The sequence below is a fragment of the Sebastes umbrosus genome, chromosome 12 (genome assembly GCF_015220745.1).
Source record: "Sebastes umbrosus isolate fSebUmb1 chromosome 12, fSebUmb1.pri, whole genome shotgun sequence".
In the NCBI taxonomy this organism is placed as follows: domain Eukaryota; kingdom Metazoa; phylum Chordata; class Actinopteri; order Perciformes; family Sebastidae; genus Sebastes; species Sebastes umbrosus.
This window is the reverse complement of record NC_051280.1, coordinates 22297308-22407566: the sequence shown is the minus strand read 5'-3', so window position 1 is coordinate 22407566 and position 110259 is coordinate 22297308. Positions and strand designations below refer to the sequence as shown.

General features: G+C 40.4%; 2 protein-coding genes across 5 annotated transcripts; both read left to right on the top strand.

The window, feature by feature from the left end:
* The first annotated feature begins 285 nt into the window (after positions 1 to 285).
* Positions 286 to 21597, top strand: slc25a36a (solute carrier family 25 member 36a). The gene is made up of 7 exons (XM_037788276.1): positions 286 to 727; positions 3522 to 3686; positions 5950 to 6027; positions 10229 to 10329; positions 16622 to 16688; positions 16833 to 17122; positions 18351 to 21597. Exons 1-7 carry the CDS (start codon positions 687 to 689, stop codon positions 18542 to 18544), a joined length of 936 nt encoding a protein of 311 aa, XP_037644204.1. The 5' UTR covers positions 286 to 686; the 3' UTR covers positions 18545 to 21597.
* A 4967-nt stretch (positions 21598 to 26564) lies between these two features.
* LOC119499094 (SPRY domain-containing SOCS box protein 4-like) lies at positions 26565 to 109601 on the top strand. 4 transcript variants are annotated; one of them, XM_037788280.1, is made up of 3 exons: positions 26565 to 26814; positions 68030 to 68991; positions 74776 to 75069. In XM_037788280.1, the coding sequence occupies exons 2-3, from the start codon at positions 68259 to 68261 to the stop codon at positions 74778 to 74780; spliced, it is 738 nt and encodes a 245-aa protein (XP_037644208.1). In that variant the 5' UTR covers positions 26565 to 26814; positions 68030 to 68258; the 3' UTR covers positions 74781 to 75069. The 4 variants fall into 4 exon arrangements, with proteins under 4 accessions (XP_037644208.1, XP_037644205.1, XP_037644207.1 ...); XM_037788277.1 differs by lacking the exon at positions 74776 to 75069 and adding an exon at positions 106869 to 109601 and having other exon boundaries at positions 26571 to 26814; XM_037788279.1 differs by lacking the exons at positions 26565 to 26814; positions 74776 to 75069 and adding exons at positions 44799 to 44943; positions 106869 to 109601.
* The last annotated feature ends 658 nt before the right edge of the window (positions 109602 to 110259 follow it).

Genomic DNA, 110259 nt, shown 5'->3' with positions numbered 1-110259 from the left:
CATATGTGCAGTCTATAAAGTTGTATATAGGATGTATAATATAATATGTAATATGTATATATGTGCAGTCTATAAAGTGTTGACCTCAATGAGACAAGCACAGCAAAAAAAACAAACCGGTTTTGTCCAAATACTTTCAAGCCAAACAAACTGTGTCACACCTAAAAAGATGGGTTGAGTAAGATTTTCTGATTCATTCAATGTTGGAGCATGTGAACAGTGCATGGCCAAGGCGGTGACGGCGTGACGTCATGAGGCCAGCTGGACCAATAGCAGCGTGTGTTTCCGCAGCCTATGATTGTACTGTAAATACTATGAGCTCTGCCTCCTTCACCTCTTGCTTCTGCAGCGATGAAACAGAGGAGACAATCCAGACAAACCTTGTGGATGTGCCATAAAACCGTTTGTTAGAGAGCTGAGATATTTATTCTGTAGTTAGTTAGCCTTGGTGAGCGAAGATACGAAGCTATATCTGCGTGTGAGAGGAGAAACCTGAGCCAAAGGGGGGTTTGTGTCGGCCCACTGCAGTGTGAATCACCGCAGACTCGCCCCACCGCTGGTTCATCATCATCATCGACGACATTTGCCCATCGACATCCTCTCGGAGGCAGATAACAACGGGGAAAGGTGTTTGACCCTCTGCCGCAGCTCCAAAGGTGCGCTGCTTGGCAACGGCTTGCTAAATAATGAGCCAAAGGGACACACTGGTTCATTTGTTCGCTGGAGGGTAAGTCAAGACTACGCATTTCTATTTAGATATTGGAGATTTAAATTAATAGTCTCAGGCAGCATTCAAACATGACTCATCGTCTACGTTATGTAATGTTAGCTAGCTAATTAGTTATGATGGTTATTAGCCGTTTTGTCAATGCAGCGCGTGCATGTGCTACAAACCCTGTCAGGTGTGTGCACGTCTGTGTCAAAAAACCGTTGGTTTAAACTCAACTTCCTGTCAACATTTCAAAATAAGACCGTTTGAACAGAAACCTATTAACACAAATGTGACACAATGAGTTTGAGTTTATGTGTGGCTTAGAATAGAATAGAATAGAATAGAAAGCGTTATTGTCATTGTATTAAATACAACGAGATTCACATTTCTGGTCAGTGCTTTAAATCAAATACTTGACAAGACTAAAGGAGGCAGATAAAACATATAACAGGTAAAACACACAGTTATAAAGCAAAAAAACCAGGTAAAGTAGATGTAAAACAGGTAAAGTAGATGTAGTAGGCTTCGGGTATACCACCGAGTATATTAAAAAAAAAAATTCTGGCGTTGTGTGCTTGTAAATACACTTATTCTATTAGTGACAATATTTTTACGCTTTTATTTCGAAGGCGAAATCAATCTATTTCCGGGCTCGCTGCTGCTCTCTCTGGATAACTTGATGTTAGTTCTGCAGCAGCCACAGCAGTGCTGCTCATTTTCTCCAGAGATTTAGCCTTTTAAGAACCTGAGAGAGTAATTAGATGAATGAAACCAAAGGCCAGTTACAGGTCTGTGTATGTAGAGTCAATTAAATTAGCTTCTGCATTATTTTGTTTCTTTATTTATGCATATTAACAACTGTTAAAATTACAACTCCTGTAGGCTAACTTAATTTTCAGGGTTCCTATACATTTCCATGTCAAGGACCCTCTCCCCCAGATACAGCAGAGCATTACCCTGCAAACATCCATCTGATAATATTTGTTCCTCAAAACTATCATCATCCTTTTTGGTATTGCGCAACTGTCCAAAATGTAGGTGTAGGTTTTAGGGTGTAAAAATTGAAGTGTTGTGCTGTTTCTGTGGATCTTTTGCAAACTACTAAATGAGGCCACAAAAGTAGGTTAAACTTTAGGTTAAACAGGTGACCCATACAAAAGTTGAGCAACGATTCCCATTCACAACTCTGTAGACAGGCCCAACAACTTGTTCATCAAAGAAAATGTCAACACAGAGATGTAGAATTTTGCAGTTTATTGACAGTATGTCTCCCACTTATTTGAATCCATTGTCTTCAGTTTCTCTTAGTCTGTTGCCTCTGCTTTCATCTCCGCACCAAACCATTGACATTCAAATATGGTAATCTCATCACACCACAAGTCCTCTGTTATCTCTCTTTTCAGGGATTTAAAATCGGAGAATGACACAAGACACATTGCTATCTTGAATAAGCAAATTCAGTTTTGCTTTCCCCAAAAAACCTGAGCTGGAGGCCTAAGCACAGTGCTTCCTCCCACTGCCACTGTGAGACACACACACACATGCAGCAGACAGCATGGCCCAGAAAGTAGGCCAAGGGTCACGGCTGCCTGTGAGCATGAATGTAGGTCGCTCTTTTGAAAAGTAAATATAGCTGGTGTAGCTCAAAAGAGCCAGCAGTTAGAGGAATTCACTGCTATCAGCCAAGATGTCCACATACACCACTGTAGGGCTACAGCTAGTATTCACTTAGCCCGGTCAGTAGAGCATTCATACGGTTTGTCACTACGGTAGTCAACAAGCACTTTCCAGCTTTGTGGTGGTTTGATTGTGAAGCTTTGTCTACAAAATCCTTTTGTTGAAAGCACCAAGCCTTTGATGAAAGCAGAGATGATCAGCGAACGTGCACGTATGGCATGCCGGGGACAGAATATTGTTTTGAGATGAGGCCTGGTAGCCTTGGGCTCATAAGAATAAAGTACTAATTTATACCATACAAATGAAATGTATAACGCAATGATATTTAATAAGGAGGAGGGAATTGATTGTGATTAAATTGCCTTTAGTTTGTTTACATGCTGATGGCTTCAGTCAGAGTAGAGGTCAATGTCTAAGCAACAAGATCACAAATGTCTTCGCTTCTATTTGTAAGCGGTAATGTTTTTAGTCACGGTGTGTATGTGTGCTTGAGTTCAGTGAGCCAGCTAAACAACAGTCTAATTTTACATGACAACTCAATCTGGCCTTGTCAAATGGAAAAAGTCAGCAATTTTTTTACAGTCATACTGAGCCATGGTTGAGCTGAACTGCATCATGAAACCAGTCATACACTCTTAGCTGACAACTTGCACGTTGCATTATCTTGCATATCACAACACCAGGTCATGGTGTGTGGATGTGTGCCTGCTCCTAGATAATTTTAGTTCCAAAGGGAATAACAGATTGTGTTACCAGTGATTAGGGAGATAAGTATTAGAGGATGGTTTAAACAAGAAAACTGGCAGAGTAAAAATAGATATGACTTGGTCCAAATATTATAATCATAATACATTGTATTGAGCGCTTTTTAAGATACTCAAAGAAGCTTTATATGATGACTTAAATTAGCAAAAATTAAAACACAATACAAGTGCTATATAGGATATGTGATGATTTTGTAGTTATTTACATATCATTATTTTGATCTGACCTTCTCTTGTTTGACCGATGTGAATGCTTAAGCACAGCGTTGTGTTTTTCTCACTGTTTTTCTCCTTTCTGTCCCTTTTTTCCACCATCCCCTTTGTCTCTTCACCCTTTCATCCTCAACCCTTTCCCTGCTCTCTTCTAGATGTGGTGGCACAGTGGGCGCAATTTTGACTTGTCCTCTGGAGGTTGTGAAGACCAGACTTCAGTCCTCGTCCATCACTCTCTACATCTCTGAAGTCCAGCTCAACACCGTCAATGGAACCAGTGTGGCCCGTGTCGCTCCACCAGGGCCTCTGCACTGTCTCAAGTAAGGACAATTACGCGAAATGTTTATTGTACTAACTGTACTCTTTTAGGGATAATTTAGAAAAAGGACCCACCAAGGTTAGTTTTGATTAGCTACAGGATACTTTTACCAACCGATTCTGAAGGAGGAAGGTCTGAAAGATATAAATGGAAGTCCTGGTAAGTTTTGTAATCAGTCAGTCAGAGCTGTGAAACACACACTCTGTGTTTGTCGTCATAGCAAACATCAATGTCAGTTGGCGGCCTATGACCAAAAGACGCAGATTTAGTCTATGGTACTCTTAAGTGAATCCACAGTGATAATGAAACAGGTTCTTTGTATGTCCTGTATCATTGTAAACTTCCCATGAGTTTACATTGACTCTTATTTTGCACTACATCCTTTCACACTACTTCCTAAGAACAAATGTGCTTTAAGAGGACAATTATTTGCCTCAACATGACACCTTGAATGCTCCAGGAGACGGACAGTTACATCACCGTAATGAAAGACAGAGTACATCATTTTAAGCCTCATTTTGACCTTAAAGCTGTGAGAGTGTTTTTCGGTACTTTTCCTAACCAACTACTAGGTAACCAATGCAAGAAATGCACAAAAGAATTTCCTTTTTTGGGCCACATGATATGTCATCCCTCTTCTCACTAGCCAGTGGAAAATTACCAGAAAGATAGGAAGTGAGAGTGTAGTAGGGCAACGCAATATTGGTTAGATATTTATTTAGAAGCTACTGAAAGCCAGTGTGGCTGGATACTTGTAATTAACGTTGGTCACGGAGGGATTAACGGTGTTAAAGTAAATGTTCAACGTAGCTACAGCGCTCTACTCTTGTTCTCTGGCAACCTATGACCATGACTGTCACTGAGTATGACACAGAGTGTTCAACACATTGCATAATGCACAAGCTGCGGTGTGTGTGGAAGTTTCCACAGTCAAATGCCTGTATGAATTATTTTGAAAACTAGGAATCTTGGACAAACTTTGTGTGTGTTGTCATTGAGAGAAACAGCCACAAGCATAAACTGTACACCTCCATTACATGATACAGAGTGTAGCAGAAGAGGGAAGAGTAGCATGGCAAGGAAAGGAAAAAGAAACACACGAGTCAAAGTGGGCCAACGGGTGCAGGCTTTGTTCCATTTTAGAGCAGAACATGTTTGCTAATGATTTAAGTTTTGTGACTGTGGAGAGCACTGTCACTCCGAGCTCTGTGGCATTTACTCTTGAGGAGATTCTGTATACTGTAAATCCTTTTTCTGTTGTCTGAAGTTGGCAAAACATCATAGCCAGGGTAGGAATGCACAGCCCACAAACCCTCAAGCTGAACAAAATACTGCTACATGGCTGCTCCACGAAAGATCGGGGCTATGTCTTGTTTTTTTAATTGTATGGGCCGGAAGTCTAGAGAATGTAATCAACCCCAAAGGACCAGTTTATTATCTAGCCCAAAGGTCTCTTATTTCTTCCCAGGATGGCTTTTCTTTGAATGCACTTTGCATCACAGATTATGTGAAAACGGGCGATGAATGAAGGTCAGCCATAAGCCGTGCTCATTCTGAATGAGGTTTCTGGGTTAGGTTGGAGAGCGACGAACAATCTTTGAACTCAGGTGACAACCAGACAATGAACATGTGAGCCGTCATGATAACACCACTATAAACACCACCAGAGCGAGGACACCTGCCATTTCATTTATTTTGGGTCTGTTGACAGTGACCCTGTGTATAATGTCAGGCTGTATTGAGTGTCAGGTCCTGGCAGATTGCCTAAAACTTTATAATTTGCTGGTCCAATTTTAGGACACTTAGGGACTTTTCCTTTATGTTTCCCATCGTGCCCTATAAAACATTAATATGAAGTATTAGCTCTGTATTTTTTCTGTGATCAGACAGCAAGGTTTTGTTTTTTTTACATACAATGGTGAGATCAGAAGATTGATACAATCTTGTGCCTGCACGATAAATATGAAGCTAGTGCCAGCCTTTATACAGAAACTGTTTCCAGTCATTGAGCTAAACTAAGCTAATCAGATACTGGCATTTGTTTCATATTTAGCATACAGACAATGAGTGGTATCAATCGTCTCATCTAACTCTCTTTAAAAATAAAAGCATTTAACTTGAGCAGAGGGTGCAAGTTACTCTCCAGTCACATGGTTATTCGCCCAGTGGTATACATTTATATAAAGCATTTTACATGGATGTCAAATATACTGTATGTTTTCTCTGTATTATGATGGAATTGAAATCTCAATCTCTCTTTGCAGGTTAATTCTAGAGAGAGAGGGACCCCGTTCACTCTTCAGAGGACTTGGACCCAATCTTGTGGGTGTGGCACCTTCCAGGTATGTACAGTATTATAACGACAATATTCTGGGTGTGGTGCATGTTGCTTCTCCTACCTAGTACCTAATGTCCTAAGCAATACCACAAAAATGTAGGGCTGGTCGGTTGATCAATTGGTTGGTTGATATGCTCTTTAGTCTGACCCAATTCTCATTGGTTGGACAATCTCTGGTGTTACTTTCATTAGGAGAAAAACGCTTCTTAACCTATCATTTTCAGGGGCGGGAGGGACGTGTGTGTGTGTGTGTGTGTGTGAGAAAGAGAGAGAAACTTAGTCCATGTCTTTAATGTAGGGTTTCTTGTTTAATTGCCATTCAACAATAACAAGAACACCGTTTGGAACAATTTGTCTGTTTATTTAGCCGAGATCTCCCCACTACTGTGGGCGTGGAAGAAAGAGAGCCTTCTGGACAGCTGTAGTAGCTCCCAGCATGCAGGAAGAGCTCAGAGTAGAGCCGTGGCACTCAGTTTCTGTCCCTGTCTCAGTTTTCAATCCTGATAAAGTAATTGTCAGGACTAACAATTATTCTACTATAATGCATAAAGTTGGCTGTTTGCGGGTCGGGTGGTTGATTATCGCATATTTTTGTGGGTTGGGCAGTGCGGACTTCTTGATAGGCTTTGAGTGTGAATATATCAGAATTGGCATATTTCAATTAGGGATGTGCTTTCCAAGCAAAAATACAATCCGATAATCACTGGGAACTAGTCCTCCACAGCAGCTGCTCCGTGGGGAGAGATAAACTAGTTGATTTTTTATAATTTAATGACTATTCAAAAAATCATGACCCATCCCTAATTTCAATATGTTTGGTGTAATAAATACCCTAATCGTTTTGTTTGAAATATAACTGTAGTTGATACAACAACTGACAGTTGACTATTTTCTGAAATCCTATGAATATGGGCAGTTGCACGCTGGTCAGCTTTGTGTCTGTTTTTATAATTTAAGTATAAAATAATTGCCTGTTTTAAAAATATTTAATATAATATTTAATATTTAGTTAATCTAGAGATAATATGCAGATATTCCCCCCCCCCTCTGACCAATCGATTGATTGAAAAGTAGGTAGTATTTCAGTCAATCAAGATTTTCTTTGGTTGACTACTGACCTATAAAAATGTAGAGAATGATGTATTTGCATATCTGATAACCAACATATCAGAGTAGGTCGCCACAATATTTGATGTTTATAGGAAACCTTCAGAATGAACCACTGTTATCAGCACTAGCTCTACCTGTTATCGGAGAATAAAAGCATTTCTGCGTCATTTACATCAAACCTGGACACACATTTTTGTTGAGGAATGTATTTGCTTCTGCTAGATATTCTATTCATTTTTTCAAGCTTTGCGCTTATTCAGAGCTTATGTTGGCAGCAATAACAGCAGGCCACAAATACAGTCATGCATGAAGTTAAACTCACAGAAATGCAATGTAAATCTGTGCTTCAAATCCTACAGGAAATGAGTAGGTTCCCGCTCTCTTAGCTTGGCTGGTTAGGGTTGCATAACAGTCTGAACTCAGTCAATCAAAGTCTGAATGAAACATCAACAACAGCAGGCGCTGGCCAGCCAGCTGTGACACTTTCGCCATGTGACTGTTGATGTTGTTGTGTATTATCACAATGGAGTTCCTGTATTGAGAGAGTTGTGTTTGTGTCTGTCCGTCCCCTCCCTGACCTGTCTAGTTCTCCCTAGCTACTGCTGCATCACATGGCCATTGTTGTCCTCTTCCCGTTGGTTCGTTGTAGTCTCTGTCTCTCTATTGGGGTCATCTTTTACTCTTATTATCTGTCTCTTCCTCTTTTGATATGTTTGTCATTCTTTACCTATATTAAATCAGAACTGTTCTGTCCTCTGGGTCCTGCACTGTATATGCTGTCTCGCTCGGTCTGGCTCAGACTCTCTGAGGGGTGAAAAATGCCCTTGGGTGGGTGTGTGTATGTGTGTCAGTCCCGTAGGCGAGTTGTCCAGCTGTGGAAATGGCAGCTTGTTTCCTGGTCATGACAGCTATGGCAAACTGTGCTATAGGAAGATATTGTTACATAAGTAGTGAGCCTGATGAACTCAATGGCAACATATGAGATTTCTGGCTGCCTTATGGGCAGTTTTATTAACCGTTTGAAGCGTAATATTCCCTATCAAAAATATTTATATGTAGTACCAAATTGAGATAAATCTTTCCAGGCTGTGTGAATCAGGGTTATTATAGTTAACTAAAACGAAAACGAAAATGAGCAGTGAAAAATAAAAACTAAACTGAAACGATATTGCCTGGGAAAAAAAGCTAATAAAATAAAATTTAACCTAAATTAATTTCAGTTTTAATTTTTTCAGCTGTAATATATCACTTAAACACAGTAAAGACACTATTTTTATGGCTCCACTGGCACATGAAAAGGAAAATGTTGCCTTTTTTTTCAATAATTTTCACAATTAACACTTTAAATCATGACTCATTATTCAGAGCATCCAAATTCCTCACTTCAGTCTTCAGCTGCAGGCAGAAAAATCGAATTGATTCTTTTAAGAAGATACTTAACATGATCAACATGCCGCCATCAATGTCTGCATGTTTTTTTATAGATACAGCAAAAAGATTCCAATTTTGAAGATATATGGCAACGTAAGATGTAATATTTCAGTCTGATTTAGGTAAAGCTTAAGATTGAAATGCAGTATAATTTAACGAAATAACAGATACATTGCAGATGCATTTGTAAACAAGGGGAGGTCTGCGTTGCTGGGCTACGGAGTTATTCTCTCCTGTTATAATTAGGAAACAGCACTCTGACGCTGCGAAGCTAAAAAAAAATCTTCTGATTCTAATGAGGGCGCAGTCCACTGGGCTCGCTGCTGGCGTTCATTAGCAACACACACACACACACACACACACACACACACACACACACACATAACAAGCAGCATCACTCATTACGTATGAGAGATGCACATACACATTCAGACCCACTCACATAATTCATCCCTCATCTGCAGAGCAGAGTTATGTTGTGCGTGCATGCTCTCGATTCAGAAAGAGGGCAGAGACGGAAGGTCATTTGGTTTAATTCCACTCAGCAGAAATGTTGACTAAATCCTGTCGTTTTATTTAGTGAGGAGCGGCTAGAATCATGGGAGATAAATCTGCTACTAAAGCGCGCTATGAGATTGAGATGCACACACTCAGGCAGAGATAAACTTCTTTCAGTGGCTTGCATTTTGACTACATATTAGCTTGGCCTAGCTCCATTGCATTCAGGCAATTTAAATAACGTTTCCATATTTAATGCAGTTAACTTAATAATACAATTTGTCTGTGTTTGTGTGTATTTGTGATTTTAATTTACTGAACTCATGGTTCCAGTCAGTTATCTTTTATAGTGCAATTGAATTCCTGAATGCTCATCATTATGTTTTTATTGCAAATTTATAATTTTGATCAGTGTTACATTGTTAGCAATACACAGTAATTAATTCAGTGTTACTGAAGAAGCTAATTGAGTGCTCCAGGGATGACATATTAGTGGAGGCCAACCCAAAAGTTAGCATCCCCCTGGGTTCCCTCGACAAAAAGCCAATGGGATTTTTCCAATGGGTTTTGGATTATAGCAGAAAATAAGTTCTGCGGCAAACAAACATTTATAATACTTACACGTTTTGTTCAGCAAGATAATCTTAACAAATGGACACTTTTATGATTTTTGAAGCGTGAATGCAATCGTCAGAAGTAAAAAGCTAACGTTTGGCTATAAAAAAACTACACCACAGTCGTATGAGCAAAAGCGGACAAGTCGGCGTGATGGTGTTTAGTAGTCTCGTTAAGCCACTTGTTTGCAACCACCTTTTTTAAGACACGTTAAGGCCTCAAAATTCACGGGTGGGATATTTACTGACGTATTTTATCGTAGAAAAAAACTTTAAAATCTGTTAAGCTTGTGTTAACCGCAGACCTTATTTCAGGCAATTAACTAAAAACCCATTGACTTTGAGACGAAGGAACCTGAAGTGCTAAAATGCTAACTCATTTCCAGGTTTTAGGACTCATTCCTGCAGCACTCTTTGAGGAAAAGCATTGTTTTTTTCCCACTATTTCCTCACTAGAGTACACAACAGTAGTTAATCCTTCTTGGTCAATTTAACCAGTGTTTTTAACATCTTACTAACCTCTGTCTTTTTCCTCATGATTATGTGCAACAGGGCGATCTACTTTGCGGCCTATTCAACAGCCAAGGAGAAGCTGAATGGCGTGCTGGAGCCAGACTCTACCCAAGTGCACATGGTGTCGGCTGGGCTGGCAGGTAAAGATGGCTCCTTCTCCCCCTCCCTTCTGTCTGTTTGTCACTGTCTGTCGCTGAGTGTTATCTCTGCCTGTTTGTCTGTCTGTCAGTCTGCCTGGGCAGTGTAAATCACTGATGGGTTTTATATATATATATATATATATATATATATATATATAAAAACATGTTAAATAATTATTCAGTTTGTCTTCATCAGACAGATTTTTATTTTACTTTATCTTTTCATCATTTTCACAATTTGAAGTATCCCAGAGTTTCACTTCACCCCCTCCTCTTTTCCCCCTCTCCATATACATGTGTGGGATGGTGGGATTTTCACAAATTTAAAAGCTTGTGAATACCTAAAGCATGCCAAAGCTAGCTAATGATAAATGTTATTAGTAGGCATAGCTGTTTCATGTGTAGAAATATGAAATATAAACAATAGGGGGTTTATCAGAAAGCACAATTTAAGACTCTCAGGATCAAACTGACTGATTGTGGTGGAAACGTCCTCACTTAGTTTACTTTGAAACCAAGCCATGAAAGATACATTTATACGTGTTATAAACACTGTACTTTCAAAGTAAAGAGTTAATTTCCCATCTGGCATTTGATAAAAATGGTTCAAAAAAGCACCTTGAAATAGGGCTGCACGATTATGGCTAAAATGATAATCATGATTATTTTGATCAATATTGAGATCACGATTACTTATCACAATTACTCATTGATTTTAGGGACAAAATATTTTTATTACACTTTCACATTTAATTTAACAGAGCACTGCTTTCACTTCCATGTTGTTCTACATTCCTGCTAATGTACAAATATTTGCATCAAAATAAGACTGATGCTAATTCACAGTGCATCTCTTAGAAGCAAAATATAAATCAAAGTGTACCAAAACTTTTTACCCAAAATATTACTCTTCTACTCTGGACTGCCACCACAACATTCAGGAAAGTTTTTCACAGGTTGCAGCTGCAGGGTGCATACATAGCAGCATAACAGCTCCCCAAAAGCGAAGCTAAAACATCTTGATCGCCCCCTGGTGGCTGGCTCTAGCTTAGGAAGCGCTTGATTTGATATGCAGCACAGTTTTCTGAGCAGAGCACGTATTTTAAAACGCCAACATCACAGTCGATATGTTCATTTAATTGTGTTTATCTGTGAAGTCAAAATCGTGATCAAGAATAATATCCGATTAATTGTGCAGCAGCCCTACCTTGTATCCATACCAGCCACATAGAACATCTACTACTTCCTCTCACCAGGTTTTACCTGAGCATTTCCTTTCTCTAAACCCAAACATCTACCCAGATAACACAGGATCTTGGATCATGGTGGCCTTGCCAGCCCACATACAGTTGAGGAGACAAATCCTTAATATACAGACAATAGACAATCAGGCTATAATTTGCCACTGCTGGCATTTTACATCTACTGCTGTATATATTTTTAGCTGTTTGACAAAGAAGTAAACCACATGATCCTCAAAGTTTAGGTTGTGCTTTCCTCCTCTCCTAGCCCCTTTGTCCCCCCCCATGTACTCCATTATTTTTTTAATTCCTCCTTGCCCCTTTTCCCTCTTTTTATTCTTTAATTTTTGAGGCCTCTCCAGAGGACTCTGTAAAATGGCTTAACATCCCAGTTGTTACTTAAACAGTGTGGTCTGGGCCCCCTTCTTTGCTCTGTGTGTATATAGAGGAGAGAGCACGGCCCCCAAAGGTCAACCGGGGCCCCTGGCACTCGTGCGGACACGTCAGGTAGCACCCCATTTCTTTACACTGGTATGATGAAAACCATGGTGATTTTTATGAATATTAGAAAGTTCATAATGGTTATTCATTTGTAATGATATTACCATTGCTTAAGGCAGTGTGTTTGCTGCTGGTTTGTAGTTTTAGGTTCTTTATTATAAGGATTTGTTATTGCTTAGTCTTGACACACAACTCCCCCTTCCCCTTAGCCTGTTGCCTTGTTCCATCAACATAGTAAAGGTAAAGTAATAACAACCACTTCTGTGGATTTTATGTTGTCAGCACAAAAGAAATGCTAACCTTGTCACTGCTACAGAAGGTTGTAATTGATGTGCTCCATTTTGTCTTTTATCATCATCCATCAACACCATTAGTGCCTCAGTCATTTCTTTTCAAGGAGAATCGGTATCAGTGCATCATCCAAAAGGCTGGCACTATTTCGACATGACTTCCTCTTTTTAGATTTATTTATTGAAGAGCATTTGCCTTCACAGTTTAACCCCAACAGTACTGGCACCAGTTTAAAAAACACAAATTATTACTTGAATGTGGACAAGATGCTGTGAAGGCACAGACATGTAATGGAGTTGGGCAAACTTTAACACAACATATAGAAGAGTCGGTGACTTTTTGGTCATTACGCTTGGAGAATAGTAGGGATGCGTACCGAAACCTGGTATTAAACGGGCCTCCGGGGGCTAAATTATTAATGACAGGAGTATTGATAAGCTCCGACATTACCGGTTCTTTTATTTGTACTTTTTAATGTTTTGGTGTAATTTATTATCACGCTGCAGCGTCTGCTCTGCTCTCTGTCATCTAGCTTGGCTAATACCGAATTGTTACAAACCAGCTAAAACAAAAACTGTCTTTATGTAGTCTAACTGCTAACTGTTTTTCATTCTTTATTAACTTCACATAGTATTTATTTTATTGACATGTTTACAGTGAAATATTATTGACTTTATATAGTGACTTTGCTGTTGTAAACATTGCTGTTGCTGCTCAAGAAACAACATTAGTTATATTTTAAATATAAATACATTCTAATCCTGTTCTGAATTTACATATATATAATTATTTATTTTTTTAAAAAACAAGTATTTAGTAATGAAAAAGAACCAATAAGAGTAGTAGTATTGATAAAATCAAAACGATACCCATCCCTAGAGAGTAAAGTATTTTCTTCTTCATGTTGCACACATCTTCATCACCATGGCAGTTGCATTAATTTATTCATAGTACCTTGAATTGAATATCTGTGTAGTTGTACTATACAGTACAAATGTCTGTTACTGCACAGATAGACTTACTGTCTCTGTCTTTCATGTGCACATATTCCATAGTCAGTCTTGGCAGCACTGGCAAATAGCAGAGCTAAAGAAAGCCTCAATGACTGAACAGCCAAATTTGACCCCGATGTCGGGATAATTGCTTCCAGTTTTATAAGGTAGCATTGTGGAGTCATGACCTTCCTGGTGTGAATTGCACTCGGAGAAAGGAGGCTAGTCCCACTTCTTCCCTTGGACTTATTTTTTTCTTCCAGCAGTTAATCTAAAGCATATTTGCCTTCGCTGAATGTAGGTCAAACTGCTGTGGAGAAACCGCACAGGGATTATGCGCCTATTGAAGGGTCATATGCAAACATGCAGCGGCGTGCCCCTCTTCACATTGGCTCAGCTCAAGGACTAGTTAGCCTGTATGTATCTTCATTGGTTATCTAAAGTAGGCAAGTGTGGTTCACTTCCATTACCAGAAATATTTCTGAAGTTATTAAGTACGTTCTATGTTGTGAAAAATCTACATCGAGACATTTTGATTTAATGGTTCAAAGGAAAAAAATGTGATAAATCTTTCATGTGCAGATATTTTTTACACATATCAGTTATTAATAGAAAAACATTAGTGATAAACATTGAAGGACAAACAACAAATTCAACTAAAACCATTCAAACCAAGAGTTGAATTGTCATAATAAAAACAGCTACATTGAATAGGCCTCTCCATTATAATGAGCGCAGTTATGAACGTTAAGCGGTTTATTTTACAATAAATATTGAGACTTACTGAATATTCACAAAATGTTGTCCTCTGACGTTGCCATTTCCAGTGTCCTTTAGTGTGACATTGAAGTGGATTCAATAAGTCCTTCAGGAGTTATTTGATGTGTTTTTCTAGAAGCAGGCTGGCTCTCTGGAGACACATTTTTCTCCACATTCAAGGACACCTTAATGTTATTTTTAAATTCATCCCAGTTTTTCCAGAATGAGGTTTGGCCCAGAGAGGCATTTGAATTTGCAGTCATTGTTCCACCTGATTGATCCACTTTACTATGATCAACCACTTCATCCTTTTGTCATCACATATTCATAAAACCATTCATTGTCCACCACCGCTTGGAGTCTGTTATACACACACCGACAAGGTTAGCATTTCCACCTGCCTCTCTTTATTTTTCTACCATATTTCAGTAAGCATTTTGATTTAATTAGTCCTCTAAAATGTAGATTATTAACTGATAATGGCACAATGATTATGAAGAATACATCTTCAATTTAATATTCTGCCTTTATGTTTGTACTTTGTGTTTTACCTCGCTCTGGTGAGATGGAGCTGGAGTTTTGGATTGGGTTGGCTTCTGTTCAGTCAACATTTTTCTTTAATCTAGTTGAGTAAAGGGAGGGATACATTGTAAAAGAAATGTAACTCTACGTATAAGAGTAAATTAAAGGGGATGGGGCTTAGAGTTTGGAGAAAGATGGGGAGTCCTTCACCTCCCATCTCTTCTCCAACTCCCTGTACAGTACCAGTGGGATAGGGTGGGTGGTTTGGTGGGGTTGGGGTGGATGTGACTGCTGCTTGTGTGTGACTGTGGTACAGAAAAGCCTGTGTCTATTTTAGGGCTTTACTGTAAAGCTTTCACCCCTGCGTGATTGGGTGGGAGACCCCCGCCATCTGTGCCCCCCATATCTGCAGGCTACTAGCTGCAGCGGGGAGGAGCTGGAGGAGCTTTGCCCCTCCCTCGTGAGTACACGCCATAGACGCTACTTCCTTCTACTTCCCTCTTTTTTCTTCTTCCTCTTTTTGTTTTCTTCTCTTCTTCTCTTCAACAGACCTGTGTCTTCCTCTCTTCTTCACGCCGTTGCCTTAACGTAGGGCTGTGTTGCATTGATACACTGCTAGATGAGTCTGAGGTCTCTTTCTAGACTTGCCCTCGTCTTAGCTGTTTTCTGCAAATGGCCACGTTTTATCGCTCTCTGTCATTTCATAATGACACAAAGTGCTCATTAGTTAGCTTCACACCCTACATATCAGACTTTATATTACTTTATATTGCATAGCGTTCCTATTTAAACCCCCCCCCCCCAAAAACAGTTAAAGTAACATCCCCTATTAATAGCTCAAACAAGCACATGCACACACTCGCATCTGCTTGATATATATTCATAGAAGTGCATTTTTAATGCATTTTCGGTGACCCCAGTTTCAACTAAGCTAACGTTAAGATTGGCTGTGAAGGCAGATGGACATATACAACAAGGTTGCCCACCCCCATTAGAAGCTAAAGTCTTCACTAAATTTCACGTCAGAGACTTTCCACTTTAGTCCTGCTGAATAATTGAAGAATCTCCTCCAGACACCATTTTATTCCTCTGTGCTGTTGTAGTTGTGCTAGTATCAGGCCAACAGCCTGTTTCTAGTGTCTAACCAGTCAACTACTGGTTGGTTAAATGTTACAGAATAAACCTAAAGATGTTCACTCGTCGACTAATAAAGGGGGCACATTCATATTGCTGAACCGACAATGAGAGAAAATTTAGAGCGATGTCAAAACTAAAAATCAAACCTTCTGTGTTGTGACTTAAAGATGTGGAATGGCAGATTTTTATTTGTAAAAAAAGGTTGATACTTTTGTGTGTATTTCAAAGCACATTGAAAGTAATGATATTAAAAAAACAGATCACCTCCGTATGCTCGCAAACGATTTTTATTAGAAACACAAGAGCTCTCATTAGCATTTCAAAGAAATGAATCAGACTGCAGTATAATAACAATCTGCCACACTCAAAGGCCTAAAATGACTTTGCTGCTTGGCCTCATTTCCCAGTGATTTCAGTTAGATATTATATTTCTTTAAGATGATAAATGAAAAAAAAAAAAGAAAGCACTCACAGCTGCTGCCTTCATGCACTGTTGTTAGTTAAGATACTTCAGGAAGAGAGCTGATGTTTACATACACCTGTGTAGCATTTCACATGAAGAGGATCAATATGTGAAAATGAAAAAAAAATGCATTTTTGTCTGTAACTGAATCTCAAAAAAAGATTGAATTAATACGGACATTGATTCAAATCATCTATACAATCATTTCTATGAGAGTATTGATATATCTCATAGAAAAGTGAACTGAAGCGAGTTGATCCTGTTTGGTGAAGTGCTTTTCTCATTGTCCTTGTGCAGTATAGAATATGTAATATAGCTGATTAGATTGTGTTCTTCCAAATGTCTTTGCATCTGTCTGAACCTCTGTCCTTCTCTGAAATCCCCAGGGTTCACCGCCATCACAGCCACCAATCCCATCTGGCTGATTAAGACCCGTCTGCAGCTGGAAACCAGGTGAGGAAGCTCAAACCTTTATGTCATCAGTCTAGAAGCTGCAGTGGGATGGGTTGTATGACTCATTGATTTTCCTATAATAATGATAATGATAATGAAATTAAATTGTTAGAGCTTAGATTAAAAGTCTCTGTGTGATTACAGAACCCGGGGCCAGCGGCGAATGAATGCATTTGAGTGCGTGCGGCGGGTGTACCAGATGGACGGCCTGCGAGGTTTCTACAGGGGCATGTCGGCCTCGTACGCCGGCATCTCTGAGACTGTCATCCATTTTGTCATCTACGAGAGCATCAAACGTAAACTGCTGGAGTCCAAGGCCCACGCCAGCATGGACGAAGAGGAAGAGTCTGTCAAGGATGCCTCAGACTTTGTGGGCATGATGCTCGCAGCGGCCACCTCCAAGACCTGTGCCACCTCCATCGCCTACCCTCATGGTAACCTTCTGTCTCACTCAGCTTCTTTTTTTATTTTATTTTTTTCAAAGGATAAAATATTCAATATTTTTGTTATTGTCAACAAATCCCATGAAAAAAGACCAAAACCAACAATGTGTTAGTCCATATCTCAATACTTTCTGACTTCACCAGTCTGTCTGTGGCACTCAGCCCCAAACCCACTGGTTCCTACTGAAGGCATAAACCTTTAAAGGTGCTCTATACGATATCCAGAGCATTAATATAACTTCTAATAACTATTTGCTATGTAAAGATATAGTGGTTGCAGAAGCTTAGCCCCTACCCTCCAGTTCCCTCTCAGGTTAACACAGTTAGCTCTGTCAGCATTGTTGCCGTTGTTTTCACTGTTAGCCGCTAGCCGCCAGCACAGCTGTCGCCATGTTGAGAGCCGTGTGGAGGCGATAGAAATGCTCCCAATCCTGCAATTAGCACCTTTAAAAAAAAGAAAAAAAAAAAAAAAAAAAGGGAAAAGCTATATCGGCTTTGATTACATGGGCAATACTTGTTAGTGGAATCAAACCATTGTTAAATTTGGTCTTGTCATGGGTTTTGTGGGGAAAAAAACCCAATTAGAATATCACAAGACTTATCCTTATACTTGACACTCTCATGTCTTTGTCTTAAAGGGATAGTACTTATGAGGTACTTATGCATAGTCAGTGTATTACCAACAGTAGTTGGCACGCCCCCAGCACCTTTTAAAGTTCATCAGTTAACACGTTATGTTTTGTTTGTTTTAATTTGTTCACAAACATAAGTGCAAAAACAATAATTTGTAGTTTTACGGGGAGAAAACATTGCGACATGTTACATTCTCAGTGAGGCCGTGACTCACTTTTTCTTATTGGAAAATAACATGGTCCACTTATGCTATAAATATCACTCTCATTCTCCACCTACGTACAGCCCTCAGCTGAATACAACAGTTCAGATGTTTTCTGTTAGGATTGTCCAAAGTCATTCTGGGAAAAAAACAATATCTCTTGCATCTTCTTGTCAGTAGGTCAGGATTAGGCAGATTGAGGGACAGTTTGTGTAACAAAAGATGGATCAATAAAATAGCTTATAACAGTAAGTTTTCTTGAGATTGTCAGATATGGAAATGTAGCTCTAGAGGAGACATCACAACACTTAAAGTCTGACCAGAACAACGAGTGGCCAGTGGTGTATTTAACACAATTTTTCTTCCTCTACTCTCAAATCGCAGAGGTGATCCGCACACGGCTACGAGAGGAAGGCAGCAAGTATCGCTCTTTCTTCCAAACGCTGCTGACGGTACCCAGGGAGGAGGGATACCGGGCGCTGTACCGCGGCCTAACCACCCACCTCGTCAGACAGATCCCCAACACCGCCATCATGATGTGCACCTACGAAGTGGTGATCTACCTGTTCGGCCGTTAGCCCACCAGCTGTGTCTCCTTCCTGTTTAAAGAGGGAGCAAATGACTGAGAAGGAAGCTGTTTGGCGAGGGAGCGCAAGGACAAAATGTCAAAATGAAGACCAAAGGAAAACCGAAAAATACTCTAATGGACCAGAAGAGGAAGAACGGACAAAAGATGAAGAAATAGGAGGGAGGAAAGCCCTTTGTTACCATATCAGCATCATCACCTCCAGTTCCCTTTATCAGATTGAACAGATAGAGGGCGCTACAGTTCACAGAAGAGCGAGAGAAAGGAGGCACTGACAGGAAAGACACAGAAAGAGTTTGGCACCTGTTAAACTAACGGTACCTCCTGAAGGAAAAGATTTTAAGCACAACTCAGTGGCCTTAACGGAAAGGGTTTTAGTTTTGTGTGAAGAGTGAAAAACGGCCTTTGTCACTGTCGGATAGAGATCATATTGTTAAAAGGGGGAATGCTTGGAGGCAACTGATTTTGACAGGAGAGATGAGAATTAAATGTAGATCAATTTCACTCTACTTGGCACTATTTGTCTGCACTGATGTTGCTTCAGTGCTGTGAGACTACTGTACCATCAGATGACAGGAATGTTAATTTAAAAGCAGAATGTCAGAAGGAAGTTGAAACTAAGACATCAGTCTGTTTTGAAGTCAACTGAACCGCACAGCTTTGCACTACAGAAAGTGTTGCTTCAAGCATTCCCCTCTGAACATCCCCCCCCCCACAATGGCCTGAAGTTCATAGAGATCTAAGTGTGCTAACCGACCACACAAGAAAATACAATGATGAGCTTGTGACGGCCTGTCAGTCATGCCCCAGAAACCAGCTTGTGTTTATATAGAGTAGGTTGAAAAGCTGACATTCAGTGTTTTATTCCTCTATAACTCGGTGCCTGGTGGTGACACGCTGCGGGCGAAGTTGACCTTCTGTGTTTCTCTTTTTTAAAACCAAAATAAGATTGGTATACAAGGGCCAACTTCTGCCTGCAACCCAGTCACCGCTCAGGACTTTAAAAATCTTGTGTGAAAACATGAGACCAACGTGTCCTTTTTTTTTTTTTGAGATGTGAAGTGTGATTGTCCAAAAAGTTACCGAGACTTATCTACTATTGGAGTGCCACTACTTGAATATAATGTGATGGTGTGGGGAAATGTTGGGAGTGGGAGAATGTTGAAGGACTTTCATTATCACATCATAACCTATGTGTGTGTGTGTGTGTGTGTGTGTGTGTGTGTGAGAGTGTGTGTGTGTGTGTGCGTCTAACATGTTGGTCACCTTCACCATGATGATCTAACCATGTTCAAGAATGTGTTTGTGCATCTGCGGTCATGTGTGCCTGCATGTCTAATTACTATCTACTCCAGATTTCCCTCCACTAACTATTAATCTTGCAAGACACTGTGGTTGGGAGTGTGGAAAAGCTCCATACTGGCAGCTTTCATTCCCACTCTCAATGCCTGTCCTTCCTTCCAGTGGCTTCCAACTGACCTGATAACATGCACTTTTGTGGCCTTTTCGGGCTTGTGCTTTGCATTTTATTGTGTGGACAGTTTGAACTTGTACATTGTAAAAGAAAAAAATAGTATTACTGTATATCAAAATGGTATTTTGCGCAACTGTTCTTATAGCAGATATATTGTACAGTTTAGAGTTCTCAGTAGTTGTGAAGGATGTCCAAATGTGTGTATATAATATAGATACTGTATATGCATATCATTTATTGTTTATGTTCTTAGGCCCATCATGCTGTAGTTTGCATTTGCAATTTCATTTTTGTGCAATTTAACCTTGTTTGACATTGACTGTTGACATGAATATTGATATTGCTTGACTGATTTTTTTCTTACAGTATAAACTGTGAGTTTATGTGTATGTTGCTGTAAGCCGTCATTTTTCTGTGCTAACACTAAGGCTAACAAATGCTGCAGGACAAATACTTTAACGTGAGCATTTGTGCCGCAGCGTCGGTTGGTTGGTTAGTCGTTTTACCGCGTTCATAAAAAGTGTTCCATTTTGCAAAGTTTGGATGTTTCATTGGTAATGTTTACATCGTTCATTACTCTCTGTCAGAGTTTAGGTTCTCTTAGCAAAATGTTTTGAATTTGAAGATGGAAGTATTTAAATGTGAGAGTTCAACAACTGGAATTATCTTTTTACAACACCGAACAGAGTTGGGATTATTGAAAACAAAGAAAATGCTATCTGTTACTGAAGAGGGTTGTTGGTAAAAACAGTCAATTTACTACTTTTTAAACGATCAGTTCAATATACAGTAGCATACATAAAGAATCTTTTGGGAAAATTTGGTACACAAGTTTGTTTCAAATTAAATCAAAGCACCTTATCAAATTTGACCTTAACAACTTTTATATTATTAATAATCAAAACATCCTTTTACATGACATTTAAAACTTCTGAGCATAGAAAAGCCCTCTCTTAGCAGCCGCTGTGGTCTCGGTGCACACTCATTCTCCACATGGAAATGATAAAGTCTTCACAGTTTCCATGTTGAAACAAAAGTATTGTGTTTATTTCACCAATTACAGTGAATCTGGTGCGTTCATGCGTGCTGCTCTTGAACGCTCTCATTTTCCCCCCTTGTTGCAACCTCATTTCAGAGGCAAACCGAAGCCTGTGTTGTAACGTGTAATAGTTATTGATTTCCAAGTCTCCATTGACATGTTGCTAGCCCATAGTTGCTGTCGGTGCTTGGAAAAAAAAACTTGCTGACTCATTTTAACGTCCATGTTTTCCTGTAAAACACTAATCGCTTTTATGTCTTTTGGCTCCATTGCAGCAATACATGAGGTCAAATTACCAAAATGTGAAGACAACTGGACAAACAGTGCAAACATTTCACTTTATTTTGTACCTCTCGTTTCAGCGTTTGTATGCAATTCCATATCTTTGTCCTGTATGCTTGGACAGGATGCTGCCTCATGCAGGGTTGAATGAAACCTGGAAGATTGGTTTTTGTCAGCTCAATCGTTGATGTATTTTTGTTTGTTTGTTTTTTAAACACAAAAGTAAATAAAAATCCACTTGCAACTAAAATTATATCCCCTTTTTTTTCTTTATCTGTTTATTTAGGTATGTTATTGTAGAGCTATCATTGTTTGAGTTAAAAAGAGGTCACTCTTCTTTGAATGTTAAGATAATTAATGATTGAAAAATTACAATATTTGACCGCATAGTAATAATAGGCTCATTTCAGTGGGAATATTAGAAAGTATTTATCATAACTATTTACTATAATAGTCTCATTTTGAATGAAGAAGCTCAAAAACTCTAATTTCCCATTCTTTCTATATTTGAGTTTGTGTCATCCCTAAGGACATTTTAGTGTTACAGATGCTCTTATACATAGTAAAATAAATACACACGTACACAAAAATATACTGTTCACACGTAATAAAGGGAGAAGCAAAGTATGATAGTGCACCTCTTGTGCTGTATGGGTACCAATTTCTATTTTATAAATCACAAGAATTGATAAAAGCTGTACAGAAATGTGCATCAGTGTTATTATTTTACAAATGTTTAAGATTAACTACAAATATTGAAATTGAAGTATGAAGAGTATAGATGGGGAAAGAAGTCTACTAACTGTTTGTATTTACCTTCTATCATCACCAGGAGGAGCCAGATAGCTCCTGAGAGAATTGACCAGATAACAAGTTCAATTTACTGAATTCACTGATTTCTGTTTTCACTCCATAAATTGCAATTAAAAATGTCAGAATTGAAAAATGTCAATGAAAATGTCAATCAATTAAACAAGATTACACACACACACACACACACGCACACGCACACGCACACACACACAAACATAAACACACACACACACACACACACACATGGTCATTTTCATGCTCAAACATTGGAGGCCAATAGAAGCATCGATTTCTATTTAGTTGTCTCTAATGCACGTGTAATACCTGCAGCAGAGTTAATCAATGAATGTGGGTAGATGGATATTGGAATAATCCATCATCATACATGACGTTGTTGGACTCAGTGACTTATATTAAAAAAGTGTCTATAAAACACGAGTTTGTATTGATCTCTTAGTGCAGCTGTTTGGGTCAGCACAAACAGCACACACACCTATTACAACTCGATGCAAATCAATCAGTCTTGCTCTGTTTTACGTAAACAAAACACCCTGAACTTCAGGTATTACAGCAGATCACTCCATTGATCTTGTGGTTATGTATCTAAATTGACTCCCACTTAACAACCATGCTGATTTGTTTGGTGATAAATAATCTGGGATGTGCACAAGAACAAGAGCAGAGGAATAAAGCATGGGGATGATGATGATGCCTTCAAGTCCTGTCGGAATCCTAGAGAGAGTAGTAACTGTGAAAATGGCTTTTTTTACTGAGAGTAAAGAATGGTGGTAAAACAAAGTAGAAGTACAGTTACTGAAATAAATCGATTATGGTAGTTAAAAAGAAAGTTTTGAAAGAAGTTAAAGTTTCAGTATAGGAAGTGAATAAAGTTGAAGTGTCCATTTAAGTGTAAGTGCTGAGTGAAGTGTATCTGTTTAAGTGAATATCACTGGCTATGTAAGCCATGGCACTGATGCTATTTGTATTGTTATTGTTTGTGTAGTTTACATTTTTTACATACTCACCTGAGTACTTGACTGCTGAAAACTGTATCTTTCATTCATATTATATATATAGTACCATCATTAGTATTATTATTATTATTATTGTTGTTGTATTAACCTATACTACACCTATATTATTATAATAATTATTATCATAATTATAATTATGATAATAATAATAATAATAATAATAATTATTATTATTATTATTATTATTATATCTTCTCATATAATTTCTTACATCTTTTTGTATTATCATTGTCATTATACAGCTATATCACTATTATACTATTGCATTACACTACTGTATCATACACTATAATATACACTACTATATTCAGTACTCTTGCACTATTTGCACTACAATTGGCACACTGCTGTACTTATGTTATCTTATTTTTATTTTATTTTACTTTATTCTATTCGATTTTATCTCATGTTAAGGTGTATTGGTGTTGGATGTGTTGTTTAAGCTACTGGATGCCTAAATTTCCTTGGGGATCAATAAAGTATCCATCTATCTATCTATCTGAAGTGTCAGTTACAGTGAAAGTGACACTCAAAAGAGTTGAAGATTTTGTTGCAGTTCAAGCACTGAAAGGAGTTGAAATTGTTGGCTAAGTGATAAATTGAGTTGTTTCATAACATTTTTATCACTTAAACGCAGATAAAATCTTCGTTAAAGAATTGAAGAAGTGTATGTTGACATATCAGTGCTGAAAATCAAGTATCAACGAATCACAAAGACAACAAAATTTAATGATGTAATAGCAGTTAACGCACCATTACAGGAAATAGGAAAACATATATGCAATAGATTACATTTCTTGAAAAACAAACACATAAAATTCATACATAAAACTATGGAATTATTATTGTTATTATTATCATTGTCATTAGTAGTAGTATAGTATGTTGAAAAATAAAAATGTCATAGTATAGTGTGTCAAAAAAAAGTCGTAGTATAATATGTTGAAAAAAGAAAAAAAAGTCATAGTATAGTATGTCGAAAAAAGTCATGGTGTCACGAAAAAAGTTTTTAAAAAAAAACCGTCATAGTATAGTATGTCGAAAAAGTCATGAAATAGTCATATCTCGAAAAAAAGTCATAGTAAAATATTTTGAAAAAAGTGATAAAACAATTCATAGTTTAATATTTGAAAAAGTAAAAAAAAAAAAAAAAGTCATCGTTTAGTATGTCGAAAAAAGTCATAAAATAGCCATATTATAATATGTGAAAAAAAAGTCATCGTGTGTCGAAAAAAGTAAAAATAATATTAAAAAAAGTCAAAGTACAGTATGTCAAAAAAAGTGATAAAAAAATGTATATTATAATATGTGAAAAAGTAAAAAAAAAAAAAAAATGTGTATTGTAATGTGAAAAAAAAAAAAAAAAAAAAAAGTCAAAATATAGTATGACGAAAAAAGTCATGGTGTGTCGAAAAAGTAAAAAAAAAAAAGAAAAAAGTCAAAGTATAGTATGTCGAAAAAAGTAAAAAAAAAAAAAAAAAAAGTCAAAGTACAGTATGTCGAAACTCATGGTGTGTCGAAAAAAGTAAAAAAAAAAAAGAAAAGTCAAAGTATAGTATGTTGAAAAAAGTGATTACAAAAATGTATATTATAATATGTGAAAAAAAGTCATGGTGTGTCGAAAAAAGTAAAAATAATATTAAAAAAAAGTTAAAGTACAGTATGTCGAAAAAAGTCCTGGTGTGTCGAAAAAAGTAAAAAAAAAAAAAAAAAAGTCAAAGTACAGTATGTCGAAACTCATGGTGTGTCGAAAAAAGTAAAAAAAAAAAAAAAAAGTCAAAGTATAGTATGTTGAAAAAAGTGATTACAAAAATGTATATTATAATATGTGAAAAAAAGTCATGGTGTGTCGAAAAAAGTAAAAATAATATTAAAAAAAAGTTAAAGTACAGTATGTCGAAAAAAGTCCTGGTGTGTCGAAAAAAGTAAAAAAAAAAAAAAAGTCAAAGTATAGTATGTCGAAAAAAGTGATAAAAAAATGTATATTATAATATGTGAAAAAGTAAAAAAAAAAAAAAAAAAAGAAAATGTATATTATAATATGTGAAAAAAAAAAAAAAAAGTCAAAATATAGTATGACGAAAAAGTCCTGGTGTGTTGAAAAAAGTAAAAAAAAGAAAAAAAAAAGTCAAAGTATAGTATTTCGAAAAAAGTCCTGGTGTGTCGAAAAAAGTAAAAAAAAAAAAAAAAAAGTCAAAGTATAGTATGTTGAAAAAAGTGATAAAAAAATTTATATTATAATATGTGAAAAAAAAAAAAAAAAAAGTCAAAATATATTATGACGAAAAAAGTCATGGTGTTGTCGAAAAAGTAAAAAAAAAAAAAAAAAAGTCAAAGTATAGTATGTCGAAAAAAGTCCTGGTATGTCGAAAAAAGTAAAAAAAAAAAAAAAAAAGTCAAAGTACAGTATGTCGAAAAAATTGATAAAAAAAATTATATTATAATATGTGAAAAAAAAAAAAAAAGTCAAAATATAGTATGACGAAAAAAGTCATGGTATGTCTATAAAAGTAAAAAAAAAAAAAAAAAGTCAAAGTATAGTATGTCGAAAAAAGTGATAAAAAAAATTATATTATAATATGTGAAAAAAAAAAAAAAAGTCAAAATATAGTATGACGAAAAAAGTCATGGTATGTCTAAAAAAGTAAAAAAAAAAAAAAAAAAAAGTCAAAGTATAGTATGTCGAAAAAAGTGATTACAAAAATGTATATTATATGTGAAAAAAAAAAAAAGTCAAAGTACAGTATGTCGAAAAAACTCATGGTGTGTCGAAAAAGTAAAAAAAAAAAAAAAAAAGTCAAAGTATAGTATGTCGAAAAAAGTCCTGGTGTGTCGAAAAAAGTAAAAAAAAAAAAAGAAAAGTCAAAGTATAGTATGTCGAAAAAAGTGATAAAAAAATGTATATTATAATATGTGAAAAAAAAAAAAAAAAGTGATTACAAAAATGTATATTATATGTGAAAAAAAAAAAAATTCAAAGTACAGTATGTCGAAAAAAGTCCTGGTGTGTCGAAAAAAGTAAAAAAAAAAAAAAAAAAAAGTCAAAGTACAGTATGTCGAAAAAAGTCATGGTGTGTCAAAAAAGTAAAAAAATCAAAAAAAATCAAAGTATAGTATGTCGAAAAAAGTGATAAAAAAAAATTATATTATAATATGTGAAAAAAAAAGTCATAGTATAGTATGTTGAAAAAAAGTAATCGTATGGCAGTAGTAGTAGTAGTAGTAGTAGTAGTAACAGCTGTAGTAGTAGGCTACTGGTATTATTTTTGCACAGCTCTATAAATTAGTACAACAGGAGCCTGAGTTTCCGGGGATCCCATGAACGCACCATGAGAGCCTGAGCAAATAGCGTCAGAGCAGAACGTTGTGTTGTGGTGGAAGCGACCAATCAGCGCTCGCCCTGCGGAGTAAACGGACACTCCGCATCGGTTCCCTCGTTGCCTGGATGATGTGTCGAGCTGCAGTTTACTGCAACAAAGAAACCGTCGCTACATCCTCGAAAACACAAGTAACATCGCCGGAATAAGGTTGTTGTCATCGGCGGAGAAGAGGAAGAGGCCTCGGTCCTTCTTACACTGTGGAGAAATCCTCTGAGAAAAGTGTCTTTTGGAGAAAAGTCGGTGAGTGTTTCTCTGTTTACACCTGGTGAGATGACCACAGGATCTGGAGCATTATGTGTAGTTGGATGTGGTTTCCTTTTTAAAAAAAGTCTGTTGATTTAATGTATAGATTTAAAATTCACGCCCAGAGATATTACTTCCCTTTCAGGTTACTTTTAGTTTGTCGCCTCGTGTTATATTATAGTAGTGTGTGCTGAAGTTCTCTCAGGTGAGCTGCATCAGAAATACTCAGTGAGACATGTTGACATGAATGTGCATTAATGTGCATGAATGTGCAATAATGCATGTGCTTGTATATGATGTACTGTGTGTGTGTTTACATGTTTACATTGTGCACATCTTGCAGCACACAGTAATGGGATGGAAAGGTTGAATCTCTGTATTGCCTGAATGTGATGTGTGTATGTGGATGTATTTATTATAAGTGAACAATGAGAGATGTGCATTCATTAGGAATCTGAAGAAAACATGGATTCAAAAAGTAGTATACCAGTGGTTTCCAACCAAATGAAGCAATCTCTACCTGTTGTCACACATTGCATTTGTCTATGTTGTGAGTATTAAAACCAAAAACTGAGGTTTCCTGCTTTTAATTTGAAAGGTTTTTAGTGCGCTAAACAGTTAAATACTCTAGTATTTCACAATAAAAGAGAAACATCTTGTAACCCCTCTGATTTCTCTTAGAGAATTGCACTGTCAAAAATTACAATTGTTTCTTAAAAGTCCCATTTTATAAAAAGTGAGATTTTCATGTTTTTTTTTAATTATAAAGCAGGCTTAAGTCCTGTATAAATACTGTGAAAGTTTTAAAACGCTCAATCCACAGGGAAATACACACAGCCCGTATTCAGAAACTCTGCATTTAGAACAAGCGGTCAGGATTTCTGGCCATTCGTGATGTCACAAATATACAATATTTAGACCCTTGACACAATTTTAAATGTAAACATTCTAAATGTGTCCCACTTTATTCCTGGTTACAGTGTGTATGTGAATGTCATCAGCTGACAGGAAGTACACATGGACCAAAGCTGTTGCCTAGCAACACAATTCTGTTGCAAAACGGAGCGTTTCAGACAGAGGGGTGAATACAGGCATATTCAGGCTGACAGTATGAGGAAAATAAAGTTTTTTTTTTAACATTACAGCATGTAAACATGTTCTAGTAGAAACACAAAATACAAGTATGAACCTGAAAAAGAGCACGATATGGGACCTTTAATGATTGACTTCTATTGATCAACATTGGCTGTTTCTATAAGCCTAAAGATGCTTAATATCCTAATAGAATTATTTTTTAGAGAGTTATAGGTGTGCGCGTATTAGGGCTGCCCCCTAATCGGACGTTTTTTGTGTTTATCGACTAAGAGTTCTTTTTTCGATTAGTTTTTTTTTTTATGTTGAATGACTTATTTCCAAGAAGCACATCTCTGGTAAACACAAGATTTAAGGTGGTGCTTTTGCATGATTTGTGCAGAGAAACTCAGATTTACAGATCTGTCGATTATATTAACTCATTGATTAATCAACAAAACCGTATGAGTGTTTGTCAACTAAGAATTTCTTTAGTTGCCGACAGCCGTACTGCGTATATACTATTTTAAAAGTAACAATGTCTTTTTTTGCAGTACTCTGTGAGTGATCATTTCTCTCTGTGGCTGCTACACCTTGACATTTACTCAGCTAAAGATGGGTTTAGGTGACAAGGACATGGATAAAATGGAGAGCAGATGGTAAGAGCAGGGAGAGGAGGAGAAGAAAGAGGAGTAGAGAGTGTAAAAGAGGAGAGAAGAGTAGAGGGAGAACAGTGGAAACGGGGGGTACTCTCTCCCCTCCTCACATGTACCAGGTGCAGCATCGCTTCATTTGCTTTAATAACAAGTAATAGGCAAAAAAAGTGTGTGTGTGTGTAGAGCGAGGTTGGGTGGAGTCTGCCGGTTGATGGATGACCTGTCGAGATACGGGAGGGGGGTGGTTGGTGGGGAGAGAGATGGAGGGATGGAGAGATGGAGGAGGAGGGGGGGATGGAGCATTGTAATGGTGACAGGGAGTCATTTATCTGTCTGCTGGATGTAACCAGCCGGTCACTATGGGAGGTCAGTCTGCTCACCAGCATCTCCCCTCGCTGCCTGTGTCTCTTTTTCCTTCCCTCTCATCTTCCTTTATCCATACTTTCCTCCTTTCCACCTCCTCTTCTTCTGCTTCCACGGCCCTTCCCCTGGTATTCTCTCCACATTTCTCTAACGCTATGTTGCATACGTCTTTCTCGCCCGTCTTTTTCCACAACGCTCTGCCTGTTCTTCTTTCCTGCCTCTTCAGCTCGTGAACTTACTGACACTTCAACTATCTTTGACGCTTCAACTTCAGTGGAAATTTCATCTGCTTTCAGTCTCTACACATCAATTATTTTTGACAATTTCAGCTGACAGCTCAAATATTCCAACTGACATTTTTAACTGCTGCCACTCCTCACGTACCGACTGACACTTCAACTATTCACTTCTTCTAAACTATCTCTGGCAGTTCAACTTTAGCTGAAATTTCAGTTGTTTTCAGCACAGTTAAGTTCAACTGACATTTCAGCTGCTTTCATTTTTAAAATTTATTTAAATTTATTGACTCAGCCAAACAAAACATGCGCTTTGTTCTCCAAAATACAAAATGACTCCATCACATACTAATGACCAGGTCAAAGCGCATGCCACAAAACAATCATAAATCCAAAAGCAATATTTTTGTGAGGAGAAATAAAATAAATAAATAAAATAGGGCTGTCAATCGATTAAAATATTTAATCATGATTAATCACAAGATTGTCCATAGTCAGAGGTCTTTGAAAATGGCCATGCTTTTGGCTATTACTCTTCAAATAACACTTATTTTTTAAAAACATTTTCCCAGGTCACACCTGCAGTTTTCTGCGTAAGCGAGCACACTTACAGTTTCCTCATAAAATTGAGCCTTTTCTAGTCTTGTACATTCTTGTCATTCTTCTCTCTCCTCCTGCTCAGCTCTCTCCCTCCTAATCTGTTTTCTCTCTGTCTTTATTTCCTGCTTTTTCCCTCCCTTTTTAAAAATCTGCCCTTGTCCCCTTTATCCCTCCAGAGGGACTAATAAGCAGCATTATGAGTCAGGGTGAGGAGAGAGGCAGATGGGATTCAGCTCATAGGCCAGATAAGGGTTTTTAACTCGGCTGTGTCTTATCACACCCTGTCACTGCTACTTAAACTGAACAGATACTGACTGGCATTATGTATAGAACCGCAAAAATCCTTAAACTGAGATAGTGGAAGTTCTGCCTGAAGCGTGTTGGAGTAATCCCTGTACAGAGGGGTGCCAGTGATGTCAGAGAGGACTGATTTAAATGCAGTGATGGGTGACTTTTTCGGGTAGTTCTCAAAGGCAACAACCGCCAAGGAGTTGACTCAGTGTCGTTGCGCATCAATTAATCAACATCTTGGTCACAGAGTAGAAATTTAGATTTAATTTTAGGTCAGTTTCCTGCCAGTTGACGGACATATATTGCTCATCTTCATTCTGCTAAGTGCCCAGTGTGTCACCGTGCTCATCCTTCAGTGTCACATGAGGCGGTTCGGTGACAAGACGGCCAACATTTTGTACTCAGTATGAGCTGTTCTCCATCAGCCATCATTATTTTTAATTACTTTATTTCCCCGCCTCCCCTACAGTGTTTTTTTCGTGTGCCACAGCAGAGTACCACAGGAAGCAGGCTCTTACAGGAAGCAGACTCAAAGATCTGAACCTGTGAAGCCTCAAATTAGTCTATAGCAAGGCACAGAATAGATCACAGAGTGGTGTGTTTCTAATGGCGAGAGTCTTGCTTTGGCAAGCATGAGCAAAGTGATAGATTGGTGCTTTGAAAAGATTTTGATTTATATATGTAATCTATCTCTAGGGTTGCAACTAGCAATCATCTTCATTAGTGATTCATCATCAGTAATTTAAAATGTCAGAATATAATGAAAATGGTGATCACAAGAGCTGAAAGTGACATGTTGAAATTGCTTTGTTTTGTCTCATCAACTGTCCAAAACCCAAAGATATTCAGGTTACTATCATTTAAGACAAAGAAAAGCAGCAAATCATCACATTTGTGAAGCTGGAACCAGTGAAAGTTTGGCATTTCAAGCCATGCTAGCGGCGTGGGGCGTTTTCATATACATGCTGCCTTCAAATGAAACTCGTGAACTCGTGTTTACAACATGTGAAGTCGTGTACACGACATGCTTGCCGTTCAAGCGGTTAAGTCGTGAAGAACACAGGTGCTATGCAACGGCAATATTAACGTTACTGTCGGTGTCTAGAAGCCACAAAGGCTAACAGTTTAGCAAGCTAGCAAGTGGGTAACATAATGCAGTAAATGGAAAAGCATAATGATGAAGGAAAAAGATGAGGCCGTTGGGAATATCAACATTTTCCTCAGACATATTATAAAATTACGAAGAATTACAATATATGACTAAAATTACAATATATTAACTTATTATGCACCGAAAATGAAACTTCCGTGGCCTCCGCTGTTTCTGACAACGTCAACAAACACGTCACAACTCGTGAACTCGGAGCTTTCAGCAACTTTCCACTTGCAAGGTCGTCAATACAACATGAGGTTCATATGGACTCTTCCTGTAAACACGACCCACAACTATAAACACCACCCCATTTGAAGGCACTATATGTAATAGAATGATATATATGTATATATCTTTCTGTCCGTCTGTCTGTGTATGTGTCTGGTTCACTATTGGTATAGTCATTTAAATATTTCCGTCCTAGGACAACCATGTAAATGTATGCATCTCTCCCTGGCAGCTGGGATTGGGAACGGATTTATATTCAGCAGCCTTTTGTTAAGACAGTGATAGACTGCTGAGCTTACAAAAAGTCACACAGACACACTCACACAGACACACACATAATACAAATACACAGACGTCGCTCAAGGAAAACAGCCCTCTCATGCACTGCTGCGCTCTGAAGTCAATGACATCAGCTGCTGCAGAGAGAAACAAACAGGAAGACGCGCGCTGCCCTTGACAGCTAGTTTGTGTCTAAATGCAAGTGGACGACTTGTGTGTGTGTGTGTGTGTGTGTGTGTGTGTACAGCTGTGTGTGTGTGTGTGTGGGCAGAGTGACTCACAGAGGCCGTTACAATGACAGGCTAACTCAACAAATAGTGCACTTAACAGTAATCTGTGCAGATTTCCTCCTGGTGCCTGACAGTCCAGTGAGTGGCAGAGATGTCATGTATTCCTGAAGATCAGTAACTTTACTGTTGCATATCCTCGCATGCTGCTTGTCATCTTGTTGTCATCCTGTGTGATGCGAGTCAGTTTGTCGAGGAGGAGATTGCAGCAGTGAGTCGTTAATCAAAGTCCCCCCTCGCAGGGAATAACGCCTGACACGCCAGCAGTGGAGTTGGAGCCCTTGAGGAGACAACAGGGGACATGAAATCATTAGTGTTGAGACAAACCGACCTTAGTTACAGCTAATGTCCGCTCCTCGTAAACACCTCATCTTTTTTTTTAGCTCATTTCACCTCATTGTGTCCTCGTCTTGTCACGTAACGTTTGGCTTCCCGTCGTTCCCAATCATCTCGTCTTGATATCGTGTCTGATCCGATCGGAAGTTTGGTTTCTGGAGAGTAAGGAGGGCTGCGTGGTGGAAGTAGAGGCGCGCTCATTTACATATAAATGACAGCACTGTCTGAGGTGTGGTGCTCTTGCTCATTTGTCATCTTGTAGTGATTCATTGTCCGCGTGTTTGTTTGGGTGTGTGTGTGTTTCTTCCTCCTCAATAGTGAAGTGTTTCTTTTCTGTGTGTGTGTGTGTCAGTGCAGCGTCATCATGTGTCAATGTGGACGCTCAGCTCTGAATCAGCTGCCTCGTGCGGCAGTCTGCCTGCGGTTTCATGGCTTCCAGGAGACATCTGATGGCTTTTCCAGTTGGATAAAATCAATTGACTCATCCTGGAATTTAAAGCAGGCATGTGATCGTTTTGGCTGGGGCAAAAAAATTGTGAGGAAATTGCAATGGATTGAAAACTAACAGGGTGTATCCTCTGCTCTGATACGCTCTGAGTGAATAAAAATGTCTGGTTGGATGTTGCATGATTCTTTTGTCTTACGAAAAGGAAAACACAACAGCATTTCCTGCCAGAGATTCTCTTTAAAAGCCTTGAAGTCTTCTCGCGTATCATCATCAGAGTGTTTTTTGTAACAGGAATCCTTGCTGGCTTCTCCGACTATTTACTTATAAACCCAAAAATAGACCAGGCAGCACTCTAAGGCCTGCTTACCACACATCATATTCGCACTAATATCATATGTGATATTAGATTTGTCCTCAGGCCTTAAAGGGAATGGGATGAACCCGGGACTGCAATGCTTGTGGGAATCCCAACACTTTTTTTATTCTAGCATCGCCTTACAGCTGGGATATAGCCATAATATTGATGGCATAGTAAATGTTAACATAAATTAAAAAATAAAATTGACAACAAATTTAAAAAAAAACCAATTATATTTAGGATGTCCTGATAATAACAAGTATGCATTATATGGTCATGTTTTAAATATGCGACAAAAAAACATTTCTACATTTTGTGAAATATGCTTATTTGCTTTGTTGCTGAGAGTGAGATGAGAAAATTGATACTGCTCTCATGTCTGTACTGTAAATATGAAGCCACAGCTAGCAGCCGGTTAGCTTAGCTTAGCATAAAAAATAGAAACGGGGGGAGATTGCTCGCCTGGCTCTGTTAAATAGGTAACAAAATCTGTGAAAATGATTGAGCTCTATAGGGATGGTTCAGACACATCCAGAGTAGCTGTTTCCCCGTTTTCCCAGTGTTTATGCTAAATTAAGGGCGTTTTCATATACATGGTGCCTTCAAATGAAACTCGTGAGCTTGTGTTTACAACATGCGAGGTCGTGTACACGACATGCTTGGCGTTCAAGTGGTTAAGTCGTGAAGAACACCGCTGCTAAGCAACGGCAATATTAACGTTACTGTGGGCGTCTAGAAGCTACAGAGTTAGTAGCATGTGACTGGATGATGAGTTGGGTTGCGTCCGAAATTCCATAATAACATGCTATTTAGTACGCTAAAACAGTATGTGTGACTTTTTTAGCATGTCCGAAACCTACGCAAATTGCGTACTATTTTTGGTGAAATATTACAGTATGCATCGTTGGACACTACGGCGGCATAAATATCCAACAATGCAATGCAGTAGTAATGACAACGTTTATAACGGATATTGACGGACAGCTCTGTAACATCAATAACCCTTCAATTTTAAGTGTAAGTATAAGATTTCACATTCCTAGGCGTAATGTATATTTAAAATTAATTCAGACTTCTCTTCAGATTCTCACAAACCGTTGTTTTGTTCACATGAGGTTGGCACGGGTTACCATGGTGACACGTCTCCAACCGGCAAGGAGGCGTATGTTGTAACGATAGTACAGCTATTGGGAATGTAATGCATAGTACACATACATAGTATGTGAGAAGCCTAGGTGTAGGTGTTGTAGCTTTCTGAGGAAAAGCTTTTACTTAACACACCTGCACGAGCCAAATTAGATCAATCACTTACAGGTCGACTCCTGATGTCAGCCTTCGTACATTTTAGTTTTTTTTCGCCAAGCTCTACTTGGCAGATACTCCACGCCAAATGGAGGGAGTCTGTATCTTGAAGTCATCACAAAAACAAGTACTACCACAACTGATTATTGATTTTGATTCCTTGGACTGTTCCATTTCTGTCCGCAGCTGTCGAGAAGAATTACTCTAGTGACACTACAGCTCCACACATCCATCCACCCCATTGCCATCATATACCATCATTTCAATTCACAGCGTAGAGTAATTTGTATATCATCTTTTAATATTCACGCTTAAAATGAGCTCTCCCTGTCAAATTAAGCAACTCTTTAGTGCAGCCATGATGACTCTAGAAATAGTCCCCCAACTTTGCTTGGATGGCAGAAATTCACGACAGTGTTGATATTATCTTCTAATATGGGACAGCCTGTGTTTAAAAAGTGTGAGGGCATTTCCTTCCCTGCCTCCCACTCTCTCCCTCTTTTCTGTCTTTGTCTCTCTCCGTCTATTTTCTGGCCATAATTACGGAGCCCATGAAAGCGTTTAGAGTCTCATGAATATTTAGGTCTTGGAGGGGAAGTGTCAGGGGAGACCCATGTGTGGTTGGTCTGCCCTAATTATGGAGATAGGCCTCCACACACACACACACACACACATACACACACACACTTAAAATGAGGGAGGAAAGCCAGAAAATGATCAAAAGCTGCCAATTTGGGAAAAGTTAATATAGGCTTAAACAGGGGTCTGAAAAAATGGCGCGCACACACACACAGCAGGGAGATAATAATAGCACAGCTGGTTGTGGCTTGCAGCTGGTTCTTTCTGCTCCCTATTGTTTAATAGTGAGCTAATGATGGACACGAGCCTGGGAGATTAGTCAAGGGGACTCTGTTTGTGTGTGTGTGTGTGTGTAGCACTCTGGGGGCTTTTCGGTTTTTGATGTCATGTCACGCTAAATCATGGTAGGGATGAACAGACGTATGACTCACTGACTCTGTGACGGGCACCTTTGAGACGAGGGGTGACAGGAGGAGGGAGTCATGCTTTTTGGCTGCAGAAAGCCGGAGAGGAAGGAAAGGGGTGCTTGAACAGAAACTATGCAGACACACAAAAACGTAATTAGAGATAAAAGAGGGATGGAAGCAGAAGGGGTGAGAAAGGAGGAAGATAGGAAGGGGAGGAATAAAAGGCGGATATGGTGGAAGGAAACATGGAAAGAGTGAGTTTGCAAGAGGGTGGGTGGACTGAGAGAAGAAAGAGGAAGTAAAGAGGTGTGTGTGTGTGAGAGAGGGAAAGGAGACAGGTGAGAAAGGAAAGAGGAAAAGAGGTTTGCATTCTTGAAGGAGGCTTGTATTGTAATGAGTCATTTCAGGCAGGGAGGCTGGCGAAGGATGGAGGTAACTGGTGAGAAGACAGGAGAGAGAGGTGTAAGGAAATGTGGGAGAAAGATGAGAGACCTCGACAGCATATGAGGGGAGGATAAGAGAGGAGGGAGTACAGTGGAGTGTGTCACTGCAGATGGTGATGTCTCTGTAAAGGTGAGAAGCGAGGGTGGTGAATTTAAACGTGTTTAGACCCAGAATAGAGACAAGCATGATAATATAAATGATTCATTGCTACGTTAGGTGCACGTACTGTGTTTTATAAATTCATACTGATCACATACTGTCGCTGAACTGAGATCAAGAGTTAGAAATGGTCCCTAAGACTGCATTCACACCAGATCCGGCAGTATGGCGAAAAAGCAAGTCCTCACATTCATTTTGAATGCGGTTGCAGCGGCTGCTGGGGTTGCCAAAAAAGTAACACCCCAGGGGTCACCTCAAACCCTTGTGCACTGTATGGAAACATCTGTATTTGGTATGTTTAAGCACTCATTTATACAGGCTGTTCCTTTAATTTGTCACCTATCTGTATATTTAACGTAGGCTGTCTGACACTTGTGACTTGTAAACACAACTTCTAAAGTTGCCCCCTCCTCCCGAGCTCAACCAAGAACAAAGTCAGAACGGCGCGTCACGTGTCTTGTTGGGTTTACACTTGTCTGGAAGGGGTATTAAACTACTATTACTCTAAACAGACAAGCTTATGTCTTAAGTCTACTCTGCTTGTGTTTGTAATCCATTCATATGAGACAGCTATCACCCTGGTTGTCACTATTGGCAGAGACTCCAATCTGCATCGTATATCCGTACACTTATAATCAGGGAATTTCACTGAACTATATTGAATAATTAGCAGATAAAAGTGAAGTTGCAGTTTCACCTCTTTGTCTGTCCATATGCACGCTCCCTGGTTAAATGACGTTTAAATGTTATAATTGAATTCATTTACGTTCCAGTTCACCAAAGCTGAGCAGTCTGCCGCATCCAATACTGGTTTGGAGGATGGACTTAGTTGGCTGATGCGCATTGACCTAAACATATACTGTAGATGTGGGTTTGAATGGGGTATGAGACACAATATTAAAGCCACTGTGTGTAAGGTGGGAACACAGCATTGGACTTTTCTGAAAGCTCAGATGAATCCAAGTTGGGCTTTCATAATACAAAACTACATGAAAAGCGAGAAAATGGGGATGCCACACATCAGCCAAAGACACTTGTTAAAGGTAATTAAGCCCAAATTTAATGGATATATAGTATTATATTGTCAATACACTATTTATAACCCTCACTCGACAAACTCTGTAATCACACATCTGTCTAGAGTTGTGACGTCAACGCTTGGAAGTCGTAAACGTAGGAATTTTTCCCATCCCTACACTCCATCCCATATGACGGTAACAAGACTTAAGCAAAGACCTGGTCAAGTTGCATCATGGGAAATTAAGGACTGCTGCTTCTGTCTTTTTAAAAATCTGCCTCTTGTGAATCGTCCAACTTTATGGAAGTGCAATATTATTTCACCGGAATACCCTTTTTTAATTAATTACATTAATTATCACAATATCCAGAAAGTGAATTCAGCTCATGTTCTGTGGGCAGTGTGAATAAAGTGTGAACATCCTTTTTGCTCGTCATGGCACCATCCAGACATTAAAGCTCATTTCCACAACGTGACGTGAAAGTCTTTGCTAAGCATCCCGTCACTGTTAAATGTCTGCGACAGACCAGGAAGTTGTGTCGTCCAGCCGTTTGAGCGCTGCGGTCTGGACAGGAGATCAGGCTCGTCTCGCTGCCACCATGTGTGAGCTTTCATCAGGCCACTTCACAGCCCTCTGAGCGGAAACCAGACCACCACCGACCACGTGCTGTGAAGGCACGCTGCTGCCGCACAGACAGTGACACACACACACTGGTATGATTATGAACACAGGCAGACACAAACACACGTGTCACGCTGCTTAATAACAGACCACAGTTTGATGAGGTGTGTCACCAGTCTGGGAGGAGTGGAGCCCACTCTGTATATGTGTGTGTGTGTGAGAGAGAGAGATTGATCAGCAGTTAGTATTCACTTAATCATGTAACAGCAATCACTGCTCATCAACCGGCTCCAGCCCGTCACTGCACTGGACCGCCTTATAACGTCCTTCAGCAGCTGTGTGTTTATGAATATTTATGTTCTTGTATATGTTTAGCTGCCAGCAGAGGGAAGAAATAATGTATTTATTTATACGTCTTTGTTTATTTATGCGTGCTTTATATTAGCTGAGAATTGAAATGAATAAACCATCCCAGCGTAGCCTGCAGTCTGTCAGAGCGCCTTCAAATTGTTTCAGGGCGTCCTCAGCATCTTCTGCGCGGTATGAGGTTTTGTTTTGTTATTTCAAATGCGATGGGAAGGCTTTTGCTAATATTCCCCCCCCCCCCCCCCCCCCATTTTTAAACCTGATTTGGTGGATTTATTTGTGAACCTAGAGAGGGAAAAGTAGTAGTTATAATGAAAATGTCAAATACTACTATGTCACACACAGAGCAATTTAAGCTGTCAGTGCAGTTGAAAGAAAATGGAAATTGGTGTGTTCTCACAGGCAATAAATATAGTGGGAAAACAAGCCCTGCAATGGCCTTTGAGTCCAGTCAGAACTTCATGTTATTCATGTGGACAGTGAGTGATTGGTTTCTCTACCTGCAGTTTTCCACTTTAGCTACAGGGACAAATTGTGAGACTAAGATTAATCGGTTTCATGTGATTTTTAAAGGGGCTCTATACGATATCCAGAGCATTAATACAGCAGCAAACAGCTATTTGCTATGTAAAGATATAGAGGAGTAATGTCTACCTGAGCAGAGAATGAAGTCACTCTCCCTCTGTGTGTGTGTGTTGTAATCTGAGCTTCTCCATGCTATGTTGACATAGCCGTGCTGGCTGTGTGTACTTTTAGTGCATGTTTGTGCATATGAGCGTGCCCCACTGGCTAGCTCATGGCCGCCACTCTGCATTACTCTCATACGGCGGTTACAGCTGATAACGCAGTCCTGACCGACAGCATCGTTGCGGAAGCGTATAGCACTCACTCTGCGGTCCCCCTCAAGTTTTCACTGTTATCGCTGCTGGCTACGAGCCGCCAGCTTGGCCGTCGCCACGTTGAGAGCCGTGCAGAGGGAATAGAAATGCTCCCAATTAGCACCCTTCAACTAAGCTCCCTGAATGCACAAAACTTAGCAGGACTGTTGTTGCTTAATACATCACAAAGCTTTATTTTCTTTCACACTGCCCAAAGAGCATTTTAGAAACCATGCTAAACTGTATGCAGCATTCAGGTAAATCTGGAAGGATCATTATGAGATGTATTTGCCTGATTTATCAAGGCCAATGACTCATCCACTGACTCATTAAGCCTGCAATAACAGTCTTTTTGGTCCCTTGGAGGCCATCACTGATATATTATCTCTGACATATCAGCAGCTTTTAAGATGATAAATGGCGAACTTGTTAGCAAACAGTTGCTTATTTATGCATCCAGCAGATATGGAGCAACAGTATGATTCATGTGGAGTCGTATTTGTGTCCACCTGATGAATGTGCTGGTAATCACGTTTAGCATGTACCTGTAGGTATCATATATTTAGGCCTGAATCATGAACAATATGCACACAGGATACTCCAAAATGTAGTGTTTGAAATACCTTTCTCATGCAAGAACACAAACTTAATTAGGGCTGTAACTAACGATTATTGTCATTGTCTTTTAATCTCTTGATTATTTTCTCGATTAATTGATCAGTTGTTTGGTCTATTTAATGTCAGAAAATCGTGAAAAATGTTAATCAGTGTTTCCCAAAGAGCCCAAGATGATGTCCTCAAATGTCTTGTTTTGTCCACAACTCAAAGATATTCAGTTTACTTTCATAGAGGAGGAAAGAAACCAGAAAATATCCACATTTAAGAAGCTGGAATCAGACCCTTTTTTTCTTAAAAAATTACTCAAACCGATCAAAATAGTTGCCGATTAATTCAATAGTTGACAACTAATCGATTAGTCATTGCAGCTCTACACTTTTTTATTTTGTGCCTAATATAATGTAATGGGTTGCTTTTTAAACAGCATAGATATATGATAAATATTAATGATAGTGGTCACTCGTTTTGGTTGATCTAAACATACGTTTACCTGCTCATCCTCACTCCTCATCTGTTGCTGTAGAAGAGGAATCTCTCTCCGTGCCATCTCTTTTGTTTGGTTTAGGGAATGAACATACAATTTCCTTGACTGCTGTTTTTGTTGCTTTTACAGGATCTTCTTCTTCCTGTATTATTAGCTGTGACTTTGCCTTTTGTTTTGGCTTTCACCACTAGAATTATTTCCAGCATCATCTCATCTCAGAGGAAAGACCTCCAGCGTGGCATGTGCACCCAGCTACGCTTTCGACAGCTTTTGAGCGCACACCAAACTCAATTTGAAAATGAGTGTAGTGGAGCTCTCAGAGAACACTTAGAACAGAAGCACCATGTCATCTACGTCAGCACTTTGTGCTTTACTACCGGATACTGAAACACAGTCTGTGTGTGTGTGTGTGCAAGAGAAAGAGAGAGGAGAGGAGAAAACTACCACTTGTGGGGGATTACAAGAGATGATGAAGACTCAGTGAAGCAAATGTGTGTGAGCGAGTAGAATGACTGAGATATTGTTTGTATGTATGAGAGAGAAAGAGAGATGGGTAAATATTGCAAGAGACGGAAAGGGCGTGAGGTTCACATAACGGGGAGAGCATCCCCCACTTATGATTTATTCATTCATTCATTTTTGTTTTTCATTAAGTGAGGATCTGGGTCAGACACAGCAGCATGTGTGTATGCAAGAGGGAGGAGCAGAAATAAAGATGTTTCTGTACAATGAAATCTGCCAGTTTAGACGAACAGATGAAGCTGTTGACAGATCAGTGGGCAGACACAGGATATGAGACAGGTACAGTGACATGAAAACACCTGACACGTGTGAGCCAGCTGTTTGTCATCTTCCTTTCCACGGTTCCTTGGTCGGAAACAACAACAAGTGTTTGAATTCAAATGACAGATGTCGACAATTTGCGGCAAGAGAGAAGAAAAGCATCAGTGTGCTTCAGGGCTTCTGCCTCCGAGCTGGTTCATCTGCGTCTGTAACAGATCTGACTGGTCGCCTTGAATTAGTCAAAGAAACAGGAGGTGGCTGTGAAACTGGAGAGTGCACGTCCAACTTACAACACGTGTGTTTGTGTCTGTGTGGGAAAGAGAGACCAAGAGATAACAAGAGTGCAGATTAGAGCTAAAACAATTAGTGGATTAATCTATTAGTCAGTCGTCGCTTAAACTATTAAACAATTTTGATAATCGATTAATTGTTTGAGCCGATTTTCAAGCAGAGATGCCAACTATTTGTTGGTTCCAGCTTCTCATATGTGAAGTTTGCTGCATTCTTCTGTTTTATATGATGGTCAACTGAATATCCTTGGGTTTTGGATTGATTGTCTCCACATGCGTCTTGAGTGACCGCTTGTGATCTGATCTCACTTCCCCGCTCTATATGCACATAGACACGTAGTAAACACATGGCTAATGCAGCAGACGTTGTGACGTAATATTACAGGAATGTCAGTAGTAATAGCCTACATAATCGTGAATTTGGGTACATTGTATTAACATCAAATTAAAACCTTCAGAGAGCTGGGGATGAGAGCAAGCGGGCGGATGGTTTAAAATATAGTGAGTAAGAGCTATAAATTGTGCTGATTTAATTGTTAGCTGGATCCATGAACTGCCACGATCTGAAGTATTCTGTGCTTGAGGTGCGGAAATTGTCCAATATCCTGCTGGTACCTGTAAGGATTTTTTTTTTAGGAAAAGCTTGCCGCGTCACATAATCGAAAAATTCCCAGTGCAATATATCTCCTTTACAGAGGAGAGTGGCCCGAGGGAAATATTTGGTCCATTCAAGGGGGAAGGAGGAGAGGGAAAATGACAGGGAGATGGAACGATGAGGAAAGCGGAGAAGATATGGAACCGATGGCTCCGATGATACGAAGCTCATTATTCTGTTCCTATATTTGGCTCTCCATATCCTCCACTCGTACTCTCACGCGTACAGTGGAGACATCCTATGTGAAGGCCTACTTCCTACTGAAATCTGTCGCCTGCACGCCTGTCTGTCTCTGCATATGTGTGTGTGTGCGTGCGCGCCTCCTCAGTACTTCTGTAGTTGTCATGGCAACATTAGATCGTATGACATATGAGGGTGTTTTCGGTGAGGTTGATGTATAATGAGCCGAGGTCTTTTGTTTTCAGAAGCAGATATTCATCAGTTTGACCTTTACCCTCACCAGAGCAGATAAGCTATTTGAATGTATGAGACTCTGTCTGTTGCTGCATTGAGTTTTACTCAGTTCTCTTGTTTGTAATGGCTCTCGTGTCATTATAGCCAGGTCTGGCTTCATTTGGCGTTGACTCTCCTTTCCTCTAACCCAGGGTTCAGCACCCTTTACTATCAAAAGAGCCATTTTAGGCAAAAAAAAAGAAAAAAATCTCTCTGGAGCCGCAAAACATTTGAGCATTGTGATGAAGGTAACACAGTTTATAGTCTAAGTATATAGTATATAAGTCTAATGCAGTAAGGGCCCAAGTGCAAATGTGTTACGGAGCATTAGGGCCAATTTTAGGGGGAAAAAAATCAGCGATTTCCAGAATAAAGTCACAATTTTACGAGAAAAAAAGTCGTAACATTACGAGAATAAAGTCATAACTTTACGAGAAAAAAAGCCATAATATTGCGAGAATAAAGTCATAACTTTACGAGAAAAAAATAAAGTAACACGTAAAAATTACTACTCTATAATACTATGACTTTTTTTAAACTTGTGACTTTATTCTCATATGGGGATAATGGTGCACATTTCTTTTAACAAATGTAAAAAAGAGAGCTAGAGAGAGAAGTTGAATTCCTCCACACAGCTGGCCAATGACAGATTAAAGTGTTTGTAAATGTCAGAAAGTTACAGAAATGGACGGACAAAGACCCCCCCCTAATCCGACATCGGAATAGTGTGAGTTTCCGAAGCTATTTGACCACCCAACAAGCGGTCCTGATGAAGTACACTGGCCTCTTCTCCCTCCTCCTGTTCCTACTAGTCCTTCCTTCTTTGTGAACAACTTTGCCAAATATTCTGTTTGCTGGAAAGTTGGTTAAATGGGTGAGAAACGCATAAAAAGGTGATCAAAATTGAAGCAACAGAGACGTGACGTTTAGTCCCTTGTATCAGTTAAGCTCTAAAAACCTCCTACTTCTCCCGTAGTGCAGCTCAATAGCGTCTTTGAAACTCCTTGCCCCAGTTTGTAATGCAGGCTGTCTGTTAAATATTTGTAGTCTTCAAGCCTCAACAGAGATATCAGGGGTTTTTCTTAGATGTTAGAAAGCTCCTTTAAAGCCACAAAAAACATTATACAACATTATACATTATTCACAGGGTGAATAGTAAACTGTGTGAAATCAGTGGTGTCCCTTTAACATCCTTGTCTTGTGGAACATCTCACAAAAAGTTGCGACTAGTCCCACTGAGACTCGCAGTGAGATTAAGGTGTTTACATGAGAAAACAGCTCTTAAAACAAAATTCAAATAAGTTACACCTTTTTCTTCATAGAGCAAAATGCTGCTAGACAGTTTTACAGCTGCACAAGGAATCACAAACATGAGCAGTCAGACAGGTTTTAAACACAGCGAGTCTCCACTTTAACCTGCTTATGTAAACCATTTAGTAGGAAATGTAAATAAAGGTGAAACTTCAAAATCACTACTGTTGTTCAGCTTTGACACATTGAACTTAGAACTGTGTCCCGTCTGTTTGTTTGTCTTAAAAGCTGTCTGTAGAGTTAACACCCCATCTTGTTGATAATACCCCCTTGTGAGCTTCATTCATAAGGTCCAGGAGTAAGTTTTGGACATCCAGGATTCTGGAAGAAAAAATTGACCATTTATGATCATACAAAGAATGACTGATGATATATGTGCTTCTTTGATAAAAAGCAGACGGATCATAATGAAACTTCATCATCAGCTTAATATCAGAACATTGGTTCGAATGCAAATACAGAATAAGTAAGAGCAGGACCACAGACTGTATATAAGAAGTGGACGTAGTCACCGTGACATCGCCCATTGGTTTGTGGACTGCTGTTTTGAAGCTTTGAGTTCGGCATTTTGTCCGTCACATTTGGATTATTTGCAACCAGAAATGACACAAGAGGGTGAAGCTAAGTACAACCAAATGCCGAATGAGACATTTTTAGGCGACTAAAAAGGTTATAATTAACTTTCATGAACTGAAAACACACTGTGAAAGGGTTAAAGTTGTAAGACGAAAACACAGACAACGCCCAGACCGGACAACGCCATGGTAACAACCTGTCAGTCACAAGGTAGCCACGCCCTAAAGTATACCCTGCTTTATGATCTATTTGACTCTAAATGGGACCATAATTTACTAATTGAACATCACGCTGCATTGAAGAAGACTTGAAACTAGCAATTGAGACCATAAACTCATGTTTACAATATTTACTGAGTTAATAAATCAAGTGAGAAATAGACTCATTTTCTCATAGACTTCTATACAATCAGACTTCTTTTAGCAACCAGAGGAGTCGCCCCCTGCTGGCTATTAGAAAGAATGCATGTGTAAGGCACCTCAGCATTGGTTTCACTTTTCAGACCCGGAGGTTGCCCACTGAGCAGGACAAACACACACGAGGGAATGAGTCATAGAGCGAGAGAGGGTGTTGTTGGAGAAGTCAGGGCAGACTGACGGACAGTGAGTGACACCTGCAGAGGGCTGCTAATCCTAAAGTAAAGTAGATTACTGCAGCGGCCTGGTGCTCCCTCTCAGTCTGTCTGGAGGAAATGGAGCTGCCATAAGCTGCTAAGATGCTGCGGGCTGAGAAACTGCTGGCTGTGCTGCTGCGTTGACCAGAACGCTGCTCGATATCACTCGGCTCCACTCTCAAGTCCTCGACTCTTCTTTAACCCGTCTGTCATCTCCGACGTGATACTTTACCTGCTCTGCAGAGTCCTGCTGGCGTATAAGGTCTGTGTGTGTGTGTGGACCGCTGTCACTCTGGTCTATACTCTGTTTGTGTGTACACATAAGTGTAGTTGCAAAGAGCCCTTGAGTTATTGGTGTATGTAAACAGACACTTTGTTTGTTTAGAGGGAAACTTCACAGGGCACCTTTAATCCTCTTAAAAGCATGAACAGGTGTTTGTTTAATGAATTGAGTCATTAATAAATCATTTTTAAATTTCAAACCTTTAACGACTTTCACAGTTTGCAATTTGTTTGTTGAATTGTTTGTTTGTTTGTGACAATCAAAATGTTATTATTAGTTATTTTAGTTAAAGTTAATTTAGTTTAGTAAAAGTTAATATTTGTCATTGTTTTGTGTTGTTTATTGATTTCCAATAATAGTATACTGTATACATACATTAGCATAAAAACAGCATATGTACCCACTCCCATGTTGATAGTGTATTAAATACTTGATAAATCTCCCTTTAAGGTACATTTTAAACAGATAAAAAATGTGCGATTAATCACGATTAACTATGGACAATCATGCGTTTAATCACGATTGAATATTTGAATTGATTTACTTGCCTCCTGGCCATGAACAATAGTTGTTCTGCTGTTCACTTTTACAGGATGAGATGCTGCAGGTGTTCCTGCCTTGAGTTATCGCTACAAATGATGTTTCGTTGTGACATTGGTTACACCTCTGTTTTGCTGAGTCACACATAAACGCAGAAATGTTGACTCAGCGAACGAGACAGATGAAAACAACACACACGTCAAAGTTGGGGGGGGAGGTAATTCTCTGTGGACGTCGTCGGCGCCGTCATCGCACAGTATGACAACACAACAGAGTGCATGTCACCCCGTGTGACGAGGCTAATATCACATTTTGTAAATGTGTCTCTCTTTGCACAGCATGACATGCGGTAAAAGGAAAATATGAAATGCGGGGGTTGATGGGAACTTTAAACGCTGCTGTAACACAGATTTTATGACCTACTGCGACACAGTTTCTGAATGCACTACACGGCAAAGATGAAGGAAAAGGCAGACAGGAGTCTTGTTACATGTGTCTGTATGTTTTTGTAAATGTGCCGAGTGTAGTCCTGAGAACTCCGTATCTGTGTCTGGTTTATGGATGACCGGCAACCCTGTAGTCTATGTATTTGACTGACCTTTCACTTTTGTACAGACACATATAGGATAAAGACGTTTCCATGTAGACTGATCGCTGGATAAGGTGCACTGTGAACAGGATTCCTGCAGGATTTCAGTTCCTAAACATCACTTTAAAAAGTTCAAAGTTCAATAGCTGAACCCATGAGCAATAGGGGTGGCACTATGCAATGATAGTGTTGATTTTACACTCACACATTAAAAGCTGTTTCTCACCGGTGCGGTGCTAAAACGCGGTGCAGGAATACGGAAAAATCTGTGTGTGAATTTTCTGCATGACAGCTATGCACACCGGTTCCGGTGCGTATTATCCGCATTGCCGTGTTCCAGTTTCATCAATGAGGCTCAAATAAGTTTCCTTCTGAATAGCTCCCATGTTAGCAAGTGCATATCAGCTACCATCTTCATTGTATCTCAGCCCATTGTTATTCCAAATAGTCCAAAAAATGGCCGATTGGACCTGAAAGAAGCCCATTTGTCCGACAGTCCGTTAGCTGTAAAACACCCATTATTTCAAGGCCCATTGCTCCAAAAATACACATTCTCCGTGCAACAAACGGAAGCACATGGCTACTCATTATGCAGAATGACGGTGATATTTTTTACGACATCAGTTGGAACAAAGGATTTCCTTCGTCAAACACGTATTTCCTTAGAAATCTGCTGAAGTGGAGGTCCATCCGGATAGTTTTTTCCCCCGCACGAATGTTCTGCGAGGCTGTGCGAGCATTCATAAGAACCCACAAAATCAGTTTTTAGAAATTTTCGTGTGAATTTTTCGGATGAATATCTGTGCTTGGTGTGAAACAGCTTCTCAGAAATGTTTCCATAACTGTGTGGTCACAGTTTGTTCATATCTTTCACAACAATATTTTGAGGATGGTTGTCAAGAGATAAAAGTACATCTATTCTGCCGTTTCAGTGTGAGATAGTGGACGATACCCTAAAGCCTGCTTGTATTTCCCGTTGCTCGTCTCTTTGGCAGCTTGTGTGTGTAGAGATAATACATCTATGTCTCCAACGATTACCTCTGTCTCTGTATCTGATTGTCTGTCTGCCTGACTCTGACCTGTTTTCTCGTTTTAAAGTCGTGACTCAGATTTCCAAACAATGGTTGATTCAGTAGAAAATGAGACTATTGTACACAAATCGCTGTATCCGTGTGCAATTGTTATAGTTGAAATGTGGGCTTGAAGCACACACACACACACACACACCCACACACACCTAATGTATGAGGTGCAGACACAAAGACTAGCAGGTCACACTCTGACTGGTGTGAAGAGGGAGTGCTGGACGTGTGTCTGTGTGGTTTGTGAGATCTCATTTCCTGTAGCATCTTCAGAGCTTTCAGACCTTGAAGTGAAATGAAAGATTTCACACAGTATATGACATGTTCATGCATGTGAGTCATGTTATAATAAAATGTAGTCTAAAAGGCCACAAGATGCCGCACACATAAAGTCTGTAAAATAGCATATCTAGGAGAGACGGCAGTGTGCTAGAAGCAATTCGATGTTGTGGACGCATTGGTTTTTCTTTTTCCATCCCTGTGGTAAGATGCTGTATATTGCCTTATAATGTTCTTATTGTTGCAGCCAGAGCACAAGCTGAATTTACAATGCGGCTTTTAGGTGCCACTTAGGACTCCTTGCCTGGCCAGTAAAAGAGATTTACCAATACTACTTTACTACTACTGATACAGACAATGAGAAACTTTTCAGCTGTGTGTGTGACCCATTTCTTTTGCTGAACACCACAGACTTTGAGCAAAAACTCATTATCTGGGGAGTCTTTAAGCTTGTGTGTTTTTGCACTGGAACCCAAATGGCAGTATCAGCGCTGATGTGTCTGCAGCAGTGGGCAACTCTGGGGTCTGACAAGTGAAACCACTGCGGAAGTGCCTTATATTACACCTGCATTGTATCTAATAGCCAGCAGGGGATCTGATTGTACAGAAGTCTATGAGAAAATGAGCCTACTTCTCACTTGATTTATTACCTCAGTAAACATTGTAAACATGAGTTTATGGTCTCAATCGCTACTTTCTAGTCTTCTTCAATACAGCATGATGTTCATTTTATTAATTATGGTTCCATTTAGAGTAAAATAGACCATACAGCAGGGTATGCTTTAGGGCGTGGCTACCTTGTGATTGGCAGGTCGCTACCACGGCGTTGTCTTTCTTGTCACGATCAAAATGCTGAATGTCGAGGCTTAAAAACCGCAGTCCACAAATCAATGGGTCCACTTCTTATATACGGTCTATGGTCTGTAGCTGTAATTTAATCAGCGCTTTAAAGGGAAGATCTTAAATCTGTTGAGATTCTCTGCACATGTTAATCCAGGCCCCTTTTTTAATGGAAGGATTTGGCCTTTCTAAGACATTTAATTGACAAATGATACAGCGGTGTAATGAGAGTCTGCAATCAGAGATTGACTTTGAGGGCTTTTCTCGCTCTCTGTGGGTGAGGGGACAGCCACCTATCACAAGCTGATGTGTGTGTGTGTGTGTGCGCTCGTGTGTGTGTGTGTTAATGATTTAGGGTCTCTGTGGGACACCGAGAGGAGGACTTGGCACGTGGCAACGAGGGGTCAACAGTGACAGACGCAGACCAGCAGATGTTGGAGAAAAAGGGGGAGGAGGAGGGATGGAGGAGGGAGGGCACAGAGAGGCAGACGATAGGAGGAGGAAAAAACTGTGGGAGGAGAGGAGTGGAGAGGGAGGTGCTGGATTGATGGATGGATGAGCAGAGATAGAGGAGATGTGGCGAGGGTACAGATGAAGGGCTGAAGGGAGGGACCGGGGTGGAGGATGATGAGAAAGGGGCCATCAGGCAGCTGTAAAAGAGCGAAGGAGAGGCATAAATCCAACTGAAATAAAAATATCAGTTGTACACACACGGAGCCGGTGTTGAAAAGAGTTATTTTTGAAAATGCTGATGTAGTGTAAAAAGGAAAATGCTGACATATGAACGTCACATGATTTCAGGCCTCTTATTGTCATGTGATGTATTTTTGAGAACTTTGATTTGCTGACGCGCTCCCTTCTTCAGACTTTTAAATAACAAACAACCTTTCAAAGATTGTGATACAGTTTGCTGGAAATTTTGGTGTAACTTGAATAAGTTAAATAAAAGTAGATAAAATAGTGCAGATAGAAAATTTAACAGCTTCAAACAAAGTTTTCGGATGTGTCTACTCTGCGGCATGGCCTTTATAAAGAGAGATCTGTACTGTATATTGTGCAGAGGACATGGGGCAGACATGATACCCAGTGACAGTGTAATTGAAGAGCTTGAAAGAGAGAGAAAACTGCATGTGTGCTGTACAAAGTGAGATTGTGACTCACTTAAGAGAGCTTTCCCATAATGAAACAAGACATGGAAAGGTTGTGTTTTAATGGAAAGAGAGTGAGAGGCAGAGAGAGGGGATATGAAAGCAGCAGATCGCAGTCTGTCCCTCCCGCTGCCTCCATTTACCATCATTGATCGTGCAGCCAGGCTGACTTAATGCCTACCTGCTGTACTCGGATGGCCAGCAGCATCTGTATCGATGTGTGTGTAAGAGAGGGAAAGGAGAGTGGAGTGCCTCTGTGTTTCAGTCAGCCTTTCTTTTGTGTTCACACACTATGACAAGTTGAATGGTGGTGTTATTGTCCTCATGATTTTCCTCGCAGGCAGAGAAACATGAGGGCAACCCTCTGATACGAGGACATCGCTCCTTTAAGGGACTCTTATAGGGCGAGGACTGGAGTTCAGTGTAAAGATTAGAATTAAGTACATTTTATGAAAATGAAATGTCTACATGCTACCGTATATTGATACTGTACAGTAGCTTTTTACTAGGGGTGGGGGAAAAAATCGATTCACCTATGTACAGTATCGTGATTCTTTGTTTTTTTCCGATTTTGAAATTGACGGAGCTGACGGGAGAGCTAGCGACTTGGCGAATTTAGCGGAAGTACACACGTGTGACTATGTCCGCTTTGAACAGTATATAGAAAATACATATATGGAAATAAGATTGATTGGATTATATTATAAAACATTACATGTCCTTTTTATAAATTAAAAACTAAAATACCACTAATTTGTGAGGGAAATGTCTTTATTCTTTGATTTTTGGATTGCTGGAAAAAAATTTAATAAATAATTCCTTACAATGACTGATATATTTGACTTCATCTCTGACTACATACATGCTGAAAATCAAACATTCTTACGTTATTAATTTAGATATTTTCCAAAGTAAAAGTCCCTAGAAGTGTATGATTCAACTTTTTCCATGGTCTAGTGTTAAAAAAGTTAACATAAATTGCAATATCGAAACGCAATACTTGTTGAATCGCAATACACATCGAATTGGCACCCAAGTATCGTGATAGTATCAAATCGGGAGATAGGTGTATCGTCCCAGCCCTATTTTTTACTCAGTTGATGAAAGCTCTGTCTAATATCTAAACTGAGAAGTTATGCTTTTCTGTTTCTTGCGTTAGCAACAACAGTTTGGGTGCAGCCACCAAAACAAAGAAAAGATCTGTGATCGTAACAAACACTGAAAACTTACTGGAAACCCTCCCCGGGTGCAAAAAACATCAAAGCAATGACTGTTATAGAAATAAAAAATAAAATTAGAAAGAATTTTGCAGATTATTACTTCATGGTTGATGATGTTGGATTACATTTAAAATCTAGGTTTTTTTTACTGATAGATGAGAAGATCGATACCACACTCGTGTTGGAAACAGGGGTAATGTGTAAGATCTGCCAGAATATTAGTTGAAAACATTCAAAAAAATGAACTAACACTATTAACAGGATGTGAAGAGGTAAACTATAGGCCAACGCCACACATGAAGATTATAAGATAACAGTGTTATTTAACTGGCTCTCAGAGTTTTAGCAGTTTGATTGAATTTTGTGTATTCTTGCCCTTAGTTAGTTAGTTATTTAGTATTTGGCTTTTCTTTTTTATACTGATGACTATAAAATTAGATTGTATGGACCCACCAGTAGTAAAGGTGAAATGCTGACCCCTCTTTCTTTGGAGCATAGGTATTACACATCATATCTCTTGTTTAATCCGTACAAAAACCCTGAATGTAAAAAGCACACGCTGTGGTTTTACGAGGGGTTACGTGAAGTACTATTTCTTGGCCGGGAGCAGTGACTTCCTGGAGTCTCCAATGTGCCTGGCAACCTAACAATGATGAAAAGACTCCAAAGAAATAACCAGCACAATAACCCCGAGTGAAAACACAAATGGTATTGATCTTTTTTATCTAAGTGAATAAGCATATTTCCCAAAAGATCTAACTATTCCTTTTAAATTTGAAGAAGTATCAGGTGAGAGTAGATAATTAGGGTCCCGGCAAATACAGGAATATAGATGTTTGAGTGTATTTGTTTCCACGTGTGAAAACAACAGCTGACTGTTTGATCACAAAATCCGCCCTTGTGTCCTTCATCATCCCTATTTCCCTATTACTTAGTACAAACTGGCCGTGCTCCTGTCGCTCTCTCTCTCTCTCTCTCGACCATCTGTACACAGTAATCCTACCATCTACTGTTTCTTTTTTACTTTTCTCCCCTTTCTCTCCCTCTAACTATCCTCACCCCGAGGCAGCACGTTTCAGACCCCTGATCCTCCCACATCCTTTCTTCTGTACTCCTCTTCTCCCCATCCGTCCATCCATCCATCCATCTATCTGTCCCTCCCTCTCTGTCGATTTCTTCTCCCCTGGGCTGTGTGGACAGTTGGATGGCTTTGTGTTTGACACGTGTGTTGGCAGGAGGCAGCGGCGTGCGCACACACATACACACCCGCAAATGCACATGCACACACACTTCCAGTTTCTATTGTCAGTAAGCTGCTCAGCTGTGAGCCCCCTAGCCCTAATTCTGTGTGTGTGGGATGAGGACTGGGCCCCCATTGTCCTGCAGATTAACACACACACACACACACACACAGACACACACACACACACACACACACACACACACTAACTCTCCCCAGACCCCATGGGGTCCCTTAAGTGTGAATGTGCCTTGAGGCAGAAAATCAGGGGGCAATTTATGGCAGGGTCCAGCAGAGAAGATGGGGGATGTACCGCAGGTTCAATCCTCCGTTTGAAGCTTTGATGTCAAACTCTATCTCTGGTTTCTTATTCTGGATGATAGAACTGAGTCTGAATCCCTTTTACGAGACAGTTCAACATCTTCAAAATGTATAGGAATTTATTTTAGAGATTTATGCAGGAGTGTAATGACAATTCACACAGTGATATACATGGACACTCAAATGGTACAGACACATTTTTCTGCATATTTAAAACCTCCTGCCTTCTGAATTCTTCTGTGTATGCACACTGTAAGCTACAATAAAGTTATCAAACTCAAAACAAATTTTCACATTTAGATCTGAGCTTTCTAATGAAACATTTTTAGTTTAAACAATCAAATCAATTTTCAACACCTAATGTTACTTAATCAGGGTACAGATGCCCTCAAAAGAACTTCACATACGGTGCGTTATTGCTGTGATGCTGGACAACACAATCAATTTTGGTGATCACTGGTTTGAAGCAAAGCCTCCCAAAACTAAAACCCGTAAAAGCCTCTAAGCCAGCAGAATTAGGAGGGGGGGAAGGTTTTATTTTACATGCAAATTAAACTGTAAATAAGCAGCAGTAAAATAATGAGCCCTCATATATACTCTGAAATTCAACGTGTCTATGTGTCCTTAAAGCTTTACTATCAGTGCGGCATCGCCAGGCCGTGTCCCTTTGTGATATTGCAAATCCAGACTTCCACAATCCTCCTCTAGGACTGGAAAGGAACGAAACTTAATTGCCTTTTCTTGTGGGAGAATTGATGTATTTCTGCAGCAAACATGATTATAAAATAGAAGTAATAGAATTACAGCAATTAGGATAGTGTATACATAAACAACCAAGAATTTAAACTTATCTCATGTGCACACAGCAGCTGCTTAAAAATACAAATAAGGCATAAAGTTTTTAGCAAATCCTTATTTTTACTGGGGAAATCATCAGCGAAATATTTCCCCAAGCCATAAAACCTGAACTTGGCCTCACAGCAGCGTGACTTTAGTGGAAACAGAGCCTCAGATTCTTTGCCAGATTTTTAACCTAGCTTCAAAGCCCCCTCCTCCCTACCTGTGTGTGTATTATGTTAAGCCTACAGTGACTGCTTACATTCAAAACCATTGACCTACATCGGCTGGTGTCTAGAATAACGGCGAGTCAGTTAGGAGGTTGAGGTGTGTGTGTATGCACATGTATGAATAACGTGTGTGTGTGTGTGTGTGGGGGGCAAAGGTAATGGGTTTAACCCATACGTCTGCTTCAGGTGATCCATGGCCGCCTGTGTGTGTTTGTACAGATCTGCACATTTCCTCTTCAGTCTGAATGAGGCCAATTGACTGGATTTGACGTGGACACACTTTGTGTGCTCCTGTGTGTGTGTGTGTGTTCCTGTGTGTGTCCTTGTGTGTGCATTTGTGTTGAATAGTTTTTTTTACATGCGTATTTTTCTTTTTAACATCTTAAAGTAATATCTTAGTAAATGTAGGCCAGTAGCACAGACTGTACAAATGAACTTACAAAAGTTCAACAAATTGGGACATTTTCCTTTTGTGAAATAATGCAGCCTTTTGAAAGAACACAGTTCTTCTTCTTCTTCAGTACCCGAAGCAACACGTCCCCTAACGCGCAGCCCCTTGTGTTGTTGTGCTGAAGGCTCGCCAAGGTTACAGCCAGCAGCTGGTTAGCTTAGCACAAAGGCTGGAAACAGCCAGCCTGGCTCTGTAGACCTACCAGTACCCCTAAAGCTCTCCAATTAACTCGAGATATCTTGTACAAAAACTGAAATGTAAAAATGTCAACTTGCCGTTTTATTGGGGATTATGTGATGGACTATTTCTTGAGCAGTTACCAGGCAACCTGCGGAGGCGGGAAGCTGTTTTTCAGTTTGGTTTTTGTCATAGACTGTATATAAGAATTGTACGTAGTCACGCCACTCATTGGTTAGTGGACTGCCATTTTTTGAAGTCTTTAGTTTGGCATTTTGGTCATTGCCATCTTGGTTTTGGGCTGTCGCCATCTTGTTTTTTTGCAACCAGATGGTGGAGCTAGGTACAACCGAGTGCCGAACACTTTTTGGTGACAAAACTGTTACAATTAACTTTCATGAACTGAAAACACACTGTGAAAGGGTTAAAGTTGTAAGACGAAAACACGGACAACTCTCAGACTGGACAACGCTGTGGTAGCGACCTGTCAATCACAAGGTAGCCACGCCCTAAAGCATCCCCTGCTTTATGGTCTATTTGACTCTAAATGGGACCATCATTTACTGAACGAACATCATGCTGTATTGAAGAAGACTTGAAACTAGCAATTGAAACCATAAACTCATATTTACAATGTTTACTGAGGTAATGAATCAAGTGAGAAGTAGGGTCATTTTCTCATACACTTCTATACAATCAGACTTCTTTTAACAACCAGAGGAGTCGCCCCCTGCTGGCTATTAGAAAGAATGCAAGTTTAAGGCACTTCCTCATTGGCTTCACTTTTCAGACCCGGAGGTTGCCCACTGGTTTTTGTATGTATTAAACCTAAGCTAAGCTAACCTGATATGGGAATAGTATCAATCTCTTACTCTCATGTAACTCTGCCAGAAGGCAAACAAGCATATTTCCCTAAGTGATGAACTTTTCCTTTAAACGTGTGATTGTGCATTTGTGTATGCATGTGTGTTAGTTTGCACCACCACCATAATTAAATGCATCCTCTTATTGTTGATTGTAGATGTCTGAGAACAAAAGTCAGAAAAAAACATGATTAACCGTCCCACAACTCTCTCGTACTGCATGTTACATTTGACTAGCTCTGCAGACATGTGATGTAATGATAGTAATATAGTGAGACCGGTGGTGCTGTGGGGAGTTTGGTTCCCCGGTGGTCGCTGCAGCCCTGGGAAAAGGAAGTCCATACAGGAAGTGAGCTGGCTGGGCCTCAGTCCTGCATGACTGCGAACTATATTTCTATGCTGCGAACACTGTAGTCTGCTTCAACGCTGTACATATACTGTATGTGTGTATGGAAAAATTAAGTGTGAACATGCTTGTTCATAGACACGCACATGAGTACTCCCCCACAAGAGTGTTAATGTTTATGCGTGTGTAAGTGCAAGGGCATGTTGGTGTAATTTGGTTTTCAACGCCACATGGAGGTGAAAAGTGTACAGTGTGTGAGCAGGCTTCTTTTTTTTTTGGAACGTGTGCATGTGCTTTCCCAAACTCTGTCCTCACTTCCTCGACTTTGCGAATGACTGATGTAGCTGCAGGAAAAGGCTCCGACAACTAAAGGCTGATAAATGAACTTAGTCATCGCATCACCTCAGAGCCAAGTTATGCAGTAATGTGCAGATGTGACGACAGGAAAGAACAGAGAGCAACGGAGCAGAACGAAACAGAGCAGGTCATCGCCCAGACAGCACTGGCCGTAGTGTGTTAATTGCAGAAATGTAGGAAAAAAGTAGGAAAAACGAGAACTCAACGACAATAAGAGCCATTCGTCTTGTTAAGTACTTTTCATCTGATTGATTTCTACCATGGATGTATTAAGAGAACTGGAAACAGCATTGGAGGCGGGGCCCCGTTCATTCCTATGAAAATTGCTCAGTGGCGCATGATGCCAAAATGGCTCGACTTGCGACTGGAAAAGTACCCGGATATTCCGCCGATCTTCCGCATCCATTGGGCCCATGGAGCAGGCGCAGTAGCGTCCGCTCTGTCACATGGCTCGGTCACGGGGTCACAACCATCACGGGGTCACAACCATCACAGTGTCGTCACGGCTTGCTAACTCCGCCTCTCAGCCATCGCTCCAGCCTCGATCTGGGTCTCATTCACATGAACGGAGGAAGGGAAATAACTCTGGATTTGGCTATTAGTGCATTTTACAACTTTTAGGACCTGATGATTTAAATAAGGGCTATTCAAGTGTTCATACTGGGAAGTTGATTTGGTTAAAAAAAAAAAATCTTCTGAGTTACAGACGTCTCTTTCCCAATGTAAGTCTATGGGAAAAAGTCGTTTTGGGCCCAATGGCATCACGTGACGGACACAGAATTAGTAGTACCACCGTCCGGCCACTACGAAAACTGGGATCAACTCTTCCTGGGGTCTCGGTTCTCATTTTACTGCAAATACTTGGAATTCATGACTTTTAATAGAGTTATTCTTCAGTGGTATTTGTGTTTTTTAACCTAATTGTGGTCAGCATGACATGATATGACATTTTCACCTTGATGCCTAAAGCGTGCAGTGTGTGTGGCACATGTAGGTGTGTGTATTGTGAACATGTGTGTGCCTCCAGAATGGGGGGGGGGTTAGCTTGGTTGGCTTGGTTGGTTGGCTCGGTGTGAGCTCTTTGTAAGAAGGGTGAATCAGGCGGGGGAGGGAGGGAGCGAGGTGAACCGGGTGTTTCTCTCAGCTGCCTGCTGGTCTGGTTGCTGTTGGTAACTTTGCTTGATGAGATCAGAGGGGATCGGCTTTCAGCCCTTCATGTCTCCCTCCTCTCTGCTCTCTCTCTCTCTCTTTCTCTTTCTCTCTCGGAAAGACTGAAGTGGAACTGAAACTGGAGTGGGGCTGAAAGTCTGTTCGGCGCTGTAGTTGTCAGCGGAGAACGTCGTGACGGCGCTGCCTTGGAAACCCTCTTCAGAGTTGGAGCTCGAGTGTGTTGGGGGGGAGGTGAGGTGGCGAGGAAGAAGAAGTGATAGCCTCGGGACAGATAAGCTCCAGGGAAGGGAAAGAGGGAGGGAACAAGGGAAGGGTGCAGGAGGCAGAGGTGGGCAGCTCTCTCTTTCTCTCTTTCTCTCTCTCTCAGTCAGACTTGCCGGCTGCTGGTTTCCTCTCCTCCTGTCTTCTCTCTTTGCCAGTGGCTGGCCGGAGGAGTTCTTTCTTTTCATTTTTGGCTGGATTTGGACATGGACTGAACAGCTACAAGCAGCGAGACATGAGAAGAGTCACTGGAGATTCACTGTAAGTGGCTTGATCTGTTGTGTTGTCTACAAGGTGTAGTGTTTCATCGCTGAAATATGCCTCACTGGAAGAGATGGTTGCTATTTCAGGAGTGTGTGTGTGTGTATTTGTGGGAGAAATAGAGTAGCTGCTACAACTGTATGGGATGCAGTGTGCTTATTTATATGAGGGTTAAAACTAGCTGAGTACGATCAGTTTTCAATGTTTTATTAGACAAGATCAGCTTTTTTTTCTTTCTTTTTTTTTTTTTTTTACCTTTTAGAGGATATACTCAACATTTTCTTTTCTCTGGATGCTACCATGCACTCAGCCTCTCCTCCTCCCTCCCATCCTCTCTCCCTCTCTCTCTCTCTCTCCCCCCTCTTGCTCATCTCCTGTCGCCTTTAATTCTCTTAATGGTCTTGAGGCCCCAGCTGGCCAACTGGGATACCCCTGTGTGTGTGTTTATATATGTGTGTGTGTGCTTTTGTTTGTGAGAGATAGAGTTGAGAGTTGTGGGATAAGCTACCCTGAGGATTTCCCCCACTCACATACAATAATAGGATAGATCCTGCTTTCTATTTTTAAACACACTGTTTGTCTATACGCTACAAACACCCCTAATCTGACGCCTTGCACCCCACACTGCCTGCAGTAGCTTTTTTCTCACAGTGTGTGTGTGTTTAGTCTATGGATTGGGGTGGGAGGTGTATTTTGTGTGGTCCATCCTGGGATAGAGAGATAGCAGCCCTCCTTTCTGACTTTATCCTTTTTGTTTTGTCAGCTGCTGACCTCAGTTTCCCTCTCTCTCTCTCTCTCTCTCTCTCTCTGTCTCTCTCTCTCTCTCTCTCTCTCTCTCTCTCTCTCTCTCCATCTCTTCCATTGTTTGTGTTCTTTTTATTTCTGTCAAATCCATACAGCCTTCCTCCACCAACCACAGCCTCTGCCTGCTTTTTATAGTTGGTCCCTCTATTTAAATAACCACTTTTTTTAGGCACTGTTTTTTAATTTTCTCCCCGTCTTTCTCTTTGTTTCCTGTCTTTCTCCGTTTGCAATGTGAGAACAGTTGGGAGGTCTCTCGGTGTCACGCTGTTTATGGGTGGTTGTACTTCTCCCTGTCAAATGTCCTACTGGCACAGAACCCTATGTTCCACTTTGCGCTGAGCAATTTTAGAGAACGCCGTGGTGAGACAGACAAGTGCCCCAATCATAAAACGCGTGCATCTTTGTGTGTGTGTGTGTGTGTGTGTGTGTGTGTGTGTGTGTGTGTGTGTGTGTGTGTGTGTGTGTGTGTGTGTGTGTGTGTGTGTGTGTGTGTGTGTGTGTGTGTGTGTGTGTGTGTGTGTGTGTGTGTGTCACAGAGTTAAGGCTGCAATTATTTCCATTAACTGTCTATTATTGTTTGACTTAAATTGCTCACTCTATAAAAGGTCAGAAAATAGTGTAAAATGCTCTTCTCCAGTTTCCGGAGCCCAAAGTGACATCTTCAAATTGCTTGTTTTGTTCAACCACCGGTCCATAACCCAGATTTATTCAGTTTACAATGATATTAAACAGAGAAACGCAGCAAATCCTCACATTTAGGGCTGGAAACGTCAAGTGTTTGGTATTTTTTTTTCTATTTTCTATTCTGTCGGTAAATCACTGTGTGTGAAATATCTCAAAAACCATTGAATGAATTGACGGGATGGTTCCCATCAGAAGGGCAAAATTAGGTCAAAACATCTAAAAATGATCTGGAAAACGAATAACCTTCCTGTGCTTTCTGTTTGGTGCTAATTAGCCACCGTTAGCATGCTAACACACTAATCTAATATGCTAAACCAAAGACCTACGCCTCTGCCATTTTGGACTGTAATCAAGTCGACTACCATAATGACATCAGTTGAACGTCCACCTGCAAAGTGCAATACAAAAGTTAAAAAAAAATATATTTCTATTCTATTGTCATAATTGTAATGTGTCTTCCGAAATGGCCTGTGTTGAACAATAAAAAATATTATAAATATGCGTACTGCTACAACTATTTACTTACTTATTTATTTATTTATTTTTACTTATTTATTTATTTATTTATTTATCTTTTTACCCAGAGGAGCATGAAGTGAGCGATGGACATAAATGGAAGTTCCAGCACACAGATTTGGAGAGCAATCTCAAACTTTTTCATATCAAGAACCTCCTAAATCGATGTACAATAGACCACAGACCATGGATGTATAAGAGGTTGTGCACTGTGCTTTTGCACTGTGCTTTTGCCCTGCGCGTTAGTAAATAGCCTACAACTACATTAAACTCTGTTAATGTCATGCTACTAGCTACTGGCCGATAGCCGGTTGTTTGGGAACAGAGACGTTAACAGAACCAACACGGTACAGGCTTACAGCATACAGCCCATGGGTGTATTATAAGACAATAAAAGTGACGAATTACTGACAATATATCCATTATTACAGCCGCAGACAGCTAGCAGGACGCTGGCAGAACCGGAAAGGTCATATAAGCGTGCAGGGCGGTGCAGTCCCGTGGGTCTGATGCATGTTCATTATGCCGAGGAAAATAACTCTGGATTCAGCTGTTGGTTAATTTTACAACTTTTATGACACAACGATTAAAATGAGGGTTATTAAAGTGTTCGTACTGGGAAGTTGATTTACTTTAAAAAAAAACATTATACATCCATGGCAATGGACTCATTGCCTTTTTTAGTCCAAAATGGCAAGTTTCGCTTCTTTGCTTCTATACTCTTTGGCTAAACTAAGCTTTTCATTGCAATTCTGTTGCTAGGGCAACAGCTCTGGTCCAAGTTCACTTCCTGTCAGCTACTGCTAGGGTTGTTCAATTTCTGTCAATTGATTAATTAATAAAGTCACTTGTAGTTTTAGCTCTATAAAATATATTCTAGTAATAAACTCTTCGCTCATCTGTCTCCCTCTTTTAAGTGTTTAAAACCATCCAGTGAAACCAAAGAAAATTTGTGTCCCAAAATGTTGTTTTTGACGTCATTCCATCACAACAGCGTAAAAAAAAAGAATAATTCATGTATTGCGTTTGACTCGTGTGGGTGTGACACATTTCATCACACTCTTGTGCAAGCGGGTCGGATGTTAAATGAGTGAGGCAGCAGCAGTGCATCATATTCAGGCAGACTTTGATTCAGTTTCATTACTGCTGGGGTTGTGAATCTGCCACCTGAATCCACTGCTACCCCAGAGAGAGCTTTATGGATGGCACCGCCAAGGCCTTCTGTGTATGGGATGTGTGTGTGTGTGTGTGTGTGTGTGTGTGTGTGTGTGTGTGTGTGTGTGTGTGAGAGAGAGATGAATAGGTTTTGCGTAGGTGTCCGTAAAGGAGTGCTCAATCACTGTAGCACTAATGGTCTTCCCTCAGGGCACCATGGATTTTAAGGTGTCACAGCAGGCATGAGAGGAATATAAGAACTTATGAGCAGACTGTGTGTGTGTGTGTGTGTGTGTGTGTGTGTGTGTGTGTGTGTGTGTGTGTGTGTGTGTGTGTGTGTGTGTGTGTGTGTGTGTGTGTGTGTATATCTTCTGTATTTCAATCTATCTATAAATACACTGCGTTTTCTTTTTCAGGCAACTATTTAGTTTCAATTCCTAGATCGCCAACGGTGCAAGTGCGGTATTTAAGAGAAAGAGCGAGGGAGTTTTAGGAGGGAATTTTTCATTTCAAGAGAAGAGCAGATTAATGTGAGCAGAGGAGGAGGAAGAGGTGGGAGAGGAGGGAACATGATTCATTAGGGAGACGGTGACTGGAGTTACTCAGAAAAGAGTTCAGACCGTGATGAAAGAAAGGGAGAGACTCTCAAAGTTTTCCTCAACTGGTGTATAAAAGGTAATTTCTTCCAAGAGTCAATTTCATCTTTATTTTGAGTCGTGCTTGTCAGCGAGCATGTTTACTTGTACGCAGCTGCGTGTGAACTTGCTTGTGTGCAGTGTTTTGCAGACCGTGCTTTTCCCGCATGCTGAGCCCGCATTGATTGCCGCATGGTAGACGCTGGGGCATTTTCGGTGGCAGGCCTGAGATAATTTGTACCAATTGATAGTGTCAGCTCTGCTGTAGCCCCCATGGATTTACTGTTACAGTAAGACAGAGAGACGGGCAGCGAGACAGGGACAGAGACAAATGGATAGGGAAGAAAGGAGAGTAAAAAGGATAGAAAGTTGGTGAAAATAGAGAAACAAAGTTAAAATGTCAAAGGGAGACAGTGATAAAAGAGTACGGATATCTTCTTCTACAACTGCCTAATAAGTCCAGAGATGTCTATATGAGTGCACCACTTATTCTCTTCAGCTGAAGATAAGTTTAAACCTCCAGTCTGGAGTCTCTCTCTCTGTATTTTGACATCCTGTTAGGAGCCAGACGGTACAGTTTATGTCTAGCTCTGGCATCTCCAGCTACCCAGGGATTCCCTCAGTAGGAATGAATGTCAGCAATGCAGAGAGGATGGTAGTTTGTTTAATCTAGTGGGTACAGCTGTTGCCATGACGAGATGTAATATAAATGTGTGTTTGTGAGCTGTGTTTTTATACACTGTGTGTGTGGTGGCCCGAATGTCCCCCCCAGGATAGGAAAGTTGAAGAAGTGACCACCTTGTGATTCATTTTTCAGACGTCATAGGATCGAGGCAAAGTCGCTGTGCTCCGGCATGACAGTTAAGGTTCAAACAAGGTCGGAGTGGTTTTAAAATTATGTAATAGCGGTGAAAAGTGATGTGGTCTGAGATCAGGCGGTGAATGAAAGGTCTTGAGTAAAAGAGGTGAAACAAGAAGGGTGAGAACTAAAACTAAAACAACTAAAACAAATCTAAACTTCAATACACCCGTTATAATGAGACGCAGAAAACGAGTTTGGCCTTTGCCTGTTCTCAAACTTCGAAATGTTTCCTCCTGCTGCCCTCCACGATGAATTTCAAGCTTGACCAACGTATCAGTGAGTGAGCGTTTTTAAAAAAAATTAATGCACTCCCTAATTCTGCCCTTAAATCAGAATTCTCTACGACCAGAATAATTCGAGCTCACCGACCCATGAAAGGCGAGTCAAACCGTTCATTCTGCACACTGCTGGCACATTTTAATGCAGACTCATAGCTATTCCCCCAGAAAAAGACAGACGCCTCAATATTTCAGGAGCAAGCTGCTGAATTTCTCATGTGATAACAGAAACAGACACATGAAATGTTTTAGTTGCAGTTCATTAAATGTTTAATTGCACTTCAGGACTGTCTTTCCAAATGAATGTCCCTGGTGTCTCAGCTGTCTTGGGGGCAAGTCATGTGAACATTTCTTAAAAGGAATAGTTTGACATTTTGGGGAATACGCTTATTCACTATTCTTACTGAGAGTTAGATTGAAAAATTAATAACATCTTTGGACAGAGCCTGGCTAGCTGTTCCCTCTGTTTCCAGTCTGTATGCTAAGCTAAAGGTCCTGACACACTAAGCCTAGGCCTAGTTTGTTCGGTGTGTTTCGCACTGTTGGTTCTAGTCTGCCCGTGTCTGAGTTTTTTTCGGCCGATTCGGCATGTTGAATCGCCGGCGGCGCCCGTCGGTGAGAGAAATCTCTGATTGGCAGTTCAGCTTAAATGAATCAGTGCACGAGAAGAGAAGCGGACATCAGGAAAGCAAGCCAACGAGTAAAGTCAAGAGGAAAAACACAGAAGGCTCTTCTCATTTTTTATCTTCATCTGATCATTCCAATACACTGACATTTTCACAACGACATGGCCATCTGGAATGAAGCTAAGTGGCAAGTGAAAATGGTAGGCAGATACCGCTTTATTTCATCTACGTATAATAACCACGGCTTGTATATCCGCAGTACAGACTACCGCCGTCTGCTGGTAGGCAGAGTTATTTAGTCTCAGTAACTATTGGATGCATTTCCATCAAATTTGCTACACAAATGTCATGTCTCGCGTAGCAAGAATTTTAATAACTTTGGTGATCCCTTAACTTTTCATTTAGCACTTCTTTTTTAGGTTCTGAATCTTTTCCAAATCATTTTATTGTTAAATTCATATTTTGAAATTTGCTGTTCGAGTGCAACTTTTTGGCCGAGACAAAGGCGATGTGTGGCGACTCAACTAGCCTTCATCGCCGCTAGTTCTTTGATGTCGGGTCGATGTGTCTGGGCCCTAAGCTGAATAGCTGTTGGCTGGGGCCTTATATTGAACAGAGTGGTATCACTTCTCATCTAACTCTCAGCAAGAAAGGGAACACATTTCCCAAAATGTCAAACTACTCCTTTAAGCTGTCTATAAAATACTCAATCATTTGACTGCATGTGACTTGCTAAACGAAGCCCACTGTTTCTATGTGGCGTATTAGTGGTGCGAGACAACAGCTGTTTCTGCTGCTGCACCGGGTCTGCCGGGATGATAACTCGCGGACCAGCTGATCTAGGATGAAGGACACGCACACACACAAGCACGCTCTCAGGGTCAGACATTCATGCATTAACACAGAAACTGGAAGGCTGAATGACTGTCGAGCTACTCATTATGGTCCTGTGTGGCCTCGTCTGACCCTCTCAGACACAAACAAAGAATCACACACGTACAGTAAATACTACTGTACGAACTTGGTTTCTGTTAGTCATAGGTGTTTTGGATCCTCTAGAGTGGTTGACAGGATTCCTGTGGAAAAAGTCCACAGACGAATCGGGACTGTTCTCTGAGGGTGGTGCAGTATGAGTGAGCGGTTCCCAGCAGTTTCCTATCTCAGTGTGTGAGTTGGTGTGTGTGACTTCAAAGCCTGTCTGCCCAGTCAGAATTTGTTGGCCAGTAAATGAAACACAGTCTGAGACACATACACACACACACACACACACGCACACACATACACACACACACACACCGCCCTCACATGCTTTTTAGTGACTGGAGCTTGTTAGTAGTACAGCAGGAGAAGCCAGATGAAGCTAGCCCACACAGCAGGTGCACACTGCTGTCTGTCTCTTATTTGTCCTCGCCTTCCTTATCTCATCCTTTTTCCAATTTTATGACAAGGCGTTTAGAATAGTTTTTACTTTAAAGTAACTTGACAGCTCTTTTTTGTCTCACATTCACAAAGTTTTTGCTGAACGTCACTCAATTCAATTTTTTTCTTGCCAAGTTCACCCTTTTCCCTCTCTAGCCATACAAAATTGTATCTGTAACACTTAAAACATTTTGAATAAACACACAAAACACCGATGTTGAAGTTAAAGAATATAATTGCAATTAGGAGACTTAATACCATAACACAAGAAGACACCAGAGGGCAAAGGGGAACGTCTCCCCGAAGAAAGATAATACACAGATTATATACTTTTCTCCAAGACAAAGAAAACCATTTTAATTGGTCAGATAATTTAAAGATTACCTCTACACTCTCCTTGCCCTTCCTGTCTCTCATTCTTCCAGATTTCTGCTAATATCTGGCCTAACATCCATCCCCTGTTGAACTAATTTGTGTTATTTGATATTTATAAAGCAATAACCAAGCTCCAAATCATAGTAGAGCTGAAAAAATTAGTTGATTAATTGATTGACAGAACATTAATCTATTATGATATAATAATCTAGTTTCAGCGTCTAAAAGTTGGGGAACTTTTCTTCATCTCCCGTGATATTAAGCTTAATATCTTCGGATTTTAGACTGTTGATGGACAAAGGAAGTGAGTTTTCACTACTTTCTGATATTTTCTAAATGATGAATTAGTTAGATGATGATGATAATCCCAAATTGCAGCCTTAAATCATAGCACCACCTGCATTTTGCATATGTGTGGCACCATGTGATCTTCTGTCTTGTCGAAACCAGCTGAGAGTACAGATGAAGGGAGGTGGGACGAGTGTGGTCGGTCCTCAATGAGTTGGCTGCAGAAGCAGATAGAGATGGAGGGAAAGTAAACAACAGATGGCTGAAGCATGTTGCCGCTATTCGCAGCAGCAGACGCTGCGCCAGCCCACCACCAGCCTCTTGAGAGGTTACTACGCAACGGCGACCGTGACGACACAGGGTCAGAGGTCAAGTGCCTCCTTGATGACAGCCCAAAATGCCAGATTGTTATCCACATGCTGTGCCAGACCGGGCCCGCTGAGACGCACACACTGAGAGTTTGTACAGTGTTAAATAGTGTTTTCTTTGGCTGAAGTTTGGCAGCGATGACTCTGGAATCTTCCATGCAGGGTCCACCCTTAACCCACCTGCCAGCCGTGATGACACACACTGAGGCAGCTGTATCTGTGTGTGTGCGTGTGTGTCCGAGCACTGAACCCTCTCATGCTGAGGAGTGAACTGAGTGGTGGCACACATTGGCTGCCAGCTGCCATGACCTCATTCACAGCGAGAGAGACAGAAAGAGAGCGACAGAGAATGGGAAAATGCGAGCGGCCAAAATGAGACGGAGGTGTGTGTGTGTGCGTGCGTGCGTGCGTGCGTGCATGCGTGCGTGCGTGTGTGGAGGGCATAGAAATTTCACACAGAATTACACCATGACCTCACTCTGTGGTGTGGTGACCGACTGGTCTGATGGGAATATTTGTGCTGGTGTCATCAGTCTTTGGTTAAAAATAAAAACACTGTACAAAGTGTCATATTAACTTTTAATTCACTTTACATTTTAGAGAAATACCAGTGGGCAACCTCTGGGTCTGAGAAGTGAAGCCAATACAGAAGTGCCTTAAACTTGCATTCCTTCTAGTAGCCAGCAGGGGGCGACTCCTCTGGTTGCAAAAAGAAGTCAGATTGTATAGAAGTCTATGAGAAAATGAGCCTACTTCTCACTAGTTTCAAGTCTTCTTCAATACAGCATGATGTTCATTTAGTAAATTATGGTCCCATTTAGAGTCAAATAGACCATAAAGCAGGGTATGCTTTAGGGCGTGGCTACCTTGTGATTGACAGGTCACTACCACGGCGTTGTCCGGTCTGGGAGTTGTCCGTGTTTCCATCTTACAACTTTAACCCTTTCACAGTGTGTTTTCAGTTCATGAAAGCTAGTTATAACCTTTTTAGTCGCCTAAAAATGTCTCATTCAGCATTTGGTTGTACTTAGCTCCACCCTCTCGTGTCACTTCTGGTTGCAAAAACCCAAGATGGCGACGGCCAAAATGCTGAACTCGAGGCTTCAAAACGGCCGTCCACAAACCAATGAGTGACGTCATGGTGACTACGTCCACTGCTTATATAGTCTTCGAGAAATACAGACAATGGCCTTTTATAAAATTGTACTTTTTGAAGTGTATTTTCAGCTTTCCAGGCTTAAGTAACTACATGGTTCGTGTATAGATTGAAACAATAAACTGAATAGAGATACACCAACAGAGCATTATCCAGACCTTCACATAATAATGCTCTATTGTCAACAGTAGTAGAAGGTTTAACCTTGCATGCAGTGCAGTGCAGACGCATGAATAAACGGTGCATCACTTCTCCTATCGAGGTGTGAGACACTCTTACCAGAAGACGCGTCAGTTCAGCGAACACATAAAAATAAATGAGTGCTTGTGGTGGATGAGGTAAAGACAAGCAGCAGATAGATACATGAGATACATAGAGAGTTGTGTCATCCGCTTCCCTGTCTGCCTGAGGTGTGACAACTCTTTTCCTCCGAACAGGAAGCACCAGCTGCCGTTCCTGGAAGAGACCCCTACGTCAGTTTAACCACACAGAGCTGTCTCTGTGTGTATGTGAGATCATCGTTTTAGTGGCTTTATATGCTGAAATATGGTGTTAAAGACTAATTATTGTTAACTAAAAGAACAATAAATATTATTATATATTAAATATTATTATTTTATATTATATGACTATGTGAACCAATTGAAATAAAAAGTTAAAAGTAAAAAAAAAAGTATATATAAATAAAAATTCAAGGTCAAATTTGTGTCATTTTCTTTACTTATATGAAAACCAGAGATAAGCGATAAAAAGAAATATCTAAAGAAACAATAGGTCTTTTTTTTTTAAATTAACATTCATTTGAATGTACATCTATGAGTTTATGATGTGTTCTTTTTAACACAGTGTCACCTTTACCCCAAATAAACCAAAACTCGGAAGTGAACAAAACTGAAACTGAATAAAAACTAAACTAAAACTGTCTCGCCCGCGCTGGAAACTAACACATTACACTGAAAATGACATAAAAATGGAAATAACATTCTCAAAATGAAACCACAATATGAACAGTGGTTAGGATTTTGGTTCGTCGTGTACACTGACATGTAGAACATAAACTGTCTGCTACTGTTACATATTACCATGTGTACCATACTATACTATATAAAGTGTGAAGGCAAGCGTCAGTCCTGCTGACTTTTTCAACTTTGTTTCACTGAGGAATAGTGATAAATTATTACCTGGTGTTTTTGTTTTCCTCCTGTTGTGCTGATATTTTTGCAGACTCAGGCTATACTCATTAAAATTACATTACCTAAATGAGAGCGTGCCAGGTTCAGATCTGGGTAATGTTGCACAACTGGGGAATGTTTGCTTGCATGTATTGGTATTGGCGTATGACTTTGTGAGGAGGATGCAGGATGAGTCAGAGGAAATGTGTGTGTGTGTATATGTGCCAGTGTATGTGTGTATGCTTGTTCATCCTGTTCATTGTTTATTCCCATCAAAACAAAGCCGCACGAAATCTGTGAAACAAGGAGTTTTGCCAACACTTGCCACTGGCGTAATTCTCTTTCTCTCTCAGTTACTCTTTGCCTTTCTCTCTCAATCATCATCTCTCTTTTTAATCCTTGTTTTTCTGGCTCATTGCTCAGACTATAGTTTGCTAAAACTAGCAGTGGTTAATAATTAGAGGAGTTAATACCTAATTTTTTAATAGTTCTTTCTCTTGTCCTTCTCTTAACAGGAGTGGCAGCAGCTCTGTCTTTCTGAAGACATTTGTGGCATGAAACCAGATCGCATACGTCTTTCATTCATCACCTCCTCCTCCTTCATCTCCCTCTACCACTCTCCAGTCAGGAACTTCCGCTCCACCGCATTGATGAGGTAACGTCAAGCTCTACGCAGCGCAGCACCCACCTGCACAAACACCACCCTTCCCTTCCCCTCCTGCCATCAGCCTTTCCATCGCAGCCATGGGGCAGAAGATCTCTGGCGGCATCAAATCGGTAGATGGTCGCGGGGAAAGCGGCGGCTCCCCGTCGTACCGGCCTTCGGCGCACCGCCGGCAGCACCCAGAACTGAGGGGCCCGGATTTCTCCAAACCACCCAGACTGGATCTCCTACTGGACATGCCGTGTGCTGGACTGGAGACGCAGCTCCGTCATGCGTGGAACCCCGATGACCGCTCGCTCAATATCTTCATAAAAGACGATGACAAACTGACATTTCACCGCCACCCGGTCGCTCAGAGCACGGACTGCATCCGGGGAAGCGTCGGATACACGAGGGGTCTCCACGTGTGGAAGATCCACTGGCCCTCCCGGCAGCGTGGCACCCACGCTGTGGTCGGGGTGGCGACCTCAGAAGCTGCTTTACATTCTGTTGGCTACACGGCGCTGGTGGGGTCGGACTGTGAATCCTGGGGCTGGGATCTGGGACGCAACAGGCTCTACCACGACAGCAAGAACAGGGCCCACAGCGTGCTGCCCTCTTACCCTTGTTTCCTGGAGCCGGAGGAGTCGTTCACCCTGCCGGACTCTCTGCTAGTGATTCTGGACATGGACGAAGGGACGCTGAGCTTCATGGTGGATGGACAGTATCTAGGAGTCGCGTTTAGAGGACTGAAAGGCAAGAAGCTGTATCCTGTCGTCAGCGCTGTGTGGGGTCATTGTGAGATAGCAATGAAGTACATCAACGGCTTGGATCGTAAGTACCATATATTACACTACATTAACACATACATACTCAATGCTGATATTAGATGATATTTGTCTTTACAATAGTCTTTAAAGTCATGGTTGGTGGAATACAAGAATAGGAAACCAACAGTGGCAGCCCAATCGTGACGTGTCTCCACATGTCCCAGGTTGTTGTAAGACTTTCAGTTTGTTGTGTAACTCTGTGAATACAGAGATTGTACTTTTGACACATTTCCTTTTCGAAGGAAACGGGGGGGAAAGTTAGACAGAAAATCCACTGTGTTCTGCAATATTCAAGGGAGTGATGACACCGGTTTCTCTACAGGAAATGTAGAGGCGGCAGTTTAACATCATGTGTCGTCATTTTATAGTGTGCGTGGCTCGTGTTTCTATAGAAATCTTCTCTATGCCATTGCTTTCTTTCAAGCTGAAAGAGTAACAATGTGAAAAAAGTTATTTTTCATGGATTTGGGTTTGCCAAAAACGGGCCAAAATCGTACGGTGTATGCCCAGCTTTAGAGGTTACAGGAGCTGACCTCCTGGATGTGATTTCTCATTTTCTCTTGTCCCTGTTGGAGATTCTCTCAGACTCATTCCTCCAGATATTACAAAGCATCAGTTCTTGTGCTGAGGTACCTGAGGAAGCATTAACAGATAATTTCCTCATATGTAGTCTTACAAACGGTACCTGCAGATATCAACACCATATTACCGTGCTCATTTTGGCTGTTTCAGTGATAGTCTTTTGGGTCACCACCATGGCTAGAAGGATTTTTTTCTGCACTGAATATTTCCTGATTATAGCAACATTACATCCAGCCTTCTAAATGTATCAAGCGGTTGTTGTGTCTGTGTAAAACAGCTGTGGTCTCAGTGGTACGAGTCGAGGGAGATGAGTTCATAAAGAGCAGTTTGGATGTTGGGTTGAGGTATTTGAATATGGGTTGTTTTGTTCCCAGGAGACGCTACATTCTGTTTGACTCCCACTGTCTGTCTACATGTGTGTGTTATGAGAGAAGAGACAGGCTTTCCTCCCATCGCAGTCTAAACAGCGACTCTTTGAACAGCTTGTTAGAAAAGCTCTTAGACACACATCGTGGACACCTACACACATAGACACACACCTGCCAGGAAGGGGAAAGTGTGTTTTATGAAAACACGCTTATGATCTGACTCTGGCCGTCTCCCTCCCTCTGTGTTTGCAGAACCCCATGGGTCTTATTTGATATCACAACAGGGTGTGTTTTTGTGCGTTACCCGGCAGAAAGCTGAGCGGAAACCCATCTCTCTCTGTAGTTTGTTACATCTGATTTCCCTTTGCCCAATCACCTTAAATGCCTCTTTGAAATTTTGTCTTAGAAGTTTCTGCTCATAAGGGTCGCCACGACATCAACAGCCTGTTTTCTACTCTCTAAAAAAGAGGTCGCGGGCCTCATTCTAGCTTTAAATTGGATGTTTTTGGTGTTAAAACTGCAGCTGGCCAACTAGAATATGAATCAGAATGAAACACAAAAGAGTTTTCTGAATTTCAAGGCTTGAAATTCTTAACCTCTGGTTTAAGTCCCGCCTGACTGTATGTGTGATGTCTGGTAATCTCCTACACTCAGGCTTAGTTCAAAGTACATACTTTGGCTGTTGAAAGCAAGCACATCACCTCAGCCACTTCCCATTTATGGAGCCATCTGCTGGATTTCACGGCGAGTCTGTGTGATGGGCCACCTCGGAGAATATGGAGAATATTGAGTGTGTTCAAAGCCCTCGCTTCCACAAGCACATATACTTCATGCTGTGAAATGAGGTTTGACTGTTGAAAATGTGCACTGCTTAATGCATGGAGGAGAGTGAAGGTTGAAAGGCTCATCCTGATAGGTGTGTCTTAAGGAATATGAAAAGAGGGAGTAGGTGGAGAAAGGAGGCAAGCAGGGATGTGTATGTGTGAGAAACAGACAGACACAGCAAGAAATTTAGGAATACATATTTGTGATCTGAGCACAGCACAATGAAAACTAGTAAAGGTCCAGTCACACCAGGAAGTGAAATTTATCAGTGCGTCTTTGCTGAATAATTGTTTCTCGTAGGTTGGTGACGTAGTGAAAACTCACAGGGTGAGGTGAACGGTGCCGAAACCCCTTTTTTTGTGGGATTATTCCTTATTTCATGGGCTATTTTGGGATTTATACATTATTATTACATACATTTGAAGCATTCAAATACTGAGTACGGAGATCGATTACTACGGCAATGGTCGAAGCTTCGAAGCATTCGGGTCAGCCCTAGATAGCAAGCTTGTTAGCTCAGTCGATGACAATTTGAATCAGATTTATTTGCCAAGTACATGTGCACATACAAGTAGTTTGACTCAGTTTTTTTGCATCTCTCTTGATGTACTCGCACAGAAATACAAATAACAGCTATAGGGACAAGGACAACAAAGCTGGACACATAAAAGTAAAGAAGAGACAGGACTGTTATGTACACAAGTAATGAAAAAATAGGTGTATATATAAATATAATAGTAATGTATATAAAAAGAACCAATGACCAGCACTAAAATAAGAAATAAAAATGTCTAGTCAAGTATTCTGTAAGTTGTAAACAATACAACAAAAAAAAGAATTAGATACTGAATGGATATACAGGGACTGGATGATTATGTACATATGTACATGTAAAGATGTTTATATATTGTATGTACAGCATGTAGAATCTATATTGACAGTGACAGATTATAAGTAAGAATTGTGCATTAAAAACTGTAAAATTATAATCTATAACTGCAAGATTGTTAACTCTCCGTTAGCAAGCCTGTCGCTAGTAGGTCAATTAAGTCTATTGTACTATTGACTCCTGTCTCCTAACTGTCTACACACCATTCTTCTGTTGGGGAACAGTTTATACTCTGACAGAAAAAACTTGACACGAGCAAATACACTGATCGCAGAATTAATTGATTTTGTCACAACATGTTGCGGTTTGGCGAGGCCTTAAAGCTGTTGTCTCCTGTTAGAAATCAGTCTAAGAAGATGCTTTACAACTATGCATGCCAAGACTCCTAAACAAAATAAATGAAATCATATGTGTGTGTGCAGACAGACGAGACAAAGGTTTACTTTTAGAAACAGACCTCAGGTAGGGGAAATCCACTTGGACCACCAAAGCTGAAACAATGCTTTTGGTTTCTCATTCCATTCACACATAACCACATTCATAGCTGAGAGGGCTTTTCGGGGTTATTAGTGCTCTGAATCTGAAACAAAATCTGTGACGAGAGCAATATCTCCAGATTCAGAGGTGAAGTAAATAGCCTCGGGGCGCCCTCTTTGTTGCAGAGTCGGCAAACAGCCTATGATTACAGTCTGTGTAGCGGTTTCATTCAATATCAGTTTTGAATTGAATCGGCTTGTATGCTCCGCAGATGACTCGGATAGCGAGAATGAAGTCATAATTGCTGTCGGCCTGCGAGAGTGTGAATGGCAATGTTGCAGTATGCGGTCAGCTAACAGTCATTGTGTGATATCTTTTGCCGCTTTCGTCCCTGGTAATTGCTTAGTGTATTATCATTTGCGAAATGTGTTGAGTTTAAACCTCAATGAGTGTAACGTATAAAATCTATTCTGTGTGTTTATGCGGGTATGTATGGTCATGAAAAATCCTCCGGGTAGCTCGGTAATGACTTTATCTAACAGGCCTTCCCATGAGAAGCGACTATTGGATTGTTTTTGAATTATCATTGTGAGGGGAAACAACATGACTGCAGGGTATTAAAAAAGAGATTTATAGATGCAGCGTCTCGTCGCCACAAACTGTTTGCTTTTCTCATCACTCCGGCTCAGGCCTCGCCGCACCACCACGAGCACTTGATCATCACTTGGCTCCACCTCAGATTATTGCACCCATTCCTGCAGTGACAGGACACACACCAGTGAGACGTACATAACCAGCAGCACTATGGTAGTTTCGGGAAGATCACACAAAGCAATCAGGGTCAGGGAAGTATGTGCACTAATGCAAATACATGCTGAGCGAGGTCGAAACTGCATTATCCTGTAAATGTGATGTAAATTATTCATCCTCCCACCGCCGTGACTGAAGAATTTCTCCTCTTTCATCGAGAGGTGAACAGATCCCTGTTAGCCAGATAGTGCGTGTTTCACTTAATTGTTGCTAAATTACATAAACATGTGTAACTAATTTATTTTTCTACCTTGAAGCACGCTCTCATCTGCTTCTGTCTAATGTGTGTGTGTGTGCATATCTCTCTCTCTCTCACACACACACACACACACAGCTCTGTATTCTCTCTCGTCCTGTCTCTATAATTGTACCAATTAGCGGCGCTTTGATTCACTACAATGGGAGCTGTCTTAGCTTCGGCCCTGATATGTGCCACTTCCTCTCTTCCTCCTCCTCTCTTCTCTTTGTACTCGAGCGAACATCACACTAAACTCTAATGTGAAATCGGGCAGTTTAATGCTGCCTTTCTTATCAGCTAATGCACAAACCACCCAGAAATAGACCTTTTCTGGACCTTTAGAGGCCACCGTTGGGCACGTACGACTGTTATCAGGTGAAGACCTTGTAAATCCAATTTGGGAGATTGGTTTTAACTTCAATTGAAGGATTACATTTCTTTCCTGGCAGTGAAGTCAGAATGTTTCTTTTTTTTCCCAGTTGCTGAAAAGTTGACATTAAAGGTTTATTATCCAACAGCTGTGATATGATTCACCAGCTCAAACCAGTTTCAGCCTCAGACAGTTTAGCTGACCGGATGACAGGACCAATCATTACTGCCTCAGAGACGGTGAGGGAAGCAAAAAACAGGAGAAAACAGTGTGGAACAGGGAAGTTGGGTTGAAAAGAGGGAAAGAGAGTAAAAAAGAGGAGGGAGATGGTGACAGAATGGAAGAAAAACAGACTGAGAATAAGTTTAAAATACCAGGATAAGATCCTAGAACTAACAAAGACCATACTGACGTTTTTATCAGGAGAAGGATGGAGCCAGAATACAAAGGCAGCGAGAGGGAAAGTAGAGAGCTAGCAGAGCCGTGAGACGATGTGAATGAGGCAGTGTGACACTGACACTCGGATAGAAAATTGTCATATTTTCAAAGAAGTTTCAAAACACACCCACGTCTCTGCACCATCACTTTGTCTATTTTAACTGCACTGTGTGAAAAATGTCAAACACACATCATAAAGCCTCTGGACTTCCAACTCCGCTGAAAGAAACGTGGCATTTGCAGCATGCAGACACAAATACTAACGCTGGGTTTTTGTTGGCAGGGATTAATTCATACTTCATAGTTAAAATCACAGTCGCAGGCTTATTCAGGCATCACATTCCAGCAGATCTGTCAACGAGAAGTGACCCACTTTTTTTTTTTTTTTTTCCTGTAAGCTGGCCTGACCTCCCTCCCTCTTCTCTACTATTTAGTCTGCACCACATGAGCTAACACACTCCAGGTTAGACCTAAACCAGCTGCTGCCGCTGCTGTTCACCCAAACTACAGAACATTGATGTGTCCACAGGGCATTTTTTTTATCTCGGGTGATCGCCTCGCTTCCCAGGATTGGGCTGCCACTAGACACAAGGCCCTGACACCTGATTGGACGAACGCTTTCCCTCGCGGGCTGCTGCTCCCAGCTTTCAAACCAGAACCGAATATGGTGGCTCGTTTGAAAACTTTCTTCTCTCATATTATGAAAATAGTTCACCGAAATATGTTTCTGAAAACATTTTATGCGAGAAATAAGCCATGCAGTTGCTGAATCTGTCTTTATTTTTGTTTAGTTTAAAAGTTTCTAGGGAGTTTCCAGAGGCAGCGAGTCGTGCCGGACGCCCCTGATTTGCATAAAGTAGTCTAGACCTCAAGCAAATGAGGAGCAGGCGTTGTGACGGTCCGTGTCTCGAATCACGCCGCTACGCTACCAGAATGCATTGCACGGCTGCCTACGTAGACAATGAATGGGAAGCGTGGAAAGGACGGAGGCTGTGGACACGTACCATGAGACCCATTTATAACCAGCATGCACAGTTATGATCATTTTGTAGAGCACATACAATTGTGTAACAATAAAAGTATTAGGCTGTTCCCTATTCATTATTGTGATTTCCCCTTGCATGCGTCTGACAGACTTGCCAGTAAAAAAAGCTTGGTTTAGTTGATGTCATTGTTGGAAAAACAAACATCTTATCTCAAATTAAATAATCTGAAATGAAATCTTTCTGGGTTTGTTGTTCTCGCTGACGCAATATATCAGCTTCCCAGTGCATTACAAATATCCCTTTTTTCAATGATTTAAATCACGATCACTGTCGTGTTTGTTCATGATAGGACTTTGGGTTAAAGTGTTGCTTCATATGAATCACAAGAAAACATTTTCACAGTTTCCCCTCGTGATGTTAAGGGCAGATATTTTTGGGTTTTATCTGCTGACGTTTTGAGATATTCATCTTTCTGCCGCCGCTGCATCACAATGAAGCTGAAGTTTAATTTGTGCTGCTCAAAACAAAAAAGGAAACTCAACAGCAACATGTCCTTCTTCTCTTACTACTTTCTACTGAAGAAATAGTACCAAATAAAATGTCTACAGGGAGGTCTGTAGATAATAATAATCCTGTGTAACTTTTTTAGAGCTGCAACGATTAATCAATTAGTTGTCAACTATTAAATAAATCTGCAACTATTTTGATAATCGATGAATCAGTTTGTCTAATTTTTTAAGAAAACAAAAACTAAGAATTCTCTGGTTCCAGCTTCTTAAATGAGAATATTTTCTATTTTCTTTACTCCTCTGTGACAGTAAACTGAATATCTTTGAGTTGTGGACAAAACAAGACATTTGAGGACGTCATCGTGGGCTTTGGGAAACACTGATCAACATTTTCTGACATTTTATAGAACAAAAAACAAATCGATTAATCTAGAAAATAATCAACAGGTTAATTGACAATAAAAATAATCGTTAGTTGCAGCCCTAACATTTTCCCAAGCCAAAAGTCATTTTTCAGTTTTGATATTCCAGTCACCTTCACTGCATTCACAAATCGAAACTGTCAACATGTTTAGACGCCACTTACAGTAAGCAAGAAAATGTGTTGATTCGGGTGAACTGAACCTGAAGGTTGGGTTAACCTCAGCTCTGCTTGGTTCGGTGCACTTACGTTTCACTCTGTTCCATTACATGTGCGTTCATGGCGTGTTTGAATTATAAATCTTCCTGTTGGACAGAGTGACTCAGCTTACTAGTGGCAGCCTGGTTGTCAGCCAGCTAACGTCAGAGTTTCTCACTAACTCCTGGCTGTGTGATATGTGGGTCAGTGGGTTAGTTCTTTATCTTAACTTAGCTGTTGGCTGCAGGCGTACAGGCTTCAGCTTTTTATACCTCCCTGATTTGTCTCCCTTTGCATTTTGCTGTCACATGAGCGTGCCCTTCTCTCTTTGGCTGCTTTCTTTTCTCTTTCTGGTTGGTTTCCCCTGAAGTGTTGGCTCCTGCATATTTAGACAAGCCACCAGCAGCTCTCGCTAGAGCCCACGCATTGTACAGACACACAAAAGTACATGCCGTGTGTTTTTCTTAGACTACCCAATACTGATTTTGAGTGACTCTCAACACAAACTTTTACTTCAGCTAAGTTCAGGTTGGATTGATGATTTTAAATGCAAACTCAGTTAAAATTGAGAGAGCAGTTTGTGTCTGCACCTGCATTATAAACTACACAAAACACATTACAGGCTGATTGTGCACATTTTTATCGTGGCTAATTTACGGTGCCCACGCAGTTACTTAATAGCTTCTGCAAAACGTCTGAGTGGAGGGCAATCTATATTCCCTAATTGAATGTCCTTGTTGAATGGATGCCTTTGTCTCTGCAACTATTTTTCTGTGACCACTTCTTGACATAATCTAACAAAATGCCTATGATTGGTTGTTCTGAAACGACACTACACGATTATATGACTTACAGAAAAGGCTCAGATATGTGTTTGAAAGTGCCTTATGTTTTCTCCTTCATCCTCTGCTTGGAGATCTAAACACCCCCAGCTCCAGCGGGGAACAGTGGTGTCATGTCAGCGTGCTTGTAATCAAATATTTAACAGCAGAGATGAATAGAGGAAAGGGGAAGAAGTGGCAAAGAGAAACATAACACATAAAACAAGACAGAAAAAGAAAAGAGTAGGAGGGGGGACACTGGCGACATGCGAGGAGAGACAAACATGTATAAAACAGGAAGCCTAAAAAGTGAAGATAGTGATTTTTTTATGCTGGCTAGTGTCGTAGCTTTCAGGAAAGATGCCTACTGACAAAAAGAGGGTTTGAATAAAGCAAGAGTGCGAGTGAGTAAAGAGAAAAAAGAGAGGTCAAAACGGAGAGAATGTGAAAAGATAAATAAACCACAACATACAAACAGAGAGACAGAGGCAGCAGTGAGATGTGCGACTGATCCCAGATCAAAGTGTAGCAGCTAGAATGCAGAGTGACAGACAGGATGATAAAAGGCAAAGAAAGAAAGGAGATTCAGATGAGAAGAAGACGAGGTGTGTAAATAGTGAGCGAGGGGCAAAATTGAAAGTCATGTCAAGTGGTGTCAGTTCTGTGGAGATCACATGAAGCGATAAGCGGTGGAGGAATGAAGCTGCTCAGAGAGGAGGAAGGCAGCGGAGAAACCGGCTGCTAATGAACGGCTGCAGGGCAGAACTTTGATTGATTAGTGAAGATAAGAGTGATCAAATATGAATTAATGTTTTAGAAGCGTATTCACACACTTACAGTACAGAGTGTAATGCCTACAACGATGTGTGCTACTGTAGGACTCATAGCAAACACTTGATTCAAGGAAAGAAGCATAATGCTTTATTTAAAGAGTGTGATATGAAGGAATAATCAAAATCATCCTAAGCAGGTTCAGTGTATTGCGTTCTGTTTATCAATATCTGTATCACTATCTTAACAGATTGTGCGTTCACACCTAGCCCTTTTTGGTACCGCTGAACCGAGATCGCCTGAAAGGGTGCGTTAAACTACTAGTAGATCCATCTGCTGATCGTGAAATCTGTTCAGGAAGCAATCTTATTGATCTGTATTTAAGGCCACGTATAGAAGCACGTCAGCACGGATATTTGCTCTGATTAATAGGACAAAAGCTGTTAAAACTGCTGTGCTTGTATCCGACTCTGTGTACGTTGTCAGTTCATTAACTCCATTATAAAGTGAGTGACAGCGATCCCACAGTAATACACCTCATGCGCGTGTCCGTGAGCTCCCCGACGTTCACACTATGTGTTCGCACCAGTCATTTGGAAGTGTGCAAAGGGGCCTTTGTAAAGTCCTGTCTCTACCATTATTCATCATAACATGCGGTCGATTTGCAGTCTAATATTACTAATATTCTTATAATCAGTTATTAATCAAAGAACATTTGTCAGTCATCAGATTTTGATTTCCCCATGTGATTCGCTACTGACGCAGGATGACAGTTGCCAAATCCGTCCAATCAGTGAGTTGCCTGTCAGTCTGTATAACCTCATGTTTACTCCTCTGGTTTGTTTGTAAAAAGTCAATGTGAACCGTAACCGGACCAGTACTAGAATGCAACAGTCATTTTTCCCCTTGGTATCGACCAAATGAACTGAGCTACAGATGTGAAAGCACCGGCCATGCTTGCAGCTCTGTGAGGTCGTTACTTTGGCACAGCCACTCTTTGCTTACATCATCACGCTAACATGCTCATAATGTTACCATGCTGATGTTTAGCAAGTATAATGTTTACCATGTTCTCCAAATTAGTTTAGCGTGTGCGTACATTAGCGTTAAACAAAGTAAAGTTGAGGTTAATGGGAATGGCTTATCCAATCATCCACAATCTCCAGCAGAAAAACTGACAACACGACATCCAGTTCTGTTAAGTGGTGCCTTTGCTTCAGTCGATCATGCAACTTTATTGACCGTCTAAAGCTCTGTGTCTGTATTACTGGTACAGCATTGACCTGGTTTAGTTCTTGAACTTTATACAGATTCCTAGACTGCAGTTAAGTTCTCTTTATAAATCATTTGTATACTTGTAAACCCACATTAAGTTAAAAAGCCTAGTCTTGGATTAACTAAACCAGCGACCTAAAGGAAGATTAGAGTTACTCCAGGACTCCATAAATGTGCTGTTTGTCCTCAACGAGTTAGTGGCAAGACACTACTGTTTTATTTCTGTTTTCACTCTTTTTTTTTGGTACTTCTATTGTTTTATCTGCTTCTTCTCATTGATCCCACCACATTAATGGGCTTTTATTGATCCATTCCAGCTTTTACGTGCACCACGAGGCCATAGCCATGAGCACCTGCTCTCAGTAATGAGCAGCCTTAACACAGGTGCTTGACATTAATCTTGTTTAACATAAGTAATGAATAACATTTGGAGAAAAAAAAAAACATTTTCAGAAAGCCACTTTTGAAACCTGAATGAACTACTCTAGATTGACTCCCTGCCCCTATCAAGGAAACCATTGGCATTATTATGATGGTGATTCACAGATATAGCTGTTTCTATAGCAACCCGCCTGCCAACACCTTCACCTGAGTGCCTCGGAGATATTATATCTTGGTTCCCTCTGCTTCAGTAATGAACACGGCAGCCTATATTCCACGGTAAGTTATGGAATGATAGCAGACGAAGTTTGATGAGCAGATAACCAGCGTTCTTGTATGGACTAATCACGCTAAACATTAAACTACATTAATTTATTACATTGCAACAGCTGAGCTCAATAGATGGACTTTGTGTGTTTCTGTGTGTTTGTTTCTCCATGCAAACATGCTATAATTCTCCAAGGAGTCCATGTGCAACACCAAATCTACTGTTTGCTTTCTGTCTGCTGCCAGATAACAACTAGATAGAGGCAGGCACGATAGCTTAGTTACCAACTGTCAAGTGAATATTTTTAACCCAAATTTGGGATTGTTGAATATAAAATGAAAAACTTCAGAAACACACCCACAGGGGAAGTATTTCTACATTGCATCATTTTTAGTCGGCATTGCCATTTATTGCATAATTCTCTTTTAGCCTCTTTATCTTAACATATTATGATTCACATTAACGCACTTGTATAAAACCTGAGCCACAGAGAGACTGAAAAGGAGGGATGGAGATGGATGACTAGAGACAGAAGGATGGTTAGGCAATGGAGGGGATAATACGAATCTCATGGGGAAAGGATGAAGGAAAAGGAGGCAGAGAAAAAGCATGAAATCTTTAATGCGGGTGCTTCCCCAGGAATCACATCCTGCGGGAGCCGACCGGCTAACATTTCCCTACTGTACCACCAGTAAGTGTGTTAAAAGCCCTGCGATTAGTGCTATTAGTTTTGTGTAAAACAGAAATGGCCCTGCGCGTTGAGAGACACTGTGAGAAGATGAGAGACCGACTGAATTACTGCAGAAAGAAAACCAGAGTGATTTCACACCTGATTATCTCCCCATTTATTCCAGTTCTCTGTCAGGACCGACACATTTCCCCTCATCTGTTCCACCCTGTGTGCATGTGTGTGTCGTACAGAGAGAGAGAGAGAGAATCTATCCAGACGTAGGTGTTGGTGGAAAGATATTGCATTTACTGTATTAGGACTTTAAAGTTGTGTCATTTTTAAGAGCAGGTCAGTCTGTGGGAGACTCATTTGAACGCAATTAAATTCCAAAAATACACGTTAAACAGCAATAAAACCCTTTTTGATGCACCACAACACCAGCCCCCAGAGATTAAAAAATATCCATGCGAGCGAGGAAAGCTGAGGAGCTGAAATCAGTTTTGAAAGCTCAGCAGTCGCTGTTTTACAAACCCATAAATCCTACGTTTAACGCTGCCACAGACTAGACTATGACTGCGAGCCACGCTTTTCCCCAGACACAAGTGCCTTCTTTGGATGAGGGATTTTATAAAGATAGAAGAAGGAAAAGACTGTTACCTGTTTGATATGCATTGAAAAAAAACATGGTGGCATGTAATGTTTGTCACTGGTTCCCACTGATTCATAAGGTCTTTGTTTCATTTATTAAATCCGCTACAACACACACACACACACAGGTCCAGTATTATTAATGGGGCAATCCAATCACTCTCCGTACCCGTAATGACTGAGAGCAGTAATGAATGAGAGCAAGATAATCATCCCCAATCTTTGTCTCCTTGGCTCTTTGCTCGGGAAGCTGTGGGATCGGCCTCTAATCAACACTTCAATTTGGCCTCCTGACATTACCAATTTACCGACAGGCTGAATTCCTTTGTGTGCTCTCATGGATTTAGCTCTATTTAAAGGTCTTTCGGCCCTCTCTCTTTCTCTCTCAGCCATTCTTCTGCCTGTCGAAGGAAACTCTCAAACGTCATTCGCTTCACTTCTTCTTTTTGTTGCTCTGTTGAATTAGATGTCGGTTTTCAGATTTGTCAATGAGCACCGAGTTGTTGCACTACAAACAAAGAGTTCAGTTAAAGCTACCTGTGGGCCCTGAGAGCTTGTAGTCAGTCAACAACACCATCTCTCTGTTTGAGTTTTCCTGCTGTTGTCTCTCTTGCGGCACACAAAGAGGAACTAAAGTCTGTCTATGAACTCGCTCTGAATTGTATCCATCTGTTGCTGTTGAGGACGAGTTGCACCGTTTCCACGACAACGCTTTTTTAACGTTTCCTGTTTGAACATCTTGTGAGGGTGATGTCATGACTTTTGTCAGGTGAACAGGGTTTGTCTTAGTGCTCAGGAATCCTGACCAGAGCAGAGACGTGGTGTAATGGGTTTTGTTTATGTCCACGGAAAACCTTCTTTTAACCTTTTTAATCATGAAAAGTTGACCGAGCACGCTTCTTTTTCCAGCAATTTCCCCTCAGTTTCCCACCTTCACACATGGATAGTCCTCTGCTGTTTGCCGCTGAGCTGCTCCACTGGAGCCGTTTAAGGTAGAGTGCCTCGCTCAAAGGCATCTCAACACTCTCTTCTCACTCTCCTCACTAAGTGGCATTGCTCGTTCGCGTTTCCATTTTTTCATTCAGTGCGTTCACAAGAAACCAGGCTACTCTACACTGCTAGTGTTTTGCAGGTAAACGGAGAACGCATTTGCTTGCATTGTAACGTGGTGACTGTAACCATAACCACACCAGGATAAAAAAATCTGTATCAGGTTATAACGTGAACATTTTATTGTTAGGTGTAAGATGTTTTTCACGTTATAACAAGATATTCTCACGTTTATTAAAACATACAAACTTATCACTTTATAACAAGAAACTTTTCTTGTTATAAGTTTGTATGTCGTCATAACTTATTGTTATAACATAAAAAAGTTTCATGTTGTAACGTGATCATCACGTTTATTGTAATTACATGAAACATTTCACAATATAACGTGATAACTTAGTATATTGTAATAAGTAGTATATATATAACATGATAAGGTTGTATGTCGTAATAATGTGAAAATATATTGTTAAAATGTGAAAAATGTTATTATAACAATTAACTTTTCATGTTTTGTGATGTGATACTGATCTGTTTTTTTTCCTGGTGCGGCAGCAATACGCTTCCGTATAAATCCACATATACTTGCAGAAGTTCAGTAATCACAGTTGTCCTCTACGCCCCCGACCTTATGTCAAAAGCATAACTTGCTTATTTTAACAGTTGCAGTGATGCAAGACACTCCTTTCATCCCACTGCACTGTCGAAAAAACAGCAAGTTTTTGTCTGAAATGCACATGTGAAAAGCTGATTAGAAACCTGGCTTCATGTATGGCCAAGAAACATGGCTGAGGTCAACAGATTTCTCAATCCCCTACCCGGAAACCTGGTTACTGAAGTGCACGTAAATGCACTGACAGAGCTGGAAGCTATAAACACTGCTACACAGTACACCAACAATTCTCACACTGATGTTTTTTTATTCTCATAAAGTAAGTAAAATAATGATTTGGCCTGTGATGGATCAGAAACCTGCTGTCATAGCCATGTTGTAAACCTAATGAAGCCAGGATGTGCATCGTTCACTTCAATATTTAGCTTTTAATATTCAAGTACATCAATAAATGTAATTGAGTAAATAAGCAAACCATCTGCGACTCAGAGTGAAGCTGGCCAACAATTTTCCGCACACATTGTTTTTTTCCGTGTTTGTGTTTGAAAGCTCGATGAACATGCATTGTGTGCACACAGGATTACTCTTTACTAAATGTCTACAATTAGTGTGTGTATTGGTGTGAATATTGTTACAGCAGTTTTGCATGTCGTAACCTTGGAGACAATCGGCAACTTAAAGTGGCTTTGCAGGGCTGAATGTGGCATTTTCAGTTCTTTCACAATATGTGAAATATTGAGTACTTGCACTTGTAGGTCAAAACTGTAACATTTTGACATGTCAAGCCACATATACTAGAGAAGTCAGACATTACTTAAATGTCATGGTCTAGTTTCAGATGTAATAATGCTAAGCTTCCTTTTTTACTCATTTCATTTCCCATCTCGCTAGGTGTAAATGTGCATTAAATAAATGATTCAGCTTAGTCTCGTTCTGAAACACAAAAAAGGTCACAGTGACTTACTATAGCTGATTTTTTTTTTAAGATTCATACAAGAAGCTTTAAAAGTGATTCATACTTACTTATCAGAGACACCATGACCTGCAGCGATAAATTAATCTGTGATGAATTTCTAAGGATGTTAGAGGGAGTGTTGAACAGCAGAGGGCATATTCTTTTTCTCCTTGACTGTCCCCCTCACACCCGTAACACTGCTGGTTTCAATTATCCAGGCAAGTTAGTGTTTTTTTGGCATCACACACGAGTCTCGTATGCGGAAAACTTTTACATTGTGTCTGTTTCTATGTGACAGGATACACTTTAGATGTTATGGAAATCCTATTGGGTCCTAAGCAGACAAATTGGTGGAGCATCTTTCATAGAAAAGTGACTGATTTGACAGCTGGAGACCTCTTTGAGCAAGGACTGTATGATGTATTCTTAAAGATGTAGTATGTAGGATTTGGCGGCATCTAGCGGGGAAGTTGCAGATTGCGACCAACTGACACCTCTCTCGCGTGCCAAGCGTGAAGGAGAACTACGATGACCGTGCGAAAACGTGAAAACGTGAATGGTCCTATCTAGATCCAGTGTATGGTTTGTCCGTTCCGAGCTAATGTAGAAACATGGCTCCATGACGAGAAGCCGCTCCGTATGTAGATATAAACTGCTCATTCTAAGGTAACGAAAACAAAATAATTTTTATTTCCAGGTGATTACGCACTGAAGAAAACATACTTATTGATATTATATTCCAATTCTGCCAATAGATCCCCCTTAATGCAACACCCTGTTTTTTTAAATATAGTCATAAACAAGTATGATTAGAGCCTTATACCACGAATAAAACACAGCAAATGCAATACAGATACTTATACAGAACCCATAAAAGGCTTTCATACCATATGTTCTCCTTATATTTCAATATAAAAGTCAACATTGGATTTGTACTTGTGTGCTTTCATGATTTCAAAGCTGTGACTTTTGTTATTTGTGAAGTGAGCAGTGCTGAAGTTAATATATTGTGTAACAATAAGTGTTGTGAATCTTTGAAGATATGTTTTATTATCTGGCACCAATCCCTTTAGTCGTCTCCACAGTGTTTTTTTTGGGGGGGTGTTATGATCTCCTGTAAAATCCATCCTCATCATGTGTTTCAAGTCCTGTTTCTTTCTCAAAACACAATTTTCTTTTCAGTTTTTTTCCTGAAGTTACAGTCATGGATCTCTTACCCTCCTACTGTACATCCTCTGTTTTATCTGTCATCCTGCCTTACTTACTTACTTACTTATCCATCACTTTATCTCCGTCTCTTTATCTAATTCACATTGCCCCTTCGTCCCCTCACCCTCTGCTGGGCGCCATGCCCAGACAGCTACTGTAGCTCGCTCTGTTGGCCGGTACTGCAGCGGTCCAGTCCAACCTCACACTGCTGCCCCATCCTCTGTCCTAAAGACTGCATAAGTTACTAAGAACAAAAGAAATGTTGAGACTGTAGTCAGAGATTTGTAATCCTGGTTTAATTTTCATTATGGTTACTCTGCTACTTTCTTCTGAATTGATATGATCAGTTGCTACTCTAAAGTCTAAAACTCAGTCTGACACCTGTGTACATTCATGGCCACTCACCCCAAGACTTGATCGTGACAAAATGTTATTAATGTGCTTTAATATGATGTGCTTGTGAGATGGATGACTGCTATGTAGTGAGGGCATCCATTGTAGAGTGTGCCAGAATAAAAAGAGTAGAGGACGTCACCTTGCAGTGAATCATTATAGACAGGGTATGTAGCTGCAGGGTGGGTCGATTCGCCTCAACGGTTTTACGTGGAATAGTGTACGAGTTGTTTACGAGCCTAAAAAAAAACTTTAAAGCGTTGTAAGTCTTAGTAACAACGATAATATTTGCAATGAAATTAAGTGGCTGCCCCCTCTTAGTCAATTAGTCGACTAATCGTTTTGGTCTTAGTCTACTAAGATATCTTTAGTCAATTAGTCGTTTTTTGGCTTTTTTCATGCTGAATGACTGATTTCTAAGCACCTTATGAGCACATCTCTGGTAAACACAATATTTAAAGCGGTGCTTTTATATGATTCTTTATGAAGAAACTCTTTCTTCAGATCTGTCGATTAAATCAACTAACCATTCAGTCAACAAAATTGTATGAGAATTAGTCAACTAAGAATTTCTTTGGTCGAGGACAACCCTAAAAATTAAGTACACAAAAAAATACACTCGCAGTGGTCTCAGTGCTTTTCTCTCCTTTCATTAGTTCACTTCCTCTGTTGAAAACAGGAGGCTCGTAGAACAGATTCCCCGATTGATTTACACAGATGAGGTGATAGGAAGAGAGAGTGTGCGTGGCACAAAAATAGAAAAAGCTGACAAGCGAGTTTCTGTTTGAATTGTTTAATTTGCATGTTAAATCATCCACCCAGTCCAATCAATAAAAAAGCAATTTAGACGCATTAAATTCCCATGGTAAAGAATAAGGAGTAATGAAGACAAATTTTGAGTTGTTAGGAGTATTTTTTAGCAGTGTGTTTTTCAGTTTTGATGAATCTAGGCTCTCAGTTTTCCCTTGCCGCTACTCTTTATGCTAAGCTAGGTTAATCATGTCCTGGAGCTGACCCTGTTCTACACACACACACTGAAGAAATTGAAATCGATATCTTCGTCCAGCACAAACAATTTTCTTCCTTTCTGCTGGCGATGCTGAGTGATCAATGATTGTTTTCGCTGTAGCTCTTTCACATAAACTTGAGAGAACAGTTCAACCTTTGTATCTAATTCACGTAAAGTTTATGTTGGTGGCCCACATACGTGTTTTTAGGTCACTGGGTCATGTCCTCATGCTAAACTGTGTTTCTCAGTAACTGTGGTGAGTGTCCCGTGATTATGCTACATGCGCAGAAACAGGCCCCTACCACATAAAAGAAATTAGAAATACATTTTATCAAACATTCATGTTTCATTGCTCAGTGTCGTATTATCACACAAATAGTTTACAGCAAAAACGACATCAAAGGAACAGAGTCTAACATTTCAGGGGATCTATTAGCAGAAATGGAATATAATATTCATAACTATGTTTTCATTAGTGTGTAATCACCTGAAACCAAGAATTGTGTTTTCATTAGCTTAGAGTGAGCCCTTCATGTCTACATAGGGAGCGGGTCCTCTCCACGGAGTTCGCCATGTTGGTCCGCCATGTTTCTACAGTAGCCCAGAATGGACAAACCAAACACTGAGCACAGAGTCTTTTGAGTGTTTATGTTACCTGAAGGCCACCGTAGTTCTCGCTTGTGAAACTGCTGTAACGTTAGCCGAAGAGTGCAAAACCGTGTTACCGCCAGCCGGCATCTGACTTCCATTGCTCCAAAAGTAGTGTTATTATGGTAAGGATGGCCTCAGAGCGAAGCATTACCAAGGTTTTGCACTCGGTGGCTCACGTTACCAGTCTTGGAAAGGGAGGAGTGAGTGAAGGGGTACTCAGTTGGTTGCAATCTGCAACCACACCACTAGATGTCACCAAATCCTACACACTGGACCTTTAACAATACAGGTAATAATACAAATACTATAGCTCACCTTACTTTGGGGATCGTTCTGAAAAAAGTGCTCAGTTAGTTTACCATAACTCTATTGTATTTCACAATTTGTTTGTTTACCATACTTGTGACGTTAAAAGATTTATAGTCGTTAGTTCGAAAAGTTGGTTCCTTAAAGCTTTGGCCTCATGGCAGCAACTCCTATGTAAAGGAGGACCAATCACGTTACTAAGAACTGATGTTATGCAATATCATAAACTACGGTGGCTCACAAGTTTATTCGTTAAGCAACATCCAATGATGGTAGCACAATGTAAGAGAATTACACTCAGGATATATGGTAATATGATTCTGCATATCTTAATCCTTACAAGCTGAAAAAGAGCAACTAAATCGACTTTGAGCTGCTCATGGAAAACTGATTGTTGATATTGTACAGACATACAGAAACTCGGGGATGGATGTACGTTGCTAGGTTACCTAAAGTGAGAAAAGTGACACCAGAGTGGGTAAAGCTTTATTGGACTGTGTTCAGACCACTGGCTCCTTCATCTTGTGCTTTCAAAAGGAAAAACACAATGTGCATCCTGTTGCTGCTCTGAGCGGAGAACATTTCTTGCACGCAGCGTCGTTGTGAAGTTGAAGTATCTCAGCTTTTAGCTAAAGAATGCCGCCCATCAAATGGGTTGTCAGTTGTCTCATGGCAACAGCAGCAGTAGCCATTAGCCAAACAGCTGTTGCATTGCCAGATAGATAAAAGGTGCCGCTGGATCCAAGAGCCAAAGTTGTGTTTAGCTTTGTGTCGTGATTCTTTTTGGAGAGCACTCTGTTACTATTACCTCGCTGTTTGAAGGGGAAAGCCCCCTTACATTGTGCGATGGTGATTCCCTCTTTTTAATAAGTTTACTTTTACTTTCTCATGATATAGTAGTGTCTCTTATGTTACAGAGTACTCCTGACCAACAGTGCTCTTTGATAATACATAAGACAGATTTCTGATTAACATAAACCAGATGAGTGCTATAAATGTAATGTAACACATAGAAGAGTTTGTGCCCACTGTGTGTGTCATAAGCTTACACAGGTGACTCACAGCCAATATAAAGTTGGTAATGAGAAGTGACAGTATTACCAGACCATGTGCTAAGATTTCATCTTGCGCAATGAAGCCCAATAAAAATGATAATACCATATCACATTCCAGTTGATTCATAGCTATGTCAGAGATACAATACAAAGACCTTGAGGGAGAAGACTAACTGTTCCATGGTGCTGGATAGGTAGACAGCTAAAGGCAACACTTAAGTAAAGGATAATGTACAGCGAGCCTGTCATTGTTGTGAAATAAACCCTGACAGGGCGATGCGGCAGAAGGAGTTTATTTCACAGCAATGACCCGCTTGCTGTACATTATCTCAATTATTACACGGCTACTTACTTATGAAATCAATAATTTGACCCAAAAACGGTCCACCAGAGTCCGACATCAGAACTGTGGTCATAGCAACGGTTTGTTATACATAGCAACGGCCTGCTATAAAGAAATAACAGACCGTAAAACGCTGTGATTGACCAATCAGAATCGAGTATTCAACAAAGCCGTGTAATAAATGCTAATAATGCACTAACTTGGTCTAGTTACAAAAGTTATTTAACACTTAGAAATCTCAGACATGATAAAGACCCTGAAAACTTGATCATAAATGTCATTATAACATTCATTATGTATGACTAAATAGCAAAAATCAAAGTTAGAGGGAAATGAGTTTAAAAGAGTACTCCCCTGATTTAGCCCTGATATCCCCTGATTGCACTCCCAGTAACATTGTTAGACTCACGCGTCATGATTTTTTTTTTTCTAAAAGAAGAGGATAGTGGATGTAAACGTACCAGAGATATCCTCTTTTTTTTATTCCATGCATTTTTTTGTTTCGGTCAAAACCTGGCGCCTACATTACCCACAATGCAACTCGATCGCTGACAGTTCAGATTTCATGCAGCTCCCTCAGGAGCCACAAAATGCTTTTACAACTTTTTTTTACACACACAGTAATTCCCCACAAGACCGGTAAGTACACGTTGATGTGTAGTGGAGTTCCCTTTAATGCTCAAAAACTCAGTTGACTGAGAAAATGTGTTTTTAGTGCCTTTTAACATACATAATTTAACGGGCTAGCAGGGTCCAGCTCCATGACAACGTCCTGAAAAATATTTTTTTTGTTACATTTTGGCATCAGACTCATCCATGTGCCATGCAGAGACGTGCATGTAGATTTTGAATCCAACCGAACACACTTGCTAATAAATTCACTGATAGCTTGCACAGTGTAACCAGGAGGAAGTGACTGCTGAAAGCATCTGGTGTAGTGTTTTTTGGTTGCAGTGAAACCCTGTAAACATACTGTATCTCTCAGTGAGTGGTGACGCACAGAAGACGTCTCAAACCAAATTAGTGTCACAGCGGCTTTCCATGTCTAATTAAACAAAGCTGTTGTCTGCATGCTTTCTTTGCTCTAATGCTCTACCATACCTCACAAATTAATAGTGTTGAAAAGCTTTTTTATTGCTCCATATAATGTACGAAACGTTTGGCATATTGGTAGCTTTTTAGAATTACTGCACAGTTTGAATGAACTGAACCAACTCCAGTGTGAGGGACGGAGATATTTGTTCTATCTGATTTTATGTATTCTGGGCTTTTCTGCCCCTGCTGTATGTCCCGGGCCGAGACTGACCTCGTTGGTTACAACACGACTGACCTTGCATGGGATCATGACTGTGAGCCAGAGATGAGGATTAACTGTCTGTGTCAGCCGAGGAGAGACAGCAATTCCCTCAAGCCAATTGACAATTTGTTCAGATGTAATGAAATGGATGGTCGACCACACGTACCTCGGTTCTGCCACAAAAACCTGCATGCAGTGACAGTGATTGCCTCATTTTTGCAAACTGAAAAAAGCAAAGAATATAAAAGAATAACAATGACAACCTCAACCGTTCTTCTTTAACAGTTTATTGTCTAACTTTTTAATAGTTCATTTTTATGCATCTGCCTTTCATTGTAATTACTGAAGTATACAAGAATGTTGCATATTCTCACGTTTCGTAAGCATCCCCAGTGTTTGCACAATGTGTCTCATTTCCTGATCATTTTAGAAGCAAAACCAGTACAATTTAAGCAATTCTGCTATGAAAGGCTTTATAATTATAAACCTGCATGGGAACTGAACATGTGGCCAACAATAGATTCACCACAGGGCAGAATGGTAACTATTGTAACCACAGGGCTTTGAGCAGAAAAGGATTTCATTTATCATGCAGTGCCGATGTATAATTTATCATTAGATGGTGCTTAATAGGAGTTTTTAACAGTTTTAAAAGTCGGCAGCACATGGCAAAAAGTATCCATGAAAAACATGTAACAGTCCAATCACGTTTACACAGACTCTGAAACTTTTGTCCGCCATTAAAGTCTTGGGAACAGGTTTGATTTTCTGCATTTTTTTGCATCCGAGAAACGTCAAAAGAGGGTTGTTTGACCACTTAGAGCCACAATCTGTGCAAACGTCATCATCCAAAATGGCATGATAAACATTCACTTCGTCTCCCAGCACAAAGCACTTTACGATAAAGAAATAAAAGAATACAGAAATGCAAAATGTAAAGATAGATTGTGGCAGGTGATTGCACAACAGCTTGGATTCGGGGATGGTTGCAAAACACAAGATGTAGTAAAGATTAGACAGTTGTGATTGTGCTCTAGGATAGCTTCTTGCTAATGTCATTCATTTATTAACCCCGTTTTGGACTAGCGCTATCCATTGCACCCACATAATTAATTCAGTTTTGTCTTGTACTGCAATTTTTTTACGACGAATAGAAGAATAAAATGCATCAGACTCTGCAGAACTTTTTTTATTGGATGATGGGATTAAAAATATGAAAAATACGGACTTCAAAGATCTTGAGCTGGACTAAAACAGTGATTGTGATCATAGTTACTTTAGGAAAGCCTCCTGAATGGACTAAAGACTAACCTTTGACCCCCATTATACCGACATGGAGCCATCATTCCAGTTTTCGCTTCAGTGCTCTCCCACCTATCTCCTCCGCTGTCAGAGCTTGTATCCCACCCGTCCTCCTCACTGCTCAGTTTCTTAAGCTCTGCCTTCGCTCTCTCCTCTTCATCTTCTCCTCTATTTATCTTCCTCTCCGCACATTCCTCCTTGTTCTCTCGCTCTTTCCTCGGGCTATCTCCCTTCTCGTCTTCTTCTGTCTCTAACCTCTGCTCCTGCTGTGGCTCCGTGTTTATCTTCGTCTCCGCTGTCTTTTGTTTTCTCCTCACACTTCCCACATCTGTCTCTGTCTCTGCCTCCAGTCGAGCTCTCAGCTTCTGCTCCCTGCGGCTCCATTCCTCCTCCAGCCTATAGTACATGTGAAGGGAGAAGTGCCACCCTCCGTTCTCCTGCAACACGTCCTCCACTTTACTCAGCAGCTCTCTCACCTGCTCCTGCCCTCCTTCCTTTCTCCCATCTGCCTCACCTCTTCTGCTCTTCCTTCCTGCCTCCTTCTCATTTGTCCTCCGCCAAGTCCCTTCCTGTTTCTTCCCACCTCCATTCACCTCCTGCTTCCTTCTCTCTTGCTTGCCAACGGCGGCCACCTTGTTATCAAACACGTGGTATCGATAGCGACACTTCTCCATCAGCCACCGCAAGGCGGGGCCTCCTGATTGGATGTGCTCCTCCACGCTGCGCCCTCTTCCCCTCAGCCGGTCTCCACATGTGAACAACACCATTGTGTGTCTCCATACTGCCGAGGTCAAGATCTCCATCCTCATCTCCACCGCTCTCCTCTCGGGCTCGGTGAAGTCCAGCAGAGGGATCACTAACAGAACAACATGAGGTCCTCCGTCTCCACAGAGAGAAAACGCTCTCAGCAGTTCAATTTTCTCCTCTCGAGGCACAAACACCTCAGATGAGCCCCAGCCGCATGCGTCCACCACGGACACGTGACGTCCAGCGGAGACGCCGCTGGCACTAGTGCTGGTCCCGCCTCCTCTGGTTTCAAAGACCTGCCCCCGGCCCAGCAGGGTGTTACTAGTAGAGCTCTTGCCTGTCCGTCTGGGTCCAACCAGCAAAATATGAAGTTCACGTGAGGCTGGTGGAAAGAGAGAGAGAGGAAGCTTTTAAGCTGCAGCTGACGGCTTAAACTTTCTTTGATTTCAAGATTGTGAACATGGCATTTAGTGTAAGTTAATATGCTCATTATACTGTAGATTGATCAATTACTGAAGTCATGAAAGGCAGAGAAAGGAGTAGGAGGAAGGAGTGAATATATCCATCTCATTATCTTGCTATTTTTTTTTTTTATTCCTCTTCCTTGCAGTATTTTTTACACAGGATGTGATTCACTGCTTGTCTTATTAGCATTACTTAAGTGAGAAAACATTTGTTCCCAACATATCCCTGCTGTCGTATTTGACTACAGAACTGGTCTTTGATCTGGAGCTGATGGCAGGGAGGGCACTAAACGGCTCACTGCCCCTGATAGTCTGCAGGGATCAAAATACAAAGTATGAATTCTGGGATGTGCTTGGCAACAAGTAATCCTACTTCTGCTTAAAATTGCACATCCAGCATTTGAGAAAAACCTTCAACAAATTTGCATCTCGGGTTTAAAAATGAACATACCAACATCTCCTGGTGGGTTCAAGCTTCCCATTTTGGCAGTGATTCTTGTGGATGATCTCTAGAGGCTCCAGCTGTGGTGTCCCTCCACAGTCATGGTGTTGAAACCAGGTTCACCATTAACGTGAAGTCTTGTTTGAGTATTGTCTCTCTGGACGCACTTTCTTCTTCCTGACTGGGCACCAGAGATGCACCTTCCTCTTATCAACACGTTGTCTGAAGGGCCTCCCAGTTTGTTATTGCCGACACTGCGTTCTTGAGAAGCATAAAACTATCTAAACTTTTATGATTCCTGTCAAACTACCCTACTCTCTTTTCCAGGAATGCTTCAGCTGCATTGGACGCTTCACTGTTTTAGAGAGACTGAAGATTTTCGTCAACATTGGTCATTGTTTAACTAGTGTTTAGTACTGTTGAGTGGCTTCTGAGGAGCTCATTTACAATGGAGGACTAAAGTTTTAGTTTAGGGAGGCTATATAGACAGTTTGTTGCATTACAGCAGAACAGAGTCATCTATCTTTTGTTGCGTCAAAGAAATGATAAAAGTTCCCGGTACATACTACAGTAGATATGATGATATTCAATGCCCTGCAAATAAGAGAAGTCTCATAATGCAGAACTTTACTATAGGCAGTAAATTTAGGGTCGATAGGTTACTTGTTCGATGTAATACTCTTGCGAAGGGAGTGATCAACACTAATAACTACATGATGGGTAATTACTAAAACATGTAGTCATTTTTGTTTGAACACCAAAGATGCTTCCTCTTATATGCTCATAGTTTGTGTGTGTTTTTTATGCTACTGCTGTATGCATCAATATGTCCGGTTTGGCACAGTTCAGCAGCGTAGAGCATAGTTGAAAAGCTTTGACGTGAATTTTAATGAATGATTCATCAAGAGATGATAACTGTAAGAATAAAATGTCCACAAATTAGTGTAATCTGGTTTTTTTTATTACCACAGTAAACAAATGAAGCGAAGCAGCATAAACGCACCCATCATCTGACTCTGAAATGTAATTACCTCGATGTTTTGAATTCCTGGTTGTCCACAGAAGCCGCGTGCGACACGTTCACAGCCGTCATAGCAGTTTAGCTTCTTTTCTTTTTTTTTAAAGCAGTGGACCTCTCATATTTTTCACGCCACAGCCACATGACCTGTTTGTGTGAATTTGCTCCCTCTCTCTGTCATTATCAGTCCTCTCATGTTGCCACCTTAATCTGAGTTTGTGCACCTCAGATTATAGTTTTGCTCTGACTCTGAATATGTGTTTGTGCATGTATGTGTCATCTTTTTTTTTTTTTTGTGCAGTCTTCATCCTTAATTGTAGGATCCAGTGTCCAGGACAAAAAGTCTCACCAATTTGACTGCTCTATTTTTAAATCAATCTCTTGTGTGTCTGAACTTTATGGAAGTGCAATAGTAAATTGCTGTGGTATGACTTGAGTCTAGTACATTCATATGTGATGAAACGCTGTAATTTACCTCTTCGTATCCACCCGCCTCGTCAGCTTACTTACCGACATTACGCAGAGTGACATTGTGCAATTTACAGCAGGTATAAACTTGTTGTGTTAAGCTGCAGGTTGTACTTGTACAGGAAGTGGAGGTGAGCATTACTGATAATGACACATAATGTGCAGTTATATTCTACTGTACGGGGAAGGTCTTTTACCTCTTCCTGTCAATCAGCTGAATTTAAAACCGTTGGGGTGGAATATTACACTTCCCTCCAGCCTCTCTTACTGTTTTTTTCTCTGATCCTCAGTGTGTGTGTGTGTGTGAACAAACAGATAAACACACACTCTGACCTGACAGGTAAAGCCAGCGAAGGATCAGCCGGGTTTTTAGCTCAGTCAGGCTGGTGGTGAGAGGCCGCCTGCTGCGTGTGCGCACGTGTGAGTGCTCACACTTGTGTTAAGGCACGTGTGTGAATGTGATTTTCCCACCTTCATTTACACTTAATCTACTGAGGCTACAGCAGCAGGAGCCAAGTTTCCCCAAGTCTCTCCTCTATTTCACCTTTAACTCTTCTCTCCACCCTCTGTGTGTTTTTCTCTCTTCTGTTTTGATCTTTACTCTTTTGATCTGTTCGTCTGTCTCAACCTCACCTGCTTTGTCTTCACCTGTCTTTATTCTTTTTTCTGACACACACACACTACCAAGGACAAAAGAGGAGTTTTTTTGTAGCAATTACTAATATAAAAAGATAACTTTTGCATTTACAGTATACAAATTTCCAGTCTTGAATGTATATTAAAGGACAAATAATAATAATAATAATTGCCAATTGACTATTTACACTCATTCTCTTTCGGACCAGGTTACTCATGTTGGTATTTTTTATTTTTTTAATGCACACTTACAAAATGCCACAGTGGATCAGCATCAGCAGTTTCTCTGCCGATTACACGCAGGGATGAAGGATGGTTTATCATGTTTGAAAAACTGCACGTAAGCAGGAACATTAATTGAAAGTGTGCTTAGTAAATTATGCCGACACATTTCCTCTAATATTGACATTTTTATGAATAAGGTCCTCCTACCTGCAGTTTGTAACTGTCAAGGATATCTGAGGGTCAGACAGGCCGGTTGGGCTCTTTCCTTTTCTATTTATCACCCTCTCTCCTCTTCGTGTCCATCCTCCTCTCTCATCTCATCATGACCTCTTCCCATCTCTCTCTCTCTGCTTCATCTTCTTTTCTCCTCTTCCTCACCCCAGTCCTCCTCCTCCTCCTCCTCCTCCTCCTCCTCCTCCCCCGCTCCCTTTATTTTTCCACCTCTCCTTCACATCTTTCCTCCTCCTGTTTCTCTTATCAGTCTGCCTCTCATCCCAGAGGAGACGGTGAACAGTGGATTTACAGTAATGCAGGATGGTAAAGAGAGAACAGGGCTTTAAAAAGAAACACTGGCATGGCTTGTATTACCACCAACTCCTCTCCACTAGCCAGCTCTGCCCACAGTGCCCATCTCTTTCTGTGTGACACTAATGTGGCTGGTAAAACATGACTCATACAGACAGATCTGCACAAACAATTTAAACACCAAAGTTAGCCAAATATCTCAAGACGGAGTTTGCTCAGGGAGGACATCAGAAAAAAAAAACATTTTCACACCCTCCTCTCCCAAAGCTGTGTGGGATGGACTTAGTACAACTATGTTTGTAGCCATTAGTCCTCCCACCCTGCGGCTGCATCCTTTTTTAGTGCAAAAGGGTTTTCTAACAAATCCTCCATGGATTGTAGCAACATTACTGCATTAGTTCTGCACAACACACTGCTTCAGTGTTTGTTTAAGTGTGATTGTGCTAAAAAAAACTGGTGGTGTTACACAATGTGCTGGGGAAGAGGATACAGGACACCACCGGAGGTACATTGGTTACGGATAACGCCAACTTCCCTCCGTGGCTTTGAAGGACGCTGGTGTTTTGGAGTTCAACGTCTCGTGTGTTTGAAAAGGAGGACACTGTGCTCAAAGAGTAAAGCTACACCTCCCGCTAGGCTAATCCTTTCCTTTGTTGTGTTGTTCTAAGTGAGGTCTGAATATGGTTATTTTGTTCAGTTTCTCCCTTTGTTGTGACGTGAGGAATAACTCACTTTTCTCAATGCGGCTGTTTTGTGTTCAGAATTGACTGAAACATTTATTGAGCTGTTTTTGCTGCACTGCTGTCCTCTCTCAGTAGATCTATAATCCAGGTTTCATATTTATTACACACCTCATTGTATTGTTTTACTTACAATATTAGAGTGTAGAGTAAGGACCATTGACTAAAGTTGGTCACTGATCAGCATTCAGTGCAGTAGAGCGGTTAAAGTAAAATAAATGTGTGTATTTCATAGCATTTCTTATCTACCAATTACTTCGTTTTAATACACAACGATTTTTTGCAGAACTCATTGTTTGTCCCTGCGTTACTCCACACATTTGTAGTTGTTGTAATGAGCGAGCAGGCAGCCTCTGCAGCACATTTAGCTAAAAGTCCTCATTATTGAGTCAATATGACAATTATAGCTGTGTTACTATCAGAGAATTGCTGAAGTGGCTGCCTAATTAGCTAACTTATGTGTCTTTCTTGTGAAAAGTTTTTGTATTCATGTCAAGCACAGGCCTCCAGGGACTCGTTTCCAACTGAGGATGATAAAAGTCAAAGATGTATAAATGTCTACTTCAGCTCATCTGCCGATTTACTGCCTTAAAGCAGATATAGACTTGGCTCACTGTTAGAAAAGCATAAAACATTCGTAAAATTCTGTAGTATGGAAACTGTTAGCTGTAGAATATGCTGTAACATTAGTTTTACTCTTGTTTCTTTGCTCTTTTAAGCCAGCTGATGGATATTATTAGTAGTTCACAAGCAGTGGGCAACCTCCAGTTCTGAAAAGGGAAGCCAATGCAGAAGTGTCTTAAACTTGTACAGCATTCTTTCTAATAGCCAGCAGGGGGCGACTCCTCTGGTTGCAAAAATAAGTCAGATTGTTTAGAAGTCTATGAGAAAATGACCCTACTTCTCACTTGATTTATTACCTCAGTAAACATTGTAAACATGAGTTTATGATCTCAATCACTAGTTTCAAGTCTTCTTCAATACAGCATGATGTTCATTTAGTAAATTATGGTCCCATTTAGAGTCAAATAGACCAAAAAGCAGGGTATGCTTTAGGGTGTGGCAACTTTGTGACAGGTCGCTACCACGGTGTTGTCCGGTCTGGGAGTTGTACGTATTTTTGTCTTACAACTTTAAGCCTTTCACAGTGTGTTTTCAGTTCATGAAAGTTATTCACATTTTGGTTGCCTAAAAATGTCTTATTCAGCGTTTGGTTGTACTTAGCTCCACCCTCTCGTGTCACTTCTGTTTCCAAAAAACCAAGAGGGCGACGGCCAAAATACCGAACTCGAACTTGCTACAGTAGCTAAAATACTGTTAATAGTGTCTATACAGCTCAGAGCTGCTCTGATCGTTCACATAGGCAAAACATGAAGATCCCGAGATTCTCCTTTTAAATTTCTTGTTTTAACATCTGCCATGCAGCTGGAAACATTTGGTTTTATTAGCCTGCCATGATGTGAGCTGTGTAAGACAGAGAGATCATCCCAAATCCATATGACTACGGCTGGATATCATTTTACATTTATTGATGTAGTTGGAGACACATTTCTGTTTGTACCAAAAAGTAGTGAAGTTCAATAGCCCTACACGTGACTCTACTGGGTCTATTTGCCCTTGATCGAGTTCAAAGCCTCTATTTATGCATTGCAGGGAATTTTGTTTGCATGTTGTGTTTGTTTAGTTCACACCATTTGAATCGTTTCTTTCTTGATTCGGAGATGTGCATGTTTGTCGGTTTGATTTCCTGTATTCGTGACCACGCATATGTGTGCACTCTTTTGTGTCTGTTTTTCTACCTATCAACATGTTTGCAAGACAGGTTTGTGGATTTCCTTTGTGTAAATGTTTGTTCATTTTATGTGTTTCACGGTCACAGCAAAACACAATGCAGCGGGTCGATAGTATGGTGTTAGATTAGGAAAGAAAAAGCTCAGGATTGCTGTGAAATGTACCACAATAGGTCACGTTATTGAGCTGTTGGTAATTTTAACCTGTGAGTGATTACTCTGTGTATATGTACACAGCACTGGGGTTGTATATTAGTCCACATTTTACCACTGTTGTCTGGTGAAAGCCCTGTAATTACAGTTTTGTTCATTTTCATATTATATTGACTTTAATTAAAGGATTAAAGGATTACATGCTCCTCTAAATTTGTCATCCTCTCGGGTTTAGAAGCACTTCCAGAACAAACCAGATAATGATAAAAACTGCATTGTCATTAAGCTAAACGCACACCTGTCTTCCGTCTCTTGTTGACATTTGGAAGATAATACAGCTTTCACCCGACAGAGACGATTTCTAATGTGCCAGAGAAGATCAAACTGTCTGACCTTGGGGAGTACAAAGAGGGAAAAAAGATGAAAAGAAGAGTGTGAAAGAAGGGCAGGGAAGAGAAGCAATGGAGAGGAGAGAAGAAAGCGGGCAGAGAGAATCTATTCTTTGCTGTCGAAGTGGCGTCGCAGGAGGAAAGAGGAGAGAGGTGTATTGTTACAAATGAGATGGAGCTGTGGCAAAAGGAGGGAGGAAGACGTGTGAGGGAGAAAGAGGAGAGGATCATGTTATCCTGAGCCATCTATTCTATATGCATCGTGTGTGTGTTTGTCATTAGCCTATACAACTCAGTATTTTCTTTAAAGTGAAGTAGGATTAATCTGGAATTTACATTTGCAAAGTAATCAGTATATATATAATCCTCGGTGTTTGTTTTCACTTGTGTGCTTATTTTATCAAAATTGTAATAACCAAACGAAGAAAGTTTTATTTATTTTCTGCAGTGAAAGTGGCCCCTACGTTAGTATTCTTCAGGGAAAGTTGAATTTTTGGTTGTGACTGACAGTCGGTACCATTATTTGATTGCCGCAATAACTGCATGGACGGGCACTAACAATAGTTTATTAGATCACTTCAGTTCCATCAGACACATAGGCAGGTGAGATGACTCAGTAGATGTTGAAATAAAGTAGTGTCTAGTGGGAATCCTAGCTAACATTAGCATACTAGGTTAACTACAGAGAGGTGAAATCCCCTCTCTGTAGTTGATACAGTATGAATTGTGGCATGAATCACACATACAGTAAGTTAAGAAAGTCGCAGTTTGTCGTAGTATCATTTAGTTTCGTGTGAAACTGCTCAGTGAACTACATCTCTCGTCTCGCACAATAAACGGTAGTTAACTTAGCTATGACCACGCACAAATGAAACGTTATCTTGCCTGATGTGTTTTATCCAGCAACTCCTGGTATTTTTATCAACCAGGAAGCCAAAGAACGAGCTAGACCCATTGCATGTGTGAGTACATCCCAGTACAAAACACAGGCATCGTAGCTTCAGAGAGAGAGACGACATTTACGCGAATTTTGGGTGTGTCGTCTTTCTAATTACGTATATTCACATTCTTATACTTCAGCAAACTGAGACTTTCTTGACTTGCAAAATTATGTTTTAAATTGACAAACATCATATGTGTGATTCATAGCGCAATTCAAACGGGATCAAAAAAGTGTGTCTTGCCGTTGACTACCGTTCATATTTTTTCTGAAATAAGGTCCCATGTTGGTCAACCAGAAGGGGAGGGACTTCGCCTCTCTATAGTTAGAGAAAAAGCTAAAGCTTCCCCTATCTGCATGGAAGTTAGTTAGTCTAGCTCGCTATAACATGCTCCAGTCACTGGCTCTCAAAATGTCAGTGTATTTGTTTCCACAAATTTGTCCAAAAGCAACTTTATTCTCTCTTGAAAAAATGGACTAGCATAGCTACAGTGTTTATTTTGCCTGACACAAAAAGAAAGGAGAATTTTAGGTTTCAGTTTGACTGTAAGAGTTTCCTTTCTTCAACTGACTCTATCTCTACTTTTTCTTTTCAACTCTCTCCTCATCTGTCAGGCTTTATTTAGCTCCCGGCTGTCCTCTCAGGTCAATTTTTACATCCATCATAAAGGAGATGCTGCTGTTGCCATTTTCACCCTCTCTCCCATTATCAATGTCTACACAGACAGTAAATCCTGCCCTGTACCGCTGTGCACTGCATCTCATTACAGGTGTCATGTCACACTGTGTGCCCCTATTACTTCTTGTTCCCGTCGCACCGGACCCAGGGTCACAACTCATATCCATATAAAATGTCTCATCAGGCAAGAAGTTCTTCACTAGCTGGGATCACTTCACACATCCCGTTGTCCTCATCAGTAAAACCTTATTATAATATTCATAGAGGTCTGCCAACCTCATATAAATGAATCAACTACGGCAGATTGTGGAGAAAACAAGTTGCTAAAAGGTCGTTGGTTTGATTCCAAGTGCCAACATGTTCATGAGGCTCAGAAGCGAAGAGGAGATAAAGCACTTCACATGAATCTTGCACTACTCTTTTTCTCTTTTTAATATTCTTTTCTTCAGTAATGGGCCAGTTTTCCCCACAGGGAGTCTTTTAGAATTCATCTCACAGTTTAACTAAAAGATTTTAAATCAGCTCCGGAGAGATCAATGAAGGGTAACGCTCTAAAAAACGATATTTTCTGACCTGAGAAAACTGTTGTTTTAATGGAATTGTCTTAAAAAAATAATCCTCTTTATCTCAGTGATGAACTACAGGTGAAGATATTCACACACAGTGATGATATTCAGTCCTGCAGCATTTTGAAACGTAATTCTTTTTAATGCACTGAATGCGTAATGATGCGGGGGTAAATGACCTGCTGCGGATCAGCCGCAGTTTCTCTCCTCATTAGCGTCTCTCACCCCTTTTAGGAGATGCTGATAGGATACAACGTGATGGAAAACGTCATTAAGAATAAATCTTATCGTTAATGCACTATAGTATTGCAATACAAGTTATTAAGCCCAGTTAATTACTGGTATAATGCAATACAAGGCCGTTATACACATCTTGAGGGCAGCTGATGATTAACATTGAGACATGCCTTTAGGAAAAATCAGCTACTGGATCGCTTAAGAGCTACACCAATATTATGAGATACCTGAGTATTACTTCTTCTGGAGCTCACACCTTTGATGTGTTATATATTTAAGCAATAGCTCACTCCAGGCCGAGGTATGTTTAGATTCTATCACAGCCAAGGGGCGTTGTTCGGTCAGATGCAGTTGCCAATTCACTTACGACTATAATCTCTCTCTTGTATCAAGACCCGCAGCAGATAGTTTCTGAATCCTGGTGCTGCGAAGGTAGTTGTTAGTGTATATCTGCTGCGTTGCTGCTTGTTTGCATATTCCAGGCAACATTGTCAAACCTCCTCTTTACGTAGCGCTGCATGTTGTTTAGCAGGTGGATTGTTGTCTGGAGATGGGCACTGCTCAATCCACTCCTCCATAGAAGTTAATCTTAAATGTTGTAGCAGGTTTTAAAACAAGATGCCAAATGAATGCAACTGTTTGTTAACAAATTTGCAACATAAAATGTCATTACCCCCAAGTGTCACCCCCTCTCCCCCAAAAAATCATTACGAAGGTATTAATAGTACATTATAGATAAGGGCTCAGAAAGTATTCCTGATATTATCTCGCAGGTAAAGCAGTGCTGTTTTGGAAAATTTCACACTGAGGTAGAGACGAGTCCTGGAGATTTGAGGGTGTTTTGATTCCACTAACAGGTGCTAATTAAGTCTCTATTTTTGGCTTTATAGTCTATGCGGTACAACTAGTGAGTTTTTACTTTTTCAGTCTACTTTCTCCACTCTCCAAGTGTTTTCCTCAGAGGGAAAGAAAGAAAGAGAGCGAGAGAAACAGAGCTGACAGTGTCTCCTTCCTCTCAGCAACCACAGTGTTGTCTGCTGAAATTGTCTCCACATAACTGAGCACTAAAGAGCCTACGAGCGTGCTCAAATTAATTGGATCTGCTACAAAATTGCTCCCCTTGATACAGTAGGTACACGTACACACACACAGAGCGTACTCACTGAGATTCAAAACTAGTTTTGGCCACAATAATTTCAAGTTGACGTTTTCAGATGTATGCTCTGTGGTTTCAGTCGACCCTTAGACTTGAATACAGCTTCCACTGCTTTTTTCTGGAAGTGGGCAGAACAAATGTAGAGTAGCTAATGAGCCAAATATGTGTGTGTGTGCCTGTATAAACATTGTGTTTGTGCATCAGTGTATATAATCTTATGTAACAGTTATGCATCATGTTGTTTTTGGTCTTTCAACACCATATTTTGTTTCGGCTGACTAGTTTTGATTCTTGACGTAATTCAAGATTTCAAGTAAATAAATACTTTTGGCCGCAGCAGATTTTGCTTGGTATGCTATTCTTGTAGCAAAAAGGCCATTAGCCAATCGAAAGCAGGTGTCAGTAAACACTTTTCAGTCTCTCTGGTCATCAGCCAGGGTGGCAGTAAAGCCAGCTTAGCTATCACTGTTTATTTCTGTTGGCTCTATATTTAGAGCTGTTAATGAGTCTGCTCTGTTGTTCACCAGCTTCTGCACTCTTAAATACATTTAAGTCCAATTATACCTAAACCATTAAGAGCTGCTCTTTAGGAGTCATTTTGTGTATGTTGATATACGTAGGAGCAGAAACAATTGATTAACTGTGTAAGTAATTGGATTAAAGAAAAGATGTAAACTGTAGTGCAGTGGTACAGGTAAATACGAAAGGTTTTCCCAATTTAGTATGTATATCATAACTAATCAATGTTGTACCACTGAGAGTATAATGTGTGGTCATGTTTTGTTGTTTTTGTTTATATTTGAAGACCATTTGCGAGTTTAAGCTTTTCAAATGTTTTTGGATTTTCTTAAAGCTTCAGTAGGCAGAATTTTTTTCACATCATTGGGCAGCATTTCCATAATAACCTTTCAGCATATTGTAATTAAATACTTCTGAGCCTCCTCATGCCTGTTTTCAGGCTTTAAAAAATCTTGCTCGTGACGGCAGACTTTGGCCAATCACAGGTCATTTCAGAGAGAGGGCGTTCCTATTGAGCGTTCCTATTGGCTGTGCTCCGGCGGTGGGTGGTGCTTGGTATTTCCTCGGTCACAAACTTTCTCATTTTACAGCTAAACAGTGCACTACAAGATGTTTCTGAAAACATTTGAGGTGAGAAATAGGCATTACAGTAACAGAATATTGATTCATATTTGATCAGCGCTGCCTAGTTTGACCGTTTGATCGGAGTTTGTGAGTGATTGACAGCTGCTCAGAGATGGCAGGCTGCAGCTCGGCTCTGATTGGTTGTTTTCCTCCAATCTGTGAAATCTTGCAGATAGGACACTGGAGGACACGGAGGCACAGGATTTTTTTCAGATTACCTGTCTCATGCACTACTGTCAGGATATAGTGACCGTTTTATAAAAATAACTTTTTTGAATCATATTTGCTCCAATTCTACCCACTGCTGCTTTAAATTAATGTCATTGTAAATTGAATATCTTTGAGAAGAACACCTTGGACTCTTAGAAGTTGTAATGGGCATTTTCATTATTTACGGAAACTTAATAGACTAAATGAATAATTCATTTGTCAAAAGAGAATTGTTAGTTGCAACCCTATTGTACGTGCATGGTCGTTTCAGCACACAAAATGACTTGTGTGAATCACTTATCTGCAGCTCGCCAACTGTATCTGAATTTGATGCCACTTAGCCACCGTAAAGCGGCATTCATCTGCTGTGTATCGTGTTAATGTGACGAGAGCAGCTCCCATAACGGCAGCGTAATTGAGTCAACCAGAGGCCAAACTAAAAATCAACACCGCCGTCGTGTCATCGTGACTGTGCTCAAGTGAAGAACTGTGGTTTCTAGGAGCGTGGATGAGCATTAATGTGACATTGCAAGGACACACTTATTCAGAGCTGAAGTGGATGTATGAGTAGTGTGTGTGTGTGTGTGTAGAGGCTGTGTTGTCCTTTATCCTGTTGGTTTAACCTTGAACACATACACACACACACACACACACACACACACACACACACACACACATACCTAGTGATGCAGCTACAGAAGCAGGTGGTAGAGGACGTTCAGAATTACAACAGGTGATTGAAGCGTGTGTTTTTTCCTAAACAAGAACAGCAGGGAGAGACTAGCTGATAGACTAGCTGTGCTCTAATGTCACTCAAGATCCTCGCAAGGTACTTCACACCTCCAAAATAAGATACGTACCACGAATTTACAGCCTGTTACAAGATAAAGACGTTATCTCGAAGGATATCTCTACTGAGAGGAGTCCTTTTTCTGCAGCTTCACACTTCAAGTGATTGGATATTTCCTTGTCTTTGCTCCTGTTTGACTTTAAAACTGTTTTTTTATCCCTACTTTTTACTGCTTCTCTCTTCCTCTTTTCCATCTGAATGACTTCTGCTGTTGTTCTGCCATTGCGTTGGTGGGGTTCACTAGTTCCTAAGGCTTTTGCATGTACAGAGCAGTTCGGTAAGCCATGTGTGCATACACTGTGAGAGTGTTTCCTCAGGTGGAAGGGTTTGATGAGGGGTGACGGGGGCCGTTGGATCATGGAGTTCATTTTGGGAACGCGTCACTCTCCTCCCTCCCACTCTGTTGTGTAATTAGGCCAATCAGACGTGGTCATTAATAGTAATTGAAACGGATGATACTGTAAAATCTATGTGGAGGAAGCTATGATGCCAAGTTGTTAACACTCAATGAAGGGAGAAGGACAAAGAGTACGTAATTGGCAGTGAATAAACAAGTGTATGTTTGTGTTTGTTTATCGTTTGTTTACTGCGTTTGATGGTAGAAAAACTGGATGTCAGACTCACACCAGATACATCCGGACCAAAATCTAATCAACTAATCCTTGGAGCATTTTTCCCCTCTAGATTTCAGACATTTTTTTCTCTGCCTCTGATCATTTCTGAGATGCAGACATGCAAGGCGTATTATCTAACTTTGTTGCTAGATGAAACATTAACAATAACGTGAGTAATCTGAGGAGAGGCTCACAAGAACTGAGCCAGTGAAATCAGTAACGGTCAACATCATTTATCATTGATTCACAGCATTACACTTCCTGTCCACACTCAATTACACACACAAAGAAGATCTCTTACTAACGATATACTGAGTGGGACATTTTAGAGTTGAAAAATTAACTTGTCAGAGTTCTCCACTTGCCAACACTCTACAAAGATTAAGAAGATGTTACCTAAATGTTTTCTACATTGCTCTTTTCTAATAAGAGACTGGGTATTTTGTTGACCTGCAACCAGATCCAAAATGGAGCAGGCAATTGAAACCAAATCCCATTTTCTGTGCTAAGCTAAATTTAGCTGATGAATTGGTCGGGCGCTAGTGGCAAATTCATTTTCAGGGGTTTGCTTTTTTTTATGATTGTGTACAGTTTGTGAGTTCTGAAGATAGGAATTACTACAACAGTGTGTAGGTGGACGTGACCATTAAAGTCACTTGGTAAATTCATGTAACTATGGACTATTAGACACCTACAACAATAACAACAGCATGACTCAAGACAGGTTTCTACTAAAGCACCATCTCTCCACCTCCTCTCCATCTCCTCTCCTCTGTGGTCTGCGTGTCCTGCAGCTCAGACCGCAGCCTCCCGTATCTGTTACCTCCTTAACCCTGGTGTGAAGACGAAGGTCAAAGACGAGGTTGAACAACAGCTCACAGCATACAGGGCAAAGTAAACATGTAACTCTAACGCAGACATTTATACTAGTTTTCCAAACCCAAAATAGTCGTTTCAAATTATGATGATTTAACAATCCGTTTCCCTAAAATAAGCTTTTCATCAGCATAGAAAGTCAGTGTGACAGATGGTGTTTAAAAGGACTCAGAGTAATATAAGCTATTACAAACAGGTGTCATTGGTGGCATGTTTGTGTGTGTATGAGGAGGAGGTTTAAATAATTAAAGGTGTGCATCATCACTCTCTCCACCTCTCTATTTCTCATTCATTCATGCATAACGAATTATAGATGTATTATGCATGTATTAAAGGCCGAGGTGCAAGCAGTGTGCGGAAGATGGGGGGGTCTCATGGGGTCCGAGACCCCTTTTGAAAAGCTCACTATGTTCAGCAGTATTCATTATTCAAATTGCAAAATATTTATTCACAAATATGAATGCAGAAAAATATTGTTGCTCTTCTTATATTGCCATTGAAGACTTGTTCGTTTTGGTAAGGCCTTCTTCAATGGGTGGCGCTGTTGCAAATGGTCCACAATGCATACAGTACGTGTAGTTTAGAAAACCTAACGTTACCTCGTACATCCTGGAAAGCAGTGGATTTGTTTTTTGCTTCAACTACGGATTCAGGGTCCAATCTTTGTAAGACTTCGGCATAACACCGGAGCACTAGGTACGGGGGGACCCCCGATTACCAACGGGTATTTCACACACTGGGTGCAAGTATAAACATAAACAAACTTAATGTAACACACACCAAAGCAGTCACACTTTGCACAATTCCTTTCCTAAGATGTTTTCCTCACACGTTATCCTCCTAACACATCGTTTAATCTCTCTCTCTCTCTGTCCCTCTCCTCAGCCGAGCCTCTTCCTCTCATGGACCTGTGCCGGCGTGCAGCCCGCCTGGCGTTGGGTCGGGAGCGGCTTCAGGAGATTGAAAGCCTCCCTCTGCCCCAGTCCCTGAAAAATTACCTCCAATACCAGTGACTGACACCAGCAGAGCCAACTGGGAGTACAAGGACACAAACCAGACCACCAGAAAGTCAAAGAAATGAATGAAAGGATGCAAAGAGGGGATGACGGATGGAAGCATGTCCACACTGAGAGCACCATAGCTCTACAAAAGATGGATTTATAAAAGGATGGAGTGAAAGATGGTGGATGAACTGACAACAGGAGGTCCAGGCTTTCAAACAAAGACAGCACCAGCTTCTTTTGGATTCCGAGCTGCTTTTCTCATTTGTTTTTGACTTGAAATAAATTATTGATGATGGTATCCCATCAGCGTCTCACTCATCCAGAAAGAAAACCCATCCGGTGTGGTTAAGAGGTGACCGTGTTCAGATGACCACCGCCACCTAGTGATGAGAATGAAAACTGCGCTGAGAAAGCACACTAATCCTATCCCTGGAGGCCTTTCTGACATGCAGTCAGTGACCATATCATTGCTGTTGGGTACCATAGTCTGTATTCATGGTCTCCACTGTTTCAGGTGACAGGCTGCAGAGCCCTGATGTCCAAGAGGATTTTAGCACTAATGTTTTTATCTAATTGACTCGGGGCCCGACCAAAAGCTCACATCGCATATTGAGTAGATCAAAAACATGGCTGCAAGGTGTATGCAAAGTTTAGAAAAAATAGATAAGCATGCGTAACTTTTCATTTGGTGGGAGCTAAGCCCTTTTCAGACATGGAGAATGATGATATGAAGGAAGAAAAGTGAATCAGTGATGGATTTTAAAAATGTATTTTGCTGTTTAAGTCTTAAGTAATGACCAATGTCAGCGTGAGAAAAGCTCGCCAGTTCCCAACTTCCCATTCATCAATTAGTTTATTTTATAACATTTATTTTATTCTGCTGCATATTTTATACTATAATGGCCAAGTACAGAATGACAAGACGTTAAATTGGGTCTCTCGTTTGCTTATACAGGATATTTATCATTTCATCCATGCAGTTAAGTGCAAGCAGAAAAATTAAGGAGGGTCTGATGACTATTGATAATGTTTGACGTATTTTTCTTTCTGCACCAAGCTGCATGGGGAGATAAAAATCATTTTTATAATCGGACAGGACAAAAATCTCAACAACTTAAAATTGCCTCATTTACAGTGTTCATTAAAAAATATATAATTATGTGGTAAACTGTTACAGTGCTCCTAAAATTCCTGAAAACTTGGCCTCAAATCTTAATTATTTCTCTTTAACATTGAAAATGCATAAACCATCATAGTTGAAAAAAAAAAAACACACTCAAAAACTCATTTAATCTGCTTCATCAGATGTGATTGACAATATCCCAATCAACCCACAAATTGCCATCATATTTAAACTAAATTATTGTTGAATCCTGATTTTACTAAATGTGCTCCGCCCACTTTGAACCAGTTAAAAGAGCAGAAAAGAAGTAATACACAAATCTCTAGTGTGAAATAACTTCTAACAGAAAATAGTGTACTTTAATAAGGGAACAAGATGTGCATTTAATCATTTTATGTGTATAATTTGTGCTGCTGGAGTGGCCTTTATGATAATGTGGTAATATCCAATTAAAACTTGCGCGGCGTTGGAAGTGTTATGAAAATATTACTCGGTCTAACTTATTAGGATTGCCATCATGAATTCAACGTAACAAGTCTGAAAGGGGCTTTAGCACAGAAATTTCCAGGACAAAACTGCTTGCTGTTTAAAGTGTTTTAAGTGGCGCTGAGAACCATTCCTCACAGGACACTAAATCATGTATTATGATGTCAATCGCGACCAAAGTATTTCATACTAAGCCATGGAGAGTGTGTGAATGTGTCTGTAGGAGCTGTAGGTCGTGGCCCGTCGCATTGTTAATAGTGCTATCATGCTGTTGGCAGTAAGAAGAGCCTCACCTGCTGTTGTAGCACCCTGCTGTAGCTCACTGGTACCAGACAGTATCTGTCTGCAGTCCGCACAACTGTCTTAATGACCACAAACAAACAGGACCATAGCAGATCTAGTCTCACTGGATCTATAATAAAGGCTGGAGCAGGATGTAGGATTATTGCTGCTACTGCAGCGGCAGGGCAGAGTCTGGCTCAGAATAGGATGCAGATGACCAATACACACACACACACACACACATAAACACACACACACATACACACACACTGTAGACCAATCATGTTTTCTTTCCTAAAAAAGGCTTGAGTCACTTTTTTTTTTAACCTCTTTGAGTTTGTATTCTACATTATTATTATTAATATTATTGTGAGTGTGGATTCTGATGATGGCAGGATGATGGTTATTATTTATCACAAGCTAGTTCTATGTTTGTCTGAGGATTGATGGTTACATTCAGGTAAATTTAATACAAATATACTGGCGATGAAGGGAGAGAGAAATCAAAAGTTGTTTCTTCAATGCTGCTTTTATTATTATTATTATTATTATTATTACTATTATTATTTGTGATGGTGGTGGTCTCACCTCCTGTTTTCATCAATTAGGATGGGGGAGAAAAGGACCATTCAGAAAAGTAGTAGAATGTATGGACAGATGGTTCAGTTGAGATGTCAACAGATATGAAATGTGAATAAAAGCCAAGTGAATTTGAAAAATGTCCGTAAACTATTCCTTGTGTTTCTTTCCCTTCACTCTTTCTTGACCCAAGACTCGTGTGTCCAAAAACTACACCGACTGATGATTTTTAGGAATGTTTACTAATATATACATATTAAAGTCATCCAAAATACATCTGACACTAACAAAACAGAGCTGCAGCAGCATGCAAACGATGGTTCAACTGGGACTGACGCATTTTCAGCTTCTTTGATTGTGTCTGAGGGAGCTTTTAATCTACTGAGGGAGACTTTGGCGAGTAAAGTTGGGCCATAAAGTATTTGGCTGTAAGTTCTCCCAATTGTCAAGTGTGCAGTTTCGTCTTTAGAAAGTAAACAGCTAATGCACTGCTCATCAGCTCCTGCAGCTGTAAATACAGCTCGCTCTCTCACACTCAGCCAGGGAGATATTGACACACTCCAAGTCTAAAAGAAAAAAACTAAACTGCAGAGCACCACAGAGTGCAAAGGTAGATATAATCGAGGCTTGATGTGGTTACAGGCTTCATATTTCCACAGACAGTGTAATGATACTCCCCCGCATCACTCACGAGTCTCCTCACCAAACACACTTTATGTCTAAAAGCAGTCAGATCATCATCAGTTTAATCTATTTTCACATCCGTCTGCTACTTCTGGGTCTAAGAAGTTAAGCCAATGCT

Bases quoted from the DNA above. Each gene is read 5' to 3' on its own strand.
- slc25a36a (XM_037788276.1), top strand. From the start codon at position 687: ATGAGCCAAAGGGACACACTGGTTCATTTGTTCGCTGGAGG. The intron at 728-3,521 runs GTAAGTCAAGAC...GCTCTCTTCTAG, and splicing joins GTTCATTTGTTCGCTGGAGG to ATGTGGTGGCACAGTGGGCG. The intron at 3,687-5,949 runs GTAAGGACAATT...CTCTCTTTGCAG, and splicing joins GGGCCTCTGCACTGTCTCAA to GTTAATTCTAGAGAGAGAGG.
- LOC119499094 (XM_037788277.1), top strand. From the start codon at position 68,259: ATGGGGCAGAAGATCTCTGGCGGCATCAAATCGGTAGATGGTCGCGGG. The intron at 68,992-106,868 runs GTAAGTACCATA...CCCTCTCCTCAG, and splicing joins GTACATCAACGGCTTGGATC to CCGAGCCTCTTCCTCTCATG.